Source organism: Molothrus aeneus, chromosome 2 (assembly GCF_037042795.1).
Source record: "Molothrus aeneus isolate 106 chromosome 2, BPBGC_Maene_1.0, whole genome shotgun sequence".
Taxonomy (NCBI): Eukaryota; Metazoa; Chordata; class Aves; order Passeriformes; family Icteridae; genus Molothrus; species Molothrus aeneus.
Genome location: NC_089647.1, coordinates 67,457,995 through 67,602,173, shown reverse-complemented (window position 1 = coordinate 67,602,173; position 144,179 = coordinate 67,457,995). Strand labels below are relative to the sequence as shown.

Here is a 144,179-nt window from a genome sequence, read left to right as displayed (position 1 = left end):
GGTAGTGGAAAGCAATTAAGAAACTCCCATGTCACTCCAGTTGGTATGGTCTATTGCTAATCAGATGCAAATCTCACCTTAAATACATAAGCAGACAGGTTATTTCTAAGTAGGACATCCTCATTTACAACCCTAGAGGCGTGTTTTATAAAAAACAGTAGGTTTCACTGAGTCTGATCTGCACTGAATTAGGCTGTCCTAAACTGCCATCTCCTTTTCCTGGCCCATAAACACATTGGAAAGAGAATTTTTGGCAGCCTACTGAATTATTTCCTTCCAATCTGAAGGTCAGGAGAATTTGAGGGGCATTGTGAAGACTTTTATGCCTAAAAAACAAGGTTGCAAATTATAGTCTCCAGTATTGCTGTCAGGTTAAACAAAAATCCATCCTCAGATACACAGCAGTATTGGATGCAAAAAATGTACCAATGTAAGACTAACTTTGATTTTAAAGTAGTTCTTATAGTCAAATAGCTAGGGGTTATTTTTGGTTTTTTACTATAGATAATGGAAATACTAAGTAAAATAGCTCATAGCTGTTGTCGTGATAAATCAAATCCTAGTGCTATTTTGAACATCCTAAGCATCTTCAGGCTGTTAAACTGAGCACGTCACTTAACAGTCAATGGATGTATCTATTAAGTCCTGGGGAATTGAACAGCATTTGTATTTGCTGAGCAAACTCCATTGGTGCCAGTGGATAAAGTAGATTTTAGGATGACCTCTGTGGGCAAAAAGTCATAGATTACAGATATTTGATGAGACTTTTTCTTTCATTTCACCTCCTAGAGTGCAAAATTAAGGGTTTATAATTTAAAATTGGTTGCCAGTTGAGAAAAACATATGAAATTGGGTATCAATGCCTGAAATTGTCACAAGTAACGACGGTGCCATAAATAATGTATGAGTGACGATGATTGCTAATCATATTTGGAGTTTCTTAAATGTAGCTCTGACTCCATCAGATCTGAAATTGCAGGAAAGCAATAAATTTTATGGATTTCAAAGCATGACAGTTACATACACAAGCTTCAAAGGGTATTACAAGTGCTTTCTGGCACCCATTATCTATTAAAAAAACATCAACTCCTCTGTGGAGAAATACAGAACCTGGGCCTTACATTTGGAGTATTTCCTACTGAAGTAGTAGTATAGTAAAGACAGATACCTATTTCAGGCAGATGTTCTGTCTTTATTTCACAGCATCTAAGTCTTGCCTTGCTTGTTGGCTATCTTCTCAAGTAACTATTTCTAACAAATTTTTGTGTTCTATATATACACAGAGAGGATATAGGTGACACCGGAGAAATTATTTTTTATTTATTTATAAGGTTTTCAAATTTTAGTAGTGTTCATAAATGTGTAAAAGTGCGTCTGGTGTTCAACATACCACTGATCTCTCAGCTTTTTAAGTCATCGATTCTTTGTCTTGGAAGAAAAAAAAATAAGATAAAAGAAAGCATCTAGGCAGGACATAAGAAAACTGGTGATTTTCTCAAGCTCTCCTGTTGCCTCCTATGTGAGCAAGGTATCTGGTAGCAAACACTACTCTGATCTGAAGGACAGGGTCTTTTCCATGAATCATGAATGGCAGGAGTGCAAGAAAAGCAGCATGTTCCTTTGATGCTTGCCACGCACAGCTGCGCATCTGGGTGTTTGTAGGAGTAACCCCCTCGGAACATGTTGGGTTGCAGTCCCCAGGTTTTGGACTTGGAGTCCTGTTGAGCGCTACTGTGTTCAGACACTGCTCTCATATCCACATCATCTGGTAACTTGTCTGCTTTAAAGGATGGGATGAGGTTTGTTTGGGATGTTTTTAATGGCTGCCTGCTTATCCATTGTCTTATTTCTCTGATGTCCTTTGTCACAGGTGTAGATCTTTTTTTCATCTCAAGATTATTTTTTCAGTGCTGTACTGCTCCTCCACACCCTGCAGTTCCCTCAGTTGGGAGAAAACAAGCTGTCAGCACCACCGCAGGAAGCCTGTTGCTAGGGCAGGGGCATGTCTGCTCCTCTTCATCATAAGGAGCCAAGACATTTTTTGTATGTTCAATGTGTTAAGAGCAGGGTGACACAGTCACTTCAACCAGCAAAAGGCAAAAGAACAGCTCAGGAGATGCATGACAGGGCATGGTGCATAAAGGCCAGAGACATTGGATGCATCTGGTGTGACCTGATTCTAGAACACAAATAAAGACCTGGCTATCAAAAAAAAAAAAAAAAGAAAAAGAACTGGAGTGATATTTTGTCATAAACAAAGCGGCAAAAAAGGGAACTGGCAGTTTCTCAAGGGTATCTAATACCAAGGTTTCTCAGTGCTAAGTCTTTCTACGAGAAGCACAAACACTTAGGCACTTCAAAGGTAACATGACACAGAGGAACAAGATGTGAATATTAATGTAAGGCAAACAGAAACATGATTTCAAAAAGGAAAGTCAGACAGATCATTTAAAGGCAGTGAGATAAGGAAGGAAAAAAAAATCAGCCAACCCACCAAGCAGTGCTTTTAGGTAAATTGCCTTGCACATCTGATTTCTCCCTCCATCCCTCTAGTAAATACTTGGTCAAGTAAACTCTGCCACTAAGCTGACTGCTCCTTACTGCTCCTTGGCCTCTTTCAGCATTCACAGTTCTCACAGTTCATGCAAAACATATCAACTGTCCAACTATCTATACATCCACACAGAGAGAGAGTCCACATCCATGCCCTTTAGTCTGAGCTTTTTCTTACTCACCTCCAAACTCTTGCTCTGCTCTGACACAGTTCAAGTCACTTACCTTTCTTTTCATTCTCATGCATGATGCTAAACTTCCTTTTCCTGTTCCTCTGCACCTTCTCCATCAGGAAGGACCAATCACCATTAAACTCTCAGCTGAGTCAATCTCTGCAACTAGGATATTCTACATACTGATCTATGTTCTTGAGAGCCATACCAAGTAAACATAGCATGGAAGACATGGATATTTTGCATTTTTTTTAATTGTAATTTCCCCAACATAGAAAGCAATTTTGCCATAGGGAAAGCAAACTTCTTTGTTCATATGGCATCTATCACTTTGATACCAGCATTGCAAGCAAATTGCAATGCATGGTCTGCCCCAGAAAGCTGATGGAGTGAATAAAGGAAATTGAAGTGTGGATTTCCCCACAGCATTTAAAGTAATAAAAGTGATGGACCTAATTCTCACCAAGAGAGAAGAAGATCAGACTGCTCTACAGAAACCTATTATGGCCATCAGGAGAGGCTCTGAGATCAATAGATATTTAGAGGGTAGCCACAGTATGAGATAAATGTTTTTTGGAAGAGAAAAAAGTTTTAAGAAAGAATGTTGGTGCTAGTGGAAAGCCAACAGCTGCTCAAACAAGAACAACAGGAAAAAAACAACCCCAAAAAAACAAAAGCACAAAAAATGTACTTGTGACCACTTGAAAATATTTGCCCAAAACAGTGGGAGTTTTGGCTGTGTGCACACTTTTTCTGTTTTTCTATTAAGCATACAGCTGAAAACCATTTCTTTAACCTATTTAAAGAACTCCAATTAGAAAAATAGGATTTTCTTTTCTGACATACTCTGCAACAATATCATTAGTCAATCAAATAATAACATAAAGACTGTACAAAAATGCAAGTTAGACTATTTAACTTCTTTATTGATTACAAATTAAGCTTATTTTGTCTCCATATGTACTAGTTCATTAAAACTGGCTCTTTTTTGTAAGAAATATAATTGCAACCGTATGGAAACATAAGGCTGACCTTTCAGCCCTGGTGTAATCATGACCTTACTTGTTCCATTAAGGGAGAAAAGCTCTCTCAGGGACCGTGTCTGAAAATGCATCAGTGGGAGATTTTTGTCTTTTATAGCTGTCAGGAAACATACTGGGATACTTTATTTGCTGGATGAAAAAATGATGCTTCCATGAGAAGAGAAATTATGAAAGCTATCCCAGTAAAACAAGAAAGTGAGGCAGCATCTGGAATAAGCACAAAGCAAGAGCACCAGCCTGAGTGTGAACTGGAACCTACATAAAACTTATAAAGAAAAGAAATTCTAAACCTTTGAAACAACTCCAATCAGCTTGAAATAAACTGGACTGCTATTCTAGTAATAATACTCCTAAATAAATTGTTATGGTTCAAACAAGCAAAGCAATCAGACTTTCTTTTCTCTGCTGAAACCATATATACTGATTCCCTTTTATCTGCCTATCACAATGCTCTCCTCTGAGCCACAATAATTCATCTTTCAGGACTGAATTCTCCCAATAAAGTTTCAATTCATAAACAGATCCTTTGGTGGCACAACACATTGCCTGAGAGTTTTTCATTCAAGATGAATCTTAAAGGCAATTATATATAGAAACCATACTAAGAGTTGACCGAGGTCTGCAAAGCCTTTTCTCCTCAGCAACAAAAGTCCTGGAAATAACATTTTAACTTGTTCATCTGTTCTACCCTATAGGGAAAACTTTATTGTTAAGTATAGAAAAGAAATTTGGCTTACAACTCTGTTACAATAATAAGCACTGTTTTTACAAATAAACTGCAAAGATCAATGAAAGATGCATGCTGTCTTCTGATGTGCTGCCAATATTTTAACAAAGAGCTTTAACAATAAAAAAGGTCCTTCCTTTCCTCATGCTAATCTTGACACAGAAAGCAAGTTGTAAAACTTTTTCATTTTGACCCCAAAAATTCTCTATTAGACTTACAGAAAATACAGAAAGACAAAAAGGGGGGCAGTCATCTAAAATTAGCATTTGCCAGGGATTTTTATGTTATGTCCTGAAAAGCTGATTGGTAGAAAGTCAAAGAAATACACCTGTGGACAAGAACAGGGATGATAATCCATGGCATAGACAGGACAAACTAGGGGTAGGTACTTGTCTGAACCTTCTGATGCCAGGTGCACGTAGAATGCGGGTTTAGCTGAAATTCAGACCAGGAACTTCTGGTCATCATTCTTCACATTTTAAAGATTTCTGGCTCACCAGAACTGTCCAGGAGAGTGGACTCTCACAGTAGGGACTTCCTTGAGAGCATGAATAGCCATCATTTGACATGAACTTAATTTGAAAATGAAAGAAGCCAGAACCTAGGCAGAATTTAGGCCCCCTAAGCTCAAAATTGCAGTTTCCAAGTGTCTGTTTATCTGCTGCCTAGTCCTGGAGACATCACTATTTTCTCAGCAATTGACTAATGTCCAGCATCACTGAGGGTCTAGAAATTAGCTGTTCCCCTACAGGTTTCTAGTAATCATTTCCAGTCAGTCAGTGCACACTGACAACAACTGTCATAAATCCACAGCCATGTTACACAGGGGCAATAATTTTCTTCTCAAATACTGCTGTTGCTACATTCTCTCCTCAGACTCTACTCCAAATTTCTACAGAGAACTCACTAGTTAAGTCACATATCAAAGGAAAGGGAGATTGAGGTTTATTTCTTATGTATTCTTGAGATTGGCTTAATTACAAACAGAGTCTCTCTGAGCTGACAGGGTGTACACAAAGGCCTTGCAAGAGCATGCAGTATTTGCTCCTATTCTTTAATGTTACTATTTGCTCTCAGTCTTTAATCAGTCTAATTAAAACCAATACTTTGAGCTTTGTGAACAGGTTATTTTAGGATTCATTGCTTCAGAAACAGCACAAAGGCCATGAGAACTAATCTGTAATTCTTGCCCCTGGGTTGTTTAATGAATGACTTCAACGTTGCTTAAAAAAATGTATGTTTGAAGACACCTCAGGTGAAAATGCATTAGCTCCAGATTTATCTATTGCTCTGGTTTTACCAATTTGTTGCCTTCGGAAACACCTAAAGGATGGTCTCCACTTTGATACCCTATGATCTGAGAGCACCCCTAGTTGCTCCTGTTAAGAATTTGTCTGAAAACTCAGGCTTACTGCAGTTCAGTCTGATTCATTTCCTAGGCAAAACATTCACTCCTCAGTAATACTGTGAATGTGTCTTGATAAAGTGATTAGGTAGTAGCCTTGAGATGAGCTACAGGACTTTTCTAGGTCAAAAGCAAGGCCATTACCCTTTTGTCTTGGGACTGGTAGAAGAATTCAGTAGATCACTAGAACTGAACATCACTAAATTTCAGTCATGTGAAGGATTATAACCACCAAAACCAAAATCAAAATGCTTCAAGACCACAGTACATGTAATTTCTCTGTGCTTGCCAAACATTTCAAAACTCACCAAGTATAAGCCTTTTAGACTCCTTTGCCACCACTAATAAGCAATTCTGAATCTTCTGCTCCCAGATGAGATACTGTCTGGTATATGAGTCTCCTGAGGAGTTTTGTTTAAATAATTGAAGAAAACCACATATTTGAGAAATATTGGTATGAAGCTGTGAACAGCACAATTCAGACTTTGCTACTGTTTCAAGGTTCATGCAGGGACCCATCTTTCTAAAGAAATTCTGTAAGACTTCAGGTTTGATTTCACTATGATACTTTTTGCCAATCATCTTCCAAGCTTGAGACTTGTTGGCTATCAGCATCTCCACTATTGCAAATACCTGGTGAGTCACACACAGCTTTGGACAGGAATTTTCAGCATAGGAGAGAAAAAAATGAAACATGGGGAAAAGTTCAGACTTATTAAAAAGGAAAGAAAGAAAAAAAAACCAAAATAAACAAACAAAACAAAACCAAAAAGAAACAGAAAGCAAAATTTATGGCATGTTGGATGCTATCTTAGAACAAAAGTCATACCTCCCCATAAGAAAGACCTGGGGCACATTAGGAATAATGATCAGTGTGGCCTTCAAACAGCTCAGTGTGATCATGTAAGGAGTTCAGGAAGTAGAAAACAGCTGAAGTACTGGAGTGTTGTTTCAGTATATGTTCAGCTGGAAGACTCTCATACAGTACCTCCTACTACTCCTTTGTTCAAAGCAAAACTTTTCTCAGGCTCTTGTCCTTGAAGTTTTTATGAAGTTTTTAATGTTCTATTGACTCAGCTCTATTTACTCTTTTAGACACAAGCTCAGCTAGCTGGCAGACCTAGTTAGCCAGGAAGATCCATTAGCTTTATGAAATTTTAACAATTAGTTAATATTTATATTGGTAGATTTCTTTGTGCGGTTTCCCAGGAATAGAGTAAAAAAAATCCAGGGAATTTGTAATGGCTTAGTCTAGGAACCACAGGCACTCTTAAATTGCTTTGCAGTGGCAGTCCCCATTTCATTTCAGCCTTTGGTGATTTTTTTTTACAGCACAGTAAGAGGTTTATAGCTCACTGACAAAGACAGAAAGAGAAAGAAAGGGAAACAGAAAGTTGTCCCCTGTATCCTTGGGGCTCTGATAATCATGAAAGGGCTTCCCATTTAACTCGTTCTACTTTGGGTTATTGGATCAAATCCACCTTTTATATGTGGAATTATTACAGTAGAGTTTTAAGCTTTCATGTGGGAGACTTGTTACTGCTCCACTTGTGTGATTTCAGTGCTGTTTCGGGGGAATAAAATGGGTTAAAGCTCAGCAGGCCCTGGGCACGGCTCACTTTCATGGGAGCAGAATGCTGGCATTGTGATAGGCAGAGAGACACTGAAATCCATGAAACTCTAGCAATTACCCAGGACCCACAAGAGGTTCACCACAGGAGGGTATTGCTGATCCAGCTGGCATGGGGTGCTGGGAGCTGTAGGTATTGAGAACAGTGGAGCTCTGTGACCTCCTCTTGCTGCCCAGGGGTTATGGAGGCACAACTCAGGGGACATACAGCCTTCCTGAGGCAGCAGGGCACAGCACCTCACAGCTCCAGATGATCTCACAGCTCCTGCTTAGTGCAGGAGCAGCCTTTTCCACATAGCTTCTGCATAGACTTTAAATAAAATCCTCCTTCCCTAGAAGGAGTGAGCACACCTTGGGAAAACAGGGGAAAACCTGAGCACACAGCACGCCTCTGTTCTCCCACTTTGAGGATTATTCTTACATCTATCTACAAACAGGCTAACTGTGCGTGCAGGTAAGAGAGTAATTTGACTGCCTTAGTTCAGTGATTAGATTGCAAACAGAAGCCAGCCACCCTGACCTCCTGATTCTGCCTTAAAGCCACCACTGTAATCATTAACTGCTCAGACAGACTTGAAAACACAAGTCACACGTGTGCCATCTCACTGTGGAAAGCATTGAATAAGAGCAAAGACAAATAACCCCACTGTAATACTAGGAAGAGTTGGAATAGGTAATCGATCAAAAATGGGATTTCCAGTTTGAAAACGAAAGGACCTGACTCAAGAAAAGCCAAATGGCAGCATTTGCAGTAGTGAGGACAGGCAGAGTAAATGTTCATAACAGTGGCAAGATGCCATTTATCTGTGCAAAGATCAGCTGATGCACAGGTACAAAGGGCTGCAGTCCCTGGCAAGAAGTTCTACAGGTCAACTACTCATGGCACAAAGAACCCACTCCTTACAGTTGCTTTAAGTCTGGCTACCACTGGCTGCATTTCATGGTTCTTTGGCCTCACAGCAGAGGAGGAAGCAAACAGACTTCTACTTTCTGTGCCACTCAAGGGTTGCAGATCTCTGCCAAGCTGTACTGGTACCCTCCATCCTTTAATTATTCTCACTTCTCACACCCTTTTCTGGTTGCAACATCTCCCTCAGAAGACATGGTGATCAGAACTCTGCTTACAATATCAGCTGTGAAAAAACAGATGTTTGTATGGCAAATATAGTAAGACGATGGGATTTTTAAAATTGATTTATTTTTCCTTCTTAATGATTCCTAGAGTTTAATCGGTAGTTTTGACTGCTACTAGGGTTATGTTTTCATTTATCTATCAAAACTCCAGAGGTTTTCTCTGCAGCAGTAATAATGGGCATTTTACACAATTATAAGATCAGATTTCCTCCATGTACATTTCTTTATACTTCTCTATGCAAAATTTCATTTGCCATTTTTTGTCCAATCATCTAAACATGTCCAACTTTTTGCTGTCAAAAATAGAAGTACTGCACTCCACCTAACTACTTGGTTTGCTTTTCATTCTCTATCAATTACTTCCTCGTGTACATTTTTGTAAAATTCATACACCTTCAGCAACTCTTTCTGTTTTGCTGAAGTAACAGCTTTCCATCAAAAATATTGCATCCAGCTTTCCTTGGCAATATATTAGAGTCTTCATTTGCTTTGTAGTTCAGTGACTTTACACATTTTCAATGTTTTGCATATAAATTAAACTGAAAAGGACATAGACACAGCTGGTTTAACTCAATATGGTTTCAAGTAAAGTTTCTAACTTTCTTCCCTTGTTTTCAGTTACTTTGAATAATTATTTGCGCAGTTGAGTGGGTTGTATATAGAACTACTGGCGGGATGTGTGCAATAGAAATGTTAGAGATGATCAAAGTCTTACAATTTTTAAAATTATTTTATGTTTCCCTTTATCGTCTCTGCTGTCATTTTAACCAAAATATTTTAGCCATGACTGTGTTGACATGACAAGATCCACAACTGACAGACAATTTGCTGAAATATGTGACTAAATCCACTAATCCAGAGCAGGATAATTTTTGAAATATTAAACTGGAACTTTTTTGAAGAATTTGCAATATAAATTGCAAATATAAACCCCAAACACTGCACTATGCATGGGGTATTTTTTACCTTATGGTCCATATTGGAGTAGCTACTGGAGAAGACATAGGATAATCTGTGGTGTTAGAATGCTGTTCAACAAAATAAATTGTTCTTGTTCCTGTCTAATGATCCAGAACAAGAGAGCCCTAGTATGCAATATTACATGAGCACTGAATCAACAGCTTATTTTCAACAAGAACATCCTCCAAACAGTGATATGGCAGAAAAAATGGTTTTTTACTAAACATTATAAGAGAAATTTAAGTAACTAATGATCCACTTGTTAATACATCCTACTTGTTAGTGGTTTTGCTAACCTGCAGAAAATATAATTACTTTGGAAGATTTTGCTGCCAATTTATTATACATCTCACATTTTATTATACACGTATTAAAAAAAAAGATGCTAAGTGCCTTGAAATGCTGACTTCCATGCTAACTTCAGCTTTTTGCAATAAAAAATTCCAAGACATCAGGTGAGCCTGCTAGATGGAAATGAAGAAAATTATCAATTAATGGAATAAAGAGTCTGCTTGGAAGCTCACCATGCATTTAGGTGAGCTGTTCTAAGGACCAGGTATATAGTGAGAGTCAAGGAGTTTCAGAGGAAATGGAAACAGGGAAAGTGAATACTGCAAAAAGGACAATGAATATCAAAACTAGAGAGAATGATCCAAACCATTCACGCACAGAAGTTTTAAGAGAAATATTAATTGGTCTGAAGAAAGAAGTGATGGAAATATCTGATAGTCCTAAAGAACTCAATATAGAACAAAGGTCAAAATAAAAGCATGCATTAATAGCCAAGGACATGGCTGACAGCAATGGACTGGTTAAAACTCAGGAATAACTCTCATCACTCTCATCAAGATTTGCAGGTCTATAATCTGATAAAACCACTGCACACATTATCTTTCAGCAGAAGATCTGCATGCTAACAACAGGCAGGTGACAACAAGGTGATACCACAGTGTTTGTGCTATCCAGTTCCTCTTATCCCAGCAGGAAGGTTGAGTAGTGCTGTGAGGAGATCCAAAATGGAGAAATGCTGATGAAAATTTGCTCTGTTTTAGGCAGGCTTAAGAAAAAATTTCTGAGGCAAAATAATCACGTTAAGCCTTGTAAAAAGAGGTAAAAATATTTCAACAGTGCCAGAGAAGAACAATGTGAAATCATGGGGACTCAACTGCTGGTGTAGTTGAGTCCCCATCTTTTCCCTGTCACACACAAGTGACCCTGGACAGTCCACTTAGACACAAGTCCTTGTGCTTTGTGGTGGTGAGTCACAGAATCACAGAATTGTTTGGGTAGGAAGGGACCTTCGAAGGGCTCTGAGGGTGAGTGAAATCTGTGTGGGAACGACCATGAATGTCTGTTTTTGTTTGGAAAAAAATATCTCCTTGCTCTTTTACAAGGTCTCAAAATGAGTTAATTTCCTGTTTATGTCAGCTAACCAGGCCTGTGTATTTTGATTACAATTATAGGCTTAAGAAATCCAAGAATTCCCTTTAAAAAATTATGTATTTAATGACAGCATATGCACTGTAAATTATTTTTTAACATTTTCATATTACCTTTTTTTTTGTTTTAGATTTTCCATGGAAGTAAGGTACTGAATTGTAAATTTTTTTATAAAAATTCCAGAGACATCAGCATCAATAGTGCACATTTACTGATGAATATTTTATAATTATTTTTAACACAATATTTTAATGATCAGTTTGAGCTCTATCCACTACTCCTCAAAAAGGGATAACTTCTTACAGAATGTTTGCATTTCTTCACATCTGAATTATACAGTAACAAAGGTTCTCTAAGGAACATGACTGCAATCCTCCTACTAAAATCAAGAGTAAGTTATTGGGAGGTGGGGTGTACAAATTGTGGAGAGAAGAAGCTTAACATTAATTAAGAAGGACAATAATAAGGCTTAGCATTGATATTTATGTTTCAGAGTTTGGGGCCAGGGTAGGGAGGGATATAACAGACTGTTATTAAAATTAAACTCAAAAGACCTTCCCTCAAAAAATTGCAGCTCTATTTTCTCTGTAATGAATGAGCATACAGACCACTACTAGTTCTTGTGGTAATACAAAAAAACCCAAATCAATATAAAATTGCATTGAAAATGCTGAGGTAAAAATGCTCTTTATGCGACATACACATACAAATGTCCTTATTCACAATAGTGCCTGGACTGTGTGAAACTGCAGTGTTCATTCCTTTTGTAACCATGAACTGTGGACCAGTTCAAAGCCACATGAACTCCTAGACAATTCTGGATTCCACAGAATTACTACCAAATTCAGCATCTTAGAGGGAGACAGGTCAACACAGCCAGGAAAAGCAGATTAGACACTAATACAACTGGTGTCTGCAGACTCTGAAGAAGCATGTGGATGACTGTTACACCTGGCCTAACAGCATGTGATCCAAAGTGACAAGGTGACAAACCAAAAAAAAACCAACTTTATAGATAGATCTAGATATAGATACAGGTATATAGATGTGTAGACATAGAGAAAACAGTCCAGACACTTGGAAAATTAATTGGAAAAGAATAATCCAGGTAAAAGGCAAATCTGAAAGAAAGACAAATTAGGGTACTTTATCTCTTATGAAGGCTGAGACCTGCTTCTCCCTGCTGACCTTGAAATTGCAAACGTAGTAACTTCCAGAACTGTTAGTGAAACCTGGAGCAGGGGACTGGTGAAGCCCCTGTGTCACATCTTGCAGACCTTGTCTGAGATCTGGGACTGCACTGAATGAACAATCAGTTTTGTAATTCTGAAACTCTCTGAAGTCACCTGACTTCAGGTGGGACCCTGAAGGATCCAGACCCTTCTTAGAGAAATTTGCTGAAATTTCATATTTTTCCTTTGGTAAAACAGATTCCTTCAAGACTATCTCAGCAGTCTCTACTCATTTCAACTCTTCCTCAAGTCCTCATGTCACATTAAATTTACTTTATTTTTGTGCTAGAAAAATGCCACTATACATGTGAGATTACCACGACCATCTGAAATTTTAGATACTTTGAACTGGGAAAAAGCCATCATGTAAAACAGTAAACATGACATAGAGCTGGGAAAAAGCAGATAAAAGCAGCAAATACATTGTAGAGCCAGAGGGCATCCTATGGGATATAGAAGACACTAAAGGCCAAGTAATACAGAGCTGGACCCATAGCCAGGTCTGAATCACATCTTCAAGAAAAAGAGAAAAGAAAGAAAAGCAACAGAAAAAAAAAAAGGAAAACAAAAGAAACCCAGTTGATTGAGGCAACTAGACAGGTAAAGCAGTTATCACTATTGCTGAAGTTTTTTATTGTGCTTTCATTCCTATCCCTCTCTCATTCCTCTGCTGCACAGTCTAGTGTGCTTCTTTTGAGAATGTTGAAACAGCAGCAGTATTTCCCTTCTCACATGAGCTGGCAGAGACAGAAATGCTTGCTGCATGCTGTCTATTCCATGAGATCTCCCAATACTCTGCCTGTTCTACCTTTGACAGGAATGTGTCCATTTCCAAAAGTTTTTGTACTTACATCCTGACATCTCCCAGATCATTAAGAACGGAGCCCACATGTTCCTGCATATTCCCCATTTCAGAAGCAGGTGGCAGATGAGGTGTCTCCCACACTGAGCACCATTCTGCCATGTGCTGGGGAGAGAAGCTGATTATTGTTCAGGGATTATCTTGATACACTTGGAAGTAGTTTGTCTCTTTGTTAGCTGGCATTCTGGAGGAGAAGACTCCTGGCCTCCAACATGTCCTGAGCAGCTGCTCTGTCACAGTACAGATGGTGGGAGCCAAACACACAGTACACACCTAGAGTAGGAGAAGACCAAGAGATTGTGCTACCCCTATTAAGTAACAGCTTCACTATCCCAGGACAGCTTAAATCCCTCCTGAAATTTCTGGGAGAAACTGGCCTGTTGATTGCTCAGCTTGGAGTGAGACAGTTCTACAGAGGACATGCACCATTGTGCCCTCTGCAGCATGCCAGAACAGCAAAACTGCCATTATCAGGAAAAATAGAGCATATGTTTTCAAATAACCACCCATCTGTTTATCTTTTTTATGCATGTACTCACTCTGACTGCCTAGGGTTGGTGTCTGCTCAGAAATAACAGACCTCAGTATAGAACACCTGGAGGCAAGTAGAGGCACCAGAAAGACACAAAATAAATAGGATAGGGTGATATTTTGTCTCCACCTGCCAAAGGACTAGAGGGCAGCTTTTAGAACTTCTATGCATGTACGATTGTAGTACTTCTCCTACCATTTCCAAGATAATCTCTGATGATTTAATCTTTTTTAAAATAATTTTCTTTACTTATTTTCTTTATGCATTCACACACAGAATTATGTAAGACAATGAAGCTCTGTCACTCAACACAACTTCAGCTGCATCTTTTCTTGTTCTTATACTTTGAAGATTCACAAAAGTTTTCTCTAACGTTAGCTTAAGATTTCTCAAAAACTGTTCACTTTCTTTTCCTGAACACCCCCTCTTGCCAGCCTGCATGTCAACAGAGAAAATCTTACAGCAAATATTAAACAGCTGTTTCTTCCATCTATAGTATCGTACATTGCACCTTTAGAACTTCTGTAAATTTCATCAACCCAAAGAACACAATAAACTTCTGTGGCATTGGCAATAAATGAGGTTGTAAAGATGTGTCAGCTAATACTGTGACAGCTCATAACAAAGCAGTTTTCTCTCTGCAGTACACATGTACAGCAAACTTCTATAAACACCCATGAACTTATGTGCAGAAAAATCCCAAGTTAAAATTTCTAGGATCCCCAACCCTAATTTGAAAATTTTCTTCAAGAAATCCATGCCACAGTGTCTATATCTTGGTGAGCCATCTGGAACTGCAGTGGAAAACTTCCCAGTTTCTCTCACCTCCTCATTTTGGTTTCATAAACAGAGGATCTCATGAAAACAAGCAGAGTTCAAAATAGTGAAAGATGGGAAATGCCTTCACATTGTTCAAATCTCATCAAAAAAGAAAATTGCATTGCTCACTCTTCTTCTCTTTATTTGATTCTTCACCCATGAGTAAGTTCCATACTGCTGCATCTTACTAAAAGGAATCTTTGAATATTATTTTGGAAAAAAAATCTTCTTTTGTAATTTTCCAATTACTTTTTTGTGCACACACTGCAAGGAAAAATAGAACGGGCAAAACTCATTTGGTAATCTCACTCTTACTTTAGAATTTCTTTCAGTCTCATTTTAATTCCTCAGCATGGGCTATTTTTTTTGGCATGCTATTCAAGCCTGCGAATCTGAATTTGATCGATGCATATTTGTATTCTTCCACAGATCCTACAGCTGTCAACAATTTTTTCCAGCTAATGAAGCACATTCTCAACGTCACCCACCAACGAAAGAAAATGCACTGCAGCTACATGGCTAATGAGAGCACATTAACAATATTTGAATGAGCAACACAATTTCAGTTATTACTTAAAGACAGAGCTATGTTATAATAGTTAATGCATACAATTAACTATTGACAGTCCTTGTTGTTTGTGTATTTCTATGGTCGTTCCTATGGCAAACTGATTCTGTCCCAAAGAAAAAAAGCTGTTTTGCAGAAGTATTTTTATGAATCACAGAACATATCTGGCCTGGAATAAATGCTGAGTTCTACCAGATGTATGGAAATTAAGTTCTTCAATCTATTAAACGAGTTTTAATAAAGGACTCCCAGGAGAATGTGTAAGTTCCAGCACAACAGTAGAGATACATATTACTGCATTTGCATCCTCTCTGAACTTACTCTGTACTCATATCTGGGGGAAAAAATGGGTAGGAGAACGACCATCATCCAATTGCTCTTGTTTCTTTACCAGCAATAATGCTACCAGTTAAGTTAAAAAAAATAATGAATTGCTTAAAATGGAAGGTTTGGGTACAGGTTTGTTTTTGTGAGATTCATGAATGAAGAATCCTGCATGAAATAGCTACCATTCAGCCCCTGAATACTTATTTTACACTGTACCTTACACTATGGGTTAAATTAAACAAAATTTGCAAGTGTCCATACCTGCTGACAAAGATTTTTTTTTCATTTTCAAATGTCTGAAGGAAGAGCAAACAATAGTTCATAAATCAACTATCTCTGTAGTTTATGGAGAAAAGCGAGGCTTCTTCCAAATGCCCTGTGATATCTTTATTAGGATGACATACAATGTCTTCTGGGAATATATAACAGAGATCTTACAAATTGCCCTCTTAAAAAATCTGTTCCACACCACAGAAATTAAAAGGAGCTGGCAGGATGTATAACTCACAGCTGGGTGTCCAGTTTTGAGATTTCTGCACCCAGGGGTATGAAGCCCTGCCTGAAAAGGAAATGTTTATCAAAGGATTCAATCCCAGCACGATCTCACTAGGGCCTACAGAACAAGAGGAGTCCTTTAAGTTATGTAAAGTTCTGTGGATTTTTAACACAAAAACCTGCTTTAATTGGGAATTTATGGAGAGAGCAAAATTTTGTCCCAAAACCAGCTTAAATGTTGGCAATACAGCCCAGAGATGTCTTATGAGTAAAAAGCAGAAGGAAAAGAATACCTTTACCTTAATTATATATGATGAGTACATGAAATATACGCCAGAATCCTCTGTATCTTCAAGTATATCTATTTCACATGACTCTCTCAATAAATAAAGCAGGATTTAACCCCTATGTGCTCTGGATGATAAATATGATGGCAATCCTTCAAATGAATACAAACAGGAACAAGAGCAGGTGAAATATTTGGATCTGTATTGGAGTCCTAACTGAATGGTTTCTGGCATCCTAGCAAAAACTATTTTTTTACATACTTGCACAAGATAATTTTGGAGGAAAGCTCAGGGGAAGAATACACTTGTCTTGTTCATTACAAAAAGCTCCTAAACTTGCAGATTTTTTTACACTGACAAAGTACAGAAGTTGAAGAAGAGTTGAAGAAAGTTATTTTAAAGACCTAGATGCACACATGCATTTATTTAAACACACATGCACTTATTTCTTAGCTACCCTTAAGTTGCTGAGGGCCACTTAAACCCAAGATGTTGCTGCTAAATGGTTGGGGCAGGATCCTTCAAAAAGTCAATCCACCTCAGGGCCCTGTGCTTGGTTCTGCTGTCTCCCATTGTGAGGTGGTTCTTCATTAACAGGGTTCCTTTTAGTCTTCACTGGCTACTAATCCTGCCCATTGGGCAACTCCAGAGCAAGCAAGGAGGGCAGCAGGAGGCTGTTGGACCTGCCCAGAAACCTGTTCCCTGGATGCTTTCTCACCCCTGGCTGAACTGAAGTGACCTGGGGGTATACCTGTTTGTTAATTTAGCCATGCTTCATTGTTGCCCCTGGCTGGTAAATCATCCTGTAATTCTCAGTGTCACAAAACCAAAGCTTTGACACCTTCCCACTCCAGGTTTTTTAGCAGCTTGTCTCTAAATGTGTGTGAGTACGAACTATATTTTCACACTTATTTGGATAGCACCTGGCACTGCCAGTAATATTCTAATCTTAATATTTACTTGGAATGGAAAAATATTGAGTATCATTTGAGAGGCAGAAAGATCCTCCCAGAGGACTGAATACCTGTTGTTCTCCTCCTTTAATTATACATAATTCTTTTCTAGGCATTGTATCTTATGTTTTTCTTGAAGCCAGATAAAAACCTTTTTGCAGTGAGTGATGTAATTTTGACAGATATCTTGTTATGAAGAAATAGTACTATGATTTCAGGTCCTATTAAATTGAGAATATATGTCTGGTATATGACAGAATGGTAAGAATGACACATGGTAAGAATAGCCATTTTGGAACTATAACCACAGAAATCTTTCATTTGCTTCAATCAAGATGCAGTCAGTCACAGGACTACCACAACACTGGTATTAACATGGTCCTGGTGCTAAGGCTATAAACATGACCTTGGTTGCTAAGCTTGAGAAATCTAGATAAATTCTTCTGGAAGGAGGTACTTCTGCATGAATCTCCTCTCTATATGTTTTTTCTGGCTGGATTATCAATAAGGTTGCAATGGGTCTGGCAGAGATGGGGCTCATTTCCCCAGAGCAGCCCTCCCAGTGCTGAGCTTTGCACTGGTAGCTGGGAAGGGGCTGGTGACACCCCAGGGCTGTGGCCACTGCTGAGCAGCGCTGGCCCTGCATCCCTGCCCTCTCTCACATCTCACCCTCACCAGCAGGAGAGGGGTGGGCAAAACCCTGTGAGGGGACACAGCCAGGACAGGTGGCCCAAACTGACCAAAGGGATATTCCATACCACATGGTGTCAGCTCAGACACAAAAGCTGAGAGAAAGGAGAAGGAAAGACCAACATTTGATACCAATTACATTCATCTTTTGGAGCAACTGCAAAGTGTGCTGAAGCTGAAGGGAAATAGGGAATAAAACCTTTTGGGTTTTTCCTTTGTTTCTGAGAGGATGACCTTCACTTTTGTGTTAGCCAACTGCCTTTATCTCGACCCAGAAGGTTTATTTTCATCTTATAGTCCCCCCACCCTGTTCTGCTGAGGGAGTGATAGAAAGGCTTAATGGGCACCTGGAGTCTAGCCAAGGTCAACCACCACCAAAGATTATCAGGTAAATTTCATGCTGACCAAAACATAGCAATGGGGTGAGTTTGCAAAGCCTGAATAGACAAATAGATTCAAGCATACTTTTAATAGCAGTCAGATAATCACACACAGTGAATATTTAAAAAAAATTTGTGTTTGCTTAGAGGTTTTAATTACTATCTATGTCTGTTGTGGTAATTTCTGAATTGTGTGTTCCTGTCTTATGATACTGAAATGTGATTTTAAGGCTCTCCCTGAGCTAGCAATTTTTGCACTGTATGTAGATTGTATATTTATAAGAAAAGTCTATTATAAAGAGGCCCTGATTGAGTTCAGTTACTTAGGACTTGCATTTATTGAAACAATCTCCTATTGTTCATTAAAGAAATTCATGGAGCTCTTTCATCTCTTCAGCAAAAACAACAAAAAGAAAAGTCTGAGCATTATCTAGAGTTATCTCTGGTGGATTTGGTTTTGCTTCAGCATGGTTAAATTAGAGTTGGGGCTTGGATTGATTTGTAAAATCAAGGACTCAAGATGTGAGTCTGTTGTTCACACAGGTGGTCCAACCACGTCAGAGACAAACACCTGCTTTAAGTTACTGAAGGGAAACTTGAGTTACTGTAGTGTAACTGAGAGGATAATCCAATCAATTAACCAAAAGGTTGTAAAGGAATTGTTACATCTTGGGCTAAACTTTCACTCTAATTTGCATAGATTTGCATTACTTATACTTTTCAAAAGGTATTTCCATAATTTAAAAGTTCAGTATTTGGTCAGTGGTCCCCACTGGGTTACTCCAGAAATACACTGTAATATTTACAACCCCTATCACCATTAGGCTGCAACCACAAATTAAGAAACTCTCATTCCAATGAGTTGAAAACATTTCCTCTGGTTTAGTCTCTTAACATACAAAGAGTGGCTAAGTCAAACCCTACCTCAACCCACTTTTTAGTAGGATCCAGTTACATTTTTCAGCTTTTCTTGAATATGAAACAAATAGTTTGGGGGTAACATCCATACAGCTAGAGAGAGCCTTAACAGATGGAAATATTAAAATGCTGTTGGGGAAATATAAAGCCCTCAAAAGCTAAAAGCACATACATTGTGCTGTGTTCAATAGACCAGATCCATTTCTATTACTTGGACCAGGTACTCTCCTGGAGGCATTTCTGTGATTCTTATTAAGCCGAGGACACAGCTGAGATCTGGATATCTCTAATCATTGCTGTACAATGTCCCACCTCTGATTATAATCCTGCCATGATCCTTTTTTATCCCCTCAGTATCAAAAAAAGTGCCAGGACCTTACTTATCAAAGTCAATGTTCTCATCACAAAGAAGATCAGAAAGGCAGTGGTCGGAAATTTCAGAAGATAATTTCTGACTGAAGTTCAGTTTTCGGTGAACCTGGATTTCACACTACCTGCTCACATGTGTATAGAGGAGGTTTATTTGGTGGTACAAGTTCCAGACATGAACTAAGAAATGCAGCTGTCCCCATTCAAAATGCAATTGCTGCTCGTGCAAATCCACCCCTGAGCCTGCACAGCTCTCAAAAGCAACACATGAGGTTGGTGACTGCAGAGAAGGAGGAGGCAATTTTTAGTTAATGTTGCTGCTCTTTTCTGCAGCAGTCTTCTAAAATGGCTGAGTGGTAGCTAGCATGCATCTGACTGGCCTGTTCTCCACTCCCCTCTATATTATGTCTCCTTTCAAGTTTACAGAGGTTCCTGCTTGAAAAAAAAAATAGCCATTAACTTGTCCAACACCTACAGAAACCCAGAAACCCAGCAACTAAAGAAATCTAGCAATAAAAAAATTACAATGCCAGCTAATAAAAGGTTACTATTTATGGTGTGATAAATCTCCAGCGGGAAAGAATGCATGGAGAAGCTGAAAGAAGGCAGGTGGGAGGCAGAGATATTCTTGCTGAACAATAAAAAAATTATTGCTCCTCACTTTTGTGCTTGCACTTCATTTTGAAAAGTAGTATCCTACTATGTTGATTCTGAGTTCAAACAGGAAAAGAGAAAATTCCAGAATAGTATTAGGTTTTAGTCAGAAGAATGGTTCGGGGAATTAAATAATCACAGGGGAGAGGCCACAGGGAAGAGCTGAGATTGTTTGCTGTGCAAACAAAACCAGGCCTAGCTTTCCACTACAACTCTACTTCTTCAAGACAAAAAAACCACCAAAACACCCCAGACTTGCATCTGAGTACTTTTACATGTAGCTTGTTCCAAACAACTAAATATCACTGTTTGCACAGTGTGTGAGACTTAAAAAGCACAGGTTGGGATCTCTGTCAGCAGAATCACTCTTAAAATCCAGCAACTTCTGCCAAGTCTCATCAGGTAAGGCTCTGACCCCATGTCTTCTCTTGGCTCACAACATTTGCAGGCAGTATAGCTGTGGTGGGTGAATCTTGGCCAGCTTCCAGGCACACCTCCAACTGCTCTCTCACTGCCCCTCCCCAACAGGATGGAGAAGAAAATGAGATAGAAAAGCCCATGTGCTGGGATAAAGACAGGGAGATCACTTATCAAGTACCATCATGACCAAAACAGACTCGAGGAAGATTAATTTCATTCATTGCCAATTAATATAGAGTTGGATGATGAGAAATAGAGACAAAAGTAAAACAGCACCTTAACCTTGCTCCCCTGTTCTCCCAGGCTAAACTTTATTTATTCATTCCAATATCTCTACCTCTTCCACCTCTCCAGACAGGGCAGGAGGAAGGAGGATGAGGTTTGTGGTCAGTCCATAATATCTCCTCTCTACTGCTCCTTCCTCCTCAGGAATGGAGTGGAGGATGGAGTCCCTTCCATGTGATCCAGTCCTTTAAAAACTGCACAGACATGGGTCCTCTCCATGAGTGGCAGTCCTTCAGGATTACCCTGCTCCAGTGTGGGCTCTCCATAGGCTGTACCCAGATGTGTGTTGAGAAAATTGCCCAAGTGAGAGTCTCAAAAAGCAGCCCATCATCTCCACATTCTGTCAACAACTTCCAAAAAGTGTTAATTCAGTTTCTAACTAGAGTTTGCTGTCAGGCCTAGGCAGAAAGGAAGGAAGGAGCAGGGCTGGAGGATAGGGTTCTCCCTCAAATCTGTCACCTGTTCTTGGTTTGCATCCTTTTATTTAGCAATTCTTACACTTGTGTCAGTGGAACATGTTGCCTTCCCAAGTGTATTACCAGAAGTATATATATAAAGTATATATATAATCTTACATTTGGATTCATGAAACACCCAGACTGCTCAATGAAAACAGAGGAAGAAGGAGGCTTTATGAATTCTACTCACTGCACCACTGAACATAGTCAAAAATCAGCTCTGGGTTGTTCCCAAGGCCTCTGCCTCTGAACAACACCTAATCCTGCCTCTTGAAATGATACCAACTATAATTCCATTTCATTGTGAATAAACATTTAACCCTTTGAACTCTTTTTTATTGCAAAGGCTTCACTTTCCTTCCTTCTCACTTTTCTTGTTTGTTTTTCAGAGAGAAGCCTATCTCTCCTCTCCTCTCCTCTCCTCTCCTCTCCTCTCCTCTCCTCTCCTCTCCTCTCCTCTCCTCTCCTCTCCTCTCCTCTCCTCTCCTCTCCTCTCCTCTCCTCTCCTCTCCTCTCCTCTCCTCTCCTCTCCTCTCCTCTCCTCTCCTCTCCTCTCCTCTCCTCTCCTCTCCTCCTTTCCCCATCAAGTATTATTTTTTCCCCCATATTGTAAAAAATACTGAAATACTATAGCAGATCCCCTTTCACTCTCACCTTGTCTGAATTGATTTCTACTCCAAAATTCCTTTACTCTGTACCATCTTGTGTCCTAGATTCTATGGGCTGTTGGCAGCTACCTTCAGTTATATCTTTTAATCTTCCCCTGTCACTCACTTAAACTGCTATTTCTGACTTATCTTGCTCACCTGTCATTCACTTCAATCCCCTGACTTCACTTCTTTTTTTTTCTTAGTGAGGCAACTTAGACACTCATCATGTCAGCTCTCGATTTAACAGAAAACCCAAAAAGAAACAGATACACAAAGGACTAAACTCTGTTCTGCTATGTCTATACATACTAAATTACTTAAATGGAGAAAAGTTGTTTTAAATGCGAGAACTGAGATCCCAGTCTCAAGTGTGCCCCTTGGAGCACTTTGAAAATGGTAAAGGCAGACGAGATCAAAAGGCTGAGTGGAGCAGAATACGTAACTGGGTACTTGTACTCTTTTTTTTCCTCTCAAGAGACAGTGATGTTTTGCAATGCAAACACTGAAAGGAAATGAAATAAAGCTCTTCCCAGTGATAGTTTTGAAATTGCATGAAGTTTCATAATCTTTCCCCATTTTAAGACTGAGTTTAAAAGAAGAAAGCTTTCACATGGATTAATGTAGACATAAAATCAAATGCAGAAAACTTTTAAAGCTTCCCAAATCTCTCCTCAACACTTTCCTGCCCACAGTTTAATGTAGACTAGTACATCATGCATTATGGCAAGTACTGTGAAAGTGTTAGTCCTCAACAAACTCACAGGCCTTAGCACCTAATTCATTCAATCTACTGGTTTAAATGCCATACTAATGAATCATAAGCAAACTTAAAAATGTAAGGGCTACATACTGGGCAAAATAACTCAAAAGCAGTACATACTTTATCAATCTAGGTTTTGCAGTACAAAGGCAGGAAATTATTCTGCCGGCAGCCTTATTTTAATTTAGAGAAGTGCTGTTCTGGGTATTGTGGCTCATCCTCAAAAAAACCCAAACATTACATGGGCCCAGCTTAGTGAAAGGAAATAATTTCATAAAATACCTTTCAATCTTTGCTCCCTTGTCACCTCAAGGCCACAGTACCGATATTTGCAGTAGTTATGATGGCAGCTGAGACATAGAGATATTTAACAAATAGTCTTACTCTGCTCTGACAGCAGCTTTTTTAAGAGCTTTGGAGCTCTGCAAAACAAAAAGGTGCACAATGACAATTTTGCTTTGCCAGTCTCTCCTGCCTTTTGATACCATGCAGAGCAAAAGAAAAACACCTCCAATATGTTTAAATTAAGCAAAGCAATAGACAAGCCAACAAAGCAGGATACTACCATTTTGACACCAGGCTGTTGTCTGGCAGCCTGTGATGACACTTTCTCACACACCTTCAGCTCCCAGCTCTGATCCTCCACATTATTTTGTGTTTTTACATAATGTAGAATGGTCAGTGGCGTCAGTCACAACCCAGATATTACAATGCATCCATTACAAGTGCAGTTTAAATCATCCTGTATTCAATTCTCAGCCAAGGACACATCAGAAACCCAAACCATTCAAATAATTTACAAAACAAAACCATACGAAACCTAACACCAGCATGAGTTATTTTACATACTGAAGAGGTTCTTAAATGGTTCTTAGGGTCAGTGCAACTGTGGTCAATTTATTATGCTGAAAGCAATCCAATGGAGATTCAGAATGCTGAATATGGATGACAATAGTTTTGCAGCTGATTCTCAAAAAAAGTGCCAATACACACTTCATGTCCTAAAATCTACTGTAATAAGAAGCCTATATGTACTCTGCAGGATCTGGTGGATCAGGATAGCTGTTTTCATGTTTATGTGCCACCCGTTTCCCCCCCATCAGTATCCAGCAGAAATGAATCCTGGCAGTTACTTGGCACTAGTGCTTGGCAGATATGAATTGCTGCAGGCCCATTTAGGACAGTAGGAACAGAGTCCAGCTCTGTGCAGAAAAATTCAGAGCATAGGTAGTTGCTTGTTAGGCTTTTTATGTTATCCCTACCCATGCAAAAAGCATGGATGCAACATGAGTATGGCACTGAGAAGTGGTTTGAAATTTTCTTCAAATGTTGATTGTGAAAAGATTCCAAAGAAGTGACAGACAATCGCAGCCTAGATTTAAACCCACTGCTTTTCTTAGTTTCCTTTTGCAAAACTTGCATGGGAGTCCCCCCTCACCCTAGACACAGTTTAAACATCACCACTGCAAATAAAGCAAAAAGATTGAGGAAAATAAACCCACTGTTACTAAGGCTGGACAAAAAACATGCAGAGACAGACTGACTTAAAATCAGCTTGAAAAAGCAGGAAGACAAAAATTCTGTTTCTGCTGCAAAGCTGTTTTCAAGAAGACTCACAGTAAACCAGAGATATTCCATTATTCCCCATCAGCTGTCAGAAAGTTCTCCCATAGACAGCCAGTGCCTAAACAACGAGAAGTTCCAAAAATGAAGTTTGTTGAAAATGGGATAAAATGGGTTATGGCAAGAATTTAAAGGAAACTTTTTAACTCAGATTTACTGCCTCAGAATTCTGTTTCAGAATCTAGACTTTGAAAAAAAGGGAAGTGTATGGTCAGCTTTGCTTTAAGACATCTACAGAAATAGATGGGCTTTAAGCAAATAACATATTTGCTTAAATATGTTATTTAAAAACATTTTTAAGTTATCAAACAATAACTTAGCACTGTGGCAGCCTAAGCTTCCTCAGATATAAGGCCTGAAAATAAAACTTATATTTAAAAAAACAAAAAAAAAACCCAAAAAAGCCCCAAAAAACCAAACCAAACCAAACAACAAAAAAACCCCTTAATACCTAAAATGAGCAAAATGGAGGTAAGGAAAACAAGCTGTCCACAACATGGAGAGTAAAGAGCTGTTTAATATCTTCAGTCTTGCTGAGGTGAGATGTTAATTTCAGCCTTACTCAAATCAACGAAAAGCTTTCCTTTATTACAGCATACAATTTCATATGTGTTTAGCAAAGATTAGTACTTTATCCATTAATTATAAAATTTTCTAGGTTATATCCATGTAAAGACAAACAAAAAAGTTAATTTCTAATATCCTTCTAAGAACTTCATGGTAACTCCTGGTTTTGCCAGAGAAGGTTCCTTTTGCTGATAAACCAATACAGAATTTAAATATAACTCATATACACCATATGGAATTGCTTGCTGCAAACATGAAGATTTAAGAGGGTAGGCTATTCTCAAGTAACAGTAAAAGATTATTAGTGAGTCTGGATAATTTGATTAATAATGACAAAACAGTAAATAACAATTAAAAAGCAGAAATTTCTTCAGTCCCACCCCAAAGAGATTAGGTTAATGAGAGATGAGATCAATACCTGTGATTAGCTATTACCTGGTTCAAAACATGTGCAAAGTAATGTGCACAGATTCCTCTGCTCTGGAATCTCAGTGCATTTGCTGCATCTCAAACCTCAGTACCTAAGGCCACAACAGGAGAAATCTCAAGAAAGAGATGGGGAAGGAGATGAAGGAGATATGCAGGATTTTACAGCCAAAGCAGCAGCTGAAATCATTGTGTTTAACACTGGTGATGAGTACTCTGAAGTGGAAAACTAAAAGCAGGAACAAGTGCTCCAACCCAGCACAGTAAGCAGTGCCCTCTGTGTGTGCACAGGTGGAGCAAATCCTTCTGTGCTTTTCATCCATTTCCCAGTGCCCTTACACTAAAGCAGTGACTTGCAGTGATGCCACTCATTCAGCTGCTGGGCTTTGCTCAGGCTGGGGTTGCTTGAGGCTTCTTCAGTGCTCTGTACCAAAGAGGGAAATGAACCAGCAACAGAAAAGCTGCTTCTCGAGTTCTTATCTACTTCAAGTATGTATTGAAAGAAATCTCTCCAAGAAGAAAAGGCATTTTTCCCATGTTCATTGTAAGTTGGAGTTTAGATAGTTTATGAAAAGAATTCCATGTTTGTGGATTACCTCAAAAATGCTAGTATTCATTTTTCTTCCAGTCTAATATTTCTGCAGAAGTAGTTCCATGTATGCATAATTATATACATATATATTCTTTTAAAAGCTTTTTAAACACAATTTATTGTACTTGTACTTCTTTTTTTCAGGGGGAGAAGGAGCAGTAGCAGCCTGCCCTTGTGAATCATGAGTAGAGTGATACTGAAACTGCCCACTGTCCCTCAGAAATGTCTCCTGACATGATATCATCTAATTTTAAAGGCTGAGCTGGAGACTCCTGACTCCTCAATCAGTGAAGGAAGAAAAGCATCTGGAAAGCATCTAAAGAGGGAGGCAAATGTATATGTCATCTCAGTGGTTCAAATTACTCTCTGGAGTTAACTCTTCCCATGGCTCTACAGAGAATTTCAGGTTTTAACCAAAATTGAGTAACTAAAATGTTCTTACTGTAAATGTTGGGAACACCTTCACAAGATCCCAAACATCAGTTCTCAGCATCCCTTCCTGCTTAAGATCAGATAAGCCAGTTAAATTGTTCCCTTTTTTCCTGAAAAGAAAAAAAAATATTTTCCTGAATAGCCACCAGTGAGTTAATATGTGTAATTATTCAGTATGACATAATCAGAAACTAATAAGACATATAATCTTTTTTGTAAAAGTAACTTAATAGACAAACATTTGGGGTCAATGGTGTGTTCTGGTTTGGGGTATTTTTTAAAAAAGTGATTCATATATTCAAGGCCAGAAAACATGATTACATTTATTTAGTCTACTTTCATGAGCAATAGGAGAATATAAAACAGAACAGAATCTAGAAGAACTGTTACTGTTCAGCAAATCATATGGAAAAAATTCCTAATATCTAACAAGACCAGAAGATCAGCAGCAAATCTGTAGACAAAACCCATTTCTATCTTGTTTTGTACAGAAGGTTGTATGTGCAGTACTTAAATAGTAAATTAGGCCAACATGCATTTAGGGATTTTATCAAACCTGGTTCATTATATGTTTGAACTTTCAGTATCTACTCTAGAGATACATTCATGAAGTTCATAAAATGTTTATTGACAAAACTGAGGAGATGCAGAGTTTTGTTCCATACTGTAAAATTAAAATTCCATATTAAATATAATTTTAGTATTAAATGGACCATAAAACACCCATTAATTATTTTTACATAGACAATATGAAAAACACAGACTTCTGCCCAGACAATCTCTATAAAAAAGATAAACATGCTTATATCCAACAACTGATTTAAAATTGCTGGACTGGGCCAATTCTGAATTATTTTCAGCAGATCAGGGTGGAAAGCATGAGACCACATTCAGAGATTAACAGCCAGACACGATGCCTGAGTTCAGCAAAACAGAGATCACCCTGACTTAACAGCCAAAGCTGTCAACCCTCGAAATGCTCTAAGAGAATCTTTCCCAGACAGATAAAATCCCATTCAGCAGATTTCAGGGACCTGTGTGGTTGGGCTAAGCAGAAAGGAGCAGAGCAGCACTATAATCTGTATTAGGGTGCTTTTTGAATACAGCTGTCTCTGCTTGCTGCTCCTTCAGACAGACTTGCTGTTCACAGAGGCTTCAGACCTCACCACCAGCAAATTCTGAGGCTGCATGGACAACCTGCATGTAAAACATCTGTGGTCACGTCATCGTCACTTGTCACATGGTGCTGTGTGTGTCCCCCCACGTTCACTCGTGTTTCTGTGCACGCTGTTTCTCACCCAGCCCTGAGGAGTGGATGCCTCCAGCCTTTTTCCTGCAGAGGGAGCAGCTGCCCTGAGATTGCCCTGGCTCCCCAGCATCTCTGTCTCCTGTGGAGGTGGAGACAGGACAGGCTTCATACAGCAGCTGCTAAAGCAAAAAAACTACACCACGTCCCTTCTTGCCTTTGCTTTCTAACTGGTCACACCGGGTGCAAAAGGGGTGGAAGCACCAGGCTCCTCACAGGTCAGGACCACTGGTCTCCATTCCTACCAGTTGTTTTCAGACATTTTCTCTAAAGGGTAATGGTCTGTGTTTTCAAAAGCAACTAGTGAAATTAGGCTCCTTGACCTTTGTCTAGTTTACTTATGAGGGCTCTTCTCTGAAAGTAACATATTCCAATGCTTGGATTGTAAAGGCAATTATTTATCCCACCCTCCAAGCAACAACGTTAAACAAACAAAAAAACAATAAAGCATTTAGACACGCAGACTTTATTCATTTCCAAAAGTCAGTCTGAAAATTTTAAAAATGAACATCTTCTTCCCTGTGTTACCCATACAGAGATGTGCCATTTATTCTTTCCTTCCACCCCATGCAAGAGAGAAAAGTGTCAGATATAAAAGGAAAAGGGTGAAAATACTGAACAAATCGATCTTTATATGTGTCTCTTAAATGTCTCACCTGCTAAACCTTCTGAAGATTGCCACTGGCCTTTGCTGATTTGGTTCCAGATGCTGGGAGTCTCCCTGTACTTTGATTTCTTTGTAAGGCAGCTCTTTGCCTTGCTGGTGGCCCTGCAATGAGCAGTTCCTTCCAGAAGTGCCTTTTGAAGAATTAGAAAACACTAGGCCTCCTAGGAAGTACATGATACATAAAGGTAAGGCAGCAGGGTGCTGTCATGTTTTCTTTAAAAATAAGAGGTAAGATTCCCATTGACTTTGCTGGTGACAGGATTTCATAGCATGTACACAAAGACCAGGTCTAAGTGCTGCCCAGGTCTCAATTTCATTCTTCATGAGTAAGAAAGAGTAGAAATTTTTTAAATCCCAAAGCCAGCATTGATACTTTAGTACTATCTCATGTCCCCACAAGTAAGCCTTGTATATTCTTGTGGGAGTTTTTAATGCTTGTCATTAAAAGCTCATTCCCCTCATTCTCACTCTGACAGTTTGCTGTAGCATAACTTTTTAATCTTAGCTGAAATGGCTTAAGGCAGCTATGTTATGTAGAGCATTTCCAGGATAACAAAGCAGGAAGCAAATTCTATGGTTGTAAGAAAAATGAGATGGAAATGAGTGAGCTAATGTCAGAGAATGGGTACACGCAGCAACAGCAGAAGCATATGGCAGAAATGGGATTTGAAAGTAGGAATCAGCTCCAGATTCAGACATTCCAATGTAGATACCTGCAGAAGTGGCCACACTTGGTACTAGTGGAAATCTAATCAGTGTAGCCAAGGGCAGCAGAAGAGCAGTTCAGCAAGCAGATGCAGGGATACAATCCAGTTGTCTCAGTCAGTCACCTCACATCTATCATGTCCATGCAGGTGCCTGAGATTCCCAGGATTGGTTCAAGGAGTATAAGATATATATATATTGCAACAACAGAATTGGAGCCCCAACTATTGATTGCTAGTATTTATGACAATCATCTGCTTGTTACTTTAGTAAGGAAGATAAGAAAAAGTATTTACAGGCATTAAGAAAACCCCTATATATATATTTTCCTTTCTTTTTTTTTTCCTCTGCTTTTGGACCGTGTTGATATAGATCATGTGTCCTCTTTGTTAACATACATTTTATACATATGTACAGGTACTTTTAACACAGGTTAATGTCACCTCAAAATTTGGAACACCTGTCTAAATAAGTATTCACATCTGTGATAAAATACAGTTGCTGTCCTCTCTGCTTGACATCAGCTGTGCAGTGACACTAGCCAGCTATAGGCACTGATACTTTCCAGACACACCTTCACAGGTTATTTGAAAGGAGTTTGCTTTCCACATTATCCCATCTGGCTTCAAGACTGTTTAAGGTGAAGAAGGGAGAAACAATGTTTGCAGGTTTAAACAAGAACTGGGGTGTAAGGCAGGGGAAAAGAATGGGGGAGAAAAAAAACCCTAAAAAATGGGCAGCAAAGAATTAACAATGTGACAAGACTTTACAATACACTGCAAAACTATTTCCATGTCTGTTCAAAAATGACAGTTTCCATAAGCAGCAGAAGGGTGCCACTGCTGGCTGCCCTTCACCCCCCAAAACCTCTCCAGAGTCCCACCTCCATGTGCTCACCAGCCCTGCAACATCTCCATAAAGAGACCGAGGTGGTTGAGATGCACACAGTTAACACAAGTCAGTCAAGGCATGTGGCAGCTGAGCCTGGATCCATCTCAATTCATCTAAAGCTTTCAGCTCAGGCATGGATTTGGGCCCTTTCCATCCACTTGGCATTTTCATAGAATCCCCAGGAATGTGTCTGTTTTGAGATTTCCACATCTCTGCCATGTTAAGCAGATGTTGGCCAACAAAAGCCTGACAGAAAGAAACAGTACAATCAAAGAAACCTGCTACTCACAGTAAAGCATTAAAAAACAGATTTCAAAGGTATTTCCCTAGTCAATGGGGAGCAACTCCTATTTCACTGATTCTAGAGGATGTGTGAATTGAAAGTAGAACACTTCCCCCAGTAAAAATATTTATTTTGAACACATTCTGAAGCGAAAATTATGTTTGTTGGTGCACTGATGTCACAGAGAAAGAGTAAGAGCCATGTCAAAAGAAATGGCATCAGCATAAATGCTGTTTGCTTGGTTTTGTCTGCTAAGCATTGCCCAAATTTACCTTTGTAAATCCTCATAGTTTATCCAGGATTTTCTGGATTTTTCTATAGGAAAAGGCAAGGACATCTACCATATCCAACCATGGATTCAATAAGAAAAATACATACAAATCAGAAAGCAAACAGAAAAAGACACAAAGAAGGAGAAATAGAGAAAAATAATCCTCTTGTAGGCTGGCAGGTAAAATTTAAAGTGGAGTCACAATCACTAAGGAGAAATTAGTGTCAACATCCAGTATCACTATCCTGCCTTGCTATGTACTAGCAAAGAAGAGAAAAGGCAGTTTCCCTGGATACAACAGGAGTCAGACAGCAATAAGCAGCAGCCTGGCTCATCAGACAACAATTCTCAATTATGGGAAAGTTTGTTTTCCCAGTAGTTGTTCCTTTCTAAGGGAGAATAGTGCCATGACCTCTAAAAAAATTGCAACTGCCATGAATATTCAGTTGCTCTGTGATCACAGTGCTTGTGTTGGATAAAGAAAATTCAATGGTTGGTAGACTCTGTGGGTTCCCTCTTACCACACCTCTGAGACAAAACCTTCCAGCATTTGTCTCTCCACATTCTTTGACCACCAGTGTAGACCCAAAATGCTCCTGTCTGTAGTTTCACTGAAAGTCCTTTGGAAAATTGCTTAAAAAATTAGTACTTTTCTGTTGGTTTTGGTTTGGTTTTGTTTCAGACTAAAAAAAACATTTCTCTACTTACAGATCCAGCCCTCTTTTTTCACCCAGAGGAATTCTGTCTAGGTTTTCCTCAAGCCTACATCACTGGGTCTGACTTTTAGCTGTCTCTCCTGTTTTCACCCACACATGCACACCTTTCCTCAGTAATGCCAAAAAGGAGCTTTGCATGTCACAGTCCTTAACACATAGACAGAGGTGGGGGCAGCAAGGAGACACTGACCAAATGGCATGGAAATGGAGGAGAATGCAGGATAAGGTAGGTGCTTTTCACCATGTAAGTTAGAGATCCCTAAACAAATGCCATGAGCAGCCCAATATTTAGACAGAATTGCACACATATTCAGCACAAGCAGCAATTATGACCCTTCTATAAACTCTTGATTTGTTTTTTTTTTCCTTTCCCTTTCTTTTTGCCCTACACAGGAAAAGAGGGAAACTCTTTTCACAGATTTTGAACACCATAAATGGAAGTTTCACCATCTCTTTAATTGCACTCCTTTTACAAACATGTCATGAAGTGATTTGCTTGTGTCAGGTTTGAGGTAAAGCTAAAACAAGACTTTTTCAAAACAAAATAAGCAACAGAGAATTTTTGCAGTTACAAACATGTTTTCCCTACCCTCTCTCTCAGACAATATGTTTTCTATTGTGGCTATCCTGAGACATATTTTCACACCCTAAATTTTTTTTTTCTTATTTGCAAGATCTAAAAGGAACTTTATGGCAATAAGCTTTAAATAAAACCTTTGAATAGAAAAGAGAAAATAAATGAATTATCAAACTTTGGGATCACTCTGCACAACAAACCACGAAACCATATCAAGAGAGTGATCAGCTAAGATGTGGTTTACTTACTAATAAGATAATGGCTTTGTGAGCAGAGAACTGTTTGGGGGGATATCAGTCATGAGAGGATATTCTTCAAGTTATTGCTGCAACCCACCTGTGTATGAAGAGAACCAGGGAGCACCAAGTGCATGGGACAGAGGTTAGCTGAACTAAATGACTGTGAGCTTGCAGAGCTTTTCTTTGTCACAGTTAACCACCTTTTTCAAGGGGATGTTGGCAGTAGTATTGTACCCAGAAATGTCTGGATTTGCACAGCAAAGATGCATGTGGGCCTACACTGCAGGTGGAAAAATGCTGTGAAAATGCAGTTGTGTTTAGTGGATAAATTAGTCAAAAAAAGAAAAAAGGCAGAAGGCAGCAAACAAACTACCAGCTTTTTTTCTTCTTCTTCTTCTTTCTTGGTAATGAAGAAATTACAGTTTTCTCCATTGTGGTCCCTCCTACACCCACAAGAACTCTATGACTCCCATTTTCTGTGTCCATTCAGCACAGCACACCTGAACCTGTGCACAACAGCTGCAACCCACTGACATCTGATTGCTGGAGTGTCTTCAGCAACAGACTTTCCAAACAGCTGTCAGACATCTGCCAGCAGAGAGGCTGACCTGGAGATTTAGGCTAGAGACACTTGATAACATTCTTTCTTTACTCACCAAATATTTCACTGGAGTCATGCATTTCTCCTTCAGAAAGACTGCCACGTGGGTTTAGCCTCTACTACTCCACAGAGTATAATACTGAGCCATTTAAGCACTGAGTATTTTGAGAAAGGCCCTTCAGATAGGTCACAGAATCACAGAATGGGTAAGATTGGAAAGGACCAGTGAAGATCCAGCCAGCCTAGCCCAACTCCCTGCTCAAGGAGGGACCAATAGACCACCTTACTCAGGGCTGTGTCCAGACTGCTTCTGAATATTTCCACAGAAGGAGACTCCATAACCTCTCTGGGCCATCTGTTCCCTTTCTCTGTCCTCCCCACAGCAAAGAAGTTTTGGACACGGGTGAACTATTCCCATTTACAGGAGGAGTCCATACCTAAGCATGATTGTTATCTTTTCCTAAGTACAGCTGCAGGATAAAAGAAAGCCTGGTAACATCTGAGGGCACAAATCCATACATTATCTGCATGGTGGCTACACATTGTAAACAAATCCTCTGTTCTTTCCACAGGTGCAACTCCTCCACAAGACTTAGTGAGATGCTCCGTGATAAACTTGGGTGGCAGAGATGTTTACTTTGCCTGAAAGTCAACCAGCAGAATTTTTAAAATGCATCCTATTGCCCAATAGAGTTGTTTTTACAACAGCTGTCAGGATGAAGAGGGCAGAGTAGGTCAGCTGCTTCCAAAGAAATACAAAGGAATCTCAGTGAATATCAGACGCATCATCAAAAAATAGGCAAGCTAAAAATTGAAATGCAGGGATTCATACATAAAATTGCAAAATTTGACAAAAAGCTCATGGATGGCTTAATATGCTACTCATAAAAGAGCATAGAAGCATTTGGACTGATTTCCTGTTTCACGTCAAACTGTTAAAGAAAAAGAAGCTTTTGGAAAATCATCAAGAGTGTCCTTCCAAAATCTCTCTCTGAGTTGAAATTAATGAAAGACCAGATCCTTTCTGAAAATTCCATCCATCAGTTTTTATAGTAGATCCTCTAATTGTGCATAAAGAAAAGAAAAAGTAGGCTCATTTTAAGCAGAAGCTGCTGCCCTTTAATGTGGGACAACAGGGAACAGGAAACCTTTTTTGTTTTTAATACTGAAGTCCCAATTTCTCTCTTTGTGATGCACATGCAACAATTTGGCAAGTGTAAATTTTTTAGGAAACAGCATTTCAATTATTTCTATGACAAATACTTGAAGAATGAATCTCACAGACTGACTAAAAAAAGTCTTCATTATTTTAACTGCCCAATTTAATAAGCCAATTATAAAATATAGGAACAGGTATTTTTATTTTTAATATATGTTCATTGTCAATTATATCTAATACAGCAAATAATTAAACTTGAATTATTAGGATAAATACCTAAAATTAAGAAACAGTCACTGCCCTCCACTTTTAACTATGTCAGGAAGCAAGCTGATGATTTGACCCAGATTTTTCATTAATATGGCACAGGAAAAATATAAAAGAGTATATTTATGCACATATATAGACTTCACTGGCTTATAGCTCAATATAATTTGCCACTTAAGTACACTTTGAAAAGAAAACAATAAATCTGATGTACACAGAGATAGAAGTGACCATTAGAAAGCAGGCAGAGGGAATGTAATGATATAGTATGATATAGTATGTAATGATAATGTAATGATATAGTGCTTTAGTAAAACTCTAAATACTGCATTTTACCATCATATCTGATAAAATAACTCATATTGGCTTTCTGTGCTATGAACTGAAAGACTGGAAGAACTGTAATAAGAGGCTACTCTTGGATGTCACAGAATTTTTCTTTTCAGATTAATTTGGTGGTGTAAGGTATTTAATGACCTGGAAAACAGATTAGATTAAATCTGAGCACAATTATACATATTTTGGAGGGGTATTCAGGTGTCCTCAAGTAATGAGGGGCTATTATGACTGACTGGTCATAGAAAATTCAAGTCAACTGCATTACAGAGAGGGCAGCACACTGCCATAGGGAGGAGCAGCTGTGACAAAACTGATAGTTCAGTTGAGTTTTTTTCACTGATTCTATTCAGTTGAGACCTACTTCATTGCATGAAGTAGGTCTCAACTGAATAGAAAAAGTGAAAAAAAGTGAAAAAGAGCTATTGCATAGGTATCCAACACCCAAATTCTATATTTATGCAAGATGCCACAGAAATATATCAGAAAATATCAGAAACTAAAGAGAATTGCTGCAGTCCTTAACCCAGCTAGGGACAGGGAATGTGCCTTGTAAAGTTCCCTTTTTACTTCTAGTGGATCCCACATGTAGGCAAAACCCCAGGCATCCTGCCTGGGAAGAGCTCTGTCCCAGTTCCAAGAGTGGCAATCCAGTCAATCCTGTGAGTGATGACTGCAGACAAACCTCAGACCTGCAACATGCACAAATGCCCTTAAAAGGAGCAGCAGACCCCACTCATGCCAGTAGCTGTAGCCAAACTAATGTGCCTCAGAAACCATCAAGAAAATGAAGTTAATTCTAGTCCTACTAAAGAGCAACTCTCCACTTCCTCATCCCTCAGAAAAAGCAATCATATTAAGACATGCACAGAGCATTTTGAATTATTAACAAAAAAATATGTGACAGTTGGACAGCCTCACATGGCATCTATGTATATTATAGCAACCACATAAGAGCTACAACTTGCATTTTGAATATCATTTAGAAGACTTGGTTCACTCCCCTTCCCTTTATTAGTGTTCTAAGTGTATGCAAGAAAATACAATTGATGATTATGTGAATCCAATCTAAAAGGAAAACAAAACTCCAATTACACTGGTAGCAAATAAAAGAGAAACTGCTATGTTCACTTAAGTGAATATAACACTGAACTGTTCATTGACTCCACTACCATTTCTCAGCATAAAATAGTGATTAAGGATTGCAGCTTTAAAGAACAACCTTTAAGCTCATTCACTAAATATATTTAAATGGCATTTGTGGAAAAGAACATGACCTTTCACTAAATGGTTTTAATGAATTTAACCTGAACACGGAAGACTCATGCTGGCTGACAAGATTTTTGAGGGTGAAGAAGAGGTGATGCTATGTCAAAAAAAAAAAAAAAAGTATCAGTTTGTGTTTATTGATGCATTCTTGTAAAATTATTTTAATATTAACTATTTCCAGAAGTGGCCAGTACACTGTGTGAGCCACTCTGGGCTGGGGTTTCTTAGCCACGAGTTCTGAGTTTCGGATCAGACCAGGACACACAGGAGAAAGACTGCTCTAAGTTTGGAAGAACTCATGCAAGAAAAAAGCTGAGTATCAAAGCCAGCTCTTAACAGAACTAGAAAGGCTGTAGCAATTGAAATTCTAAAACATAACAACAGCTGAAGCTAGCTGAGAGGAGAATGAGGATTTCACCTTTTTAGTACTGCCTCTCTGTATTTATTCTCCCTTTCCTCCCATAAACTAAAAAATATTAAAAATTAATTAAAAGGCATTTCTAACTCTTTAATCATTCTACATGTCTGCAAAGCCTGAGGCATTGCCTCAAATGTCACAAGGAATGCAAAGCCAAACAGAGAGCTTAAATACGAAACTTGGGAGAAAATTTACACTTACTGAATCCAAGCCAGCGATGGTGATGGGAATCTCAGCAGCAGCCACAAGCTGCCCTTGGGGTTCTGCTCAAGGCTCAGCAGAGCCTACAGCTCCTGGGACACTGGCACTCTAAAAGGCAGTGCAAGGCCATCGGGGCAGGGTGCCAACACGGCCAACTCCACACTTTTTAAGCTGTGCCACCTATGGCAAGGAGGATCTCTGCCACAGTGCCCAGCTGCCATTGGAGTCAGGGTTAGGGTTACAGCTAGGCTTAGGGCTGAGGGAATGAAAGAGCCTACAGCTCCAGGAACACCAGGGCTGGAACAGGCATGCCAAGGCCATTCTTGCAGGGCCACAACTTTGCTGTTTCTACATCTTTCAAATGTGGACCACCCATGGACTATGGGCTCTGGGCTCATCAGCCCCAGTGACAAGATGCCATTTGAGTTCCAGTTAGGTTGGAGACAGCAAGAGAGCCTAGAGCTTCAGGCACACTGTGGCTAGAATATGCATACCAAAAGGATCATGGCAAGGCCACAACATCTTTCACATTAGGGGCACGTATAGGGAAGGGAACCTCAGCCACAGCATCAAGCCTGGTCAAAGCTTAGTGAGAAAATCCATGTAATTGTGATTGGCCTTGAACACTTCCAAGGATGGGGCATCCACAGCTTCTCTGGGTAACCTGTTCCAGTGCATCACTGCCTTCACAATAAAGAACATCTCCTATCTAAATCTATCCACTTTCAGTTTAAACAGGTGTATGTTTGTATTTTCTTTACCCTAAATTACTCTAAATGCCCCCTGGAAGTCTCTGACAGAAGAAGTGGATTTTGCTGAAAACAAATAACTTCCTTGCATGGTGGAAGACCACACAGCCAGTGGAAATCAGGAAAATACAAAAATTCTTTGCATTTAAAGCCAGCGATTTACAAAACCTACAACTTGACTTAATTATAACATCAATGGGGAAGAGATCCCCTCAGCACAGAACAAAGAAAAGAGACCTGACCCTGGTCTGAATCTGTAAAACATTGCTGGAGCTGGGCAGATAGAAAGAAGTGATAAGTATCAAGTCACTTGTGGGTTAGCTGCCAAAGAGATATCACTTCTTCTGCCAGCAGCATGACTGGCAGTAAATAATCACTGAGCCAACCTGACAGTGTGTAGGAAAGCAATGAGACTGCCACATTTCCCTCTCCAGCATGGTCACAACAAGCCCAAGGCTTGCTGCTTGGCAAGTGAAACACTGCCATCAATTACTGGCATTACAGGGAAAGGCTGATAGAGGCTGAACATCAGTTTTCTTCCCGTTTAATTTGTCAGGAATACAAAAATCTGACTTTAGTGCTGGAAGGTGAGCGTGGAGAAGATAAAACCAATGGCCACAGTACAGGGTGTGTCCAACCTCTTGGCCATAACCAGCAGTGAAGAAAATGCACAGGAGGGTGCTGTTCCTGTCAGAAGGTAACTAGGCGAACACATCAAATTGTACCCAATGCAACCCACAGGGCCAATCCCATACTGGCAGAATGAAGAAAGTTCATACTCCAATGCCAGAGGAACTGCGACAGCACAACTTGTCCAGCACTTATTTGCACTGGCTGTTATTTGCCAAGTCTTGTTTTGAAAAGCTTGCAGATGAAGGCCACTTTCTACCCATTCCAAGGGTTGAAACATGTCTCAGGGGTTCAGGACTTAGTACACGGGCAGAGAAAAACTACTACTCCTTTTAATCTGACTTAATTCAGTAGAGAAGGATTAGTCTGGAAGGAAGTTTGACTCACTAAACCTTTTAGGTGGAGATAATGTATTGCAGTGTAACCTCCCCATCCCTATCTGTGTGGAAGTGAGTATCTTCCACACAGACAAACTGAGTGCTGAAGACAAAAAAGTTCAGATTTTGGTCAAATTTAGATCTAAACCAAAACTGAAACATGTATCACCCTTTTAAGGATTCTGCTCACAGGTTGGTAGGCTGAACACTGAAGCTCATGGGTGCTACAGATATGTGTGGAAAATTAAAACTTAAGTCCTCATGTGGAAAATAATTAATCAGTAGAGCTGCACAGATCCATTTTACAAACATCCAACTAGAAAAATTGGAAAATACTACTCGCAGCCTCTTTTTAAAAGTTGTGTGGGATCACAAACCTATCACTCAAGAGTCCAGGACCAGCTGATAGCTTGAAATTCAATTTTATACTTTAAGAAAGAATTCAACCTCAGAATATCTTTTGGTGAAGTAATCATCTATCACAGAATATATTCTGTGATTAAGGGACCACAAGGATCGGATCTTCAAGTCCAACTCCTAAGTACATGGCTCATACAGGGGTTGAACCCAAACCTTGACATTGTTAGCACTCTAACCAAGTGAGCTAATGTCAGGGTCAGTCAAAGACACTTCTCACTCTATTAGCTGAAGTAACACAAGTTAATTTTTTTTTTAAACGATTTCTTCTGGTCTCCTTTTTTTTTTTTTTTTTAAGAAGAGAAAAAAACCCACCAGATTTAGTTTGAAATCAGAGGCTTCAGGAACATCACAAAGAAAATTTCTAGTCCAAAAAAATACTCCAGCACTGAACATCTTCTCAGCATTACAGCACATTGTTTTCATCATTCTCTTGAATCTCCAGCTTATCTCTCAAGCTTCCAGAAAAACCCCTGGTGATACCTGTACAAGACCTCTTCAGCACCTATACAAAAACCTATAGACCAGAATGCCAAGGTAGCTGTAATTTACATGCACACCATTCCCAGCTGAGGCAAACCAGCACAGTTCTGCTAATCTTTCTAGTGTTCTGCAGCAGTAGAATCTTTATTGTATCCAGCTCAGCCAAGGTTATCCCCTCACAGCCTCACTAATGGGCCTTGCTGATCTCAGTCATATTCCTGCTCTATCTGGACAGCAGTGAAATAAATCTCCAGCAGAGCAGGCTCTCCTTTCACACACACTGCTGGAGTTTACTGAACAGCAGAACACACCCGTGGGCTGCACGGGGAGGCTTTTTCCCACGCTGGGGAACAGCAGTGGTGTTGCAAAGAGCCTGTTCCACCATGGGAGGTAAGAGGGAGCAGCCGACCCCCAGGCTCATGGTCATTGAGTGCTCTGCATAAAACCAGTGAGGCCCTGTGGGAATCAGAGCTGCAGTCAATCTACATGCAAGAGAACAGGATTACAAACACACCTGTTTTGCTGCCTCAGCATTGAGCCTGATCAGAAGATAAAATGCACCTTGCTGAATTGTGTAACCATTGTTATAATGGAAAAAAACCCAGTCAAGCAGAACAGATGAAGAGAAAAAATAGTACTTTGATTGCAAAAATCAATGAGTGTAAATATCTGCTTCTTAAGGGATGACCAAAGAGCAATTTTGCCCTTGTCTATTGTGATGTCCCAGCCTTGTGGGGAATGGAAAACCCAAGATTCCTAGATGCCCATGTGCCCATGGTCAAAAAGAATGACTAAAATTAAAAGTTTGCAAAAATCAGAGCAGCCGCAAAAACTCGAAGTTTTATTAGTAAATTATACACTTGGCATGGAAAATGGTATCTTAGTCCCTGATCTATTAAATATAAGCATATGGCAGTGGGTTTTGGATAGAGGTGTAAGATAAGGAAGAGATAGGAAAGAAAGAAGAGAGAAGCAGTCTTGGTTTCAGTGTGAGTCCAGCTGATGGGATGCCCAGGGTCCTAGGGATGCTGCCTGGGTTTGGTGGGGGTACCTTCTCATAAATTTCCCTGCCCTGAAGATAGATTTCTCACTTTCTATGTAAATTTCTTATTATGCATAGCCCTTTCCTCTGGAAATGGGCCAAAGGGCTTCAGGGTTCTTCGGTGATCTTCATCCCTCCCTACAGTCCATGCAGGCTTGTCCTTCCTCCACTTGCACTCTACTGTGTTCTGCTTATCTTCAGGAACAAAGACAAGGATTTTATCCTAGAAAGTGCTGCACTACCTCTGCGTGGGCCTCTTCTCCAGCCACATTTTGTTCTTTCTCACAGCAGGTTATTACTAATGATCCATGGTTGGCTCCACAGCCATCAGCTACTGCTGTTTGAGACAAACAGATTAGCCCTTTATCTTCTGGTATTCTACATCTCTTGATACTTTTATGGACATATTTCAGAGACCTTGATAAACTGAAGGGAATAATTCAAATGCTCTCTAGTGCTAGGTGAAGGGATACTTTGGTTTTACAAGCTTAACAAAGTCAGCACCTTCAGCTGGCATTTTCTACACAATCCAGATTTATGAACAACTCATGATCTGGCAAAAACATGAGGATTAAAAGATTATATAAACAGTTTTTCTGAATAGGCCGCTTTCTTGGCTTCAAGTCAAAGCTGTTACAGAGAAATAGGATTTAAGAGGACATTTGGTGTATATGATACCAGAAATATGCTAGGTGGTAACACTATGTAGCTACGACGTGCTATAGTGAGTAACCAAAAAGGGCATTAGTGTAATAAAGCTAAACTCCCTTTTTACCATCTACCCATATTTTCAGTACCAAATTGGCATTTATAAGCTGACTTTTTTTTCCATTTAGCACAACATCACTAGAAGAAGCAGATGAACTGGAAAGGGTAAGGTGGTGGTGAAACCAGGTGGTTGGTGTAACACAGAAGGTCTGAACAACCTAAATATATTTGTACATTGACAGAGGCAACCCCTAGTTCAGAATTACTTCTCCTTTATGGCTGAGTTGACAGAGTACTGAGGGAGGGGAACACAAAATACTGAGTTTAGCAGGTGCTAGACATGCCATGAACTATCACAGGCAACAGAATACTCCAAAGAACACTTTTACTCCACCAGTAAAATGTCAAAACCATCCAATTATTTCAATAGCAAAGAGCAAAGAAGTGATCTGTCACTTTTTTTTTTACTTGCTGAGACACAGAAGTACTTGTATGCATGGAAATTGTTGATAGAAACACATGCACATTAGTAATATGCATTTTACACAGAGTACTGTGAACAGCACAACTTGTGACTGCCACTCTGCAGTGCACTGTGCTCCATGGCTGTGGCTTATTCACACAGGAGCTGTGCCTGGCTGAAGCTGCTTGTTTACCAACTTCTTCCATTGCAGTGGGGCTTCTCCTAAACTGTCTTGGGATTTTCCTCTGATGTATGCAGACAGGAGTACGCTGGTAGAGCCCCTAGCTTTAACAGTGAGCAGCACATATATATCTCATAGACATGACAGTTACCTTGGCAGGAACTAATTTTATTTCAAGTATCACATGAAAGTATAACTAGTGTTTCTCTGCAGGAATCTTGTTTACATGGTCATCAAGAGACAGCAGTTGTTATCTTTGCAGAGTTAGAGTTTGATGAAAGGCTACAAGCTGGAGCTCTCACATCAATATCTGCCAAACATAGCAGGCACTAATTGTATTTTTTGCAACTGACACTTCATGCTGAGAAATAGAAATGGAATGTCATCTTGTCCCCTTGTCTGTCAAGACACATCAGCATGGAAATCTCTTACAGGTGCTTCCCCAAGACAGGAAAATTTAGCAAAACCACACAGGACTTTGGGCATGGTCATTCCAATAAAGGCAAATCAAAACGTTAGTAATTATGCCAGAAAAGCTATGCAGCAAAATTCCATTATTGACATTAGCTCTTATTTGAATATTTGCCTTATGCAGATAAGTCCTTATACAGCCTCAGATTTTTTTAACGCTCTTCAGGATTATTTCTCCTGTGTTATAAAAATTCTCCTGGGAAAGTTTTGGTTGCAGTTCACTAAGAGAACGTCTTTCAATCCAAAATGTCCACCCATGGAGGTAATCTTGCATTTTGTGTTTAATGTGAGCAATAAGGCTTTATGTACAGGTATGAGAAAAAAAACCAAAACAAAACAAAAACCCAACAAAACTCAAAAAAGGACATATGTACAATCTAAGAAAGAACAAAGAGAATTAATCTAGCTCTAGAAGTTTAAATCATAAGCTAGAAATCTCATTAAGTAAAAATAAAATTAACATTTTTAAGAGTGCTAATTAACCTCTGGAACAATTTATGTTGACACTTTTCATCATTTGCATACTTCAGATCTACACAGAGCTTCTTTCCAGCAAGGAGCACCACTGTTCACACAGTGAACAGTGTTCAGTGTTGTGTTCAATATGGGAATTGTTGGATGAGAGATTCTGATCTTTGTAGTGATACAGACAGACCAAATATTTCAGTAGCCTCGTCTGACCCTGAAATCTGTGAATTTCCAGCACAGAAGGGCCACATGCAGTTAAAGCAGCAATAAATGGCAGATCTGGTTAAGTGCCTGAGGACAAGAGCAAATTCCAGTTAAGGGAATCAGAAACACTTGCTCTGGCCCAGGTACCTGCAGAAGGCCATTTAGGAGGGCACACTGTGCCAAACACAGGCCTGCTCTCACAGGGCTGTGCTCATGAGCTGCCCATTTGATGCCTGAGCTTTTTCTTTCTTCTATTGCAAACAATAAAGAGAAACTGTAGGTACATACACACTTGTACATGATTTTTAAAAAGTGTTTTGGCTCTTTATACAATACCAACTGTTAAGGAGAACCCAGTAATTCCCTGTGCACAGTAAGGCAGGTCTCTGGAGTGTTTGTTGCCTACAGCAGGTACTTAACTGGCAAGTTTGTTTCAAGTTGGTTGAACCAATTAAAAAAAATCTGCAGTTTTAATAAACTGATACCCCACTGCTCACCCTAGAACATCCCTTTTGAGAGGAAGCACTTTACATCATCCTCATATGTTGTTTTATGTTGGTGCCCCTAGCTACCAAGAAGCATGGAGAGCTAAAATGAAAATGCTAAAGTGTTTCCAGCATGAAGCTGCTCTTTGTGTAATTATGCCTGCTGCTAATAAGCCTTCCATTACAGCCATGGCACAGGTTTTGCTAATCCATTACAAATGATTGGTTGGAATTTAAAACACTGCTGCAAGCATACCACTTTTCACACTGAGCTCACATTGTCAGATTTCAAACACTTTCCCCCTCCATAAGTGACAAGGTTGAGCCATGCAACAACAGCTTTTACCTAAGGGAAGTGTTGAACTTAGCACTTGAACTCTCCCTTGGGATTCACCTGAAAAGTATTTTACTGAAAATAATGAGACTGGCTCTGACCATTTCTGGTGTCAGTGTGAACTCCAAATTCAGACATCAGGTTCTAAAAATGGGCTTCGCTGCATAAATCCTGCCACTGATCAGCACTGCCTGTGGTGTGACAGCTTGCCTGAACAGGTGAACTCATAGGTAACTCACGTTGAAATTTGTGACAAATCTCCTGTTCTAAAAACTCTAAAAGAAACTCTCATAAAAACTAAGAACATATCCAGTACCTTGAATTGTACTCCAAGATGCCTGATTTGTTCTTATGTATTAGACATAACATTTATATTTTTGAAGTGCCACTCTATTTAAACCTTGACCAGACACAGAGCTGTTACCCATAGAGCACTCACTTCCAAAGCTGCACTCAGACATACACTGCAGTTAGTTAGCTGACAGCCTGCAAGCCTAAAGAGAGGGGAGATTTCAGGAGTTCTCAGATAATTCTGGAATTTTTTTAAAGTCAAATAAGCATTAAGTAAACAGGTGTACAATAATGCAGGTGTCTACATGTGAGCCACAGTCTGCATGTCTGTTGATGTCAGTGAAGCTTAGACATCCAAGCACCTCCCCTAACAGAGGACATGTTCTCACCAGCCCATGGAATCACACCTTTGCACCCCTGGCTGTAAGGAGCTGATGTGCATTCAGTTGTTTGCTCACACATCTCTGCTGCCCTCTCAACAGTACTACAGCATCCTGCAAAACCTGCCCTGGCAGCTGGCATGAGAATCTCCCAGGCTTGCACCATATCCAAACCAGCCCTGGGTAGCTGTCCCAAACAACAACACCCCAAGCAGCACCCTGCACCTGGGAATATTGAACAGAGCACACTGGACTAAATGTACTCAGAGTTTAGCAGCAGTGCTGAGTTCCAGCTCTCCTGTACACCCATGCATTTGAAGGCTGTAACTTTAAACAGCAATTCTGCAGCTGGTGAACTGAGGGAGAGCAATTGGTTCTTCTTCCTTGAATGTTACCTTAAAAAAGAATCCAACAAAATACAGCAAAAACCTCCACTAGAAATCATCTAGCTAATTTTTCTCCACTGGAATTGTTCTCTTTACCACTATCCCTACCTTGTAGTGCTTTAAGAAGCAGCTAGTTAATGAAACACGGAAAAGAAAGCAAACAAAAAGAACCCAAGAAGATGTCTCAGATTCAGTTGTACATTACATTTCCATGATGCCAGGTGGGCAGAAAGGGCCGAGATTAAGACAAAGTTCTCTTACATCATAACTTTAGCATCATTTAGCAAAACCCTGTATACAAGATTACAATCATGGAAAGGGCTTTTTAACGTGCAAGGTGCACTTCCACACTGCCATCTTGTGTCAATAACCAGGTTTGCTGAACTTGAGAACCAAACATGCTCCAAATACTTCAGCAAGGATCAAAACAGAAAAATAACATTCATTAGGTGGGTTCCTCTGTCTGTTCCCCTCCAAGGGAAGGAGGGGACAAAGGAATTTTTGTTACTCACATTTGCCAATGTGAATTAACAAATGCAGATTTGAAGGAGCCTTGTTTAAACCAGGATTTTATCATGGGTGGAAACCCAGCTTCAACTTTTCAAGAGTTTCAATTTCAGATCTTTGAGGCCCACTAAATTTGAAATCCCACCCATCTGTGCACAAGCAAGCTAATGAAATAACCCAGCCTTTTTGCAGACATTTTGTGGGAAAATGAAATTGGAACCCACATGGAAGTACTTGACACCATGTAGGAGAAGCCAGCCAGGCTCAGAGCATACCACTGCAGACTGTGGGACATGAGTCAGGCAGCACTGCAGACCACAGGCTGCTGAATTTTCTTTCCTTCCATTGTTCACCACTGGCCAATTTCCATGCCCAAATGATTCCCATGGACAGGGAAACATGACTGGGCTCAAAAGAAAAATGCAAAAAACAGCATCACCATCCCTAAATTTTCTCTCAGTTTTGCTGCACAACACAGTGCTGGGAGAGGGGGAGTCTCGGTCAGGCTAAGATAAATTCATTAGAGGTTGAGAAACTTTGACTTGTGACCAAAAAAAAGCGTCTCTCAGTGTATTTCAGGGCTGGTAGTGGAGACTGTAGGTATCTGGAATTTGGGGGCCAGGAGGACAGTGGTTCATTGGTTCATTATTGTAGATGCTGTCTACAATAAATGAAGTCTGAAAACTACCATGCAGAGGGCCATCACACCATATTCATCCAAGGTATGTGCCTTAAGAGAAAGCCAGATCTGCACAGTACCTAAATCAAATTCTGAATATCTTTCAGGGAAGCAAGCTTCTTCCACAAGCAGTAGAGAGGACTCCAGAGAGCTGTATGAGCAGGCAGTGTGACTATAGCCTGTACTTGATGAGCAGGGTCTTCACATTGCAGTGCTGTCATCTGTGGTCTATCATGTCATTACTTACCACAACAGTAAAAATCAATTTAAACACTTTACCAGTCTTTAACTGAATATCAAAAAGCAGAGTCAAGTTTGGACAATGAGACATTTTAGATTTTTATGATAATTTTTAAAGCAAAAAGTAAAAATAACGTTTGGCACTTTGTAATTCAGCAAGCAGCATTTGGTTACAAGCAGGAGAAACTAGAGGAGCACAGGTGAAGTTCTCCCATTATGCCAAAACAGCACAATCTTCCCTTGCTGCCCCCAGCTATCACAGCCACAATCTCTCTTCTCAATCTGTGAGATCTCCTACAAACTGTCCCCCCACCAAAATCCTCCGAGAGCAAGGAGCACCCTAAGCTGCTTTGGAGCCTCACTGCAGCTCTCCATGGTGCCATATACAAGCTCACACTCAAGAGCTCTCCTACACCTGCCAGCTTCCTCTTCCTCAGTTTTACCCACAAAACACTCCCCCAAATTCCTCTGATCCACTTCCTATGTTTTTTCACTGCTTCCAAAGATATGGACAGAGGAGGGTACATAACCAGGCATGAAAGGATTTGGGGAAGCTACAACTGAGACACAGAGCACATTCCAGCTGTGTTTTCAAGAGGAGCAGAACCTAACCCAAAAATATTTTTGGCACGTTATTTCTAGCAATAGCAGAGAAATTTTGAGGAACATCCACATCTTTCAATTTTTTTCAGGGATGGGCATATAGTCTCACCACTGAATACTAAAGGGAAAGAGCATGAGGAGCTTGATGAAAAACCTGTACACAGACTTTGACATTGACTACAAAGGAAGGGAGAAAAGAAAGAACTATTGTTCTTGCATATATTTATGTGAACAACTTAATCCTGTCAGAACAAATATTTTTCCCAAGATAAAAATCAAACAATTTTGTACTTCCACACACTACCTTAGACATGTTTAGCTGAACAGAAAGGACAAAAACTTCTAATAAATGCAACATTTGATTTTTTATTTACAAATATATGGTAATTCAACAACCATTCTCCACTCAGTTTGCAGAGGAAAGACTGATAGTTGCATTTCCAAACAGGAAAACTCTCTCTCTTAAATGGATTCCACAGAATATTATGCCAACACCACTGAGCAAATTCTGAGATTATTCTTTGTATTTAGGTTTCAAAAAAGCACATAATTTTAGAAACCAGCATATGGAAAGCAAACACATTTGTGTGCATTTAAATGCAGCTTCATATTAACCTAGAGAATTCACTTTCAGTATATGTCAAAAATAAAGACAGCAATTGCAAATATATATTTATATTAGCTATTTCTCTAATGCTCATTTCAAGAGCTTAGAAACAAAATACCCTCTTCATATACCATTGGAAAGTCAACTAGTTGATTATAAGCCTCAAAAATATTTTGAAGTTATTACTGAAAATATACTTATTCTCTCTTGTGCTCTCGGTACTCCAAGCTGAAAATGTGAAAGCATTTTTCCCAGCTATTTCCTTACTGCAATTACTTTCTTATAAATAAAAATAGTTACATGAAGAATACAAGGTATTGCTATGAAGACTAGACAAGCAAGAGTTACTCTTAGAAAAAAACCACACATACACACAATATATATATTTATAGATCTACATCAGCAGCAATCACCTCTTCTTGTATCTGCAACAGTGGTTTCATATCTTCATTTACTTCACATGGAGGTTGGTTGTCCAGCTGTCAGGGAGAGACAAAAGAAACTGTAAGTAAAGTCTAGTTACTGAAGAACTTTTGTGTCAACAATTAACATTTTAAAGTTTAAAATAGTCACTTAATAGTCAAAAAACATTTTAAAGTTTCAAAGACTCATTGAAAATGGTAACATCCTAATGTATGCATTCTAAATCAAGCAATCCAAATTTTATGAACAGTACAAATTTGAGTTGAATCCAATTATAGCACTGCAAGTATTTCAGGCCAAGTCATATTCCACAGAACATGCACTTTACCAAATTCTTAATAATTATTTTTAATTTATTTATCTTTAGCATTATCACAGAGATAGAGTGATAGTTTCTCTAAATTTACCTTTCAATAATGAAATTAAAATTTGCCAAATTACTGTAACAATATAAAGAACTTTTTTATCCTCTCTGCATACCTATGCAGTTATGTGCCAATACAGCGGTGTTTCACTACAACATTCCAAGTTTAAACCACAGAATTAACACAAAAATGTGCAAAAATATCACATAAAATGACAAAATGACAAAGTGAATATTAATAACCCTATGGTTTATCAAACCTTTTAGCCAACATGCTCACATTCCAAACTAACAAATAATTAGCCAGGTTGATGTGTCAAATGCCAACTGCAAAAAACAGGAATTCACATCACAGGGCAGTGCTGTGCTGCCAATACATTTTCACTGCAGTAATTGCATAGCTGGGTTTTGTATTATTCAAATAGCTGATTTCAATGACTAATCACTAATTTGAATACTGTGTTCTATACCTACAGGTTGTTACAACTCCTGATTTTACTTGTATCTCATAGAATTATATTTTGAGGTGCCCACTGGCCCAAGTAGATGCAGTCTGAAGGGAAGGGAATACAAACGTTTCCTCACAGATCAGCTCTGCTTCTGAAAGGCACTGCTGTGACTTTATGGGCTGTAATGTCAAAGAGAGACTAAATAGCAATTCATCCATAATAGAATTGCTTATCCAACTCATCAGCAATATTTCCCCCCAAAAGAAAAGACAGAGAAAAAAATAATGTGAGCAAGCTCCAGAGTGAATCTCTCACACATCTGGGTGCTTCAAATAGGAACACAGTCACTTCAGTGTAGTCTTGTCATCAACAAGGAGATACATTCTCCAAACTTTAAATTAGACATGGTATGACCCAGTGCTCTGGATCACTCCAGATGGAAGGGAGAGATTCTCTTCCTCCTTCCACTGATCACATCAGGCTCTGTGAATGCGCTATTGCCCTCACAGGGTGTTGCGCTTTCTGGTTTTAGCTCGGGTACCACATCATCATTTCTGTGACTTCTCCTCATGGAAGTCAAAAAGAGCCTGCAAACAGCAACAGCATCAGATGCAGAGCTTCTCTTTCCCTGAGCTAGGTCTCACAGCCAGCAGCTGCCCAGTTCCTGCTCAAGCACTGTAGCATGAATATCCTGTTCCCTTCAGTGCCTTCCAATCCACCATGAGAAAAATGTGCCGGGCTCATAAAGAAACACGGACATTTTTCCAGGAAGTAATTCAGAAAATATTTCCCTCCCCTGATTTTTATCATCCTATAGAATTCCACATTTGCTACATTAAAAAAGAGCCATATAAAACTCCTGACACTTATCAAAATTAGGAAGTTGTCTACCATCATCTATGACAGCAGAAAAAAAGACCTAAATACCACTACACAAAGCCTTAACATCATGCTCCAGTAAATCAGAATTCTGCAAACCATAAGAAGGAAAAAAATTATACTGCACCTTTTAATTAAGATCTGTAAGTAAATCAATTCCTCCTGAACTTGTACCTAAACGAATAACCAATTACAGACCTATAATTCCAATAATAATAGCATCACAAAAAGAAACCAGCATTTGTGCCACCTGCACAAGCTAAACTAATTGCTTTCCAGATATGTATTAGGACTGAATTAAATACATATTTCAGCTTACTTTTTAAGAAAATGTAGACACTTTCTCAAAAGGCTTCTCTGTTTTCAAGACAAGCCTGTTTAGCACCTGACAGCTCCTTGACACCACTTTCTTTAGATCTATAAAGGAAGGAAGATGACTATACCATGCTGTCTGCTTGAAACTGCGTAATAACAAGCTGGTAAAATCAGCTACCAGTGAGCTAGAAGTTAGGAATGACTACCCTACAAAAGACAGAAAGTGGCAATCAAACCTTGCTGAACCTATTTGCTAATTTAAAGCTAAACATGAAAGCTATCAAGTGGCTCAGCTGTACAAACACTTGAGGTTGCACAGCACAGAGAAGAGCTACAGTCATGCACACTGCAGTTGGATTGCCTTACTTTTAAATCTGATATAGCAGTCGTTGCAGAAGAGTTTGTTGTTTCGGATCCTGACTTCAGCTCCAGAGCGGGATCCACCGAGGTCGCATCCACAGGCAACACACTGTATCACACAGGAATAATTAGCAACTCCTTCCAAAATACTAAGAAACAAAAACGCTGTTCAAAAGCAGCTCAGATTAAGCTCAACAAAGCCTGAACCATAACCCCACAATCACTAGAAGCAAATGTACAATGATTAGTAGATCAAAATGCAACCAACCCTGAGGAAGTATTTTAAGGCGACGACTGGACAACGAATAGCAGACCAGAAATGCTACACCAAGTAAACAAACATAAAGCAGACAGTTTTTAGAGATTAGGTCATTTAATCTAATTTGAACTTAGTTTTCTCTGAAAACTAAAACTGGTTTGGCACAAAAAAAAATTTCTTCTCTAGATGGCAACAGGAATTTTGGCACAGAACACCTGGGTGTGCTACTTGCAGATTTCCATGGGGCACTACATGCTGCTGGTGTCCTCAGTCCCTTGGCACTCAAAGCAGAAAATACTCAAGCACTCCCAATTTCCTGGATTTGCATCATCGAAACAAGTTCTGATTTGGAGAGATGGGGCTGATTTAATTTTTCTTGCATAAACACATAAGGGGCTTGATCACTGCCATGCTAACACTAGCTATGGTAGCTAAGCATGACTTGTTGTGAATATGGTCCTCATCTGGAAGGAATGTAATCCAAAACATAATACTCCCCTTACTGAATTTATGAAGGACAGATAGTTTCCCTGCTTAACCAAGTAATGAATCTTTTGGATGGCAGTCTTTTCAACAGCTCATTTATTTTCAGAAATTTGAAAAAGAGAAACTTGGCATTTTCTCATGTAGGTTATGAGCTACAGGTAGATGGTCTCACACAGAATACATGTCCTGCAGAAAAGGGAATGGTGATTGATCACTATGGATTAGTCCTGTCTCTCCTGCTCAGGGAGGCAGAACCAGGAAGAGCTTGGAGTCAATCCCTAGTAATACTCCAGGTGATGCACTTGAGCTGGGCACAGAAGACAAGTGTTCTGAACTACACACAGAAATCTCTTTCTTGAAGTCAGGGAAGAAGCAGGGTCCAACAGCATCTCCAAGTTAATAGTCTAATTCCACATCTAGTCCAAGGGCAGGGGAATGGGACTGCTTTGCTGTATTTTGCAGGCAAATATTTATTCTTTCAGCTCTGCAAATGCCCCAAGCTGATGGGAAATCATGTTAGCAGATCTAGGTCTCAGTGCTGGGCATGAGCCAAGTACACTTAGTTGGTGACTAGGGCTGAGTAGCATTAAAGACACCTTTTGCTTTTTTTCTGGGTTTTATCCTGCCACTTTGAACTCTTCCAACATGCCTTTACTTGGAAAACACCACATGAACACTGTCTGCTAAGGTTAGCTTAGAAAGGATGGGTCATCTTAAATGATTTAATTTGCCGGGGTCCAGTATTTTTTTTTAGAGGAGCTGCTTTCTCTGGGAGCAGTGGTTCAGCATTTTCTGATATTTTGCCACCTATTTGAAGAAGGAAATCTTTGATCTCACAGTCCTTGTGCTCATCTTGCTTTTCAAAGTCCTACTTGTTAGCTCTGGAATTTAAGAAACACTTCTAGAGTTGAGTGCTAAATGCCTGCAAATGGGACTGCCTCATGGAAATATGCATGCACCAGGCTATCAAGAGTAGAAGGCAAAGCAGATGATTAGTAAGAACCCCTGTGAGCATAACACTGAGTAGCCATGCGTGCTCCTGATTAGTTCCTGTTCCTTCACGATGTGACTCCCAGCTCTCACCTTAAAGCAATGTAAATGATAACAAAGACCAAGAGACTCAATGATCATGGCTGCTCCTTTGCCCAGAATGTTATTACAGTATGAACAGATTTTCTTCCCACTGACTGACCTAAATATAGAACGAAAAACCTTAAAACCAACTTGAAAATGTTTAAAAGACAAAGAGTTATAAAATACTTTTTGAGATTAAAAATAAAAAACACATGGGTAAAAACTGGACTATTAGGCTGCTTGGTAGTAAAGCAGCCTAATAGTAAGTAAAGTAAACTGAAAATTAATATTAGAGTAGATCTGAAAGCCATGGAAAGCTGAAGTGTTATAATTTACATCAAATTTAAATAGGAACAAGTTAAGAAATTCTGTGACATTCTTGGCACATATCTCATTGTATAATATAGCTTCTACAAATAAAAAGTGTACTGTAAAGTTTGGAGAGTAAGAACAAAGGTTTTGTGCTCCTGCCTTCTTAGTTGTGGGGAACTATCCAGAAGGCTAAGTTTTAGAAAGCACCCCTTCCAAGTTCCACCATCTGCACCTTGTTAGATAAAAGAAGGCTAGTCCTGGACATAAAATATTATGTTAACTCTTTGAATGTAAACCATATGAAGGTCAGTTTCCATAGATCTACCAAGGTGTTAGCAAATGGAAGTGAGAACAAATAAGCAAATATGGTTAAGAAGTTCATTTTCTTACACCATAAAGGACATAGAAGATCAGCTTAAAAAATGGGGTCAATTTATCACTAAGTGCCTGAGAGTGTAAGAGCTAGTGAAGTAGTGTTCACTGTTGTTATTTATAACACATGTAATTCTGTGTGGGATTATTCTCTGGAGTACTATCCCAAGGTATTTTTAAAATGCTTTAAGTACATAAAACAGCAGAGTTATCTACCCTACCACAGTTGAATTCCATTTTTGTTTCCAAATATGTTGCAATTCTTGCTTTCTCCTCCTAGATTAAAATCAACATCCTACTCTGTAATTCTCCAGGGTCATGGGTTATGAGCATTCCTGAGTGCTCCTCAAGATATTGACCACATGCCAGGAAGTGAGGAGGAGATACCAAGATGAGGGTCATAAAGCGTGGGTTTCAGGAATCTTTTGTTAAAACAAACCAAGGAAAATAAATGTCAGAAATGCCATCTGGAACAGACTTTTGCTAATCATTTTGGTAACCAACACAGAGCTCGGAGACTGCAGATTGATTATTCAAATTCCTTTGTTTTTTTAACCGATGTCAAGCAGCGATGACAAACCTGGGAAATTTTCTAAGTGACTGGAGCAGGGAGGTAATACCAGCCCGTACTTCCACTGTCCCCTCCAGCTAGAAAACTCCAGGTACTTGTTAATCAGTGTTACGGGCAAGAATAACACATATGCTGTAAGTTCAGCATATACACCAAGTCTTGCCCTTCAGTGCTGTCCAACATTTTTATCTTCCCAGAAAAAGGGCACCCACTCACCTGCTGCGTGTCTGGGACCCTGACTGGGAAGCAGAGAGGGGAGACTGAGCCCTGGGAGCTGTCTGGGACGTGGAGGGGGCTCTTGCAGAGGTGGCCACAGGAGGTGTTTTGCTGGAGGAAGGAGTGCACATGTAGGCTCGGTTTGAAGTGGACACCGGGCGACTAAAATCTTGGCTAGAAGACAGAGATGAAGAGGATGCAGACTGGTTCAGCCATGAGTGGTGCCTCCATGACCTCATTCCTGAAGAATCAAGATTGTCCAAAGACTCCCCTCTGTAACAGAGATACAAGTACCTCAAATGTAAGCAGCAGTATGGATGGAGCAACAGAGCTATATCCTGACTTTTTTAAGAGAAAGCCATTAATCTTGCATTTTTAATATTTTCTGGAATTAATATGTTTGTTTGATCACCCTGAGCAGTATTCTTCATGCACAGATTTAAAATGTATGAGTAGGAAATTATCCTTTGTGTCCAGGCATAGTTATCATGGTAAAAAACAGGCGAGGCAAAAGCAAAACACTTCACTGCAGCCTTATCAGGGTGACCTGTATCAAAATCCACAGTACAGAGACAGACCTCAGATACCAGCTTTGTTTATGTTTTCTCCAAGGAATACCAGATCGAAAATAACAATCCACCCAGACTGGATAGCATCACCCAGGTAACAAGGTGTTGGCCCAATAATCAAATACTCTCCTGAGTGATAAATCTGCTGTTTCCTAAGTGACAAATCCAACACTCATACATTAAATAAAGCAAAAAAAAACCTATCCAAACTTTATGACATATTTTTGTGTTGAAAAAGGCATACTTCTTTGCCACAATAATCTATTTCCAAAACAGGTTGCCATGCTGAAATTCTTAAATGCATCTGTCAATGACAAGGCACACCATTGATTTCCATTGCTGCTGTACCAACCAAGAAATAAGCAGCTGAGTTATTTACAGGTCACATCCACATTCCTTACTTGCAAAAAAACCCCATTCAATCCTAGCTGTAATACAGATACCTTCTTCTATCTGTGCTGCTATGCTGTTCACCTTACAGCATTTCTCAGACTCAATTTGTTTCTATGCGCTGTGATACAGGCTAAAGTTCAGAATAACCAAAGCAAAATGTATGATGAGAGACAGAGTTAATTTTTAATGCAATTCCTACCTCCTCATACTACTGCTGTACAGACTAATGGGCTCCTTATGTATACTGGCACTGCGCTGCCTAATCCAGCTGCTGTCCGTGTGTAGAGATGTTTTCTTTCTCATTTCCTGAAGGATTTGCTGTCTCTCCAACTCTGCTGCAGACAGATTTTGCTCCTTCTGAGACTTCTTCTGCGACTCACCCATGTTCCAGGACCTCTCTGAATACTTGCTCTGGGTACCTGTGCAGGCAACATGTGCAAACATCAGCCAGACACCTCAGGGCACAGAAGCAGTTATGGTCCTGTCAGCACTCTGGCTATAATTCCAAGAGCTATTGGAATAGTGTTCATCACTCCACTCACAAGTTATTCCAGTTCCCTTTTACAGCCGAGTAAAACTTACCAATATAGCATTACTGAAATGTTTTTGTTTGTATTTCCATTAATGTAGTCTTTTACATAATGCTTAATTTAAATACATTCTCCTTCACTTCCTAAGTGTATATGCATTGACATTTGTCCTCTTTTTAAAAGGGTATCACCTCTTTTAGAGCCATAATTTGGACTCTTCCCCCAATACAAACTGAACCATGTGTAAAACCCATAGTTAAATGACAGGATACATTTTCTGACAGTAAAACCCATAGTTAAATGACAGGATACTTTCTCTTTAAAAGTTTCTCTTTAAAAGTTTTTTAAAACTTTCTCTTTAAAAGTTCTCTTTTCTTCTGTAAGTTGTCTCTGTTTACAAGAATTTCTTTCTTTCTTTCTTCAAGGCACTAAAAACACTGCTTTATATTGTTTTATATAGATACAAAGGGGAGGGGGAAATCTTTCAGTTATTTGGATCATGTGTTAACTACTCAGTTGAAATGAAATTAATGGTATAGATGGTCTTTGAAAATTTGGAAGGGGAAACAAAGAAGCAATCTTTCTTCAGTAGGTGTTGATATATCAGAAGGCAACAATTCTTTATTCCCTAGATCCAGTATGCATTCTTTATAGTAAAAAAACAATTAAGAAAATTACTCAGCAATAAGTCATTCAATTGAAATTTCAATCCTTTTAAATGCTGCTCTGACGGTAGATTACCTCTTGGATTTATTGATATAGATTACCATTGTAAAATACTGCGGAAGTTTACTTTCTCTTTAGTTTCAATGACAATGCTTTAATGTATGAAAGCAACATTTTTAATCTGCAATATATCCCTTAATACATCTACTTTTCTTTGATTACTTGTGATTACTTTTTTAAACTCTATTTTAGACACAAAAGTAGCTTGCAGGCATTTTTGACTGTAAAATGTTTATAAAATTGGTTTGTTTGCTTTGCACATAATTCCTCTAATATAACCAAAGTCATGTATCTGAACTAGAGTCCAGGACACAAGCCATTGTGACATATCGAGAGCTGACTTCTTGCTCTGTTATTACTACACTAACTGAAATTCAGAAGACAAAAAGTTGTATTAAATACATTCATCATCTTGGTATGTGCAGCTTTTTTTTTTTGACAGAGTTAATGCATCAAAACTACACATATCGTCAATGATATAACTGCATGATTGATTTTATCTCATGTAAAAATCTCATGTTAAAATTTAGGTATCTAAGAGCCACTTGTAATCACTGTCTTCAAATGGGTAGTTAATCATATTTGTCCTCAGCTTTTATGTTGACTGTATGATTTTCCTCTTGCTGTTGAAAATTCATTAAATTGGGGCATAGTATGAATTCACAATGCAGCTATTAAAAAGACTCTAAAAATTAATTTTTTTATGACTATATGTACACTTTTTTTTCCTCCTACTTTCCTCCCTCCCTACCTGCCAAAAAAATTAAATATAATGGAAATTATACATTACGTACCATTTCTGACTGTGTTGAATTCATTCAGTTCTGTAGTTGACTTTGACTTATTCCTGAGGATATAAAAACATCTATCTTAATTACGAGACCTCATTACAGACACAGCTCTTATCATTGCAGATGACAGAACCAGTCCTCTTTTTTTCACTATTCCTCCCATCAACCATTTATGCTATACTTAAAACAAGAGGCAAAAAATATCTAAAGACCAAGAGGATACTAAAGGGAAAAAAAGTCGATATTTAGTTCTCAATAGATAATCACCAATTAAATGTTAAAATTTTGTACTGAAAGTTGTCAGTACCTCAGGTATAAGGAACGGATCATTGTGCTTGTTTCAAAAAAACAATGTAAAAAACCAAATCCTTCCCTGTGGAAGCTTTGTGAAGACTACAGTCAGACAAAGAAGTGAGAATTTTCAGAGCAGATTTACAATTTATTTGGCTTAATGAGAAACTGAAATCATACTTCAGCACTGTTACTAGACTGCAAGCAAAACACCCTCTCAAAACCCTGCATGCAGATTGTTTTTGGAAAAAGTTACCATTCACTGATTATACCTAGTAGCATAATTTTTAATGAGTTTTAGCCAAGAAATGGCATTCAACAAAGGCCATATACAGGAAGACAAATCGAAAAAGTTGGTTTTCTGACAGTACAGAACAGAAGCCTCGGCAACACCTCTGCTGTATTATTAGTCTCAAGTAGTATAGCAAATTTTTTAGTTTAAAATAACTCACAAAGAAAGGATTTTAAAAGAAATCCTTTGGGTGGTCCCAACTCAAAGCTGCTACATTAATGTTTTTACACACACAGCATTGGCTGCACAGCCACATTTTGAAAGAATCTTGTCCTTTATGTGGAGATAAATGAAGCATAAACCACATCACATCTTGCTTCCTTAAGTTTTTACTGTCTGTCCTATGGTGTGGACCTGTTTTATTATCTATTTAAGAAGATGCAACACTCTCACAGCTGCTTGTAGTGAAGAAAACAGCAGTGTCCTCGTCACACATATATCCAAGATGTAACTATTTAGTGCATGCTCCTTCTGAAGTTAGATCCAGATCTTCCATTAGTAACAGACCCATTAAGTGTACCTTGTAATTTTTGGAGTTCCTCTTTATATAAGAGAGGTATGCTCACTTCAGCTACAAGAAGTGATTAATTCTACAGCAGAAGTCACCTTTCAGAACTACTGTGAGATGCAATGCAAAACAAAGGCTTAATTTGTAAAGCGAGAGATTGTACCTTAAAATTAACTTGTGTAAATTACAGGAGTAGCCTGCACTATCCCCTTGATAAATATCCTGCTGCTGCCTCTGACTTCCCTTCTTGTTTACTCTCTCAAGTTGCACAACCCGAATTGGGATGACTGCACCTTAGTTTGTAGAGCATGCTCTGACACAACCACAAAATCTGAAATCGTTTTCCAGCCAGGTAAGTTGAGTACTACCCACATATTTACCTCCTCACAGTTTTGTTTCTCCCCACAGTATCCCACTGACTAACTGTTGCTTACAACAGTGTATAATTTGACAAAAGTTGGGCCACTTGTTCTTTTCAATATGAAAACATGCCATAAAAACTGCAAAACACAGCAGCAATCCAACATATCATTTAGCTGCTATGACTAAAGTTTATTAGAATTTTAAAAGTTTTCTAACAAAGAACTGGTGACGCTCAAGTTGGTGTTGAGATTCAATATGGGACATACCTGTCAACAAATGACTGGCCAGGCTGTTCCTCAATGGTTTTAGAAACTTCATAACGCTCATAATGCCTATTGGAAAGAAAAGAAACATTATGTTGCCATACAGAAAAAGACACACATGTTCCTAAGGAAAATATTCAAAATAGATCCTTAAGAGAAAAAAACCCCAATTTAAATTAAACCCCCCAAACAAGTAAAGTTCTAAGGAGTCTTAATTTAACAGTCAGAAATACAACTGATAAAAGGCAGAAAAAGAAGAGTTGAGAGAAAAACTGCCTGAAATTAGATTTTTGTGAAGTGACAAGGAAACCAAACATGAGCCTCCCAGAATGGTTATTGTTAAAGAGGTTTCAACTGTGTATTGATTCAGTTTCTTATCACCTGTCAATGAGAGGATGGCCAGCTCGATCCTCTTTTATTTTAGATACTTCATAGCGCTCGTAATGTCTAGAAGCAAAATAAAGATAAAATACATATTAAAAGAAAATTCTAGAAATTGAGCAAACAGTAAGTATCCCCTCCCCAGAGAAAACTGAGAAAGTTCAGCTGTGTTAAAAGAATCCCAAAGACTAAGGTGCTGCAAAAATTACAAGCATCAGTATACAACAGTGATTATCTCATCCATTTCAAAGCCAGGAGGAAAATTTTGTCAAAGCACAGCAGTTCTATAAAAATTACATTTTGATTGCAGAAGAGTGTACAGGTGCAGTTTATAAACTCATAAAGTTCCACAGAAAACACTCCTTAGCTGACTGTCCCTCCCTCAGTGTACTTTGCAGCAAGTATCATGCCTTTGCAGGTCTTTATATAATGTTTCAGATTTCAAGTCTTATCTTTGGATATCATCTTATAGCAAATATTTAACACCAGATATTTTAAAGCCCAGTTTCACTGAACTTGCTCCTTTACTATTAAGCAAAACCTCCCGTGTTTTGCAAAACACATCCTTTGGCAGCAACCTAAGAAGCAATGAAATCCCTGTGGACTAAAGAATGTGCCAGGGATTTAGATATGCAGATATTACAGCAGCTTAATAAGTTACCACACAAAGTCCTATCATCTTGCAAGTGGGACAAGCTAAAACTGTAAAGTTATCCTGGCTCTGCTGCCAGGAAGAACCTGTTCAGCCATTGTAGCATTGTGTCTCTGCTTTGCTCAGCAGGCACATCAAGCAGCAGTCATTTAGATTAAACTAAAGTAACTCTGGGTCTTACAACCTCCTCTGCAAATATATGCAGTCTTTTAAAATCACACTACTTTCTCCTAAGACTTAGCTTGATACCATGTGTTCTCTTCAGTCATCTCTTGTCACTTAAACAAGAAAAAGAGAAAAACCTTAAGAGATGCCACAAGTCATAAACAAGGCAGTAAGGTAAATGGAGACAAAATAATGAAAGGTTACTGGTTTAATCATTTTCAGACAGATTAATCTCCTGTGACAGTAGTCTAAAAATTTCTGGGGAAGAACACAAACTTGAGAACTAATAGGTGGGGATTTGTTCATTTGATTGTTTTTTAAAGCAAGCTGCTGAAGAAGGTAATGAGAGGAACAAATATATCTGCAGTGGATATTTCTAACAGGCTATGATATGTAAGCAAGTAACGGTTCACTCATATACCATGATATCCCTCACTGACAAATTAACCCAGTAGTTAAATTGCAATTAAGCTTTATTGTAACACTGTTGAATTAAAATGAGAGATAAATCTGTAAAAATCAGCCACACATTTGTTGAAAAAGTGTTAACTTGGTATTTCTTCTGGAAGCCCTGTATGTTGAGTCACTGGCTCTCAAGTTGAGTCACTGGCTTGTGCACAATTCTTACAAAATTTTCTCATTAAGTCCTTCAGATCCTCTTTCATTTGGCTGTAATTACAGTACTTACACATCCCATTAAAAAATAGCTGAAGTAGGGAAATATAGCTCTTGATTCTTGGGGAAGGACTGTGTTATGCCTGATCCTTCTGCCTTTGGAAAGAAAGACTAGGGTATGGGATTTTGCACCTACTGACTGCAGCATGAAGCTCACATGAACATTCTTATACGTTCAGGACAGACACAGCCCTGTTAGACACGGATTTGAATTTACAGAAGGAAGGGAAAGTACATCCTAGCACAAGTGCACACCTTTGGTACTGAGGCACCTCCACTGACACCTCCCTCTGCTTTTCCGCCTGCCGCCTCTGCTCCTCCAGCTCTGCCTGCCGCCTCTGCTCCTCCAGCTCTGCCTGCCGCCTCTGCTCCTCAGCCTGCTGCTGCTCCCTCTCTTTACGCTGTCTCTCGAGCTCCAGCTCTTGGAGTTCCTGTTCTTGCTCAAAATGCCTGGTTGCTTCTTCCTGGATCCTCCGTTCCTCCTGAAGCCTCCTCCTCCCTTCTTCCTCATGCAGCGAGCTCGCAGCCAGCTCATTTTCTCCATCTTGTTCTGGCTCCTCAGGAGCATTTGCTTCAGGGCTTGCTCTCCAGCTGGACACAGGTGGAGCCTGAGAAGTGATGGATGTTGTGTTTAGGGTTAGAACGGTCTGCTCCTGTGGCAAAGAAAAAAAAAATCACGTTTTTAGATGTTTTTTAAATAGATTTCTTGCTCAGAAAGGGTAATTTATTCTATGAGGTAAGCATGTATAAAATCATCCCCAGCAGTTCCAGTGCAAGATGCAGGGTAAAGTGTGGTTTCACATTCTCCTAATTCAAGAGCTTCAATCCGCACACCAGCCTTAGCAAGCACCACAGGCAGCATGGCCACAACTATGTGAAACATTCTGCTTTCCCAAGTATCACTTACATGTCAAGCCATCCCTTCCCCACTTAAATACCCATGGAAAACAAACCCTTCCACGATACCCAGCATTTCTCCCTACTGTTTTGACTTAGAAACCTGAGACCTACTTAAGAGTGTATACACAAAGGTATACACTGCAATCTATATCAGACCGATGAATTTCACATGAATCCTCATGTGGAGGCATCTCCCACTCTGTTCCATTCTTCTACCATTTCAAAGTAAAGCCTCAGACCTATCACTCTCTGACGCTTTTCTCAAAAACAAGAAAAAAACCTTTCAGTAGTCAAAAGATGTTTTAGTTGCAGGAAAAATATAATGTTTATGGGTCCATCAAAATCTCTAATGACAGAAAAAATACAAAATGGTTTATACTCTTATACAACAAAGTCCTCCAACAGCTCAAAAAGCTTTCTTATTGAAGTTCTAAGCCTTAAATTATGGTCTACTCATTCATGACTGTGTAAACACAGCTGATCTAGTTTGGATGCCTGAAGCAACACTCACTTAGCAGTAGAGATACCTCAGACAGTTCCCATACTCAGGAAAAAGTTGTTCATCTTCCCATAAACAACAGACACAGAAATCAGCATATACAGAAACTACACACATTCAGTGTTTTAAAATATATAACTGGAAATCTAAGGTTGATTTGGTATGTAAATTTATCAGATGAACTGTCTGCCAGTAACAAGCCAGACACTTATGAACGTGCTTCCTGATAAAGTATTGAAGCAGAACTCCAACAAGTAGCACCAGGTGGTAAATAAAAAGTAAAAGTCTCCATTTATGATCACAGTAATTAATACATGCTGTGACTTTTTCTCGTGTCAGTTACCTAACCAGCTCATAAGGAAAAGACACAATTTCAACATATCTCAATACATCCCACCTACTCTTTTCCATCTTATTTTTGCAATCTCTTTCTACCAAGTCATAGACAACAATTTATTTTCTAAAATGAGAAGATAAATGACATAACAACCCTAATACTTTGCCTGCTTTCATGTACCTAGTATAAAGGAAAAAAAGCTCTCAAGTCAGTAAAGCTTTATTCACAGCCTACCTCATCAAAATACTTCGAACTCTCTTTTTCTGCTTCTTGCTTAGCTCGTAGCCATTCTTCCCTCAGTTTCTCTTGTTCTCGTTGGTATTTCTCCTGTTAGGTTAGATTGAAGTTAAGCATGCAAATAAGGAACATGGTATTTTTTACTTTCATTTGCACTTACATTGGAATTTAATGTGTTTTTTTAGCAGACCAAACCAACCAGACAAAAAACATCCCTGAGCTCCACTAGAACATTAGGTCTTCCACAAATAAAACCCTGGCTCGAGTACAATCCAAAGAAGTTCTGTAATTGATTTTTGAGTCTCCAGGCTTATTTTACATGCTAAGTTTCACAAAAGCCAACCTCATAGTCCCTGTCCCCCAGTTTAGTTACCATTTGAACAAAAAACCCTCAGCTATCTAAGGTATTTCTATAAAAACACAGTGGTTGTATTTAAGTTGGAATTAGGCACGTTAACATGATAAATATAAAGAAATCACTAAGTGAAATAGTGAGCAAGATCTCTCATTCTTTTGAAATGTTACCTTAAACAAAACCCAATTTCTGGACCTTGAAATTTTTCTTTTGACTAGATTTGGCATGAAATCAATATAAAGCATCGCTTAAAGCCCATGGTAAATGTTTTGGTGCTTTTTTCAGTCACTACTTTTATCTTGGGAAAAGCAAAATATTTAAAGATGTCAAAATTATTCCTTCTAAGATGCTGGAAATAAGCAAAGAAAGACTTTGCCTCCTTTTTTTTTGTTATTTGAAAATGCATTGCTAGGATCATGGGGAAGAGAAAGATCATTATTACTCTGGTCAAATTTATCACTTCAGGACTAAAAAAGGCAGAACAAAGAAAAGTGATAGCAGATGGCTGAGTCAGCTCTCAAGAGAGGGGAGCTAAGGTTTACACTCTTTAAAGCCATCTCTTCAAGTATCAAATGGAACATCCAAACCATAATGGAGACCACAGGTAAGTTTAGGAAGGTACAGCTGCTGCCCTGCAGAGTTTGCAAGCTACAAGGATCAAGAAAAGATGAAACATTTAAAAAGCAAGATAGATTCTATGCTTGTACTTTGAGATCACAGTTTTCTGCTGAATACAGCCAAAGAGGGCTTGTGCAGAATAAATGATGTTCATTGATGTCTCTCCTTGCCATCAGACTTCAGACAACAAACTTTAAATTAATTTGCTGAGATGTGTCTCTGAACATGGTTGAATGTGCTTACACTTCATTCAGCTGAGCTCTTTGCAGAAATGTATGCTCGAGTTTTTTGTGCTATCCTAAGACTACAAACAATGCCCCTTCCCTCTGCAACACCCCCCTCCAGCTCTAGCTAGTGGTTATCAAGGTGGTTTTGCATTAGCAGATTCAGCTTCCTGACTCAGAGGTCCTGGGAACCAGATTATTCCAACTGATTAGCTGATTGTTAAATGACAGGATTCTAGCAGGCAGGTACTGGCTGCCTCTGCATATATGAATACAAGGCAGTATCACTAATTGAAGGTAAAACTCAGGCTAGGGGCATTTTCCTTAAGGGGAAAAAAATACAATTAATATTCACAACAGAAGACCACTTAGTTCTTCACTTATCCTTTAAATTCTGTTATCATTAAGAACATACCAGCCCCAGAAGATTGAGCACTTCTGGCTGTAGTGCATGCACATTGTGTGTTTGATTTTATGATGCTCACTAAAGCATTATCCTCTTTTTTCTGAATAACTCCTAATGTGTGCAACTGTGCAGGCCACAAAATGCACCTGGGAGTCTCCCCAGGCCATCAGTAAGAAGAACTGCAGAAGTCATGTGCCACTTTTCTTCCCTTGTTGCTACACACGGGGGATTGACAGCCCATGATTATGAAGATGAATTATACCTGCAACAAACGGTCCTGCTCTTTTTGCCATTTTTCCTGTCGTTTTCGCTCTTCCTCTTGATCCCAAACCCGACGGCTAGGAGCGCTGATGGATGGGACTGGGAGCTAATATAGCACAGAAATGAAGTTGCATTATCCTCTTGCCATGTAATCAACACTCTACATTTTAAAACATTTTTTCAGAGTGAGAAATAGAAGCCATTACCAACTCTAGAGCTTTATAGTGACAAGGACATAAATTAGCCTTTTCTTCAAATGGCAGAAAGCAACCATGCCTTGACAAAGCAAATCTTAGCCAGTACTCTCAGATTTGATCAAAATTGTAAAGCAGTATAGAAAGCAATAGAAAGCAGAGAGCTTCTTGAAAAGACTAGGATTATACAACCAAATAGTAGTTCACAAATAGTACTTACATCAGGCATTGCAGGCTCTGGGCCTCCTGGGAAATTTGGAAGGGAAAAAAGAGAAATCATCAGACCCATACATAACTACTGCAAGACTTGTGTAACTGTGGCAAGTCTGTGAGCTTCAGACTAATTTTTTCTTCCTTAGTAAGACATGCTTGTATTTGCCCTGCTGAACTTTCTCAAGGGCAGAATTTATTAGGTGCTTTCAGCTAATGTGCACAATTGTTTCAAAGCTTTGCATGCTCACAAGTGCCATCAGCAATTGCCTGAATTAGCAGTACACCTTCCACTGTAGCAACACAAAGGTTCTTCACTATACCTCTCCTATTATTATTGTTGTGAAACCCAACTGTTTAGCATGACCAATACCCAGAACACTGCACAAGGGTAGAGAAGTTATTAATCTACTGCCCTTGGCATGAATTAAGAGCAATTGACATGCACTGGCAACTTCTCCACCACAAAACCATGTATTTCTGCTCTCCAACTTTCCTACTTCCAAAAGCACACTTGAATTCAGTGAACTGGTCACCATTCACCAAAAACCTTTTGCTATTTGAGGCTATCACACTTGGCCTTGTCATCCTGTGACAAGATTATATATTATGCTAATTTATTAAAAGTAGGGAAAATGGGGAGAAACACAAATTTAAATGTAACAATTTCTTAAGCACCGTCACTATTTTTGTTTGTTGACAGTGTACTTGTTACTTAGCTGTCCAAATTTCAATTTTAAAAAAAGGCATAAAAGGAAAAAATTGCAACATTATTCTGAAGTATAACCATATGAAGTGGAAAAAAGTTCATATTTAGGATACTAAAGACTCTCATGAGTCACAGGTTAGCATTCATTCTATATGTACACAATTTTGTTGTCACTGTCAGACCACAACAGCCATAGTGAAAATCAGGCAATCAGCTTAATCTATTGCAGTTGTGCCAGGAGATATTAAAGGGAAGCATAGACCTTTTTTGCTCCCCCTCTTCTCTCACCCCTGTAAGCTTATGCTGAACTCCACAGGAATCTTCATGTAATTGCAAAGCTGAAGTGTCAAAAGTTTAAAATTAACAAGCTGTACTGAACATGCACTCTAGAAATACAACCTTGTCCTCCCCCTCAAGCACAAGTGAAATACCTCAAATATTGTTATAAAAATAAGTAAAAGAAAAAACTGATTTCTGCCAGCCATAAAATAAAAACCAGAAAACAACAACAACAAAACCCCAACACCAACAAATAGCCACCAACGAAATTCCACCATATTGTAGATACAATATTGCAGATACAGCAGAAGTATTTAAAAAGCACACAGAACCACAAACACAGATATCTACTGTGGCATTTCACATATCGCTTCTGGCAAAAAACAGAAATCATCACCACTAAAAGCAAAATCCTGGCCCCACACAAATCATTGGCAAAACTCAACTGAGCTTCCAGTAGGCCAGAATTTCACTCTTTCAGGCTACAGCAAAACAGAAAGGCATACATAGCCTGGAGACAGCATAAGACATACAACATTAGTGGAAGTATGTGAGCTGTGACATGCAAAATGCTGAAAAAGCAACCTACAAAACCAAAATTGAGTGCCTCGTTCATTGCCTTTTTAAAAAAACGCTGGCATATTAAGTTCAAATTTTGTATTGGTCTTCTTGGGATCTTGTGACATCATCACAGAGTGGAAAGCCAGCAGATGCCTTTTTATACCAATTTATGCAGAAGCACAGAGCTGCAACTCAAACTCAAATCCAGAGTTAAATACTTCATCAACAGCTCTGAGATCTTCTCTAAACCTCTGCTGGAATATTCACCATTATTCTTGTTTTGTAGGTAGTAGCAAACCTGAGCAGAGAGTGCCAACCTTCTAACTTCTACCCAGTGGGGAAAAAAAAAGTATGAACAACACAGAAAAGATTTAAACAGCTATAGATATAAGAGAACACGCAAAGACCCATTACCACAAAGGTAGACCCATGAATTGTAAGAATAACCTGATGACCCTGGGGAAAGAAGGGAAATTAATTATGTTGCTTCATTGTAACTGCAGAAACAACACTGAAGAGGTAGAGCACCCAGCACCAGACTTGTTAGGGAGAGTGTGCAGCAGGAACAATTTCATGGAAGTACATGAAATGTTAGCTCTTTGGTTTACCTTGTTCAAAAAATTGTGACCGCCTTTTTAAGTTTTTCAAAGAAATAGGTTCAGATGCTATTTGAAAAATACAAAGAATACAAACAAATCAAAATGAAGTGCCTTTTTTTTAATGACTATAATGACTGGATAAGAAAGTTCAGTTAGACCTCCCATACACTGCAACATCACTTCTGAAAGCAAAAAGCCCCTGAAACACAAAGGAAAACCTTCGGAGGTTACATCATATACTAATTAGGATTTCATTTTATCAGTAACAATGTCCAACAATAAAAACAGCACAAGTGTCAGACTCAGATCCTCCCTGTCTAATTTAACCATCCTTGACTAGGATTCAAAGTTGAAATGAGGAGGAGCCTAATGACCATTCAAGGCCACCAGAAAACATCTCCAGAGAGCAAGTGATATCTTGGAGGAATTTTTCTAAGAATTACCACGTGTATTCAAGCTAAAATGAAATACAAAGCTCCTACTTCAGGATTATTATTCCATTAGGAAGTATATATACCTGGTTTCTCTCACTGCTGTCAAGTAAGGCTGTAACTCATAGCCTCATATGCAATTATTATTCATATCAGAATCATCAATATTGTTCTCCAGGAATAAAAGTAAAGTAATATAATAGTGAAAACAGCCCCTAACTCCCAAACCTTACAACTGAAAGAGGCAGGAAAAAGTAGCAAAAAGTTGAGTACTCTACACTCTTCCTGGGTACTAAAATAAGTCAGTACTCATGCTAACTCAGTCACCATACAATGCAGTAGCAATTACAATAAATTGTGTGCCTTCTTGCCTTTCACCTCTACCACACATTAAATTTACAACCACTAATGCAGAGACAGGGGCTTTGTCGCAGCTTTGTTGTCTGTTCTCAAACTGGCTTGCAAACTGTGGAAGCAAGCTATACCCAGTTTGGATGCAAAAAGATATCTGTCTGGGTTTTGGTTTATTAAGGTCTCACTTCACCCACTGTATAACACTTCCAGTCATTACTGACTTAGTGTCTGTGCTTGTCAAACTACACCATTAGCAAATGAAAAGCAACAGTGGTTTACCTCTTTGTTCATTAGAGCCAAGATCTCCTTGCATTCCATTTATTAATTTTGTTTCTGTATCCTGAAATATATAAATGAATAAATAAATAAATGTCCTAGGCTCATTAGATTTGTGGAAATTTATCCAACTACACATCTTTCCTATCAGGAACTATATGTCACAAAACATTTCATAATATTTTATAGAAAGATACAAAACAATCTAAAACTTCCTCAGTGTAATTTATAATAAAGCTACGGCATGCATTTGAAGGACTCAATAACCCGCTGCTAACTGCTGCAGAAATAAAATACATTAGCTAGCAAGCAAATTCCAGAAGCCAAAATCTTCCTATTTCAGCTCCTTGGCAGGCAGGTTTTATTTGCAAGTAATTTGAGAGCACATATGCACCTGTTCTTTGGGGCTGCATCTTCCATATAGGCTAATAATTCAGGTCAAAGTCTTCTCTGAAGAGCAAACATTATACATGGTTTTAATCAAAAGACAGCCTGCACCTGTTTTAATATTTATCATTCACCAGTTCTCTCATGAATAGACAGCAGCAAGTCTTTAAAACATCTTATTTACCTTAAGACATGCAGAGCTACCTCTCCATATTTCAGATGCAGGGTCCTATACTTGTATTGCTTAAGGAACAGAAGATTCACAAGTTCTTTTCTCCATCCTCCCACTATCAAGACACTAAATTTTTTCGCGCTCCCCCCATCTCCCATGAACCTTCAAAAACATACTCACAGAACTTTGAAGGCTGCTGGAGAAATCTCTTTTTGTGGATATGGTGGAAGCATTTGAAACTTTTTCTCCCGAAGTTGCATCAATCCATTTATTTTCAGATGTACCTATAATGTTGGTAGCCACACTGGTGAGATTGAGGATTTTATGCCTTACATGTGGCAGGGAAGGCAGGTCTTTGCCCCAGTCTTTTTGGTATGTGGAGGATTGAGAAATTAATATAGACAGTAATGTCAAAGAACAGAACAAGAGCTATTGAAAACATTAAAATAACACAAAAACAGAAGAAGGGACACACAAATCAGGTGGAATTTGGGAAGACAGGAAAAAGGGCATTTATAGCAGACCGCCTTCCCCAAAACTGCAAGTGTTAGTCATAAACCAGGTAAAAGTTTGCCAAAACAAAAGATGTTTTGCTGATATATGCTACAGCAGCTGAACATTAGAGAGGAGTTAGCATTCATTGGACACTATTTCATTAGTGTTAGTAAGGATTGAGAAAATTCTTCCAACTTTACTCACTCCAGGTACAATGAGACTCATACACTATCCAGGGAAAGGTCATTTTCATGTCCATGCTCATCAGGAAGCACAGAGAGGAGGAAGAAAAGGCAGCCTAAACTAAATTGGCAAATTGATGAGGCAAATACAAATGATGCTCTTCTCACACACTCCATCCTATCTCCCTTCCCTACCCCTCCTCCTGAAAATTTTATTCAATTAGTTTTTTGCCACTAATCTCACTCTTCAGTTGTATTAGATCCTATAAAGTGATCTGCTTCTTGTCTCTTCCTAACCCTCACTGTTTTTACCCCAGTTTGCTCGTAATTTATTTACCTAGCTTCCCACTAAAAGAATGTTTTGTATTTATACTGTGAAAGAAGTCACTGGTCACACTTCCAACTCTGCAAAAATTCTTCTAGAACTTTGAAAGGGTTTCCTGATTAAATCATGCCAAGTCAAGACATGCTACAAAGGCTTTCAAGCCAGGATGGAAACCCTCCCTACCCAGAATGGGTAGTACCATTCTGGAGAGATTACAGCACCACAATATTTGGGTCAATGGCCAGAATCATAGCACACAGGTGCTGCATCACCCACAACCTTACACCTCACTTCAAATGCTCCCTGAAGAAAGGAACAGAAGATCCTCGTTCCCTGAAAAAAGGGAGCTGGTGATTGAGACAGAGGGCCTTTAAAAATTAGTGATCCCCTAGTGATCCTCTAGTGACCCCCTAGAGATCAGACCCTTTTAATTCTTGTGGTATGCCAGGGAAGAAAATGTTAGATTCCTTTTTGTGCTGGTTGCACACTTTTTTACCTGTCCATCCTCTAAGAAACAGGCCAGAGCACAAGAGTGAGGTCAGTAGTTCAATGTTTTGCAGATTTGCTTGTCAAGACATTTCTAATGCTCAAGCAGTTAAAAAAGCCAAGTTGTGTTAAAATGCAACAGACACATTGGCAAACTATTCAGCTTAGATATGTATTACTGCTGTAAGGCTAATAAGGACTCTCAGCTGTCAGGCACAGCAGAGACAAAGCTTATTTGCCTTACAGAGCATACAGTATCTGCCTGACAAAACAACTCACCATTCTTTCCATATCGTCTGACATCCATGACCAGGTTTCCAGTTTCTAATGCTCTGTTGATGGCTTCTTCCCACTGACTATGGTCCATATGGGAAACCTTCGTGCCGTTGACAGCAATGATCTCATCATCTACATGCAGCTGACAAAGTGCTGCAGGGCTGCCTGCAGAAAACAGAAGAAAAATGTTATTATGTCTCCATAATTTTTCTTTTTATCCCAGTTGTGATTGGAAGAGAGTGGATTGGGGAATCATTGAAAGAAATGCCTAATGGTGCATATTTAGAAAGTCTTAGAAAAATTCACTACACTGTAACATAAGCTCCGTAAACTCAGTATCAAAGCAGCTTTTCAATTTAGAACTTAGGAGAGCAAAAAAGAAATCAGTCTTCCGGACTTTAAGTTTCAGATTATGGTCACCCCATTTAATAAACAACCTCTGTGTTCAGTCTTCACTTCAATAACTCACCTTTATAATCTGTGATAGTTAATGAGAGAGAGGCAGCACCACAATGTCTATATCCAATGATTAGCTGAAATTCAGCCAATGTTTGGGTAATCCTCTTATTTGTCAAAAAACCCCAAAAAAACAGCCTGCACTTTGTTAAGTCCAGTAGAAGCTGGCTTTCTTGTATTCTCATTTACATTTTCTGAGCTCTACTGACAAGAGCATGCTGCTTTATTGCTTTGCTAGAATAGTTTATTAGCTCTGAATTGATTGGTAATTGGACTCAAGATATTGCTGGGTATTGTCCCACTAGACTTCTCTGGATTCTACTTATTTTATCTATTAAGAGCAAACTTTATGGCAAGTTGGACTTTGAATCTACTGATATTTTGCAAGACAAGCTGCACTTTATACTTTTTTCATCTGCTACACATTGGCAGGCAATCTCACTAGACTAAGGACAGAGTACATAGAAGACCAGTTCATAAACTTTTTTCTATTTAATTCAGAAAATCGATAGGCTGAGAACACAGACTCTCCAAGCAAGATTTTACAGATTACATATGAATGGTTCTTGCATTAAGAATTATTCCCTTAGCAGAACAGAAAATAGAAAAGCCAAGTAAAAATATAGTTAAGGATGGCACAATAAACCCTCATGTTAATAAAACAAGTTTGAATTACACAGTGGAAGGATCTTCCAAAGTAAGTAGTGAAATCCACACATCTTACTTAAAATATACCAAGAACAATGCCATATTACATTATTAGAAACAAATGTGGACAAGTATGACAGAAAAATTTAGACGCCACATGCTTCATCCTGAGTGTCTTTTGACTCGTTAGTAAAATGCTGCTGTAAGTCTGGCTCATCCACTAAGGATTCAGATGGCTTCACACACAGGGGATAAGAAATTAAGAAATGCTCTGTTTCCTGGTACTGCACCAAATAATGATTGATCACAGTTCACTAAAAAGCTCCACTGGCTTCTCTGCTAGAAGAACATGGCTCCATACTATATTGTTCTGCATCATTCTTAAAATATAGACTAAAAATTTAATTTGCTGTTATCAATACTAATTGCTTTTAAACTTAGTGTGGAAGAAAAGGTAGGGTTTTCATCTGAAGGAAGAAATATGGACAATAGTTTAACTGGAAAAAAACATAGATCTCTAGGGGTCAAGAAGATGCTAAAGAATCATGGATATTCAAGTCTGTTAATGGAAGGTACTACTAAGAATATTATCAGAGATACTAACACTGAAGTTATTAATTTCAACAACATCACGTAACATTCAGAATTATGTCTGATATTTAGTACCATATAGTTTAATCACATCTGGATTAAGCCTTATGCTCATGATACAGGGAAAGCTTCAGGCTGCAGCAGAGTCATTAGCACTCATAATTTCTGTCTTGAGTTGTGACAGAATAAGCCCCCAGTAACCAAAAAAAGCTTATGTTCATATTATTCAAGTAATTTTTCAGGGACAAGACCGGGCTCAGAGGTGTGAACAGTATACCTCAATTGACTCAGTTTTAGGAAGGGAAGGGAGCTGAAGATTTCACAGTTCCTCCTATAATATTAGTAGAAAGGTATATGCAGACCATACTCCAACCATACAGATTGAATGAATAGCAGCAGTCTCTAGGTCTGGACCTCAAATAGCCAGAAAAACTTACACTGGTCAATTTTTGGCCAGTAACTTTGCCAGCAGCTCTTCTTCCTCAGTCTCTGGACAAAAGGGCTTCTCAAGAGTGCAAACCAGGGTGCCTACAGTGGGCTTCTGCTCTGATTCACATCCAGAGAAGCCCACAGAGCCTGCCCAGAAATTCAGATGACAAAAGTTGTATGCTACCAGTTGTCTATCTCTGTCCAGCTCTCCAACACTATAGGAATTAACAATAATTTCTATATATTCCTATAAAGGGTTTAGTTTTCATTATATAAAATATGTACTGCTTTTATGTTTTTCATAGGTTTTCCTGAAGGTAAAAGACTTTTCTTTCTTACTTGTCCCCAGTATAAACAAAAGCAACCAAATACTCATTTTCCCTATGTTCTAAGTCATCTCTAACCTATCCCCATCTGTTGTTATTACAATACATAAACACTATCTCAATGATAGAAAAAAAATAAAACTTGAAGGATGTGGATCAAATTTACTTTGTCCTACATGACTGCAAGTGTTTGATCAGACATGCACCCCTGTGCACACAACCTCAAAAAAAAATTATTGCAAAGGGAAAGTGAAAGGGGAAGGACTGAAACAATAAAGATTATATGGCACTGGGGAAGTTGGCAGAACAATGTCTAGATTAATGACTTAAGGCTTTCTATTTACCTAATTTTTAGTGTAAACATTGAAAACTCCTTTAAAAAATGAGAACGATCCTTTTTTATATGTAGTAAGTGGGTATTATTGAAATACGTGTTACAAGCTTAACTCTTAGGTTTTTGAGAACACTTACAAGTTAATTTTGCCTACTAAGTAGTTTTCTTAGTGGATTTTTTTTAAGGAATAGCACATTTAGAATACAGAGTCATCTATAAGCAATAAAAAATATACATGCTGGCTATCATGTCAAGAAAATCATACAGCTAGTTTGGACAACACTATCTGAGAAAGTATTCCTGAAAGCTTCTTCTGGGCTTAAGAAAGAGAAAAAGGTGACTAGAATGGCTGGTTTGGATTTGCCAAGCCTAAATCACAGTTGACCAACCTGGTTATCTTCAATGATGAATTGCTTAGATCTCAGTGGATGACGGAAGACAAGTGGTTACAATCCACCTCGCCTTTAACAAGACCATTGACATGATATTCCACAGTATCCTGGTATCAAAAGCGGGATGGTATTGTCCACAGGGCAGAACGACCAGATGGTGAAAAATGGGCTGGGCGTCTGTGGGAAGTGGTTAATGGCTCTTACTCAGCCTGCAGGCTGCTTACAAGTGGATCTCATGAGGATGTATCCAGGGATCTGCCCTTTTTAATGTGTTCACCAATAAGCAGGAGAAGGAGGAAAACACACCCTCATCAACTCTTCAAACCTTGCCAAAAGTGAGAGGGTGGCCAGTACAATGGAGGGCAGGGCTGCTCTTCAGAGCAGGAACCTGACACTCAACAAGGCCACACGCAGGGTCCTGTTCCTGAAAAGGACTAATCCCAGTGATGGTATGGGCTGGGCATTGATGGGCTGGAGAGCAAGGCTGGGGGGCCCTGGCAGTGGTGGGGCTGTATGAACACTAACATGACCAACAAATCAAGACAAGTGGCCATTCAATTCACTCAGCACCTCTTATGCCACACTGACAATACTGTGTCCAGTTTTGGTGTTCCTCTGTAAGAGAGACATCAATTAACTGGGGCAAGTAAAATGGGAAGGTACTAGGATGGTTTGGGCTGAAGCAATGGACCTGTGAGGAAAGGCTGAAGAGTATGGGCTTTTTCAGCTTGGACAAGAGAGGCTGCACAAGAACCTAACAGTAGTTCCCGCCCATTACATACCAGGAGGTGCCTGAGAAGGGAAAGCCTGCTCTTCATTGAAATTTATGGCAGGAAAACACAGAACAGTGGTTATAAACTGGGACAAAGATCGGTCTGACTGGATATGTAGGAAAAATTTTCTCTGAGAGGATAATGCCCAGAGAGGCTGTGTGGATTCCATTCTCAGAGGGTCTCAAACCCCCATGGGTAAAAAGCCCTAGGCCACATAGCCTGAATTCCATCTTAACATTTTTTTGAGCAGTGCATTGCCCTACGTGATCTTCCAAGCTGAATTATCCTATGACTTATCCCTAAAAATAGGAAATACAACATTCCCAAGTGCCTAGCTGAAAGCATATACTACTCTTTCAATGGGTCATCCACATCTTTCATCCTTCATTTCTTTAAAGGGAGCTACAGCTTTTGAGTAACGATATAAGATGAGACAGTTGTTGGAAGAAAGAAGTGCTGAACACAGGCTACAAATGAGAGCACTAAGATACAGCCCATTCTCAGTTAAATCTATACTTTGTGCTCTTTCCTGTGAGAATGGTAATAAAAGCATAACCAAGATAAAAACCACAAGGCCTTCACCTTCTCCTTAGGACAGAGCCCATGTGGACCTTTGTGAATGACCAGCAGGAACATTCACTACCCTCACATTTCTCCTTTTCAACTCGCAGTGCATATCGACAGACCCCTGCCTCCAAGGAGGGAAATTAAACCCAAAGCCTAGCAGCAGGAAAAGCAAAGGGAAAGCTATTCTTTAGGCAAAGTAAATATTAGTATTTCCAGAATCACAGAATGAAACAGGTTAGAACAAACCACAGTGGTTCATCTGTTTCATCCTTCCTGCTCAAGGAGGGTTATCCTAGAGCAAATCCAATTATGAAAAGTACTCAGATATAGTGGGAAAAGGCCGCTTCACTTCTTGAATATGAAAAAGAAAAAAAATCCAAGACTGCTCATTAACTGCTATTAAACAGTATGTTTCCTCTCTAGAAAGCATAATACAGACCTAACTAAATTAAAAGTTAGCTAAAGAAAGCATAATACAGAGCTGGCTAAATTAATAGTTTCCAGCTATTTCTCTTTTCTCAGGATGATCTTGTGTTAGGTGGAAAGAAGGGCACAATTCAATATTCCTCAAATATTATTGGCAATGGGAAATACCATTGTTTAGAAAACAAGCATTATATGTGATTTGCTTAGGTTTTTGTTGTTTTTTTTTTTTTTTAGAAAATCGAGCTCATTCTCTGCAGAAGACTATTAAAGGTTAGAAATAAACTTTATGTATGTGTCATCTCAAGACAAAAATGTTTGATTTCCCTGAGTATTAAACAACTGAAAAAAACTACACTGGAAATCAATTTAGAAGTTGCAACTACTTAAGAGCTGTCTCCAGAATTCAGCCTGACTAAGAAAGGAGAAATTGAACAAAGAATATTAACTCCTAGGTTTCCTCTGCAAGTGTTTACAAACCATGTGAAGTGAAATCTTTCAAACTCAGCTGTAAGAAACAGTCTGGATATTGGAAGTCTGTATTTGCCCCTAAATACTGTTCTGTAAGAGGCTCAGTGAACAGATATTCATGTTTATACCCTCCTTGATTAGGAAAATGCATTTTGGTATTTCTCAATTCAACCTGTTTCAAGAGATAAGGGTTCACAGAAATACATTAGCAAACTAAATAGTGAACTTTCAGTTCTGCACCTGATGTTTTGCAGCATTTCTTAGCAGCAAATGCCTTAATTGAGAAGCCTCTGCAAATTAAACATAAGAACAAAAATTTGTGTATATATACACATTTACCTTCTTCAACTGTCTGTACAATGGCTCCTGAAGAACTCCAGTTTGTTGTAAACCCAAAGCTGCGACTGTGGCCGGGTCTCTGGTTTATACTGATTCTCATTTCACTGTACTGTTCCTGAAAAATAAAACATGACACTACAGTATCTGGTATCACAGGAATCTAAATGAGGGAAAGTTTATCCTCTAAATAAGTGAGGCTGCTCACAATGTGCACTTTAATCATCTATTATTAGCATCACAGACAAAGGAAACAGTACTGAAGTCAGTTAACTAACTCATTTGCTTTTTATTCCAACAGGTGTGTTTGCTGTTTTCTCTACATGTATCTTTCACTCTGTATTTTTGTTATTTTAAATGTTTTGCAACACAATGCCAAGAAAATTTAAGAACTTGGAGGAAATTAAACCTCTAAATGATTTTTTGTGGATTGTCTTGTGAATTTGTGACATGTACTGCCTCCTCGGAGAGCATCAAAGATGTGAAAAAGCTAGATAAGCGTAATCAATCCTTTTTTTTTTTTTTTTTTGCATATCCTACCATAAGAATAAACAGTTTCCTTTAGGCTCAATGCTGCAACTAGGTTTACTTGGCTGCACAATCATCTTCTTGATTTTATGTGAAATACTACCAGCTTGCTATGGATTTTGTAATAGAGAGTTTAGATAACAAAAATAATCCCAAAATCAGCTAAATCCAGATCTTTTTTGGACTTTCAAGATGCTTTCAGAATCTGAATCAAAATCTAACATCAGCCATTTTAAACAACAAGAATATCTGAATGGGAAAACATTTTGTAACACTTGCTTTCAATCCCACGCTATATTTGGAGCATGTGTTGCATACATTAACATTCTAAGGTGAGCTCATTAAAAAACTAAATGCATGCTACACACTTCATCAGCATGACACTAACATTGATATAAAAGGAAAAAAAAATTTCTGTCAAACAATGTTTAGATATATTCCAGCAAAATGTGCATGGAAGGGACCCTGCACATTTTCACACACGCATTAAATGTACGCCTTCATTTTAGTTCCCTAGCGACCCAGCCTTCCTGAAGAGTCGGATTCATTTTCCCTAACTTAAAATATTTAGAAGTCTAGAAACCTATGCCAATTCCTCCAAGCTCCTCTGTTGTAAGACACAACAGGCAGCTACAGCAAGCACTGCACAAGCAGGTGCAGCCACAGCCAGTCTCAGGGAGGTGCAGCCAGAGGTGGTTTCAGCAGCACCCAAGTACTGGATAGAGAAGAAAACAACAGAGCACGGCATCATCCCAAGGTATCACCTCATGTTACAGGAATGTTCCTGGGAAAACACTCCCCATTACAGCCCAGGGTAGAAATTAAGTCTTTTCTTCACAACACAGCTACTGGCTTGCAAATGCTCCCATACAACCCAAATCCTTAGGTGAGTATATTAAAAGTGAATCTACTTAACAGGTTAGCACACTGGGCTGGAGAACATACAAACCTTTCGAGTTTGAGTGTGTTCCTGGAAATTACTACTGGTCTTAATTTTTTTTCCTCACCATCCCAACAAGACTCTTCAGATCTCTCTCTTGTCAGAGGAGTAATGTGACTTTGTACACTGAACTTTAACACTTTTATAGGTCATCTCTAAAACAGTGCTCCGCAGACCTGGTGTTATGGCCCTGATGACTAGTGAGCTATATCAATCTCTCTGTCAATGATTTACAAACACATCAAATGGAACTTGCATTCCTTTACTTGGAGCTTGGTAAGTTACATAATACAGCTGAGATTTTTATTTTTTTTTTAACTTTTAAAAATATCTTTTAAATGCCCCCCCATATTACTCACTTATAGGAGGAAAGATTTATAATCTTTTAACTAATGACAGGAGAAAAACAAATGGACCTAGTATATGCTATTCTCATTTGCCTTGCTTAAACAGATACTAACAACTTGTATCGAATCTGTCAGTTTTCACTGATTAAACCAGAAATTCCTCTGCCTGTTTTTGCTACAACACAGGAAAAAAAAAAAAGATTATTATCTCATTGTCTTTTTCCTTATACAGCAATCACAGTTTCAAATAATTATGATAAATTCATTAAAACGGCCAAGTGGCATTAAGGGTATTAAACTGCAATGTGTTTCTTTTCCACAAGTGATTAGGAAGAAGAATGTTTGGAAGCAAATGAACTTCTAAAAAAGTTGTTACGGGAATTTCATAAATCAGCATCCAAGGTCTTATGACCTTCACCCAAGCAACTGGCACAATTAAGTTTTACAGCAGGATCAGGAATGCAAATCTGTCAAGGGTTACGAACTGAATCATCAGATAGTACAGCAAGGTATTTAGTAATTTAAAATTAAAGCTATTGTTGGTGAAACATGCAATCAGTTGGAGGAAACAGCACTTAAGATACATATTTCAAAAAGAACTCTCAAAGACCCAGCCCCTTTACCAACAAGCACATGCACTAAGAGACAGTGATTTACTTCAAAATTAATATGAACATTAATTAGATTCAAATAAATAGCTAAAAAAAAGATTCAAGCCACAACAGATGGAAAAAAGGATAGTGTGATACTGATGTTTATGGCCAGCCTTTGAAAAGCTGATCTTTATTTTCCACCACCAGTTTAAAAGTGCAAATGAATGCTACAGCAGCTCACGTAATTCATCTGTCACACCTGATTATATGAACAGTGTGCTAATTTGGAGAATAGGAAAAACCTTTGCAAGCACTTAACACATGTAGAATAACTATTCTGAATTAGAATGATAAAAAAAATTAGGCACATGACAAAATGGATAGGGAAAAATTCAGCAAAAGAATAATTTTTTTCTTTCCCCTAAATTAAATCAAAGGAAACAGCAAGTCTCTGAGATGTCCTCTTAGTACCAGAAAAATACTTGCATTAGATGTACTTTTAGTTATTTTCTCTTTTATTCTGCTGTGGCATTCAGTTACACCAAATAATCACATTATTTCCACACTTACCATGGATTTTGAATCCTTAGGGTCTGTCAGAGTTGCAGTTTCTGCAGAAGATGCAAGTGAAAGAGAATCAGGAGGAATGCCATACTCTGGCTTAGGAATACTACTTCCAGCATCTTGGTTTTGGGACTTTAAAGGTAATGCCAAACTAGGAGGAGGTGTTGACTGAACACCTTTTTCCTCCTCTTCCTCCTCACCTCTGCTTCTGAATGCACCAGTAGAGAGAGGGTGTGCAGAGTCTGGTTGTGAAAAGGAAACGCTGGTGAACAAAGTTTGAGTTCTTTTTTCTACTTCTCCATTGTATTTCTGAGCATCATCCATCTAGGAAAAAAATGACAGCTTGGTAAATAAGTGCTTTAAAAAAGAAATCTTTGAATCTTTCAGTGATTTTTATATTTAACAAAACCACCTCTCTCTTTGAAGCAAATTCTGGCTCCTGTACCCATTGTTAACTACCTACTCAGAAATTTTTTTTTCTCTTGAAATGCTTGCAGAACAAATAGTCCAGACTTAAGATAAACTTGTTAAAGTCATCTGCTTAGAATTATTTATATTCTTGCCACTTTTTAAATTGAAACAAATAAGGATTTAAGAGATAACTATGAAAATCATCATAGTAATGGGGCAGGGGGGAATTAATTTCATTGTTTCAGTGCTTTAGAGTGTAGACAAAATTTAGCCTAGCATAAAACTTCAACAAAGTCAGCAGAGCAGAGGAAACTTCTATCACCTGAAAAATTTATCTTTAACACTTAATTACGTTAGCCTGGCTCCAGATAACTACCTCCAATGACATTTTTTTGATAAAGCACACAAAGGAGACTTACTACAAGTAATAAAAAGAATATTTTACCAAATACAGCTACCAGCTTTAATTCTAGGAATTCTAATTCTGTGCGTTTAAGCACAGAAACACAAGTAAACATCTAAAAGCACGACAGAACTTCCTGCTCTATTAACACAGCCTTCATCACACAGGAGGCACTTTATAAACAAAACCAAACCATTAAAACTACTGTTCCCCCAACTATTGAAGACCCCAAATTTACAAACTTCAAGAATGAAGCAGAATTTTACCGTGAACGACCGTGGAAGTGACGAGATTCCTCTTGAGTGGACACCAAAAGGTCTTGGTGTAACCACAGATGTTAACCTGGAGGTATCAGTTTTCTGGTAAGTTCTCGGGAGAGAAGCTGAAACCTGAGCTGACCCAGTTTGAGCATTCACTGAGTAACGAGTGGACAAAAGCACCGGGCTCTGCTCCCGCTCCAGGCTCTCAGGAGGAGCAGGAGCTTCTCGAGCAGCCGAGCTCTCCAGCAGGTTCTCCTTGGGAGGCTGGGTGGTGTACACACTTTTACTGTCCTTAGTGCTGTAGGAAGCATCTTCTTCCAAACGGTGATCTTTGGCTGCTGACCAATCTTTTGCTGCTGTGGAAGGTGCTTTGTCTTCACTGAACACATCATCGTTCAGTGAATATGCCCAGCTGTGTTCCTGTTTCTGCTCCTCATAGGAGTCCTGATCTCTCTCTTCCCTATGGGAATAGAGCCTGTTAAAATACCAAAGTGACCCAACAAACAGGCAGACCTAAAGTATTTCAACTAGTAAATGTTTAATGCTGAGCATAATCCAAATAATGCCTCTTCAGTAAATAAAAATTATTAGCATAATTTAGATTTAAAAATATATGAAAATATTAATGTATTTATCTTCTTCCACCTCCTCCCCAGTTCAGCACTCTCAGAGCACTCAAACATACTACTATCAGGCTGCCACCATGACAGAAATCTTTGCCAATAAAATGATCTAGCTGCACATAGCTGTAAATTATACAGATACACATAGGTTCAATTTACACATCCTCAGAAATTCAGATTTATTTAGGAAAGAACAGGAATAAGATAGTCCCATAACACTGCCTGAACTGTGTAACTGTGCTCAATGTTTCTGAAATGCTATGCTGAATTTTAGATACCTAAATAAGACAGTGCCCTGAAATTCAGCTAATTATTATTTTTTTGCTACTCATTCCTTTGTTATAAATGAACAACTGCTACAAGGATATCCTTTAAAATTTAAGTTATAGAATTCTTATTGATACTGAATATTCAATACAATTACCATCCATACTTTTATTCAGGCAACTAATTTTTGTCCTCACAAATAAGTAAAAAATTAAAGAAATCCAAAAGATTAGACCTTTTTTTACAAATACATGTCATGTACATATTACCTTCAGCTCAGTCATATGTGCATTTGAAATAAATAAATAAATAGATAAATAAATAAGACTGTCACCACTAGAGATGGTACTGTGCAGTTTACACTTTTTACTCTTCAGAAAGTAAATACCAAGAGGAAAAATTAGGGAGGAAGGGGAAATCAAGTAAAAGTTTACAGCTCTGTGACATAAATTAATATTCTGGCTGCAGTTCTTGACAATGGCTAAAAAAATAGCAAATGTAGTAGAAGAAGGAAGATAAATAGTTAACTTTATCCATGAGTAAAAAAGGCAGCTATCCAGTTCAGTGCTATTGTTTTAACTAATTTAAAGAGAATGCAAATATTGATTTCTTAATATTTTTATTTATGGATAGTAAAGTAAAATATCATTTATAGAGAAAACTGCTTAACATTCTGTGTAAACAGCACATTAGAAAACCATATTCAGCCCTTCAATTGCCTAGATTTCTACATTTTATTTTGCAACTAAAATTGTCAAGATCTCTGTAGAATCAATTGCAACTTGTTGGTAATAGCGACTCAAAAATTTAAAGGCATAAAAATGCTCAGATTTATGTTCTTACACATAATATTCCCATTAGGACTATTACCTCTCCTGCTGCATTTCCTTCAGTGACTTGGTACTCCTTCCAGACACCTCAGAGGCTCTCCTTTCAATTTCTTCTCTCTCTTCCTTTTTCTTTTGCAATTCTGAAGTGTAACTCTTTCTACGACTCTTCCATTTTGCTAGATCCTGTTTAGAATTACACGAATGTATACTATCAGATTTTCTCAAGGCCTCACAGGCTTACAGAGGTATCCCATTATATGCTCTTTATTGGCCTGATTTTATTTGCATGTCTGCATCACAGCCACATTTTCATGTACCTTTCTCCTAAATGATAAAGGGGTTGTCATGTTCTATTTAGGGTTGCAGGCTCACTGCCTCCTTAAGTTAACAATTGCAATTACTGGACTATAGGCTATTTAGCCCGTTTTTTCTCCTCTTAACATTTTCAATTTTATTCTAAAATACTTCACCAATCACACATAATTGAAAACTAATGCACATGCAATCTGAATTTCTTTGTTGAGGGCTTTAGAGTTTAGGATACCATTATTTTTCCAAATCACTACTATGTTAGACTGATTCACTAGCTTGAGAATAAATATGCCTTAAATTCTAAACTGAAAACAGATATTTCTGTACTTTCTTCATTTCTGTAAAACCACAATGTGAACTGGCAATATTGTCCATGAAATACCAGAGTTGAGTTAAGGGAAGTACTGAATATTAGAACTGAGATGCATTAAACAAACAACTGTGAACTTCTTGTTTGGTGCTTTGTTCTTAATTTTGGCTTCTTGTTGATACTCATTGTCAAGCAAAGATTTTAATAAAATGAAAAGTCTTTAGATATGCTTATGATGCTGTGCAAAACTACCATGCAGTTTACAAGCTGGATTTAAGACAGCATTATTAGTGGATAGGAGCCTCAAGAATTTGCACAAGGAAGTATTATTTATTCTCCTTTCTCCCAGAGGATCAAATACTCAGACATTCCAACCATTTCTCCAAAAAAGTATTCAAAAATTGCAGATAACACAAGAAACTATGCCCTAACTTCTCTCTATGTCCACAGAAATCAAGCCTGAAGGCTTTCTTACAATACATACAAGTTCTATCCTGAAGCATTAATCAGAAACTTAGGAGGATATTTAAAATAATTTCAGTTCTGCATTAAACAGGCATCCCCAAAAACTCTAGTAGCTGTAAGGGATGAATTGTTTTAGAAGACAGCCCCATGAATTGCTGCACACATGCCAAAGTTTTTTTACTAGGGACACTGAAGGCAGGTGACACCCAGCCCCTCCAAGCAGGATGCACAAGGAGAGGTGAAAAGAAGTCCTTACTTCTTGCCACTTTAGATCTTGCTCTTGTAACTGTTCTTTTATCTTCTGCAGCTCTTCATAACGGATTTTGCGCAGTGTCTGCAGCTCCTCTGCACTGACATCATTCAAAGATTTACTCCTAGAAAGGGAAAAGAGAACTCAGCTTTATAACATCCTAGCCCTCATTGACATGAGTGAAACCTTCAGAGAGAGAAAAAGATTTATATTAGTACAACTGAATGCTCATGAGTGTTATTTTGAATGGAGCAGGAAGCACATGGGCAGCCAATGGGACGTGCTGTAGGGCCAACACACAAGTCATTAGTTGGGTATTTGAGCAAATAAAATCAGGTTAAGGGAATAAGCAGCTCTGTACATCTCCATCCTGATCATTCACATTGAGCTCCTCCTAGAACACTGCTACTTCTGTTTTAACTTGCTATTTTCTTTATTGATCTTGTTTCTTTCTTTGACCCAAAAGGAATCCCCTCTCCCCAAATCCAAATTCCCACCTTGGACTTCTCCCCTGTAACACCTTCCGTATCACCTCCTGTCCTTTCCTTCCTTCCAAATCAGTTATTGATGCCCATTTCCAAAAGATTAAGAGTCAGACAGGGCCAAATGCTCGCTTCATGGGCATCACAGGCCCCACTAGCCTATGCTGATCCTCCCCAACCTCTGAGATGCTTTCCATTAAAGTTGGTATGGCTAACACAGCCATCTTCCTGCTAACTTCTTCAACATGGCTACAGTTTCCCCCAGGAACTCCTACTTACTAGTTCCCTTTAACCTAGTTTCCTAAAAGCTCACCTTTCATGCTCTCCCCCACCACATGCTATTTTTTCCTTTATTCTTTCACACTGCAGTGATAAACATAACAGGACATTTAGTTTAGATATAGGACAAGGCTCCTGATGAGAGTTGACCAGAAGCCTCTGAGACAGTAAGCAAAATGCAGGTGTTTCATCATAAGGTTCAACAATGTAATGCAAAGGGAAAGCTAGGTCTCTAGGGCTTGGGGTTTTTTTGTTTCTTAGTATTCAAAAATACCTTTGTTTTCATTTATCCAAAGTATGAGTTATATAGAGGGATGCAATTATGTTCCAGCAGGACTTAAAAATGTGGCATTTCTCTTATATGATGGAAAACAAGATTAAAACCAAAATAGATCCAGCACAGAGCCTTGCTCTAATCTGTTGCATTCCAAGAGATCTCTGAACTAACAAACCAGACTCTCACTTCCTCCCAAGTGGCTGAACTCACTTTCATTGGTAACATGAGATTGGCCTCTGGCCTCTAGAAATAAAGGCTTGGGCATTAACTCCTCATATCTGCTCGCTTATCTGTTTTCTGAATGAGAAGAGTGCCAAATTCAGCAAAAATCACCTGGTCGCTATTGCAGAAACTCTTGTACAGTTCTTTTCCTCATTTTTTGCGCTTAAGTTATATCACACGTAGAACTGTTTTAGGGTAATCAAATACTATATAAGGCTGTATCAAATTTGTTCCAGATGAGTTCAAGAAAACTTACCTAGCTACATTTACTGTATCTGCCTGCAACAAAAGAGGAAAATCTCAACCTAAAGAAAATATAACCTAAGAAAAGCTATATTCATACCATGGAAGTGGATCTTAGTTTTAATTTCACTCTAAACTGAAAAACCTAACTAGTAATTTGAGTCTTCTGAGTCTCCCTCTCCTAACACCTAACTTTTGAAACATTTTGCACTTCTGGAAGTGTTCAGTAATTTACCAAGTTTGCCTCAGAGTAAAAATAGGGCAGCAAATAAATAAATAAATTTTAATTTTAAAAAAATCAGTAGAACACCATGCATTCCAAAATACTTAACATGCCATCACACAATACGTGGAAAAATTATTTCTCTTTGAGTCGCAGTTCATTATAAACAACATCTAAGTTCCCATTACACAAATCTGTAAGTGTACCACTGAGCATTCAAAAACCTGGAAGATATAAAATAACCCCAGACCATTCACCAATCCCATAATAAATACCACTGCTGTTCATTATTTTCAGATTCTAGCTGTACAGCCTTGAAAATAAAATATTTGTTAATATTCCTTTACACTTTTTGAATATTTTAAAGCCTAAATGAAACACAGAACAACAAATTTTTCACTTCAGCAGGAATAAAACATTAGAGCTGATTTTCAAAGTGCCTGATAACCATAAGTTGAATACATGAGACAGCAGAGAGAACTTTTGCCATATACATAGCTTTTATCTCACATTCATTACATAAATTGCAAAGAACAGAACAACAAAGCATCATGCACAAGTTTCCAGCATGAGTTTTTAGCTACTGTGCATGCATAAAGATGAAAAGAGGCCAAAAAATAGCATTACAATCTTTCAAGCTTTTATAAAACTTACCCTTGCTCATCAGAAAGCTTTTGAAACAGTCTGAGAAATCAGAAACCAAAAAAAAGAGGTTCAGTGTCTTGATATTGATAACAACATTAACACCATTAGTAGACCAGCACTCTCACTAAGTGATGGGGAAACTGAAAGCTTGGGAACCAGCCAGCATGGAAAAGCACATCAGGAATTGGACACCAGTCAAAAAAACACACCAGGACTTGCATGATGGGCAAAGTTGGGCAGAACTGTCAGAACAAGGCTGCCTGCAAGTTTCCAACACTTTTCATTTAGCAATACTGCACAAATAGAGCCTTGTGTTATTTCTGCAACACTTATTCATTCCAGTGCTGCTGAACAGCATGATGCTCAAAAGAGACTAATTTCAAGAAAATAAAATTAATGCCAGCTTGAGTCCCAACAAAAGTGAGGCTTACAAGAGGTAGTTCTCTTGTTACTTCAACCATTTCTGATACTAACTGAAAGTAATACTTGATGTGTATCAGAATAAAAGACCCTAATAGAAGTTTAGCATATTAATCCCTGAACACACCTAATCCAGGGCAATTCAAGAGGATTTTTAGTATTCTTGAATACGAGTATTTTATAATATACCTATTTAATTCTACTGAATTAATTTTTAAAACATGCAATATTTCCAAGCACTTTAGGAATATTTCTCAGAGAAGCTTGAAAATTGTTAACAGCATAAAGCCTAAAAATTAAACGCAGCAACATCAAAATACCAACTGGAACACAGAAGTGTCTTAGTCACAAAAAAATGATGCACAGCTGGGAGATCTGCAACTTGCAATGCCGTATTTTCAGATCTAAGTAAACATTTGGAAACCCAACCCTCTCCCCCAGTAAATACAAAATTCAAAGGAGAGATAGGAAGTACTTAAGAAACAGTATTCAGTCAGACAAGAGAAATTTTGAGGATAACAGGAAAGAATTAGGGGAAAGAATGAATCAAGACTGTATGGAAGTAGGAGGATAGTATTGGCAGAATAAAATATGCCATGGTGGACTTAATATTTCATAGACACACAACTTGCATGCACCATGACTTTGGGCAGGCAAAACACTTTTTTTTTTTTCCCCACTTCATCTAATCATCTCAGAACTGTGGTAGGACAGTTTACAAGCATTTTTAAACTTAGGTGCAAGCAAGAATATCAGAATGCCCATTTCCAGAATTTGTCTTTAAAGCATTCATGTGTTTCAGCAATGTTTTTATGTATTATCTTGCAGAATAGAAGAAAATATTTCTAGCCTCCATAGTCTTTTGAATAATCACTATTCCTGTTCAACCATGGAAAGAAACTTATGCAGAACATGGAGCCTGAGGGAATGATAACGTATTTTCTCCAAAATGGCAGCCTAAAACTCGAAAACTTTATAATCTTTTGTTGAAAATATGGTATTGCAGTAATGAGCTTCTATTCAAAGCAAATAAAAAGCTTGTTCGAGGACGACACGAACAAACAGACTGGCACTCTACAAATGGTTCAGCACAGGATGATGCTTTTCTGAATGGGAAGGGTTCAAGGGCACTCATTCTGTGCAGGACACAACCTGACCTCTCCACCATCTGCCGTTTCTTGTGTCTAACTTTGCTGGCCTCCCTGATTGCTTCCCACTTCTTCCAGTCTTCTTCACTGCATGGACCTGGGATAAAATTTACTGGCTGGACGTTGCTTCCCACTTTCCAAGATTCAATCTTGCGGGTCAGCATATCGTCCTTCTTATGGTGTAAAGATGGTGACAGCACTCTGCCATTGCTCTTCCTTTCCTCTGGTATCGCATTTTTTTCAAGTAAACATAGAAATTTGGACCGGATCTCTTCTGGAAGACTCCACGGATCAGGAAACAGTGCTGGGTGATACTTGTCGGGAGCACCTGATAAAGGCACCTCTTTTTTTTGAGAGAGGACTTTACGAAAAATCATGTCATCCTTTTCCAAATCTGGAATCACAGTTTGGCCCTCTCTGGGTTGTAGAATTATCTCACCCTCTAGAGGAGGCTCCTGCTCAGAGAATTTCTTTAAATACCGGGGGTCTTGAAGAACAACTTGATTCACATGGAAAGCCCCAGTTTTCCGAACAAACAAATCATCATTTTCCAAATCTGGATATAGATATCCATTCTCCTCATCTCCTTGCTTGCCTCCTGGTATAAAGGAAACATTCTTTCTACATTTTATGAGCCTAGGGCCAGAAGTGGGATCAATTCTGGTCTCCATTTCAGAAGACACGTAGTCAGTGTATTTTTGCAGGGCCTGAAGTAACGAAAACTGACTGAAGCATATAAAACAAAAGGAGGGAAGTAAAAATATCATTAACTAGCAAGAGACAAGCAGATCACAATGTATTGCAATATACATTTGGTTTAGACTTGCAGTATCCCAAGCAGAATGACGACACCACTTGGCATTCACCACCACTGACTGTAGCACAGCACACGCCAACCAACGCAAAGGTATCCTGGCATCCTAACCTGCTCTGAAACATCACACTTACATGCTCACACACAAAGCCAGTAACCCTATGCAGCATGTTACACTTTCACATTTACATGTTTCAGAAGGCCAGCAACTTATGGCTACATTAAAAGAGAAAAAAAACCCCAAACCCAACAAACCAGCAAAATAGTCATAACCAAAAAAGCACGGCATCACGGGACATGGTTTAATTTCATTTAGCTGTTGCATATCCAGCCATCTCTTTTTGATGCACCAAGAGAACAGCTCATGCAGCAGTATCAACCTGGGCTGATCAGAAGACTCCAAGATTTTTCCTTCTGCAATCTGTGACAATGAGCTTCCCAGATATTCAGCAGTTGGCTTATAATTCTGATCCTTTCTGCAGCTACTGTTCCAGTCAAAACTTGGTCTTGGTTGATTAGCAACAATAGTATAGCTTTGTTTGTAAGCAAATTCCTCATCCTCAGAATCTGATCTCTTTCTACTGTGCAGCAGCAGAAAGAATGAGCAGAGGAGAAAGAAAAAAAAAAAAATATGAAGTGTACTCACTGAGTAAAATGCACAGTGGCAACAGTGCAACAGGTGCAACAGTATAACAAAAATAATACTTAAATTATTTTTTAAAAAAGGAAAAAAAGAAAAAATAAAACATATCCTGTTGCTACACTGGCAGTGAAAATTTAAAGATTCTGAGTCATAGAACTATACTTTATTTAAGCTTTGCACACAGGAGAGAAACAGGCATGCATGAAAACGCACCTGAACCCTTGAATCTCTTTATACCAGGGTTTGAAAGAAGATTTCTTGACTTTTTTCCATAGCAATTCCTCCTCTGGAGTCCAAAACTTAGGAAGAAATTTGTCAAAAGCAACAACTGTATTTGGCACTGAAGAACTTAGCTTGCGAAAATAGAGATCATCTTTTTCAATGTTTGGGATGCCTACTTCTTCCTCGTCCTCATCACAATACCCAGATAATTGTGAAGGATTGTTAACTCTTGGTTTGTTTTCGCCTTTAGTATCCAATTGCCTCTGCCTCCTCTGGTTACTGTTCAAAATATCCAATCAGTTAAGATATTTTAGGAGCAACTTTACGTAAGCAATGCAAAAAGACATGCTTTTTGGCTCAGGAGCTCAGCCTTGTGAATGAAGCATATTAGTTCTCAATTTCATCACTGCAGCACCAGAAACAATAAAATAGATTAAATAAAAAAATTTTTAAAAGAAGTTAAATGGTTATATCAGCATCCTGTCTCCACAAAATTTGACAGAAAAAGCATATCAAATGATCAGCTGTGTTAAAATGCCGATTAGAAGACTAACTTTATGGAGTTATTTAAGGGCTGCAATTTAGGTAATGCAATAGTTACTGGATCTTGGATTAGTATCTCTGACCTCAGTGGTTCAAGCATTGCAGCTAGTGGACCAGCTGGACAACTTTCTTGCGAGCAAGATTTAGGAGAGTCATTGTGCAACATGAAATGATGTCCAGGTGCAGCAGAGCTTACAGGGCTCTTTTTGACTAGAAATCTACGATTTGCTAAGTCATCCAAAACAACGTCAGGCAGCCTTCTTTCATCTTCTGAATCAGAGCCACTGTCATACTCATAGATGATCTGGAGGGAAGCTGGATTTGTGAGCCCACACTCTGCTCTGCTATTTTGGCAGGAAGCTACAGGATTCGTTTCACGTCCACTGAGGTTGACCGAGACAGGAATAGAATGGAGACAGTGAAGGCACGAAGGCAATGGTGAAACTCAAGAACTGCCCACTAATCTCATCTGTATGCATCAAGAAGCCGGACAGCTGAAATTCATCACTATATTTTGGAAGCTTTAACAAGCAGTCAAAACTATAGGTCTATCTCTCAAGAACTTGCATTTAAGACCATTTAAATACATCTGGAGTCTGGCCAGCTTCAAAATATTCAAACATCAAGAAACAATGTAGAAAACCAAAACCAAAAACCAAACCACACAACCATACCAAAATGTTCCCCTTGATAAAACATAGAAAATCAAATACTTGACTTTTTATTGCAGCAAGAGCAGCTTTTCTTTAACTAATAAAGAAGTAACTTATTTTAAAAATTCTACATCAAAGCCCACTTTACTAAGACCACACACCAGTACCTTGAAAATGCTCCATCTGACTCAGTGAGAACAGGACTTGCCCAGCTCCTCCTGTTGTCCTCATTCTTCTCTGTCCTCTTCTTCCTTAAAGGTGCTGGCACGTATGCTGTCTGCTTGTTTTTGTTGGGTAAGAAACGATTGAAGTCAGTGGTAGGTTTTGGTTCAATCATCGAAATCCTGCGGTAAGACCTGTCATCTTTATGGGAGTCATGCATTTTGGAAGGCAGTTCTGAGTCTGTGTCACTGTCACAACCTTAGAAGAAGGTGGAAATAAAAAGGAAATATACAAACATCATTCTCTAGACATGTGCTTGTAGCTAAAACTTGGATCAAAGTCTTCTAAAATCAATTTATGTCTGTATTTTAGATGTTTCAGCTGCAAATTTGCTGAGCTACTGACAGGACAGTAGGAGAAGTATTTTTAGAAGTCTGTGGCAAAGCTGTGATAAGATCCATTAAACTCAATTTGGTTTGCATGATCCTCCTGCATTTGTTCCATTCTTTCATTATCACTGCTCCCTGCAGGAAACAAAGTGCTGGCCTCCAGACTAAAGACAAAAAACAGCACAGAAATTTTTTAATTAAATAGTATCTGCAAGATAAATTTACTAACAAAGACAAATAAACAGCAAATAATATAGCATTGTGCTCATTTCACCAGATTAAAAACCAGTAGAAGCCCAGGGTACATCACGTATGTAATGTAGCTAAATGTTGCCTTGCACAGATCACCAACGCTCCATGGAGCCTCTGCTCAATGATTTTGTTACTCACATGAAACAAAACCCCACACCTCACAATTTGTGTGACTTTAGACTACAAGTTGGCATTGAACTTTAAAACCAGCAGAGAAACACAGGCTAGAGTGCTGCTTTAGGGATCCAGTGTCACTATCTTCTTGTTACCTTTATTTTCATGAAAAACTACTAAAAGTAGCAAATACTATTCGGTATTTAACCTATGTGGGAAAAACCTTATTGAATATTCACAAATGAAGTGAAGACATAGCAGTTTGACACAGTCACCCTAAGAACAAGGCAAGCGACTTGTGCAACTAGTGAATTTTAGGTAATCCCATCCAGATCTAATTTCTAGCAATTTCCCTTACAGAACTCTGGGAAAATACCCTGGACATACACACACACCCTAATGTGTCAGTGAGAGCAAGAGTTTCAGCAACCCTTCCTAGGAAGAGCTGTGCGAGCAATGCTTTTTTCCTACCAACTGTTAGAGGTGAATATTTGCTTAAGCAAAATGCAACTGCAGCAGTTACAAAACTAGAACTGACTTTAAGTACTGGACATCCGAGTACCAGGTCCATACATTGTCTTTTCCCACACTCATAAGATACATGTCAACAAAAGATTTTGGAGAGGAAAACATACCTTCGCTGCCACCTTTCAAGGTTATATCTGATGAAAAGCTCGTGCAGGATCTTGAACCAAGAGAGTCCAAGCTATCAAAGGAATCGTCTCTTTTATGAGTAACTGAAGATGGGAAAGGCTCTCCCCGGTCAACGTACCAAATATCGCCGTACCCACTATCTCTGCCACTTCTGCTCGGCTGGCTGGACTCTTCAAGTGCCTACAAGAGTCACTTTTAAAAGGTCTTCTCCAATAATTTAGGGTGAAAATGCTATTCATGAGCATTTTGAATTCACAAACAAACTTCAGCAAAGACTAATGCAAAACCCTAAAACACATACACAACAGCACATATAACAGCTTGAAGAGGAGACTTGGCAAAAGGTCTTAAATTTCTTTCATCTCAGCCAAAGGATTGAGATAGGGCTCTTCCCAATCTATCACATCAATTAGAGCAGACGTATTCTGAAATTCATATGGGTTGCAGAAGAACTAAGCTAAAAATCATTCCTTTCCTATGGAACTTGATAGCAAGCAAAACAAATTACTGTGTTCTCCAAACAAAGAAAATTAAATCCTCAAGAGACTGTTTAGAATTGCTGCCGTATAACAAATATAAACTTCAGCCTATTTGTTTAGTTTCCTTTTTTGGATTCCTTACCTTACTCAATGCTTGCCCTAATAACTTCTCAAATGCTTTAAGATTGAGGTATGGACCATTATAATCAGGGTCACTTTGAGCTTTCCTCCCAAGCCAGTATAATGTAATCAAAACCTAAAAACAAACAGAAAAAAAAATCCCTTAATACAAACTTAATTACTTTCCTCTCATGCCATGTGCCACTGTAAAAGACTCTCAGCATGCTGTAAGAGATGTTTCTACAATGCACTGCAAAATCTTGCATACAGTATTAGCTATGATTGCCACCAAAACCAATTGAAGAGTGTCATGATGCATCTCATATATCTCAAGCAAGCAGATATAAGTACTGTTTTTGATTATGACAATGATTTGGGAAAGTAAGCTGCACATAGAAATCATTGTAAAGTGGCACTAATTTGCATCAGATAAATCCACAATTTGAAAAGAAAGCATTTAAAAATAATTAATCACAATTTAAACAGAAGCATTTAAAAATAATTAATCACAATTTAAACAGAAGCATTTAAAAATAATTAATCACAATTAATGTGAAACTCTCTTACATTTTTCACTCTTCTGTTGGTCTCCTCTGGTCTGAAGCAGGGCAGGGAATGAGAAAAAGAGAAGAAAACAAAATGTTTTAAAATTGCTGGCTTAAAATTCAATTATTATTCAAGGCGTAAAAAGTTTCAAGACCAATTATCAGTCAATATAAAATATGCAACTATGACTGCTCCAAAAGAAATAAGAAGCATTCCACTTTAAATACACTCATAACTATGTACTATTTCAATTGTTACATGTAAAATGAGAAACTAGCCAATCTATTACAGTTTCTGTTTTGAGAGGTACACAGAAAGGTTCTAGGCATTTTTAATTAGCTCTCCTTTAGTTACCAACAAAACAGAAGTAGAAAACAAGCTGTTGACTTTGGGAAATATAGCCTCTATTAGCCAGGGAGATCACAGAATCATAGAACACTTTGGGTTGGAAGGGCCCTTAAAGATCACCCACTTCCAATCCCTCTCACATGGGCAGGGATACCTTCCACTAGACCACACTGCTGAAAGGCCCATCCAGCCTGGCTCTGGAACCCTTAGAGGGATGGGACATCCACCACTTGGTCCGGACAATCCATGCCAGTGCCTCCCCATTCTCAGAGTAGAGAATTTCTTCCCATTAGCCAATATAAACTGAGCCTCTCAGTTCAGTCATTCCCCCTTGGTCCTATCACTACATATCCCTGTAAAAAGTCCCTCTCAAGGTTTCCTGTAGGCTCACTTTAGCTGCTGGAAGGCTGCTACAAGGTCTCCCTTGAGCCTTCTCTTTTCCAGCCCGAATAACTTCAGATTGTCAATTCCATATGAAAGGAGATTCAATTGTAACTTTTCCCCCAGTTGTATTGTTTTCTAAAGTATTTGCCTTAGACAATAGAAAACACTTTAGCCAAGAGTAAACTTTTCAGACCAAAAAATGAGAAACTGAAACTGGGACATCTGGAGAGAGATGATGTAGGGCTGAAAAGATGGGTTTGGGTTATTTTATAGAAATACATGTTTTTCAAAAAATATTAGATACATATGCAATCACTAAGATTAGGGAACATTTATATATATATATTCCCAGTCTAGCACACCTTGGAAGTGTACCAAAGGACACTCCTGTTCTCCTCCCACTCATTATTAGAGCAAGAAGAAGAAACTTCTCGAATGGGAGCCTCCAAAAGCCTCCTAGTCCCCAGGTGCAAATGCTCAGGGCTAGACTGCAGACAGTGGTTGAACAACATTGCTGCATGCAGTTACAGCAGTTATGGAGGAGCAAATGGCTTAAATACACCCAAACAACTCTTCACCTACCCCAGATGTTGTTTTGGAGTTGGTTCAGCTACAAACTTCACACACAGCACAGCAAAGGGGTTCAAACAGAAAAGCAGAGTCTTCACATACATTAGCAGAAAAACCTATTCAGAACTCCCTAACATGCCAGACAAATAATGTGTCAAGGTACTTATCCCATTTCTGTCTGTCTAGAAACACACTAGCCAAAGGTTACAGGAAAAAAAGGAGAATAAACCATTAAGGAAATGGTTAGGAGTTAGTGTAATGAGGACAGGGCTTGGTCACTCTTCACGGAAATGGAATAGTCAATGAGACGTGACAACCATCAGGGACACAGACCGTCCCTTCCCTCCTCCTTCCTATTTTGAGAGCACCCGCTCCCACTCAGTGCCTCTAATTGCCTTGCCCATCCCCAGATCATAAAGAAATCAGGCTATCAGGAACACAAAGTCCTGAGCTGGGTCTGACCTCCACAGTCCTTGCCTGAAGCTTCCTTAGTATCTCACGCCAGAGATGCTTCTGGCTTTGTAGCCAGTGTCCTCTTTGACACAGATAAGGAAGAACCCTCCTCCTTTAATGTGAAATATTTACACTTTTTTGTTTGTTCTTTAATCTCTTCCAAAATCCATTGCTATTCGTTATTCACTCAAGACTATTTTTGAAGAAAAAAAAAATTCGCTTTTTTTTTCCAGTAAGCTAAATTTTTTGAGTGCTACTAGAGACAGGTTGATTTCCCAAGCAGAGAATGGAAAACTTTTCTTACATCAACATTACACTTCTCGTACCCAGTGGAGAGCATTTTAAAGGTTAGCATTCTTTACCCTCAATGCCTTTTGTTAGCAGAATTTCTGCTTTTGTTTGCAATTACAAAAGCAGAGACCCTTGCTAAGGATGCCCCAAAGTTTGCTCCCAACTTGAGCAGCCCAGTGAGGAGTGGAAAACTCTGCCCTTAGCTGGCAGGAGCATGTATCCAAAAGGCTGCCAGCCTTCAAGTAGACCAAAGCTACAAGACTGAACACAATGATATCCACTTCTGCTTTCCTTGAGTTCTCTTGGATAATTTCAGTCAACCATTTTGCAACAGGAGCGATATTTAATTGTCTTTATATTTCAATAAAATTTTCTTACTGAAATAACTATAAACACACTAGGCCTGTGTATTTGGACTAAAACCAAAACAAAACTTAGGTCATTCAAGTAAACAAGACAGCCTGAGACCAAAAATGCAGGCAGGGAGATATTTCACGGACTCGAATGAGAGACCCTGCTTCATTCCTGTTTACTCTGCTAACAACAGAAGCAAGCAAACAAGGTGTTTACTTTTCATTCATGAAGTTTCTTCATTTGCATTACTATTTTCCTTCTCTGAACTGCATCTATTGGTTTCGAAACCTTTTCAAAAACTTGTCACAGTAGACACCGCCTGAGCAGAAGAGGAGAGGAAAAAATCCAAGAAAAACCCTGCTGATCTAGAACACTGTTCTTCACTTTTATATGCATGTATTAATTATTTGATGGTGCTTAAGCAAGGAAAAGGATGATTCTGAATGATGAATGGTACTGTCCTATAATCTGTGTTAAATGATAGGTATATAATTTTTTTTTGTCAAAAAAATCCTGATTAAAGAAGCAAGGCTGTTACTTTACTGGAAAGTCTTAAAATGAATTTCTAACCTACAAATTTCACAGCTACATCTTCTCTGAGACATGCAACTTGCAGAAGATGTAGTTTGGATCTGCTTTCTAACATTCTGTGTGAAATAAGAGCCTTTAAACCTTTTATATGTACAATCTGTCTGAGCTCATCTGTGTTTAATTGCACATGCAATTGCCTATTTCCCTTCCAGGATACTCAATTTAAAATATATATTGTGTAAATACTTATTGGTTAGAAGTGTGATACAAACTAAAGAGCTTTTAGGATGAATTAATTTTCCCTGTGAGTATCAAAACAGAAAAAACAAGGCTTTTAACTCAATTGCAGTAAATGAAAACACAAAATGGAATAATTCTAGTACACGGAAATTCTTCATGAGGTGTTATAAAAATAACATAACTACTGTGCAATCTATGCAAATATTTCATCTAGGGTCTTGTGTATAACTCTGAACAATTATGGTTCATAGGAGGGGACAAGATGGAGTCACCAGCCTCAAGCATAGCAAATTCTTTGCTGCTGTAAGAGTAGGCATGACCCTACAACCCTTCTGACAAACTGTTACCTAACAGCAAGCTCCTGCTCTCACCTCTAACTCTCCTTTGCAAATCTGGCTCTAAATACACAGGGCTTCAACACCCAGTTTCTCACACTATATTTGAATAAACTATTTAGAAGATGGAGTACAAGAACTTCAGCAATGTAGTTTTTAAGCGCTCTGGGACACACATAGCCTTATTTAAAACATAAGCCTATAGCACTGAAGTGTACACACAACTGATTGCAGAGACATTTCTCATACAACAGCTAACTTAGGAACTGATGGGGTAGCTCACTTGCTAAAGTATCTTTGTCAATGCAAATAAATGCCAATACTACATTTGGTTACTGTGAAAGAAGTCTGCTTTTTCCTGTTTTCATCCAAAGATGTCATAGAGCCCAGTGGATGATAATCATATTCTTTATGAATATTGGTGTAATCCAATTTCTGCTTTGAATAGGTGAATACCTTTGTACTGAAAGCTTTATGTGGGCTGCAGCTTTGCCCAGGAAGGCACAGCCAAGGCTGCATCTTAAAACTAATCTGCTGAAAGAATTCAGTTCCTCCTCACATGACAATGCAACACTATTTACTAAATCACTTTGTGTGTTTTTAAACATTAACTTCTCTGTCTTCCCACAGGTTTTTTTATCTCCTTTTGTTAACAATACAACTTTGCTAAAGATGTCTGAACTAAGCAAAGAAAGCTGCTAAGTATAGCAGTTAAGATCTTACTGGAAAAAATTATTGTAAATGCTTTGTCTGCTCTTGTCACAGTCTCAGCACTTCATTCTGAAGCTCAAAAAAAACCCCAACACCAATCTACCTATCTTAACCTCAATACCAAATTCCAGCCAACAATGAGGTCTCAAAATTGTAAAAGTAGAATCCTGATTCACAAAGCGTGAACCTTAAATGTTGGCAGTGGTATTAATAAAAGTTTACACACAACTTCAAGATTAGCCACCCTGGAAAAGATCTCTAAAGTCTAAAGGCCACGAGACAACAACACGTGGGGGATATTATAACAGTAATTGTGAAGCACAACCGCATAAATCTGACTTGAACACTGATGAAAAAAGATGTGGAATAACCACCTGTGGAGAAATAATGCCTTCTGTATAAATCATCTCATCTACGTCAATCCTTGAGCAAACAAAAGAAAGACAAATGGGACAGGAATAGCACTCACTTGTTGGTGTGTGTGATATGCTTAGAGACGAAACACCTCTGTTACATTTGAACACAACACATATTGACAAACAACACTTCGAGCCAGCCCCGACTGACAGATGTTTCTTCAACAAAGACCACTCTACAAGAATAAAGCAAAGTGACATGGCAGATCAGCACAAGGCTGAGCCACAGCTCAAGGAATTTATTCTCAGCTCTACTGTTTACTCAAGGTTAAACAGCAGAATTAGTCACCAAGGCCCTAGTCTGACAATACAAAGGCTTTGGCAGCAGCTCTAGCTTAAGGATTTCCTGGTCCCCCTCTCTCTTCCAGCCACTCCTGTTTGCTGCCCCCGTGGTTATGCCAACACAACCCTGAATCACACTGGTGTTCCATGCTGCCAGAGGGCTACACCTGTTTCTCCTAAAAAACCTGGTTTTTTTGTAATATACATTTTCAACCCCCAAATTAGCTTGCTGATCTGTTTTATATCATGCTCATACAAGCAATTGCACCGGCACCATGGCAGAAAAGCAGGCTGGGGGCTTGGTGGAGGAGGACTCTGCTCCAGACACCAGTACCGTGAGAACCCCCATGTGATGACCCTGAGACAGAGGTGCTCTGTGCTTTCCATTTTTAAGGAGTGAGGAAAGCTGTTGCGAGTCTTTTAATGCATTTTGGGGCATTTAAAAGAATTTTTTTTTTAATTGTAGACAATCATACACCTTAGAGGAGCTAGCAGGCCACGGTACTTTTAAGAAATTGTGAACTAGAGTTTAACCAATTATAAAATACATCCACTGACATCTACAGACACCACTCCAGTGCCTCCATACAAAAGAGCAGTGCATTTTAAGAAGATAGATTTTTTTTTTTACTTATTTCAAAATTTTTTAAACAATAAACTCAATAGTTTGGATTTTACTTTTCTGACACATGATATGTTTTTTTTTCCCCAAGTCCTTATATGTATTAAATTCCAGCAACTAGCAACTCATGATGTCAAATCTACTTTAACACTTCACTTTTCACTTTTCCAGGAAGAACAATGTGGAGCTCAGGACCACATCCAAGATACCAGAAGTCTGAGTAAAATTCTGGAAGATAATTTTAAAGCATCTCATTCAGAGAAGGGTCTGTTTCTCATATAGAAACATATTTAAATATAGTTATCGATTGAAGATTTAAAATTAAAAAAAAAACAAACAAAACCAACAAACAAAGAAGCAAGTTTGAACGGAGATTCATCCTCCCCGAAATGAAGGTTAGCTGCCAAGAATACATGTGGTCCTGTCCAAAGTGATAAGACAAATCTGAGCCCATTTACGGGGAGAAAGAAGGAACAGAGACACTCCCACAGATAGAAAGGAATGTGGCAGTGACAAATGCACCCTGCCCAGTGCCAAACCCATCCCTTGGTGACGAATACTTCAGAAACAGCTGCCAACCTGGTTTTCTGTCCTTTCCTCTGAACTACAGATCTCACAAACACAAGGCTTGAATACATTGCTGTTTAAAAAGAAGCACTGTTGTTCTCCCTTTGAGCTTCCATCCATCAAGGCAGCAGTCACACCTCCAAGATGCCCTCTGAAGGGCTTGGAAGAGCCATACCCTGGCCTGGGAGCTGGAGCAGATCAGCTGGCTGCAGAAAAGCCCATTCCCTACTCCTTGCTGAGCTCCAGGCACTCCAGCCCTACACCGAGCAGCTGCACTTACGGTTCTGAGGAAGATGTCAGGGGATTTGAAGGACTCCCGCACCCCCGCCGGGTGTTCCTGCGCAGGAGATGAACGCTGCCTGTCCAACTAGCAGTGGGCTCGTGCTAAATTTCAACCTCTTTGGCCACCTACTCAGCTGCTATTAATATTGCTGTTATCGGATTTCACTGAATTCCCACGTGCTGCTGAGAATAGAAAGGCTCCAGTGGAAGATGTGGTTGCTGCATGGGTACAGAAACATGAGGACATTCCTCCACAGCACTTGGATTCTTAGCAAATTGATATTCAACCCCAAGAGCCACAGTTCACTGCTGAGAATGCTGGAAATAAACCAGCCAGGCTATGGCTGCAGAGTTAGAGAACAGCGTTTGGAAACACACCTTTCTATTTGACTATAAAAAGCACATGCATTTTCCATAGCAACACATCCACCAGACCCAATGCCACTCGCATCATAGCAGCACAGAGTCAGGTATAAAATGTCAGCAGAAAGCATTTCTCCGTGCCCCTACGGAACCCCTGGCTGACAGCAAGGAGCTCCATGGGCCCTGATGAATGAGCAGACTGACTCCACCCTGTGCCCCCACCTACTAAAGCTGAGGGGTGGAGGAGAAATGCTCAAGAAGGAAAAGGCAGAGAGGGAACAGAGCCAGCCAACACCCTCCGTGGGAACACATCACCATCCATGGCTTCAGAGCCTGTCTTCTCACACTGCCTCTGGAGCATGGTGCTTCCTTGCTGATCTCACCCATTATGCCTCCACACCATTCTGAAATCCCTTATCAAAACAACAACAGGCACTTCTAGAAAAGTGCATCAACCCCGGCAAGTCACCAGACGATAACATTATCCATTTCCTCATGCTCTTTTCCGACCCCTCCCTGGGTGGTCCATCTCTGCCAGCTTCCTCATACTCCAGTCTAATCTAGAGGTTCTCCCAGAAAGAAAACTAGCATCCTAGAAAACTAGCATCTCCCTAGAAAACTAGCATGTAGGGAAGAAGGCATGCCTGTCAAATAAAAATAAAAATAAATCCCGCAGAAGAACCAGCAGAAGAGCCTCAAATGATAACCTGAGCACTCCTTGGCTCTTGTCTGAGTGGTGAGCAGGGTAAGTGGTTTGGAGCACTCACTGCAAGTTGTTGCCGTGGCAAAAAGGAGCTGATAGGATCACGCACCTTCCTGCTCAAATATTAAGGTCTATTAAAGAGAATTAAAGTCGGACTGGATGATATCTGAGACAGTTTCCAAAATAAATTGTCCTAAAATTGATAATAATTGATGTAGATTTGTTGATTGGTCCCTCTTTGTGACTTTTTCTTACTCTATTCCTAACCTGCTCTTAAAACTCATCAGCTTCACTAACTAATTACAATTAAACTGTGTGCCTCTTGTACTGTTTTATTTGCTTGGTTTTTCCAGGGAAAAACTAGAATGCTTTGCCAATCTTTATTGGATACTTCCAATTCCAGATCTAGACTGGCACTCACCAAAAAAACCGCCAAAAACCCAGCAGGTATTTTATTTCTGAAATCTAGTGGTCACATGCCATATACTTTGGACAAGAAACATAAGAACATCCACTGACTTTTATGAGAAAAGATGGACTCTGCACAAAGTATTAGAAGTTGTGCAGTTGACTCTCAGCTCACACAGAGTGTTAGGAAATCAAACCTCAAATCAAATCTCAAATCACTTTGTTCACACTCAAGAAGACTTTTTAATTTCACAGGTGAAATTAATTCCTTCTCAAGGAAAAAAAAAACCACTTTAATGCACACAGTATTTTAGATCAATTGATAGATAGCTATAATGTCAGTACTTACATATACTAAAGGTTTATATTTCTTCCCCAAGTTTTGGTATTTAGAATTTGGAGCATATGATTTTGCTGAATCTCTCCTTTTATCTCCCTGTTGCCTTTTTTTCTTTTTTAAAAGCCTGTACATATTTCAGTTGACCTTTGCACAAGGATTACATTAAATGTTCCCCCCTCTTTCTACCTTTCTCCTTCCTTGTACCTCAAGAATCAACATACTTGAGCTCATCCTGTTGATCATCAGGATCATTATCTACATTAACTTCTCTTGCATTTAGTTTTAAAGACCCTTGACCTTCATTCCCCCACACAAATCTAGACCATATTGTATAAATTTTGTACATTAATTTCAAGAGAAGTCAAGATGGGGAGTATATAATTTGGCTAACAATCTTTCCAAAACAAATAGTTGGTATATCTGGGGAGTCACTGGAAAGTAAGTATCAAAATAGATAATTAAAAGCAATCCTGTAAGTTTTTAGAAATATATTCAAAACCACAAAAACATGTAGCTGCTAGCTTGCTCAAAAATAGTTCAAGAGCATTATAAAAAAAATTATGTAAAAAGTCTATTATTTGCTTCAGCTAAGCTGCAGCAACCATGCCAACTCACAGCATTATTTTTCATGACATGACCAAAATTCATTTTCTCTACTGCTTGATGCCTCTTTGCCATTATTAAGTATTTCCAAAGCCACTGTCCTTTTTATTCCCAACTCTCACACCTAACTGGAATATTTCAACATCCCCAGTTTCCACACACACACCAGAAGTAAATTTTTAGAATAGCCCTCAACACTGACCGCATTAATTCCCACCAAGCCTTGATGAGACTTGTCTGTACCAACTCCAGGTATGAATAAACAAATCACTGCAAGGTAAGTTAGGGTAAAAAATTTTCCATCTACCAAGTACTCCTAGCAACTGCCTATGTGCACTCTCTTACACTCAACCCCCAGGATTAACACAATTGTTCAATTTGGATAAAGCATTTAGAGGTGGTCTCTTGGGAAGAGCTAGGATTTGGCAGGTTATACAACATTGCTTGCTCAGAGAGAGATATTTTTATAGCCTCCGTACATAGGGAAGAGGAAAAATCCACCCCAGCAATCTCCTCCCTTCATGCCCAGGGAAAGAGCCAGTAAATGTAATCCTTTGTTATCCTTGTGTCAAGCAAACAAGCAATGGTGCAGAAGTGCCTTGTGTATAAGCAAAACAGCTTACCACAGCTTATAACACTCAAAAGCAAGGTTTACTCAATTCCTCAGGGTATTAAAACAAAACAAAAAAAAACCCCAGAACTCAAGTCTAGGCTGCATAATTTATATCAGATATTTGGCAATGAACATATCCTCTGATAAAAAAAAAAGATGACTGACAGTAACTTGTACTGGATATTGCTGTGTTCACACTTGTGCTTACAGCCAGTTTCACCAGTCTAAATAGGCATCTGCTTGGCTGCTGTTGTCATGACACATACTCAGAAAACAATTCAGCACACAGGTGACTCAGAGTTACCAGCAGAAGCTACAAGATGTCCTATTCTAGGCCCATAAAAGTAATCCAGGATTCAGTCCACTCCAGTCATCATCTCCTCAGGAAAGCCAAGATCCATAAATGCCACGTATATGCATGAGGGATAGTTATATCTTCTGGAGAAGAGACAGACCCCCTGCATTTGAGGGATACATGGAATTTACAGCACCTGGGAGTCATTTCAAAGATTTCCAGTGGCTCATTTCTTCCTCTAGAGCAATTCCAGTGTAGTGCTGGCCAAACTGTTGCACAGGAGAACAGAGAATAGCGGCAGCGTATATGTCAGACCTCTTTTCATTCTAAAGTTTTGTTACATTATTAAAAAACAAATGCTTTTTTGTTCTGCAGTTCAAAGGGGGACTACTAAAAGCAAAGCTTTTGGGAAAGAGTGATTAAAAAATTTAGATTTATTGATAGAGATGCAGAGCAAAAATGAAGAAATGGAGGTACAAGGTAAGAGCAGTTTAGTCCATGATAAAGATTTTGGAAACAAGATGAAGTGACGCTGCATTTGTCCTTAAGTAAAAGTAAATCACTACTGCATGACTGAATCATTTCATTTAGTCTGTACACTTGGACTAAAAGCTTTAAAAAATTACTGGGTTTTCTCAGTATATTCTGGCAAAATACTTCACGAGCAAATAAGAAGCACTGAAAAAAAAAAAGAAAATGCTTCCTTTTTGGAATTTTGCCGTATTTTCTCTATGTTTCTTTGTGTTACCCTAGCAACACAGAGCACAACATCATCACTCATCACACAGAGCACAAGAGTATGAAATACAGGCTGAACCTGACTGCTCTCTATTAAAGTCCATTCTCTATTAACTTAAGGTGATCAAATATGTCCAAAAGGAATGAGATATGCAGATACAACGGAACTTGATTATTTCCCATGTTTTCTTGATCTTCCTGCATTTGTAATAACATACTTAGAGCCAGGAAAGAGCTCCTCAATTAATGCAAAGTCAAATATTTATGCAAGCTTAACAGAAAAAAAACCACTGAAAAAGGATGTATTGCCTTGAACCAGCTCTCTCAGAAGACATGGTGTGAAGTAGCAGCAAAATTTAAACCAAAAACAAGATACAAAAATCAAGAAGTCACCAAGTGTAGTACACTTAAGGAAAAACATGCCCCTTTTCTTTTAGAAAACAGACAAGCTCTAAGACATATATATACACACTATTTTCCACATTTCCTGCAATTCTCACCTCCTATCCTCAGCTCTTGAAACAGCCACAATTAACGGAGCTCCTTAAGGATTCAGCTATTCTTATTCAGGTTTCTTATGGCTTCAGATTTATTTCTATAATATTTGAAATATATAAATTCAATTTGTTGCTATCAGTAATACTGGATAAATATTAACTCTTTTAATTAGCTTTTTTTGGGTGAAAAACAATTTTTCCACCCCAAAAGAAAACAGTGCTTCAAGGCTGTCTGGAGCAGCCAAGTCAGAGGGTAATTTTAAACATTTGCTCAAAACATTAACGTTTTGGGGCCAGGTTTTCTGGCCAAGTTTTTAATGTTGGAAAAATGAATGCTTCTTTACTGTAAAGTGAGAGAATGGGTAAAAGTCCAAATACTTGCTTTGCCAGAATGTTAGAAAACTTCTGTGGGAGGCAAAAAAAAAAAAAAAAAAAAAAAAAAAAAAAAAAAAAAAAAGAGGGGTGGGGGGAAGGAGAGAAGTTAAGCTAGTCTGACCATATACCTCTGAAGTTGGAGTTCACATTAATTCTGACCATCCCAACCAACTGAAACCAAACGTGATATTAGTCACTTAAGAGTTTCTGTAGTAAAGTTAGAGGAGTCTGAGAATAGGAACTTGAAGAAAATTAATGATATGGGAAAGCAATCCTAGCCAGGGAACTATAGATGATCTCACACCGCTCTTTCACCAGTACTCATGAAGTATGTAATTTGTATCACAAAACTGATGACTGAGGAAAAAAAAAGGCTTAATACACCAATTAAGACATCATCAAAATGCTCCAACAAGCTATTACAACTAAGTCTGCTGGTAGGGAAGGAGTGGAACAAAACGATCAGATTCTGCTCCAAGTGAGGCCACAGCAATATTCCCAACATCTTTAACGAGTGCATGAGTAAATGCTAAATTGGGAATCTTCCTTCTCACGAGAAAGAAGATACTACATGCATCAGGTCTTGGAAATTGCAGTTAGCCATCTGCAGAATTTCACCAGCTGGCTAGCCAGACAAAGTGGGGCTTCAGCCAGATGCACTGGAGAAGTGGGTTCCTTAAAACACACATGGTGGTTGTAAGCTATCCTTCCCAGAAGTCAATCAAACCACAGAGCCAAAATAACACAAAAGCAACCCTCAGGCTCTTGACAGGGTTATTCATAAATACTTTGTCCCACAGTCCTCATAATTTCTACAAGAAAAACAGGCACTCTTTATCACCAAGAGAAGATTAACAAAACCCTTGAGACTCTCATCTAGGAATCCACAGCTTTTGAAAACTAAGGGTGTCTCAAAAACCTCTGTGAAGCACAATCATTTCTGCATTTAATCATTGGAAAGATTATCAAACTAATGGTTAAACTGAAAAGTATGTCAATAGTGCCAGTTTACTACAAACTGCAGATTCCCATGGGACATTACACATGCTGCATTAGCAACTGCTACATCCAGACCTGTTACCTTGGAATTGTCTATGAAAGTATCCCTTTTGATCTCAAGTGTTTGGCCCTATTTTATTCAGAAATCCCACCAGCAACAGTGCTGTCACTATATTCACAGCTTTACAATTCAGTGAAAAGCCAAGACTTTACCATCATCCTGCAATTAGGACTGATAGTCTAGACAGGATAAAAAATTAAAAGGCAGCTCAATAAAATTAATGGGATGTTTCTCCTCTTGATTATACTTAATTCTACCTGAAACAAATTACATTTGCAGAAGAATCACACAAAAAGTCATCTCAGCGGTCTCATCACCAACATGCACCTTACAACTGTGAGACTCAGAATAATTACCAAGATCTTCCCTTCTTTTCACCTGCAGGCTAACCAAACTATAAGAAGAAATTAACTCAGTGTGGAGGAGGAATACCCAGTAGTATCTTCCAATGAAGAGAGAATACATCAATCTCTGCTGATGGCTTAGGAATAGGTTGGTATATCGCAGCAAAACCCAGCTATTCCTTGACAGGAAGGTAACCCCTAGAAAGTACAGGAGAAAAGAGCAGGGTGAACATACCTTCACACTTTGACCCAGAGATAGTAAACATGGATGATAAGCTTGAGCATTATCATCAAGTTTGGCTGCCAGACAGCAAACTGTTGACCACATTACCCACACAACACTGAAAGTGCTTTACAATAGGCCACCACTTTCTTAACTGAATGAAGTCAGACAGGTGGAAAATACCATGAAAAATAGCTGGAATGCTCTTGATGTACTATCTTCTCTCCATTTTGGTGTAGATGCAGTTAGTGGTCCACTTAACCTGCTATGATAATATATTTTAAAAATAAACTTAATAGAAGTCCCTTTTGTAGACTTTTTTTTTTAGCAACTGAAGGTATAAAGATATACAACAGTCTTCATCATCAAGGAAATGCATTTATGGCAGAGTAGGACAGTACACCAGTTTCCTAAGATACTAAAAACCAGCTTATTCTGCCATGTAAGTTATGCAAGCATCATCTTTAGTAACGGAAATCAGTACTATCAAAAGCAGTTCACAAAATAACAAATCAGCCATCTGTTGGATGCTGATTTATTGAGAGACACTGATTCAGAACCACTCCAACAGTCAGATATTTACTGGTCAGAAAGAAGATAGATATGAAGCCTTCTGCCACACTGCATTTTAAGCTCTTCCCTTACAAAACAGCACAATGAATACATGTAAAAATATGCGCCCTAAGTTTTTTTTCAGGTAGGAAAGAATCTTTGGAAGCTTCTGCTAGGGAAAGAAATCCAGAACTGTTGCATTAACTCCAGACAGAATGTCAAACATGTAATTACTTGAAATATTATTAAAAGTAACATAGTTATTACTTAAAGCCCTGAGGAAAAACCCTGACACAGGATAGGTACAGGGGTGAGTATACTTGAACTTTTTTTTTGCATAATAAAGCTCCCAACAAAAACTGTGCAATCCTTCAAAAAGGAAAGTCACAAGGAAAAGAATAATAAATTAAAAACACAGAGATATCATTCTTTGCAAGGAGAATAAAATGAACTCTCATCTCAAATGCACTCAAACTTCCTCTCCTTTTAATTAAAATTGATGAATGCTGATAGCACAGAAATCAACAGATTGGATGTGAAGTAAACAAGCCATTTAAAATACATAAATGCACATTTAAATTAAGTCTGTGCTGATTTTCAATTTGTAAAATCTCATATGCACTCATTTTGAGTGTCATACCAATTCCCCTCAAAAATAAGTTCACTAACACATTCATGATTACAGAGCAGCTTAAAAAAATAAAAATTGCTTTTAAATTCCACTTCCTTCACAAAGATTTTTATTTTTGCTAATTTTAGCTTGCATAAAGGATCCTGTGTTTAATGGTTACAACCAAGGCTTGCTAAAGTTCTTTCACAAGTGTAAGACTGGCCTGTGAGCACCACCAGCAGTAATAGAGCTTTCATTGAAACAAAAAGCAATTCCCTTTGAAAAATTAAGCATATAATTATCCAATATCACAGTATTTACTCTCTCGGGTAGTTATTAATTTTATTGCAGGCACTAAGATTAGAATGGATTGAAACTTGCTGTATTTAACGAGACAACTTTTTCTGCCCTTTCTCTTCTAAGAGTGTTAAGTTGACCATCTATACCCAGTTGGTCTTACACTCTTCTCTTTGTTCTTGTATCTTGCTGTGTTGACCATCATTTAAAAAAAAAGTCACATGCTTTAAAATTCAGGCCGTAAACCAATCTCTGCTGCATCCTCTACCACTAGGGAAAGTACAAGACAATGTTTTCTAAAAACTGCCCACTAATTATTTTTTTTGTACATAAGGATTGGGGCATTACACACTTTAATAAGCAAATGCATGGAAACCTGTACAGCTACCTTTTGTAATACCATTAAAGACTAACCTTTCATAACTGTCATCTGCTCTCTACTTCAAAGCGTGCACTCTTTGAAGCTGACCTGGTGTTGCTATTTGTTTTGCGAGTTGCCTGGCAGAGACATCTGAGCAATAGAGAATGAAAACAGCAGGAAAGCATCTTTACTGGGTATCCCAAATTAGCTGAAGAGTTACAGAAGACTATTCCAAATAACAGCAGCGGTGGCACACAGACTACCTACAAACTAGAAGGAACTAAAAACCAAGCAGATGCTACCTCCTCTTCATTAACAGTAAAAGCAGATTATGAAGTTTTTTCACAGATAAAGTAAAAAAATAAATTAAGGAAAATCTCAATGCACTTGTTTTGAAACTGAAGGGAGTCTTCATAATTTAAAATTGCATTAACAAAGAAGTCATATTACCAAGAGTTGAAGTAACCTGAACTAATTAGTTGGAGTACCCTCTCATACACGAAGGTAGGAAAAAAACTCCAAAGTTTAGTAGTTTTCTTCCACTGTGCTTACTGCTGCTTACTTTAGCTCTTAAGGAGGACAGTCTCTCCTGTGACTGCAGATGCACAAATAACAGTAACATGTTCCATTAAATGTTGAATGCCAAAATCTACATGCAATTAAGCCTGACCAAACAGTTTCTAGGAGCTTGAACATATTTGCTTTCCTGACAAAAATTCTGCAAACAAAAGCTCCTTCTATAAGTAATGTACACGTGCCTTTGGTACACGTCCATCAAAAAGATTCCTGCCCTGGGAGATGAAAGCAGGTTTCTCCTCTCTCTCCCCGTGTGACTCCCAGGCAGTAATAAGTCATTTTTAAATGATGGGAACCACACAAACACATTCTTGGGCAACAGGTGACAAGAAGAAAATTTGAGTGTTCACTGCTTCTCCATCTCTCCTGAACCCTAACAGAATCATAGCATTGTTTAGGTTACAAAAGACCTTTAAAATCATTGAGTCTGACCATTAACCCAGCACTTTTAAGTTCACCACTAAACCATGTTCCCAAGTGCCACATCTACAAGACTCATAAGTACCTCCAAGGATGGTGACTCTACCACTGCCTTGGACAGCCTGCTCCAATGCCTCACAAGTGTTTTAATTGAAGAAAAATTTACTAAACCCCAATTCTAACCCACACAACTGGGTGTATGTCACAATTTGAGGTAGTTTCTTTCTGGCCTGTCACTTGTTACTTTGGAGAAGAGGCTGACCACCACCTGGCAGTTGTGGAGAACAGTAAAGTCCCCCCTGAGCCTCCTTTTCTCCAGGCTAAACAACCCCAGCTCCCTCAGCTGCTGCTCATCAGACCTGTGCTCCAGACCCCTTACCAGCTTCATTGCCCTTCTCTGGGCACACTCCAGCACCTCAATGTCTGTCCTGTAGTGAGGGGCCCAAAACTGAACACAGGATTTGAGATGTGGCCTCACCAGTGCTGAGTGCAGGGCACAATCACTGCCTGGTCCTGCTGGCCACACTCCTGCTGATACAGGCCAGGATGCCATTGGCCTTCTTGGCCAACTGAGCACACTGCTGGCTCGTGTTCAACTGGCTGTCAACCAGCACCCCCAGGTTCTTTTCTGCTGGGCAGCTTTCCAGCCACTCTTCCCCAAGCATTTGAATGTTGAGACCCAAGAGCAGGACCTGGCACTTCACCTTGCTGAACCTCATCCAACTGGCCTCAGCCCATCCATCCAGCTTGTCCATATCTCTCTGTAGAGTATTCCTACCCTCCACAGATCAATGTTCCTGCCCAGATTGGTGTCATCTGCAAGCTGACTGAGGGCGCAACTTTCCCCATCCCCCTTGTCTGCCCTTTCACTCCAGTGTCCCATTGTGTAAACACACTTTCTGAGAAAACCAAGTTTCAGTCCTTCATTCCAGCTTTTCTCCTGATAAAACTCACACTGTTTATTAAAGGAAGGAATTTTAGCAAGCAAATTCAGCCCACACCTGACATGGCACAGGCACGGAGCACCTGCCTTAGTCCTCCTGTGCTGGCAGCCCTGTGCACACTGAGAGCAGCTGCTGGGCCACCCATTGTTCACATGGCACCCAAGCAAGCAAAACTCAAGCACTCAGACTCGTCCTACTCAGTGCCACCATTCCCTGGACTTGTAGATTTAAATCTTATCCTAGCAATGCAACAAACAACACTGAGCAAAAAATGGAAGTAATTTACAAATGCAGTCACATCATTTAGGTCACGATCATGATGCCAGACTGAGTGCAATACCTGGATAACTAGGGATTTCTGTATAGGTTATTTATCAAACCAGCTTGTTGAATACATTCACAAATTATTCAAGCAGTATTAGAGAAAACAGAATTGAACTAAGGACTTTGCTTGCAGCTCCACAAGGAACATGCTTCAGAAAGACAAAATGTTGTTTATAAAAAGAAAAATATCCTTTTGCAAGAGATTCTGTTCCTCTTGAGAGAATAAAAATATCACTATGAAATGGCAAATGCTACTAAACCACCAGCACTGACTTCTGTATGATTTCCCAACAGCAGCCAACATTCAATACCAGAGGCAAGCTCAGATTTCAAAGAATAAAATGTTCTGCACACAGAGAGAGGGTTTTGCAGGACAAATGGAGTATCATTACCAATGCATCTTATTCTGTGCTTATTCAGCCTGTGTGGGTGTGCCTTCTACATAACCATATGATGTGTGATTTTACAGTTACACTTCCCATGCCAAAATCAGTAACAAAAACTCTTAAATTAACTGATCTTCTGCGAGCAAAAGTAGCTTTTAAGCAACTATGCTGAATATAGCATAGGCAAATACATGTACCAGCTTATTTCAACAGACTTTCAGCCATTCTTATTCATTATTCTTCTGAAGCTTTTCATGAAGCTTCCAATGGCTTAATGAAGAACTGTCATATGTTAAATTGATAATAATTAATGATAACATTTTTTTATCTGTGATTGCACAACCTGGTCACATACAGAATACTGGTCTGGATTAAGAGACCTACCATGATTTTATTCATCTTTTTAGATAGCTTTACATACAATGTTCTACATTTGCTAAAGCTTAACAATGATTGCTTGATTGATTTATCAAATCAAATTAATTGCTTCCATATGATTTGTGTTTGATTTTTTTCCTTAGTTTTGCTTCTTGGAGTTTTCCATACAGCTACAGAAGTTAAAAGCAGCTTTCACTGTATGCAACCTTTCCAAAACCACACACAGCAACATCCACATGGGGCCAGATCAAAAAAGTGTATCAAGCTCAAGATCTCATCCTCCCATGTAATCCCAAGTGGCTGCCTAAGGAAGAGCAAAAATAGACAGGAGAGATGTTTCTCCCTTATGGACTCTCTAAGCTAGATGTGGTTTCCACATACTAAGTAACTCTTAAAAGATTTCCCTTACTTAAACTTGTCCACTATCCCTTGAATGCATGCAAGTAAACTTTGATTATCCACATCATCTGTTGGCAAGGAAGCCTACTTCCCCTTCAGTGATTATTCATATAACATTGCATGCAGTGACCAGTTGAATCACTTGTCCACACCATCTGCTAGGGTTTTGGTTTTGGGTTTTTTTTGTTTATTTGTTTGTTATAAAGCTTGCAACTTTGTCCGGCTCTCCCCTTCATTTGTCACCTCTCATTCAGGACTCTCAGCATGCTTAACTAAGCCTGCAGGGGAAGCTATCCCTACTTTTAGTCAGAGAGATGCCATGAGGGTGAAGATATTCCAGTTCCTTAGATCTGCTTTTGGGGGAATTTGGGCTAGTGAGAAAGTGAGAAAAGGGAAAATGATCCAAGCCCAAAGCCTCATCATATGGTATTACAACACCAGCAAATGTCAGATTAACCACAGCAGCACAGTACAGTTGGTTTTCCTACTCCTAGTACTTGTTTCTAGAATAAGGTTGGGTCCTTTTCTTTTTTTTTTTTTTTTGTGTGGTTGGTTGTACTTTTGTTTGGGGTTTTTTTGACTGGCACTGAACACTGCCTTCACAAAACCTCTGACCCCTTTATCTCAGGCCTGAGCAGTATTAGGTATTCCAGAACTCATCATTTCATACACAAAACCAAAATTGTTCTAAATTTTCTTGTTCTCATTAAAGTAACCCAAATTTCCTTCTATTTTATGTATAAAAAGAGCACAGTTTCTGAAAAAAATAACCTGAAAATTACTACTATAAGCTGTTCACGAGAGTAGTTAACACTGGTATACTTGGACACATTAGGATTCAGTTGTGGAATTGTACAGTAATTCTCTAACTGCACAGATCGGTGTTGAAAATACATGACAGCTTCAAGTCAAACCACACATAAATAAACTGCCTTCTGTTAGCTCAGGCATTTTTAGCTAGTGCTTTACCAAGTACATCCCTCACCCCTGAAAATTATCATAGTTGAGGACATCTTACAACATCAGGTCACAGAGTTAAAAAGAATACATTACTGCATCATAAATCTGACAAGCGTATTTCAGTGGTTATTCACAGGGAACAAGTGGCTGTCTGTAATTTAATAGCCTTTGCAAGAGCAGAAGTATTTTGAACTTGGACTCCCTTTCCCCGCCCCAGTTAAATATTTTATCATATAACGCACTGGAATCCACGTCAGTTGATGCATATCTGTACATACTGGGTTCAAAGGTGTGTGCGTGTTTACATTTGCAGGGCATTTTTTCTGGAAGGGAAAGGAAAGAGGAAATATCATCAGCATTAGTCAACCTTCTTACTCTAGTCCCAGAAACCAGCTGCAGCAGCTTCCAGAATTTTGCTTTCTGAGTCAGGTTCTGAGACCACACTCCCTCCCTGGGCAGACAGAATGGTAGGGAGGGGATACATATGCCAGAGGGCAGGGCTGTTGGGAGGACTGGCTCTGCAGGAACCTCATATGACATCCAATAAGCACAAACTCCAAGTCCTGCCCCATGGATGGACCTAATTCCTGTAACTGCAGAGTGGGGTGGAGAGCTGGGCCCGGTGGTCCTGCTGGGCTGAACCTCGGCCAGCAGCCAGTCCTGGCAACACTGGCCAACAGCACCCAGGGCTGAATGAGATGGTGCTTGGGTGTGCAAAATTGAACATGTCAGAAGGCTGACAGAGCCCATCATTCCCCCTGTCCTCAGCACTTACTATGCCACATCTGTAATGCTGCTGTCTCCGATTTGGTGTCTCACAGTACAGGAAAGACATGGACAAATTGGAGCAAATGAGTGGAGATCACCAGGATGTGCATGGCTAGAGATCCTGAGCTTGATCATCCAGCTTGTTCAGTCTGGAGAACAGTTCCCCTGTTGGGTTTTCTTTTGTTTCTGTTGTTGGGGTTTTTTTTTCTTTTGTTTCTTAAGGACAACAGATCTCTATCATTTAAAAGAAACATGCCTTTGTGTGTTTAAGCTTGGCTGCTATCTAGGGCTCTTTATTTCCAACCCTCCGCCCCTTCTTATCATCTAACTATGTGGTGAGACATTATTTTGTTTAATTGGTTTCAGTGACGGCATGAAAACAACCCTGTAAGCCTCTGGAAATGCAGTTTGTAAGAATATTTGAAATTGTTATTTCATTGCCAATTGCATTCTGTAACATTCACAGCAAGAAAAACCCAAAACATTAATGTCACTTCAAAGGATACAATAAATGCTCCAATTAAGTAGTAATAATAATTAGAACTGAAATGTCTGAAAGGAATAAAAATGGCCAGAAGTAGGGTTTTGCATGAAGTATGATCAAAAACTGTCAATACACTGTTCAGCTTTACTTTCTCTATTTATAGAGCATGGTGAACTGGCAAACTCCTGTATCCATGGAAAACTTCAATAAGTCAGCTTCCCCCACTATTTAAATAAAGCAGCTCTTCCTGTTGAGTTGTCTGCAGAAAAACTAACTGAACTTCAGCAATTTAGCAGTATAATACAATTTAGAATAATACAATAGTGAACTTGCATGCATGGTTCTGTGTAATTCATGTTAGAAAAAGAATAAACTTATGTTAGTTAAGTCATTCAATTTCCAACATCAGACACAAACACTTTTTTTGTATTGAGGAAAAAAGAGCCACCACCAAAAAGTACAAGCTTTCTCTTTACCTCCTTTTGTAAGGTACTCACTGCTGCTCACCAAAAATGCTGTTTTTCCTCTCATGCATTGTTTTATAAACTGCATTTAATCCTGGGAAGCTAGGGGATTAAAATGAATACAGGTATTTAAGATTTAGATGGATTCCCATGGGAATCCTAAAATGCTAGAGACACTTTTATTAATACAAACAAACATTGAAAAAACATAAAGGCCTTCAGTAATAATGGGTTTGTAGCCCCTCCCACCCCAAAGTTATCCCAGAGATACTTTTGAAATGTAATAGGATCAAATATGATTACTTGGAACAAACGAGTGCAATTCTGTAGAAAGCTACTGCAATCTTCTTCAGGGAATCATTCACTTCTGTAGAAGGACTACCTGAATTCCAATATAAGCCTGTGGATCTGTGTCACTAGAGATACTTGAATTGCTTTTGATACAACTAACACACGATACCTGTATTGTTACTCTGAATTGTTCAAACTCCTCCTGTACACATGTAGGTACAGGTACAGAACTCCAGAGTTCTTCATTCTTAGAGCAGAATCATCTTCACAAAACCCCAAATGCTATCAAAAGTATAATCTGATAAAGGAAGTGTAAATTATTAACTTTTAAATTACTCAACAGCAAAAGTGATCTATCTCCAATATTATTCATAATGACCAGAAAATAAAGCAGACAGATTAAATGGCACCACACCTAACACTTCATAGACTTTAAACCTATGAACTGAAGGTAAATTTCTAGCAGGTATGGTCCAAAGTCTGGAACATATTTTATTGCCTACAACGTTTTTACTGGAATGATTTACAGTTCGTGCAGATTAGTGACATGAGCACAAATATTTTTCACTTCAGCGCATCAGTTTCACAAGACTGAAAAAAACCAATTTTTTCTTTATCTCTATATAATTGTCCCAAATACTAAGTAAAGCATGTGAAATTACTGATCTTGCACTTAGCTATATCATTAAAAAAATAAATACAGCAATTTCAATATTTAGAATATAGCTATACCCAGGAAGCAAATACATTTCTTTGACAATGCCCATAGCAAAAAGAGTATTTACACATTTACAAAGTTGTAGAAACATTTCTAGAGTCAGTCTGAAGTGCTGCACATTTCCATTTCAAGGGAACTATCACCAGGAAACTTAGTTACCACAATAAAGGCCTATTACAACCATATGTGTAAAAAAGTTATTTCCCTGAATATAAATATGGGGGAAGCCACATCCATTGTCCTAATTAAATTTTGGTTAAATGGTTTGCATTTCAGTTTTCAAGACCCACAAAAAGCTGTCTCTTATTTGTTTCACCTCAGTTTGAATTCAAAGATAGTTTCTAAAATGCTGAAGCTTTTGGGATGATTGGCTCTTCAGTCACATAGGTACAAGCAAGAGAATTTAAGGAGACACAAGTTTTGGTCCAATCATTTTCATACTTCGTGCACTGAAGCATTTGGCTTTCATCCATCTCACCACTTTCTATTCTACGCAAAATAAAAAGGCAGGAAAGGGTGGTTCTATGTTGTGTGAGTGTTTTGAGGTGGCTGGGTTTTTTAAATTAATATTATGAGGCCAAATTAGAAAATAAGTTTTTCAACTCATTAAAATGCATGTTTCTTAGAAAAATCAGGACAGCAAGTTCAGGTTCAGCTCTATTATACTCTCTTATTGCAAGCACTCAATTCTTGAGCAAAAAAAAGTTCAAAGTAATATAGTAACTAAGCAAATAGATATGAAAGAAGACCACAAATTCAGTATTATCAACAGAAAACACTAGCTCTGAACTATCTGTCCACAAATCGATCTGCATTCTCTCTCCTTTCATTGCTATTTTTGAGGTTGGTTTGCAGTCTTGTTTGATTGGTTTTTCAAGTATCCATTTTCAGGGTATTTGACTCTGTCTCCTTTGAGCAAAATACGACAGCTCTTCCTGAAGGGCAAAATAAGATACAAGTCCCAAAAGAGTGTCTCATCATCACACCTCAGGCTTTCAGGTATACCTCAGCTTCACCTGATTTCCCAAACAGTTTAAAGATCTGAATGATTCTGGTAAAGCAAACCTAAAAAATTTCTCAAAACACTGAAATGTGGTATTGCTTTACAATTAAAGCTCTCAAAAATTTTCCAAAGAGCCTTGACAACAGTTTCCCACTCAAAAGATCATATTTTCAGGAATTTCTACATAGACTGCTTTCTTCAATGGTCTGCCCAACAGTGCTAACGTACATCCCATAAAATAGAAATTTCACTTTGCCTTTGTTTACCCTGAAAAGAAAAGCACCCTGAGCAGGAAACAGAAGTGGAATCAGGAAATGCAGTATATTCCCCAGGACCAGACAGGAAGAACATTCAAGTCATAAGAAACATCAACTACTATTAAAGAAGAATATTTTTTAATTCAATATCTACTATATCAGGAAATAGTGTACAGCTACCATAAAACCAGTAATTTGCAGTGGCAGTACTGAAATTTAAATTACAGGCTAAAGAAGATAGGTACTAGAGGGCACTGTGTTTAGCTTAACTCACTGCTAGATGGCTTCCCTTCTGACAGCCCCTAAAAGGAGGGGGGTTCTTAATAAGAGACAAGAGTTGTAGTGATTCTGTACATATGCTTAAAATACTTAAGGTTGGTATAATAGCTCACTCTTATATAATCAGAAGAGCACCCCATTAAAATATATCCTGCTCCAAAAGGAATAACAGGTGCAGAATATGTCCTTACAGCCATACCACACAGCAACCATTTAATTTTCTCAGGTTTTATTTAGAAAGCATCTATTCTCTGAACCACTTTTTTGGGTGGCATTTTAAATTCAGAAAGTGTTATCTCTGAACTGAAATAGAGAGCCTGTCTCAAAAGCTCAGCTGAAATGGAGGAACACAAGGATGAACATTCATGTAACAGTTGTCACTTCTCTCCAGTTGGCTTTAGTTATAGAGAGCTTTATGTTACAGAAAGAATGGCATTTTAATTTTTCCAGGATTGCTTTTTGTTTAGGAATTCATCAAAAAAGATTATACTAAAGAAACATTGAATGGATTAAGTTAAAAACTACCCAACATTTTGAAATGCCAGGGCCAAAGTCATAGCTCTGTTATTTGATCTCATGTATGTACTTTGTCCCACTTCAGCAAAACTTCTCCAACAGGGTTTTCTGTTTGCTTTACATAATTAACATATTACAAGATTGATAATGAATATGTGGGAAAAGTGCAGGCCAGAAAAAAGATGAAGGCCTTATCCAAATACCAGGTTGTGCAAGGTGATGAGATACTTTGATCTATCTTGGGAAAAAATCACAGAATGGTTTGGATTGCAAGAGACCTTAAAGATCATCTAGTTCCAACCCTTCTGCTATGGGCAGGGACACTTTCCACAGCAGACCAGATTGCTGAAAGGCCCATCCAATCTGGCCTCAAACACTTCCAGGGATGGGGCATCCACAGCTCCATCTATTCCAGTGTCACACCACCCTCATAGTAAAGAATTTCTTCCCAATATCTAAAACCAAACCCACCCTATTCCAGTTTAAACTATTACCACTTATGTGTCTTTGTGACAAGTCCCTCTCCATCTTTCTGTTAGGCCCCTTTTAGATGCTGGAAGGTCTCCTTGGAGCCTTCCCTTCTTCAGGCTGGACAACCCCAGCTCTCTCAGCCTGCCTTCATATGAGATGTGCTCCCTGCTCATCTTCCTGGCCCTCCTCCAGAGTCACCCAGCAGGTCCACATACTTCCTGTGGTGGGTGCCTGAGAGCTGGACACAGTGCTCCAGGTGGGGCCTCAGTTTTTAGTTTCATTCAAGACATACTCTAAATGTAACAATGTAGTAACAATATTAGTGGCAGCACAGTATTTTAATTTGCCCTATTATTGATAAATGAAATTAGTATGGTAAAACTTCAACATCAGAAGTCAGGGCTGTGGTAGCTTTAGAAAAGTTTGCTATTTAGGATTTTGCAGTAAATTTTCTTTTGTTTTCTTAGTTTAATATTTTACTCTCTTAACCCACCTTTTTTTAATATTAGAATTTAATGATATTTTTCAACTGGAGATCTCGTTTTACAGAATTATACATTGTTTCATGTAGAAGAATTAATTTTCTTCAAAGACAAATTTGAATTTACACTCTCACTCTGAGCATTCAGGCTGCCTCCTTTAAAACTGATAATTGAGATAAACTCCACTGAATTGATGCTTGGTATCTGCCTATGTGAACTCTCCCTTATAACTCCACGGTATGATTTTATTAAGAACCCTTCCACAGCTGGGAACAACTGGGTGTGTCACTCCTAAAGAGCTGGGTGAGGAAGTGCTTAACATTTTTAAATAGTAACCAGGCTGACAACTGAGAGTCACTAAGCTTGTATTACATTCTTACTTTGACAGAACCAAAAGAGAATCAAATGAAGAATTAAGACAATCTTGTCTTAGTATAAATAAATTTTAAAATCCTTCACTAACTGCTGTGTTGTAAAACAACATCACCAATTAGAAATAATAAAACACTACACTGAGAAACAAAAATCAAATATACCAAAAGAACTGAAGAGGGACACATATGCATTTACACAAATAACTAGCCACTGAACAAGATGATATGCACATGACTGCCAGATAGGGTATGTGAGGAGTAAGTCCATCTGGATGATCCTTCTTGGAACACATGACATATTGCTCTACTATACCACTTAGCAATAACTTCTGCAGATTTACAGAAAGACTGAACTATAAATCTCAGACATTAATCCACACTCCCATTTTCACTGGCAGAAAAGAAATCATCCATGCCAGGACCATTTTTCCACACCACCCAACTACTAATCTTGCTGATCTGGCAAAGCATGAAGTTTGCAAGGGTTGGAGTAGCAACCAGTAATTTTAGCCAGTCTTTTTCACACAAACTTCTAAACAATAAAATTTTAAGGAGCTTTTTCTTTACAAAAAGGATAATCACATAATCACTTGGAACTGAAAGTCTGGGTATGTAAGAGGATTCTTGCTCCTCTTGTCCCAGATTACTTCTAGTAATCACAGAGGAGGGTTCCACATCATGCCTGTGCATCATCTCAGTTGCGAGAGAAAACAAAACACAAGTGAAAGTTGTAGCCTCCTCATCAGATAGAAAGATTATTTTCTCAGAACAGATTCTGTTCATGAGGACCTGAGGGTCTTGACCTTACCTCAGGTGACACAAGAACACTGTACCACACAACAGAGTTAGGTAACTCTGAACGGCTTTGTGGCAGTGTTCATCAGACAGAGAGCTGTCAGCAAAGGTATGGCAAAAGGCAGCAAGCACACTCAGAAATAAAGTACAAGGAGAAAATAATTCTTCCCGTTGGGAAGGGAGCCTGAGATGGCAACAGCCTGAGGGCATATGACTTCCCACAAGGTAAAAAGGAGATACCACAGGTAACTGCCAGGCAGCAGAGACAGGAGAAGCACGTGGAGCACAACTGCACAGAGCTCATCCATTTCAAAAGGAAGGTGTTCCTCCTGAGGACCTGCCCAGCTCCTGAGGTGACAGATCAATTGAACAAGTGTAACAGGGACAGAGATGCAACCTCCCAGACAATGCAGAAGACTGGTTTTGCTCTTACATAAGATGCCAACTCTTGTGTCCTCCTTAGCAGCAGAAGCAGACCCACCCTTTTAATGGTACCCTCCTCTGACCAGTTTTCAACATCCAAGGCAAATCAAGCACCTTGTCATACCTGACAGTACATGCATGTCCTACCAGCATGTTGTTCTCTGCCTGTTAAGCTGACTTTTCTAGGCAACAGTTTATTTAATCTATTTTGGGTAGATAAAAAAACCTGTGCTAACAGTGGTGCAACAGCAGAACACAGCAGTCCTCTTGTGGTGTCAAAACACATGCTGCTTCAGGCACACATTAATGTTATCCCACACAGCATATCACCACTGCTTTAAGATGTGGGCAATTAGCCTCAGGTGATAGCAGCAAAATGAATTTGCTTTGCAATGTTAGAAACCCAAAAGTTAACTGCAATCTTTTGAATAAGTCAGCAGATGAAAAGTTTTACTTCTTGGTGACAAGAAATTATTTACTTCTAATTATGAAACTAGAGTTAACAGAGAATAAGACAAAAGCAAGACATGAAATAGTACCCCTTTTCTGAGGCCTGGCATCCTACAGGTTTTGAAGACATTTGTAATTCATCTTGAATGTATGAAACTACTTATTTCTATTAAATAATAAAAGGACACATCAGATAAAATTCCCAATCAGACAGCATTTCTCTCCTGACACAAATATAAATCTCTCTGAAAATCCTCTGAAGAATAGCTTGCCCTCTGGGTAGTAAAATTATTTCTGTAATTAACTTTTCAATGGAGAGAGTTATCTTCATGTAACTTATTTCCTTTATTTCTTGGAATAAAACTTTCCTCCCATCCCTTTCCAACCTCCTAAATACATCAAAAGTGCTAGTATATTTCGGACACCACTTTACAGCACGCTCAGATACAGAAGTTTTGAATTACTCTGGAAGCATTTAATACACACTGTGGGACTGTCACATGATATATAATGTGTGGAGAAGCAAACTCATACTGAAACAAATTACAAGAACATGGTTGTATGGCTGGCAGCTCTTTTGACTCTAACCCAGACCCCCCACACTGCTGTCCATAAGAAGTACTCAATAGTTAAATCTGCTTTTTTGAAAAACACTAATTAAAGCATTGCTGAGAAGGTATGATGTAAAACCACTGTTGTCTCGTGACAACTTCAAATCCCAGCCTTACTCTCTGCTCACGGAACCGGGAAGGGAACTGGCGGTGCTGCAAGGACCCAAAAAAGCCTGGCTTACAGACCCACTGGATGGCTTTCACGGCTGACCTCTCCCGGGCGCCGCGGTTTCACGTCGGGACGAGTTGGACAACATACCTTGCACAACAGTTCGCTATCTTGACCTCCCCACGCGTCCAGCCTGTCGCTACTGACGCTGCTGAACGCCAGCTCCCGACCGCCTCCAACCCTTCCCAGCCATTCCCTTGGAGCAAACCTCCACCAAAACAACTTTTGCTAGGGCTTTGTGAGTAATTTAAGCCCGGCAGAGGTTACCAACCCTCCGGCTTTTGGCGTGATGTAGGGACCGGCAGGGAGAATGCCAATGTCCTGGAAGTGTGCCAAGTCCCTAAACAGCAGATTAGTGAGAAATTACGTTTCGGGTATGAGTCAAAGACTGAAAACACATTGCCATCTCATGTATCAGACCTCAAAACAGCATGAACTTTCGTTCTGAAACCAGGCAGAGAGAATGTCAACAGGCTACCACTCGACCCACCTACGAGAGATTTCTTTCTAATTAAAGCAGCTACATATCATTTCACAGTATTTTTTTCCTTGTATTTGCAGAAGGATTACTGCCTGTTCCTCTTTGATAAAACTGGTAATTTAAGACAGGAATCAATCCTTCACATTTAACTTGACAGGTTTCCAGCAAAACCCACTAAAGATTTCATTTTTTTTGGAGACAATAAATTCACCCTTTTGTCCCAATATAATATAAACAGTTAACACTGTAACAAATCAATGTGCCCTAGGATGATTTTTGCCTCGACTCATTTATCTTAAAACACCTGTCTTAACAGTAAAGTTTCACCTTAGTCTCTCAGAAACTGGTAATAAAATTCTTATTAGGAGACAGAGCAGTCTTGAAATATGAAAATCCATGAAATACATTTTAGAACCAAGCCACTGCTATTTCACAGGAAAACTCCCATCTCCATAAACATGCAATTCAGTACTTGATTTCTACTCATACCTCTCTTGACAGGGGATGTGACACTCAGAGACAAACATCTGATTAATACTTGGAGTGGCAAACCAGCAGTCCTTCAGGAACACTATACCTAAGCCTCAAAACCATTTGGATAAGTATCAGAAGTACCACCTCAGCCTTTCAGATTTATATCAGTAATCACAAATCATAAAGAAAAGTGATGCTTTTGATATCATTTAACAATTTTGCTCCAAGTCTAAAATAAGCTGAACAGTTTCCATCTCAGATTAAATGCTGTAAATATTCATTAACAATTAGTTTGCTTGTAAGGTTATTATTATAATAATACTTCATCTTTTAAATTACATTTCTGCAAGTCCTATCCTCTAGCTTTAACAAGGTTTAAACCCTCACCACAGTATTCAGAACTGCTCATACCAGATTAAAAGAAGAATTTTCCATAGGCAAACATTAAAAAAAAAATAGACCGTGAAAGCGCTTAGAGGGAGAAGGGAAAGGAGAAAACAAAACCACAAAACTCACTTGACTGTAACTCGATTGGACAAATCCTGAAGGTCTCCTGGGTGAAATAGCTGAGCTTCTTTCAGTCCAATGTTTTCGCACGCTTTCAGGAAAACATTTATATTATCCTGCAAAGAGAAGTAGAAAGCAGTTGCTCAGTTAAGAGCACTAAGCAGGTTTTGCAAGATGATTAGTACTAGCCTTTAAATGTCAAAGTCCAGCTCACATAAATGAAACTGGAAAAGCAATCTTCTGGATCATAAACGCTGCTCGTTTCTCGTGCACACAGCAGGCTGGGCTGCGATGGCAGGGACTGAGGGGTATGTTAAAGATTACCTGGCATAAGGCAGCGGTGAGCCAGTAGGCAGCAATCTCCACTTTGATGTCAGCTCTGCTCAGCAAACAAACGCCCTCTTCCTAGCTTTGCACGACAAGCCTCACCTCAATGCCTTTAAAAATAACTCCAGCTACTGACATTCACCACCCAGAAACTCTTGGCAGGGGAGGAAGAAGAGGAGGGACTCTTCGTTTCTATGCTCACAGACTGATGAGGGAATACTGCACCTGGAGTCTGGGTTTGGTTGCTGAGCAAAGCTCCGGAGAGACAGAAACCAAACTGTATTCAGAGCTGCTGTTGCTGCCTCACTTGGGGGGGGGTTTCTTCCCGAGTCCCTCCCCTTCCACTTCCCACACCCCCTCCTCAACTTCACACCGATCTGTTACAAAATAGAGGAGCAGCACCCACTCTCTGCACCTGCTGCAGGATGGACTGACCCATGAGAGAAATGTTAAAAAAAGAATAAATCTAATGGTATATACAGAGATTATACAACTTGTGATCTCTTTCCACTTCATGAACAGTGGGCAATAGGCAAGAAATTCCTTCTCGTTAAGGCGGAATGCTATCAACAACAAAAGAATGTGCCCTCTTGCGCACTTGCTTCCTTCAGCTGCAAGCCAAAGGAAAAGGTACATAAAGTTACTTAATTCATAAGCTACACACAGCCCTGTCATTAAGAGTTTGTAAGTCAAGGTGCTGATATCGGAATTTCACAGTATAGACAAGCTCTGCTTTAGCAATTTAATATGCTTTAAAATTATTTTTTGACGCATAATCACTGGATGTAACAGTTATTCCTTCATTTAAAAATCATTAAAAAACAATCTACAAAGAAAATGACAGCTGCTTCTAATAAAGAAAGTAAAACAAACCCAAGAATCCCCACAACCTTCTGTTTTGAAGGTCCCGGGATTCTAGTATTTCTTATCAGTCTGTAAACATGGCTTAATTCAAGGAAAATATTTGAGCAAGGTATTCCCCAAGCAGACTGCGGGCTCTGCGTTGCCACATCTGAAAGATCCCAGGTGTCTCATACCGTGAAGGTTGTGCCCCGAGGCCTGATGTGCTGTGCCATGGTGGGGGCTGCTCTGCTGCAGGGGGGTGCAACATGATGGCAAACATGGGGGACACCATGTGGTGGCAGATGAGAGGAGGAAGCTGGGAAGGATGGAGCGCAGGCAGCCTCACCCATGCCCAGGTTCCTGCAGCGCCCAGGGGGCTGCCTGCGCATTTGCCCAGGGAAGAGCTTCATGCTGTGAGATGCAGCCTCAGAACGGGGATTTGCTTTTACTTTCATGCAATGCCCCTTTCTTCTTTCCATGCAATATAGGGAAAATGGTCTAGATGTGCCAACTTTATTCAATTAATATCTGAGTGTCACCTTAGTACTAAACCAGCAAGGACCTGAAAAGGCATTGTTTCCCTCTGCACGGAAGAAGCCACAGGCCACAGTCCCATTGCAAGAAGAGGAACTACTTGCTAAACAACCATCAGGTCAGTGTTCAGGGGACTAGGGAGTCTATGAAACTGGCAAGTAAGGCACAAGAAGAAAGCAGCAGAGCAGAAAGAATGAGTAACTCCAAGGTAATGAACTGACACCAACACCAGTGAAGGCAATATGCTTTGATTGGTCTGCCCAGTAACCACAGCAACTCAGAGCAAACTCCCAAACCAACGAGTTACATCAACCACAGGGCTGAAAATGAGCACATTGTGCAGGTAAACAAGGAAGAAGAGTCAGATTTAGAAAAACAGATGTCATCTACACCCTGACAGCAACAAAAACAAAGCAGAGGAGTTGCTCACCAGTGGCTGCTTGGCTGCACAACCACCAAACTTCTGGCACATGACACAATTAATTTTGAAGGTGTTTCAGCAATTAAACCTATCAAGCATCAATCTCCTGAGAAATAGCACTTACAGCCCCTGAGAACATCCCTGCTGACAGCAGTCAAGACCATCAGGAATGGGGTCAGAAGCAGGAAGAGATAACATGGAAGGCAGAACACCATTAGTTACAGTGCTCACGTGAAGGATAAAACAGGGTTCCAAATCTTCCGTCCCTCAGCCCCCAAGCCAGAAGTTTGATCATGCCTGCCATCTCACAGGTTACTGCCCCAACACCAGCTGTTCTGCAGCCAGCCAGGGCCTGGAAATGACCCTCACAGCACCAAGAGATGACACACCCAATAGACTTTTTATCAAGTTTGGATATTTACACAAAAAGGTATCGTTTAAACAAATCAGCACTTCTAAATACTGTCTTTGCCAGGTTATTCTTGACCATCCCTAATCATCATAGTTAATCAGCAAAGCCACAGGTCTTAAAATAGCTAGCAGCCATTTTAAACTCTACCAGAATAATGAATAGGAAGATGAATTTTAAATAGCACTACAGAAATAAGTAGGAAAAAAAAAAGACAAGTTATCAACCTTGCAATTAAATTTATCATTAGAAATGTGAATGGGAACATTTTTCAGAGATTAATGCACTCAAATATAGAAACCATTACACCATTCCTTTTACCAATGTAACTGTACTTTAACAAGACTAATGGTCATTGCCACTGCAGTTTCAAAGGACATACTGTAATCCAAATCTCATTGCACTTCACAAAAATAGTTCTATTTAAACAACCAGACCTCAAAATCCTGGAAAAGCACAGCACACCAAACCTATCTCCAGGTGACAAAAATCACTGACAAGACGTGCTCAAGAGAAAAAGGTTCATACTTGCATCCACTACCCTCTTCTTCCACCGTGGTCTCAATCTCTGTAAACACGAGGAGGCCATTTAAATTTAATAAAGAATCAAATTAGCAGAGAAAAAGAATTATGATGCTAAGGGAAGAAAAGGGACTTAAGACAAACTGGAGAATTTGATACCAATAAAGTGGATCATGAGAGGCAACACTGGTGCAACCTATCAACACAAGAGAAGCAAAACCAGAAGGGGAGAGAGGGGCTGCCCATTTCAAAAGCAAGGATTCATCAGTGGACAGATCAAATACATTTTTGCAGAAAACATAAGGTTCTGACCATTATTAGAGAAAGCTCTTCAACTAACAGGGATGAAATCATCAGTTAATTTTTGTTCATGTTATTAAGAGAACTCAATCACTGCATTTCCCTGAGCATCTGAAGTTGGAATAAGCATCACAGAATTACAGGTTTTAAATCACAACAAAAATAAAGCCTGAAGTCTAAACCACAAAATTCAAGTGTAATTAATTTCTGGTATGCTATTTCTACTTCTAAGTGTCTTAGTGAGAAGGGGTGTGGAGGTTTGACTGAGACTGTGGGACTGGTTTTTCCCCCCCAATGGTGGGCATGATGGAACAGCAGAGCATTTCAAATGTTCCTAGCATGGCTTGAGTTTTCCACATGCTGTACAGACTCAGATTAAATGCACAAGATAGAACACTGACTAGATAGAGCTATTATCCTTCAATATTCCATTTTTCCCTCAAACTTCAAAGTGAACTACACCCAAAAATGCTGCAAAGTCATAATATGGGAGAGACAGAGCCGCCAGTGGGAAACAGGTCATCCACAAGCAGGCTTTTAAATACTGTTGTTCAGGGAAAAGGCAAACAATACTGTATACTTGCAGCTCTGTACCTGACTTTCTAGTCCCCATGGGGCACCAGTGGCCACAAACCCTTCCCTCTCCTGTTGTTAAAGCATTTCCCTCCAACCAATGCTTTGAAGGAGCCAAGATGCCATCTCTACACTGAAAATGAGATTGTGGTCCACATCTTCCCTCCAGCATCTGAGCAGAGCAGAACTGCCTCTCACTCCTGCAACTCCATGGACTTGAGGAGAGGAAGGAGCTGAGTCTTTCCTCACTGGTCCTCAGTGCTGCTCCTAGGCCAGGAGCAGGGAGGCTGTGCCAGAGCAGGTGAATGTGAGGGAAAGAGCGGGCCCATTGCTGCAGGGCTCCTCATTGCTATCACTAGCTTCCAAACCACAAAGAAGAAAGAAGCTGGTAACTCTATGGGGAAACACCAGAATTTGGACACCTTCCTTTAAAAATAACAATTTTAAAGAGCAACTTAAAAAAAATAAAATTGAGGCATTGAACCACGGGACAGTGGTTCTGTGTTGCACCTGTGATCAGCTCCTAATGTATGTCACCTTGGCAAGAATTTGAAAAGAGAGTGCTGGTGAGGTGTTGGTAGTGGGGAAGTACAGAGGTTCCTCAACACCTAATAAACCAAAGAAAAAGAGTACTTCTAAACCAGAAAAAAAAAAAAATCAGCATGAGCAACAGGAAAGAAAGAGAAAAGACAAAAGATGAAAAAAAGATCAAGAAGAGGTTGACCTTAAGTAGGAAAAAAACCCCAAAGTCACCTACCTGAGAAGGGGCATAGAGTGTGGAATGTGTAAAACAGAAAAAAAATTTTAAACATCTAAAGTAAAAGCTAATTAAAAGAAGTCTCCCCATAAGAGGATGTAAATACTATCTTATTTTGACTACTCACATGCAACACAACATCACTAAATTCAGCTTGTGTAATAGAGCTGCAATTTTATTTTTAAAAAATGCCACATTATCATGATTATCTGCATGGTACAGGAATATTAATTTAAACAAGTGTCTAAATACATTTGCTTTCTTTAGGGTGCAGTCATGCTGTGTGGTAAGCCTGATCTCTCTAGTTAACTGTTTCTCTGAATCCCTATGTATGCACCAAAACACAGTGAAATCTCGTAGGCATACAAGTTATGGCACATCTTTCAAATCACTTGGCAACAGGGAGAAAAACAATTTAATTAACATGATGTTTTTTGTTTTTCCTGGATGTATCAGCCAATAAATGACAGTACTCCAGGTTGTCCCCTATTCAGATATAAATACTCACTCTTTCAGTCAAACCCCTTATTTCTACTGCTGTTCAAGCTCTAGTTTGAAGGGGAGAGTTGGGTAGGAGAAGGGTGCATTTTTGGTGGGTTTTGTGGAGGATTTTAAGCAGTTATTTTCAGTGTATGAAGGAGATGGTACCCTATGCTTGCAAGGCCATGAAGCATATTTGCACTAAGTGTTACATCATCATCCAGACCATGATTTGGCACCAGAAGTTGTTTTCAGTTTCCAGGCTTTAAAAAAAAAAAAAAAAGACAAAAAAAAGACAAAAACCACCAATTACCTATAGTGCCTAGCAACAAAAGCTCTTGACATTTTAAGAGTGACTGATGCATTTTTTTGGCTACAGAATTCTGAAAGTCATTTGAGTAGACCACATTTAAGAGGCATTTTTCCTTAGTACTGCATTTATCAAGACATTTAGTCATCTTGAAGGAGACACAGCTTTCAACTCTGCATTCATGACAAACCCTCTTTATTAGCACCCTCATTCCCTTAAGTAAGGACAATTTCCCTCACAAAAACCTGCTATTTTTTCGAAGCAGAAAATATTTTTCATAGGCACAGCATTATACAGTCCACTCAAGTTGGCTCAAATCAGTTTAAGGCAGAATTTAGAGCTGCATTTGGCAGCAGCATCACCACACAGCTACACATTGTTTATATTCAGAGGTGGGGTAAAGGAAAGAGCCTGCAGCAGGAGCTCGTTGAACGAGTTGGGTGACTTGCTCTTCCTCGGAGGTACGTTTCGGTTGTTAGCTCCGGCTGCGGGCACAGGCCAGGGCAGAAAGGTGAGAGCACAGGAGGGAACAGGGCTGAACACAAACCCCGTGGTCTGACCACAGGCCTGGGAGCCAGGAACTCCCCATTACCACCTTGGCCTTGAATGTCAGGGTGTTCAGTACCCATTACCCACCCATCCCATCTGCAGTGCGTGAACCCAGCTCCTACAGCTCTGTGTTTCTCTGAAGGCCAACAGTTTTAACCTTGAACCAAATGCAGAAGGAGGAGTGGATAGGATACCTAAACTGCTCTTTTCCTCCCTTTTTGGGCCCAAAACTAAAAATAGCAATAAAAACAATCATCCTGCAGACAGAGAGTGACCTCAGGGCTCCTGTTCAGTAACTTATCCCACCTATAACAGAGTGCACAGAGCACTGTGTTGGCCAAAGATCAGAAACTGTGTTAATTGCTTTGCCACTCCCCTCTGCCCGCCTTTCATTGCTTTTGCACATTGGGTAAAAAAATAAATTACTGTGATCCTTGACACAGGGATTCCCTGCTCCAGCTCTGTGCATGATTACAGATACTAAATCTTTAATGATTCACTGCCAGCTTTCCTCTCAGAAAGCAGGTGCTCCTGCTGTGAGAATGCAGGAATGAAACTTTGTGCACAAACTTTGCAGTTACCTTGGTACTGCCACTATCAATAACTGTAGGAAGAGGAGGAACAGTCCCCTTTGCCATTGTAACCATTATGAAAACCACATTTTGAAGCACCTTTAGGGAAAGAATCATTCTGGTTTCCAACAAAAAGGTCCATCTGTCTCCCAAACCCCAATTCCATCTGCAGTGACTGCAGCTGGTTACGGATCTCTCTAATACCAAGGTATGTATTAGAAGAATCTTCCCCAAAACTTGTTATTCAGGTCCTGACACTACCCACCACCATGGGAAATGGCCAGCAGAAGGCACCTCTGCTCAGCCCATCCCATTTCCTGCCACCTCTTGCAGCACTGAGCTCCACAGTTTCTTCAAACAGGAGCAACTGGATTAAAGAAAACACACAGGAGAAATTAATGTGGGTTGATGGGTTTTTTAAACAGGACTTCAGAGTTGACAACCTTTAAGGTGCTTAACATAAGAAAGGACCAACTGTCTTCAATGACTCAAAATGCCTCCCAGGCCCATATCTCTAACCGTGCTACAGCATAACCTTCACTATGACATTACAGACATTTATCACAGCAACAATGTGTACCAAATGAGCCTTTTATTGATAAGAGAGTGAATATCAGGTTATAAAGTGCAGGTGTGTTTCTGGGATGTCACTGCTACCAAATAAGGCAACCTGGAATGGAGAAGGGCTAAAGTACAGCATGTTGGCAGACAAGCCTTGTTAATAGAGCTAATCCACTCAGAGGCATTCATACTGAAATGAAAGTATAGGTTTGGAAAGCCAGTATGGAAGAACTAGCCTGGGCTATTTCCTTGTTAAGACAAGCCTTAACTTTCCCACCAGTTAGTTGCATTCCAACAAAAATCAAGGGAAAAAAATAAAAATTCAAGCAATATGCTTTACACCCTGAACAGTTTATACAAAACAGACTCTGCAAGCAAAGTGTGCTAAATACTCCAATGCCAAGTCACCACACTACACAGAACTGGAATGACAGTAATCCACTTAAAGGTGAAACTCCCTTGAAGCCTAATGAGTAATAAAAGAAGTAAAGACCTCTTGTTCTTGAAACACAAAGTTTTGGCAGAGCTTGCTTTCCTCCTCCACTCCCCCCCCCCCCTTTTTTTATTTGTATACATAAGGTTTTTTGTTTTGCTCACACAAGTTAACAACTTGATATAGGTGAAATTCAGCTTCTTCATATACAGCACATGAAACAGAGCCTCAGATCCTTAATTCATGTAGGCCCTGATTTTTGGACAGTTATTTAGTGCTTCATTCTTTGTAAGAGAGCATTTGGAAGTTTGCTTCCTTCAAGAGCCAGGCATCTTTTATTTCTTAACAGGAGTAGCATCCTAGTACCACATCTAATCCTTCCTGCCTTACATGGGCTTATCCCATGCTGTTGAGAAGCTTTCCCAGCACCCTGGACTGATGAGCTGGTTTGGAGATGACCTGCCTTGGAGTCCACCTGAACCCCTGCATCAGTGCCAGGCTTCCTCTTGCCCCTACCCATCCCTCCTGGCATGCAGACAGCAAGCTGGTCAGTGCAGCTGAAACAGCTCTCAGCACTGCATTTGGCAGCACTTGTTGCTGGTGTTGCTGTCAATAGCTCTTTCACACACCTCACTGGAGGAGGGTGATTCAGCACAGACACATGGGCGCGGAGGTGTTTGGGCAGGCGTTCGGAGATGTGGAATGAGGATTTTGTACTGAACAGAAGGGTGAATAGCAGAGCTGCACAGCCCCACCATGGATACCAGAGAGAAAGTTATCACTGCTGCATTAACATCTGCTTTCTTTGAAAACTGCCATGAATTTTAAACACCTGGCACTGATAAATATCTGACAAGCCAGAGGTGGTGGGGGGGAAAGGTACTCCAGTGTCCACCTTATGAAGATTTAACACTATAAATAAACACTGAGTGCTGAAAAGAATCTCAAATCTGCACTTCCTTCACAAAGGAAGGAGAAATCAGATTACAAATGTCACAAGTATGAATTAAGGTGTGTACTTCTTCTACATGGTTGACATTTTTTTTCCAGTTGGGAAGGAATGTTTCTTGACAAGCAGACAGTCATCAGTTAATTCAGAAATAAAACCAGCATACAAACGACAGAGTATACCACAGACTACAGCTGATTGAATTAATAAGTGGAAATTTCTTGCAGTTCTTTTGGCAACCATATTTATCTATTTTTTTAAGTGATGGCAAGCTGATGCAAAAAGGGTAATACTTTTTCAAAGCTTTGATTTAGAGCAGGAAAAAGGGTAACAATTTTCCGTATTAGAAAGTTCTTGCTGCCAATCATATTACTTTATAGTCAGTTGACAAGATTTTTAAGAAGTAATTAATTAGTTAGCATTTTGACATCTCATCCCAGTAACACACTAAAAGCATTGGTTTGGAAGACCTGATCTCATTTAAAGCATCCCAAAATACTGATTCTGGTTCAGAGATCAACCAGCAGGCGCAGCACTTACAGCACCCCTGACAAGAGGCCAGGGCAAGTAGCCGAACCATTCCTTGGGGTCTGCATCCATACACTTGCTCCCCACTTATGTCTCCTAGACATATTTCACTCCACCATCACTCACCTAAAAACCTGTCAAGTTCAACCCCATGCCTGGGTTTCACTCTGCCTGATCAATGTCTTGAGCAGCTACTAAAAATTTCACAAAGAGTTTGCATCAACCTCCTCTTTCTCCACACCCTACATTTCAAAGTGTTTAGGCAGCAACAGAAAACAATTAAAGGAAATTCAGAGCTAAGGCTGAAATGTACCATATGTTTTCAAGCAGAGGGGCACAAAACATCAGTAAACCACTGCTGAGATTACATACTCCCACTATCAGGCATTGAAAGACTACAGAACAATGTCATCTCTAACTATTAATAACCATACTTCCTTTCTAGCACACAATCCTTTTCTCTTAATTGTCTGCTAGAGGCATTTCCATACAGGCCACATTCCTCTTTCCCGTAACACAGGAGAAAGAGTAGCAAAAGTGATTTATAGTTCCATATGCATTCCTATCAGGTCTTGCATTACTCCTGACATTTGCTAATTTACCCATTTTTGGTTTACAGTGTGGTCAGTGAGAGAACTGGACTGAAAGTCAAGATTTCATCCCCATCCTACTATGACTTGCTTGTGACTTACTATGTGACTCAGCACTAAAGCCACTAAAACTCTCACTAACCACACACTACTATCTTTAGGTATAGAACTGAAGCAATGGTAAAGAACTCTTCGCAAAGTACTCCAAGATTTGACACATTAAAAATTTCTTATATAAGAAAAAGAAAGACTTTTCTCCAACTTTACTATTGAAAAATCAGATTTCTACACTGCTTCATAAATCTGGAAAAACATTTTAAAAGAGCAAAACTTTTTTTGGTTTCTATTTAAACAGAAATTTCATCCCAGTTACTGTGGCCATCATGTTCCCAAACTTGAAGAAACATCTGCTTAGGAGTTTGAAGTAATGTAAAATTCAGAAGTTTCAGTTGCCAATGGAAACACAGCTACTAATTTCCAACTGCAATTTTCTGAACACTGACAAAAATCTCACTAAAATACAATAAGTAAGAAATTTAACACTTTATTTGATGGCTACATTTGAAATATAGTGCTGTGTCAATTACCAGGTGAAAAGATTTTTTTCTCATAATAATAACATGGGATCATAGAATGGTTTGGGTTGAAAGGGACCTTAAATATAATCTTAGTCCAACCTCCCTGCAGTGAACAGTGACATATCCATCTAGATCAGGTTGCTCAGAGCCCCATCCAACCTGACCCTGAATGTTCCCAGGGACGAAGCATCCACCATCTCTCTGGAAAAGCTGTCCCAATGCCTCACCATCCTCACAGTAAAGAATTTCTTCCTTACATCTAATCTAAATCTAGCCTGAGGTAATGGTTTTTATTTAAAACTATTACCTCTTTTCCTATCACAACAGAGTGCCTTCTAAAAAGTTTGTCCGTATCTTTCTTATAACCTTCCTTTAAATATTGAAACCTAGAGCCTTCTCTTCCCAGGCTGAATAACCTCAACTCTCTAAGCCTGTCTTCATAGGAGAGGTGTTCCAGCCACTCATCATTCTTGTGTTCCTTTTCTGAACCTGCTCCAACAGGTCCATGTCCTTCCTGTCCTGGGACCCCAGAGCTGATGCAGCACTGCAGGTGGGGTCAGAGCAGAGGGGCAGAATCCCCTCCCTGTCCCTGCTGCCCACACTGCTTTGAACACAGCCCAGGACATGTTTGGTTTCTGGGCTGTGAGTGCCCATGGCTGGGTCATGCCCAGCCTCTCACCCACCAGCACCCCCAAGCCCTTCTCAGCAGGGCTGATTTCATTTCTTATCTTATATTAATAGTGGGGAGTTGCCCCAACCCAGGTGCAGCACCTTGTCCTTGTTAAACCTCCTGAGATTCCCAAGCTTGTCCAGGTCTCCTGGAAGGCATCCCATGCTTTAGGTGTGCTAACTGCACCACTCAGCTTGGTGTCATCTCCAGATTTGTTGAGGGTGCTCTCAATCCCTTTGTGTCATTGACAAAGACATTAAACAGAACTTGTCCAAGCAAGAATCCTTAAGGGATGTCACTTGTCCCTAATCTCCCTTTGGACATTGACCACTACCCTCTCCATGCAACCATCCAACCAATTGCCTATCCACCAAATGATCCAACCATCAAATCGCTCTCTCTTCAGTTTAGACAGAAGGATGTTGTGGGGGACTGTATCAAAGGCTTTGCAGAAGGCCAGATAAGTGACATCTGCATTCCTTCCCCTGTCCACTGATGCAGTCACTCTGTAACAGAAAGCCAATAGGTTGGGTCAGCCTTGGATGTCCCAAAACATGTCCCTGTTCACTATGTTCCTTAGGAGAGCTTTTAGGAAGAGCTGTTCCATGCTCTGAACAGGCACAGGGGTGAGGCTGATGGGTCAGTGGTCCCCAGGGTCCTCCTTCCTACCTTTTTCAAAGATGGGTATAGTGTTTCCCTTTCCCCACAGATTTCTCACTTCCCACAAGAAAAAGGAAAATAAGAGTTTTGTGAAATTTTTTTACCTGCAGCATAGGAATATTGAAGAAGAAAGCTACTACTATGAAGAGGAACCTGTCCTTATTCCTACTATCAAAAGTGCTCCTGAGCCTGTATTAAACATATAAACTGCATTATAAAGGAGATCACATTGGATGCAGGGCATGAGTTTGGGTAGGTCATACCCACTTTCACTTTCTTGCTCTTTGGTTCATTCATAAGAAACACCAATTGCTATTGTAAAACAGAAGTTTTCCCTCATGTAAGGATTATGCCAAGTCTCTTAAAATACTTGCCTTTCTGAATTTCCCAACAACTTGCTGAGCATAGTCATCCAGAAAACAGGTAGTGATGCCTCTTTATTTTTGTTTACATGTTTAAATTAACAACTTTCAAAAAAACCAAAAATAATACAGGTATCACCTTGTGCCTTGCCTTATGAAAAACAATACCAGACTAATCAGCTTTGTGGAGAATGATATCAAACAGGATTTGCTCAGCTTCACTCTTAGCAGGGCTGCATGTGCATTCACCCTGTACCTCTGAATGTACATGCCACTGACAAATCAAAACCCCATGACCCAGATCAGCCACAAGATAGGGCCATGGAAGCAGGGCTGGAAGCAGAGCCCACAGCTCCCACATTGGCTGTGAAGTGTTCTGTTAGTCTACAAAAAGGTGACTGAAACCTTCAGAAGAAATAGTGGCACTCTACATCACTCAGTATTACTCCCTCATCAGTGAAAAAAAAACAAGAAAAAGGTCAGAAAAGCAAACAGAGCACCTCAAATGCTTATCAACTCATTAGTCAGATCTTGACCAAAATTTATGAGGCTATTTCTTACAAGCATTTTTGCTGCACAACCAGGAAATTTAAGTCTATATTTTCTGGTGTTTGTTAGTGAAGCAAAGCGAGCAACAGCAGCTTTTCTATAACTTACTCCATGTATTTGTGTACTTGCCCTTCCTGATTTTTCATGAGGAATTGAAATGAGAAGTTTCTTTATAATCAATTGCTCATAGCAGACAAGATACCTTTTCCTTATTAGAAAATATGCTGTCAAACCACAAAATCCTCCCCCTCGTGATTATATTCAAACCATCTCCACATGCTGGTATTCAAGCTGAAAACTCTGTATTTTTTGAGAAAAAAAGTTTTCCTCTGTGTTTGCTTTTGTTAAACATGCATTTTATTTTCATTATTACTATTTTTATTTATTATTATTTTATTTTTACTATTTATTTTTATTATTACTATTGTAGCTCATACTAGTCAAATTCACAGAGCAGGAGTTTAAGATGAAAAAATAATTATTAAAAAAATATATAATGCAAGAAGACAGGATGTACCAATATAAAGGCTATACGAAAGAGTGAACAGCAAGAGAAAATAATCAGCATGAAGGAATGAACTTTGAAAGCAGAGGTGCTTTGAAAAAAAAAAGAATTCATTTAGATCAAATTAAGCCTCTCATATATCATTAGATTTCTTAAATTTAAGTGGAAAACACAACTAATTTGATTCTAAGTAATCTAGAGAAGGAAGTTTGTAGCTAACTCTTAAATAAAGCATACAACTGAACTAATACATACAAGTATGAACTTTGCCTGAAAAATGGTTTTGAAATTGTCCTATAATAAAGTAAAAATGTCATCTGCATACCATTCCCCTGCTACACAAGGAAAAAAAAAAACACCACCAAAAAACCCCATTACCCTGGTGAGAAAATTTTCCCACAGAAAAGGAAATTTTGGCCAGCTCTCCTTGATGACAAAAGATAAGGAAATACCAGGGCGGTTCCACAGTTTGCAAAATGTTAGGCACAAAGGCACAGAAAAATATTTTTATTTTTTATGTTCTCCACCCCTTTCTTTATCTCCCCTTTCATTTTAGTTTAGCTTTCTATCATATTTCTCTCTTTTTACCTTTATTATTCCCCACTTTCCTGGCTTAGAAGGTATATGCCAATGGCCTCAGGAACATTGTTTCAGGTGGTTGCCTTGGTGCAAGTGGTATTAATACCTCCTGATGCATTCAATAAGCACATTTTAGAATTGTATCATCTTACATTGCATTAAAGCGAAGCAATGATGTTGGAGTAGCAGCTATCAGAAGGATATGTTTCCTGTTGAATCAGGACAACAAACATTTGAAAAAATCTGCATGGAAAAGCATCAAGATGTTCTCCACCCTGAAGGAACCGTAATTCCCCACCAGAAAAAAAAAATCCCACTCTACAGTATTTCAGATAAACATTTTCAAGCCTGCCGCTGCCTAGAGATGCGCAACTTTTTTTGTGTGTGTGAACAGAAAACGAAAATTCATAAAAAATCCCTTTTCCAAAGCTGAAGAACTTTACGAAGATGACATTTTGTGCTCATGTTCATCCAGCATGCACACAGAAAACTGAGTTAGCAACCTCTCGCCTTGTTTGAAATCACAGACCAACTTCAAACCAAAGTGCTAATGTCATTTCATTTACAGCTCTGAAAAGCCCAATAGCTTCCTATTCTGCCCTGCTGTATGATCACAGCCCTCGTGTCTGGGATGTGAGAAAAAGCTTCCCAAACACAGTGCAAAGTATTGCACTTCCACCTTATTCACAGGAGCTGCAAGCAAAAATAGATGGTCTTAGAAAACCAAATTGAGATATTGCAAGGCAAAGATTGGCGTAAGGAAGATTTCCATTTGCTACCCCTCTCTAAGGGAGACACTGGCTTCTACCTCAGAATTTGCTTCACCACCTGGTCTCAGCTGGAAATGTACCTTCACTGAACTTCAGCCTTGCTGAAGAGTGTACACTTATTGCTCCTGAGCAGCAAGCAATGTATTATTCTGACAGACATGTTCAGCTTGCATAAACTATACATAACTCATTCATCTTCCAGCTGTCTCATGGCATCTGGTGACTTTCATTCCAGGTTATGATTCTCTGTGTTCAGCCAACTGAGTTGAAAACGGGAGGCTTTTGGGGAACAATGGTGCTGCAGCCAGAGATGCACCTCTGAAACTGTTCAGCAAAGCCTTGTTGGAAAATATGTTGTCAAACCACAAAATCCTTCCCCTTGTGATTATATTCAAACCATCTTCACATGCTGGGATTCAAGCTGAAAATGCTGTATTTTTTGAGAAAAAAAGTTTTCCTCTGGATTTGCTTTTGCTAAACGTTAATTTTACCACCCCACTATACAAGAACTGTAATCAAAATAATTTTTCAGGATCTGAACCCAGCAAGATTTATCAATTGGAGTACTTTTCTTTAAACACCATCTCAGTTTCACACAAATAAGGACCAAAAAAAGTGAACTTTATAGTAACAACACAAAATCTGCACTTTTTCTACTGTTCATAATGAAATCTCAGCTTCCACAATGCTTTGACCTTTCTGATACCCTTCCTATACCCCCCAGAAGTCCTGAGGGCTTCAGGACCTACTCTCTACCGGCTTGCTTGCCCCTCAGCTGTACTGGGAAAAAATACGTGCACTGCTCTTTATACAAATTACACATTTTAGCCAGTCTGAAATATAATGGTTGCCATCTTATTGCAGGGGTTCCACACTGTTGTCTCCTTATCACAGAAGTTTCATACCTTCTTGGTATTTTCTCATGGGCTACTCCTCCAAGCACTGCCTCGTTCTTCTTCACAAAGCAGCCAACTAACTCCCATCCCCTTCTCAAGGGGCCAACCCACACTTTTATAGCACTCTTCTTCTCATTGGTTACAGCTGTGGCCTGTTAAAGTCAGGCCTGTTCCTAATCTTTGATGATTGGCCCAGCTGCAACTCCTTAGGGGTAAGATTACTTTCTATACTATGTTCATTTTCTTATATTCTACCCCCCTACATATAATCAGAAATGAAATTTTAATTTTCTAGAAACTATTTTAGTGCAAAAGTCCAAAATGGCATTTAAAAAAAAAATAGTCAAAATTAAAGCAAAAAACCCCAACAGCTACCTCCCAGTTAACTCCCTTCAGGACATCTGTGGGAACATCACAGCCTCCAAACTCTGCCACATGCTTTTAAAATCAACCTGCTGCAAGTGGCAACTTTCTGCAACTACTGCTGGAGTTAGAAGTTGGCACCCTGCAGCTGGCACACCTCACTGTCCAGGAAACCACCATAAAAGCTGCATGGACATTTCTTCAGTCACCTGCTCTTGACCACAGCTTCCCTACAACTACTCTGGTACTTGTCTTATCCCCAAAAGTTCCGTTTTCCAAACTGGAACAGAAGTGAACAGGCAAATGCAGCTAAGACAATGGCTACTTCTCACACACGTGCCTCGGGAGAGAACTGGAACAGTGAGGCTAAAGCTAAAAGTTGTTTTATGGATACCAAGTTATAGCCAGATCCAACTCTTCTTCCCAAAGAGTTCTTACAAACCCTCCCACACAAGCTGCAGCCCAGATTTCCCATGCCATGCCAAACTGGGGAGAAGTTTAATCAATTTTCTGAACTTTCCTGGTAGCAATTAAGCATTTTAATTAACTGAATACCAACTTTCATTTCAGTATTTAATCCTCAAAACACATCTATTTATTTTTCCATTCTGTCATGATTAGACCTGAACCACTGCAATCCACACCTGAAATCACTAGGCAGCATTACAATCAAACTAAAGGTAAAAGCTAAGGCTTAATCTGAGTTGTGTAAAATGTTCCTACTAACATAAAGTCCCTATCAGATCTTATGATAAGTAAGATGTCATAAAAGAAAACAAGACATAACAACTCAATAATACACTGACGTCATTAAAAGCAGCACCTCACACGAACTCAATGCAAAAAAACTCTAGCACACAATATTCCATATAGAACAGAATGTTTAATTATTCCTTTAGGCCTGCTAATTTACTGAAACAATTTGTTTTCAAAATAACCATGAAGGCAAAGAAGTGAGATAACAAAACCTTTCTGGAGATTCAACCAAAGGCATCTATTCAACACCACATTTCTGTACTGCTGAAAAAGCCTGTCAAATAGTTGAAGTGAACACAATGCTTAAACAACATACTTATATGGAAATGAAATAGATTAACTCCCTAGGGAACAAAACCAAAATTCAAGGAATTTCTGGAGGGGAAGAAAAACAAAGGGGAGGGAAAGCTGGGGGAGCAGGGGGAAGAGAAACAAGATGTCTTTCAAAGCATTTGTTTCCTTCTGATAATCAGACTGCCATAAAACTCTCAAAACCATGGGGGGTTTGTTTCCTTTGAAACAGAAAACTCAGGAGAGAAATGGATGCTAATTAGGCAATAAAGGCATAAAATGTTTTGGAAATGGACTTCAGGATATGAATCTAGATGAGCATAAAGAAGCTATAGAAAGAACATGATCCGATCCCTTTTTGTTTTAGAAAAAAACCCTGTCATCTCTCATTATTAAAATTGTCATCTGGATTAAAAAAAAAAAGACAAAAAAAAGAAAAATGACAACCAAATTCACCCCTTCCAACAGTGATTTTGAGATCTCATGAAAGCTTGCTACAGAGCAATTAGTGTGAGACTCAAAGGCACTGAAGACAGCAGAAGTGAGAGCCAGAGAAGTATATGTAACATTTATGAAGCCACAGAAAATACTAAATTTGTGGGAGAAGCAACCTACAAGCAATGAAAATGTCTCCAGAACATGTCAAGCAAGCCTACCATTGAATTTCCTAGTAAGTTTTTTTCTATCTTTAAAACCTATCTTTCAACCATAGTATCCTGAGCCTGTCAGATATCAATGCCTGCTTTCTTATAAATGCAAATCCCCATAATTTTTAGTTTGAGTTCTACATGCTGGGATGAAACCTGGGCTCTTCAAAGCTGGTATAACTGAGAAGGTTCCTCTCAAATGTGTAAAAACCAGTCTTCCACTATCATCATAAGCACCATCTTCTGAAAGCATCCCAATATGGCCTTCATAATTGTTGTCTTCAGAAACTGAAGTGTTTATGTAAAACCTTTTCCACAGGTTAACAGAAAACATTAGCTCTCTCAATTACTACCTTTAAGCTGTGTTTTAACAATAACACTGGGTGAGCTCTATTTACAAGAAACATTTGCCTTTCCTCCTCTTTCCTTTATTTTTGAAGACTTGTAGGAACTAGGAACAACTTCAAAAACCAGTAATACACTACCAGGAAAATATAATGACACACCAAGTGAATACTCTGCATTTTTACATCTGGAAATAAAAAATGCATATAAAAACAAGAGTGCCTGCAGTTATGATTCAAGACAGCACTTGACCACAAAAATGAAATCTAGCTTATGGTTTTCTGTTTTGAATCTAATGGCTACTTCAGAGGCCACATAGAGAATCAAACCACTGATCAAATAACTGTGCTGTCCTCCCCAGAATTATTTTGGTTTCATTTGAATTCTTCTTTGTATGCCTCACAGGAAAAGAATGTGCAGCAGTCTTATTCGCAAGCCTAAATACCTGAGCTTGTCTGGGACAACGGCAGTTAATGCTTTCTACATGCATTTGATGTGGAAATGCACATTCTCAGCTTATGCAATAATTTATGGCAATTTAACCTAATCTTATGACCTCCAGCCAAGTTAACTACACTTATTCTCTAATGAGCTGCATGGGTGAAGAGCAAAAGCCAATGTTTTGTTGGTTCATCCCATTAAAACATATAAATAAAAGTATCTAAAGAAGTTTTGCATTCTACTCCTACTAAGAAACCAGGTAATTTTCCCTGATGTTAAGGTTGCATGTTTGTCATAAGGTGGGATCTTCCATTTGTCGTGGGAATCATGCATATGTCCCTGTTCATCCTGGATCTTTTAATATGAGACCAATGGCATTTGTGGCAGGACTAAATAGCTTTGACATCCTAAGTGACATGAAGAGCCAACGAGGTTGTCATAGTGAAAAAGTGATGAAGAAGGAATTCTTTGAACTCCTTTGTCCACAGAAGGGTTTCTGATGCTACAAAACTTATTTTGTAACTCTCTGGGCAGCAAATTTTCCAAACAGCACACAGAAAACCTTTTACATTTCCTGTAAAAATTATGACATACATCTCCCACCTCTACCCCCAGCAATGTGAGTTACAGCCAAAACATTGGCAAATCCCTCAGCTGAAGCCTGCAGAGAGATCTTTGCATCATTAGAGTTATTTTAATGCAACTGAAGCTTTGTTGTGGGTGGAGTGAAACAGGTTCTAAAAATACTTTAACTACCCAGAACATTTCCTACTTTGCCCATTCCCTAAGAAAGGGATAGCGGAAGTGGTTCTAAATGTTAAGATAGGATGGTGGCCTTTAAATAGAGACAAGTAATGCCACAGAGGTTTGTGCACAGGAGCCAGTGCTTGATACCTCTGGGGATGATGAAGCTTGATGCAGTGACAGGATGACTGAAGTTACAGATCCAAATGACAGTTTAGGTGTCCTTTGCAGTCTAAGATAACATAGAAATGGTACAATTTTGAACAAAAAAATAAAATGGAGCTAAAATTTTGAAAATTCTTTAAAAACAGAGATCACTTGGTTCATACACCAGATATTAGATTCGATACCATTACTTACCAAACCAGCTATTGGAGTTGGCAGACGATTGATCTTCTTAACGATGCCAGGTTTGATCTTGTTAATCAAACTAAAAAAAAGTTATATGATTTTCTGTTAAATATTTTACTGTACTTAAGCATGAGCATCAATGCTTATTAAGAAATACTTTGCATGTGGTCCTAACATAACATCATTCGTATGAGTTTGAGCTGAATCTATTAACACTCCCAAGAAGTGACAAGCAAGAACAGATTGTAGAAGCAAAAATGAAACAAGTCACACACAAAGAGGTTTCTGGGAACAGCAAAGTGAGAAAAAAAAAGAAAATGCCTGAGGAGGCGTGGGCAGAAAAGGATCTGTATTTCTACTACAAGGGTGGTGATGTTAATTGGATTCAGATTTTCTATTTATAGCTTTTCTTCTCATAAAGGTTCTGAGCAGATGTCAAAAATGTACCAGAATATTCAATTTTCAGAGTTCAGTGTGATAGCACTAATATTCCTGAAAGGGTGAGAAATAAACTCAGTTTTCACAATGCTACCAAGTCCAGTATGCTGTGTGCAGCAATCACTTTTGGCACACACAATTTACATGAACAAGTCATTTTTCCATCTCAGTCAGAAGAGACTGTACCTGATATCACTCTTCACATAAAATTCATAATTAAGCTGAGAAGATAGGACAGACTAACACATGACTAATTAATACATATGCATACCTTATCCTGCAGTAAAGATGAGGCACAGGATTCCTTGCAAGTTTTCAATCATGGAGATAGAGAAATATTGTGGTTCACCAACTTACACACTGGACCAGAGGGTCAGTGGAGAACAGGGACCTCAGGACACCCTGCAGACTTCATCTGCTTCTATACATTTGAGGATTTTTTTTCTTGCTCTCCCTTCTTGTTGCTGCTTCTCTGGCCAGACCCTTTACCCCACACAAAGCATCAGCAAGGCCTTGTGATCTACCCACACCAGTGCAGCGACAAGACCTGGAGTTTAAAACTGTGTGGGGGAAAAGCCTCTTTTGCTCAAGCAGAAAACGTATTTGCGAAATAAACACAAAGAACAGTTGACCCCTATACACTGGAATGAAGGATACATTTCTAAATACCTGCCAAAAAAAAAAAAAAAAAGAACTGCAGGTCCTGAGATTTTTCAATAGCACTGAGTTATTTAGCAAACAAGACACATTTGATTACTTTTCCTACCCAAAAAAGTGATCTGTTGAGATGGAATTAAAAAAAAGGTTTGAATTCCTCCCCTTTATTTTAAATCCTCCAAATGCATAATTTTTGATTTATTTTACTGAAGAACATGAAGTAGCATGTGACCAGGAAAATTTCAGTAAATTTCTTTCTTTCTCTAGTGTATGCACACTAGAATTGGCAAAATGTAAAAGGCTTTATTTTGTCAACTACTGATTACTCAGCCACATGTGCACTTAGTCATTGAGTAGGACAAACAAACTGACTGGATGCTATACAAATATGTGGTGCAAGTAGAGGTTTTATCTACTATGGTTTAAGTCAGGTCTACAATCTACAGAGATAATACATCCACCTTAATTAGCAATGCCCACAGGTGAACCAAGGAAATGGACGATCTAATTTCTAGTTTGTCTCAGTTATTTGAGATCTCACATTATATTGTCATTAGTGAAAACTGGACATGTGAAAATTTTTGCCATCTGCTCTTTCCTGTTTCCACAGAATTTCTATGAAAATCACTCCTCCTTGGACTTCAAGTACACCAGATTTAAAATTAAGACACAGGAGAACAGCTATTTAGTACAACATAATAAGGCATCTTTTGCTTTAAAGAAAGTTGCATGCCTTCTAAGGCAAGCTGCTCACTAGAATGTCTTAGGCTGCAATGCAAGATGTGGCTGGCAGCGTGTATTCTTCTGCCACCTGTTAAAATCAGGTGCGGCAGTTTTCTTTATCTCTTCCACAACCCCTCCTCCCTCTGGGAAATATCTGCTCTTAATGGGCCATTGAGTCTCACTGATAAAATTACATCACCCCATTGTGAGATGCTCCACCCAGGGGGAGGAGCCAAGCATTCCCACCTGGATATAATCTGAGATTTGGAACAACAGAGACAGCTTTTCCCCACTGGATTCCCAGAGGAAGACCAGGTCCATCAACACCACCACTGGACCTTCAGAGTTAAACTACACCCTTCTACAGGATCACTGCTTCAACAGAACCACATCTGTCACTCCAGGAGGATTGCAGCCACCATTGAATGGGACTGCTACCAACACCCTGACCCACAGGGTGTTTACATTATCCATTTTAAGAGAGGCTCCTGCCTTCCTTACCAGATACCTGTCTTTTCAAACCAAGACACTGAAGAAATTGCAGGATGTTTTTCTTGCATTATTATTAATTACAGATAAATTTAACTGACTTGCATTTTGCAGAGGGATCCTCATTCTATTGGCAAGTAAGTGTCAACAATGAAGATATCAGAAGATTAGTATGCATCAGTTAATGGCCAATTCTTAAACATCTGAATACAATATATACATCCCACTAAACATATCCTTTCTTATTAAAAGTAGAAACTATTTTTATTAGCACATTCACACTCATTAAAATTTAATTACATAAGTAATGAAAAAAAAAAGCATCTAGCTCTACAATATTATTGAATATTAATTAATGCCTCACATCACAGATAACTTTAGAAGCATCTAGCAAGATAAGATTGGAAGGCAAAGGGCCCAAAGCAAAATAAAGGCAAGACAAAACATGGCACTAAACACAGAAGGAAAAAAATATCTGTAGGAAAAGAAGCTGAGAGAACTGAACTTGTACAAATATTTTCTGAAAGTTCACCTTTGCTGAATTGATTTTAGAGCGGCTCTGAGTTTTGTGGGTTTGGGTTTCTTTAAGGTTTGTTTGGTTGGTTTTGTTGTTGTTTTTAGCATCCCAGGTAGCTCTCTAACAAGATTTCTCTTGCACTGGTGTTCTAATGACATTTACAACTGCTGTTCCTTAAAATACTAAGGGATTAGCACTACTGGAATTAATCCTGGAAACCTGTTCCAGTAAGTATCAAGCCAATTACAGATATGTGGATGAGACCTGTTAAGTGGACATTTTACACCTCTGACTCAGTCTAACAACGAAACCAGGCAAGTCTCATCATTGCCAAGCCTACAATATATAACCACGAGGAAGCTTCTTACAGAAAGTGCTCCAAAACAAGCTGAGTGTAAAGTTCTGTGATAGAAATAGGTAGTTTCAGGATTTATGAAATCAATACAAAAGGGCAGAGGATGGAGGACAGAAATCCAAACCCAAACAACAGCAGTGGGTGGAGAGGTAACAGAGTGCTTTGATCACAGCCACAGCACCTTGCAGAAGCTGAAGAGAAAGCCCAGAGATATCCTGAGCTTTATAATCAAAACCAGTATAATCAATCAATAACAGCATGATCCTTTCAGTATCACAAAAAGAAGTGTGTGGGACAACACAAACATATGGATCTGGAAAGAGTATGTCCCAAAGGTGCTTTTACTTCCCATGACAAACAACAGGTATTTTAAAAAATTAAATTATTTACTACAAAATACTTTTGGTACTTCAGAAAAATAAAAATAAAAATTCAGAGGCCAGGAAGGACAGAGTCCAGCTGATGTTAACCTGAAAGCCAATACTCACTCGCACAACAGGACTCCATTTTCTAGAGCTGCTCGAAAGTCTTCAGTTCCAAAGCATTGCCTGGTAACTGCCTATAAGAATAAGAGTTGAGAGTTAATTGGACACACAGACAAAATCAGCACTAGAAAAGAAAATCTTAGTAGTAGTTAAAAACAAACAAACGAACCCTGATTTAACACTTAGTTCATACTATTATTTTCTTGCATTAATTCCAAAGAAACAAGTATTTAAAAACCAGTTCTTTATGCCTCAAAAGAAGTCAGATCCAACATCTTAAAATCTTTTCCTCTAGTGTAAGTAAATCTTCAGCTAAATTCTGTGGGAATACTTATTATTTTCTGAAGCAATACTAGTCACATTGAAAAGCAT

General features: G+C 39.0%; 1 protein-coding gene across 3 annotated transcripts; it reads right to left on the bottom strand.

The window, feature by feature from the left end:
• Positions 1-46,714: 46,714 nt before the first annotated feature.
• LMO7 (LIM domain 7) lies at positions 46,715-143,825 on the bottom strand. 3 transcript variants are annotated; one of them, XM_066545079.1, is made up of 33 exons: positions 143,811-143,825; positions 140,153-140,222; positions 120,988-121,094; positions 91,828-91,858; positions 91,283-91,396; positions 90,643-90,841; positions 89,258-89,510; positions 87,886-88,173; positions 87,410-87,610; positions 86,225-86,941; positions 84,657-84,686; positions 82,283-82,400; positions 80,980-81,122; positions 79,226-79,679; positions 78,346-78,469; positions 78,152-78,192; positions 75,177-75,291; positions 69,431-69,592; positions 67,844-68,028; positions 67,108-67,168; positions 65,859-65,900; positions 63,906-63,931; positions 63,493-63,597; positions 61,625-61,717; positions 59,910-60,307; positions 58,163-58,228; positions 57,785-57,850; positions 56,068-56,120; positions 54,217-54,436; positions 53,056-53,328; positions 51,594-51,702; positions 49,772-49,874; positions 46,715-47,454 (listed from the first exon to the last, which is right to left on the bottom strand). In XM_066545079.1, the coding sequence occupies exons 7-33, from the start codon at positions 89,470-89,472 to the stop codon at positions 47,432-47,434; spliced, it is 4,431 nt and encodes a 1,476-aa protein (XP_066401176.1). In that variant the 5' UTR covers positions 89,473-89,510; positions 90,643-90,841; positions 91,283-91,396; positions 91,828-91,858; positions 120,988-121,094; positions 140,153-140,222; positions 143,811-143,825; the 3' UTR covers positions 46,715-47,431. The 3 variants fall into 3 exon arrangements, with proteins under 3 accessions (XP_066401176.1, XP_066401178.1, XP_066401177.1); XM_066545081.1 differs by lacking the exons at positions 140,153-140,222; positions 143,811-143,825 and adding an exon at positions 121,193-121,268 and having other exon boundaries at positions 78,152-78,469; XM_066545080.1 differs by lacking the exons at positions 87,410-87,610; positions 87,886-88,173; positions 143,811-143,825 and having other exon boundaries at positions 78,152-78,469.
• Between the last annotated feature and the right edge of the window lie 354 nt (positions 143,826-144,179).

Coding starts and splice junctions, on each gene's coding strand:
- LMO7 (XM_066545081.1), bottom strand. CDS start 89,472: ATGCATGACTCCCATAAAGATGACAGGTCTTACCGCAGGATTTCGATG. Junction 54,437..56,067: donor ATTCAACACAGTCAGAAATG/GTACGTAATGTA, acceptor TTGCCTGCACAG/GTACCCAGAGCAAGTATTCA. Junction 53,329..54,216: donor TACAGCAGTAGTATGAGGAG/GTAGGAATTGCA, acceptor TCTCTGTTACAG/AGGGGAGTCTTTGGACAATC.